General features: G+C 40.9%; 3 protein-coding genes across 7 annotated transcripts in view; 1 reads left to right on the top strand and 2 right to left on the bottom strand.

Moving 5' to 3' along the window:
* The window catches only part of smg6 (SMG6 nonsense mediated mRNA decay factor), a 12193-nt gene extending 9191 nt beyond the window's left edge, over window positions 1–3002 (bottom strand). For 3 of the 5 annotated variants that reach the window (XM_034549675.1, XM_034549677.1, XM_034549679.1), the window contains exons 1-2: window positions 2897–3002; window positions 1–2059 (exon numbers count right to left, since the gene is read on the bottom strand). The exon at window positions 1–2059 is cut by the window's left edge and continues 330 nt beyond it. In XM_034549675.1, coding sequence (XP_034405566.1) covers window positions 1–2059; window positions 2897–2987 — 2150 coding nt within the window. In that variant the 5' untranslated portion in view covers window positions 2988–3002. The remainder of the gene's footprint in view (window positions 2060–2896) is intronic. The other 2 variants (XM_034549676.1, XM_034549678.1) reach the window with 1 other exon arrangement.
* Window positions 3003–18672: 15670 nt separating this feature from the next.
* Window positions 18673–20386, bottom strand: ovca2 (OVCA2 serine hydrolase domain containing). The gene is made up of 2 exons (XM_034550157.1): window positions 20001–20386; window positions 18673–19463 (listed from the first exon to the last, which is right to left on the bottom strand). The coding sequence occupies exons 1-2, from the start codon at window positions 20152–20154 to the stop codon at window positions 18952–18954; spliced, it is 666 nt and encodes a 221-aa protein (XP_034406048.1). The 5' UTR covers window positions 20155–20386; the 3' UTR covers window positions 18673–18951.
* Window positions 20387–42431: 22045 nt separating this feature from the next.
* Window positions 42432–111537, top strand: LOC117742844 (reticulon-4 receptor-like 1). The gene is made up of 3 exons (XM_034550495.1): window positions 42432–42535; window positions 109158–109612; window positions 110638–111537. The coding sequence occupies exons 1-3, from the start codon at window positions 42523–42525 to the stop codon at window positions 111535–111537; spliced, it is 1368 nt and encodes a 455-aa protein (XP_034406386.1). The 5' UTR covers window positions 42432–42522.
* Window positions 111538–139589: the final 28052 nt, after the last annotated feature.

Here is a 139589-nt window from a genome sequence, read left to right as displayed (position 1 = left end):
TAGCAGTAGGGGTTGTCAGAGTTTTGGAATTTGTAATAAGCCATGGCAGCAGCTTGCTGGGCTCGAAAGTGCTCACCCTGCGGGACCGGAGGACTGCCTGCTACCTCATCGTCTGTGTCCAGAAAGTGAAGTTGACCATATCCTGTCCCTGTCTGAAGATATATAGGCTGTTGGAGAGATAAATGCTGTGCGGATTGGGTGCTGGTAAGAGCAGGTTTCTGGTCGGGGTTATTTGGATCCCAGAGTCGTCTCACTCCTCCTCTGCCTCCTCTACTCCTGCAAGCTCCTCCCCCCCTAATTCCACCAAAAAGAAGACGTTGCCCAACCTCAGGTGAATTGGAGATGTCTGTGCGAGCTGGAAGCACCAGGATACCCCCACCTCTGCCACGAGGAACCAAGACGGGCTTGCGTTGTTGTGACATCCCGCTATGTGACGCGGCGCGGGACGTTTTTTCTAGAGAAACCCGAAGGATTCCCCGACCGCCACCTTTCGGTATGTTGCTTTCTACCCTCCGCCTCTCGGTACTTAGTTCTTCTCGCCCACCTCTTCTCCTCCTTCTATCTTCTGCTATGTCACTCATTTCACTCCCTTCCGGTGATTCTGTAGATGATTCCCCATTGGCTGCCCAGCTTTGTAAATGACTCCTTTGTCCTTCTCCGCTATTAGCCATGCCCTCCTTGTTATTGTGCATAGGCTGCAAGCGGGTACTCTTCATACCCTCCACATCCATCCCTCGTCGAGGACCATCCAGGCTGGTCACACTGCTAGCTGAGCTACTGCTGTAAGTCCGATTCCGTGAGCGCCGAATATCTGATTTGGAATAGCGTTTTGAGGTTGGCATTGTGATGTTTGCATTGGATTTGTTTCTATCGCCTCTCTCAACAGCCATGTCTGCATTTCTTTCTGTCTTAGCATCTTTCTCAGCGACTCTGGATTGGTTGTTGTTGTCTCCTCTTCTGCTTTCTCTGCGATTCTCTCTTCCTTTGCTGTGTTGCGTGTCTCCTGTCTTCACAGCTTTGTTATCCCTATATGCTTCTGCTGCTCTCTTGTCTCTTTCCTTCTCAGCTTTCCCCTGGTCAGGCTTTCCTCCACCACCTGGTTCATCTTCTCTTCTTCTGAAATCCTGATTCCTCTCTTTTTCCTTATCCCCTCCTCTTCTTCTGCGGTTTCCCCTTTCCCTCTTCTCTACCTTTCCGTCCATCTCTTTTGTTCCTCCCCCTTGGTCTCTCCTTTCTTTATCAATTGCTTCCCCTCTCCCGCAACTTAAGTATTCAATGGCTTGGCTTTCACATCCCACGTTGCCCCTTTCTTTCACACAGAGTTGTTCTACTTTACTTGTCATTTTCTCAACTGAATCATTAGAAGGTAATGGTGTTTTTTCCACATCTTGGACTCCATGCTTTCGGTTTGTTTCACTGGATTTTGATTTTATGTATTCATGTTGAACTTTTACTTCTTTAGCTTTCCCTTCCTGCTTCTGTATGGATGTTGTTTTGTTCCCCTGCCTTTCCCCTGTACTCAACTGGGATTCTGGCTCAGTTTTCAGCTTATTCTGGCTGGGAGTAGGCATATCCTGCTCTTCTCCAACTCCAGAATCCTTTCCCTGGTTGCTCCTCCGGCTCCCAGGTTGATAAAATTCTCGATCTGGTTTGCGGGTTTTCCGTGTTGGCTTAGCAGCTCCAGCAGCTTCATGGTGTTCGCTGTCATTTTCAGCAAAGACTTTCTCTTTGTTTGCTTCTGATTTAGACTGTGATTGAAGGCCCTTTCGATAGTTCTGCGTGTTACTACCATCACCTGTCATCCGGTCTTCTTCCTTTTTGTTGATGTCATCATCTGTGCACCACTGTCTCTCTAAAACCACCCTTTTCTTACTCTGTGATGGTTGACCATGAGCATGTGAATCAGCAGCAAGGGGCTCACTTTGACCAGTTTCTCCCTCTTCACTGTCACAGGGACACCGTCCATTTCCAGCTACCGGCTGGTAGCGCTGCAGTTCAGGGCGTTTTGCTTCACACTTCCTATGCTGCTTGTTTACTAGATGCTCATCTTGCTTCTCTGCTGAAACAAAAACACAAAAAGGTTGAGTATGGGTGTTAAAAAATATGGTTGACATTTTCCATTTCTTTTTTTTGTCAGTAAATCCTATGAACATTTTTTTAATTTATTCTCTGTCTGTGGCATCCAGCCCATTCATTTTCACTGAAGATGTAAATCTCTAAAAATCACAAATACAACTAATAAACAAAAATAAACAATTTTTACCTGTAATCAATATGCATTTGGTGATCTAACAAGTATTGAAGCCAACAGTGCATGTAGACTTGACTAATACAACAAATAAATGTTAATGTTTTTTGTGCAATTTTTAAACAATAAGAAAAATAAAACTATCAACAACTGATGTACTGCGGTTTGGAAACCAGCCAAATAATAACCTATGCGGAAAACATGTGCATGTTCAAGCAATAACGGCCCCACTAACAGACAGAAATGACCTTACAGTAAATGTCACAGTACAGCCTTCCCTGAGGATTAATGTTAACCAACAAGAGTCGAGTTTATCTGTCCTAACAGCTTTCAACGTTAACGGTACATATTAAGTCCTCCAAATCGACATAAAGTAAATGGAGTAAATATAATGGACAGTGTGGTGATTATAAACAGGGTAAAGTTGTGTATCTGGTGCCGTTATGGTTGAAGTTGGCGTTTAAAAGAGAGCGCGCGGGACCAAAGAATGGGTAACGGCAGATAGCGAGCTAGCTAACAACATTAGCTGCTTACAAACTTAGCAACTCCGCAGGCTACTTTAAGCTAACTTGTAATACTTCTTTACTTGGATGTATCAACTTTTTCACGAATGTATTCCTTCCAGTTATCTAATTCACTTCATCTCACCTTTCTGAGATTCAATAATATCGACTGAACTCGACGTTGAAGCTCTGAGTTCCGCAGCAGATATTCGTACTCGGTCCAGCTCATTCGCCATCTTTGCTCTCACTGAAACAACAAACACAACACGTACGGTGGCCGAGCTGGATCAACCGTGTTCACCGGGAGACGTAAAAGCGAACGTTTAAACCAATCGACAAGTTTCCGTCTCTGGTCTTTTACTTATAAGATATAATGACAACAGACCTTTTACAATATAAATAAAAGTCCTGCATTCAAGATTGAAATATTATACCCTATTTCACTCGCCTATGATCGACATACTGTATGTATTAGGCTACGAACGTTCATTTCGATTTTAAGAACAAATGCCTTTTCGTTCATTTTGTTCATATCTATTTTTTTATTGTGACTATCAACATAATTATGTATGCTAATTGCTGGTTTTGTGTTATGTCAAGCTCTTGTAATCTGTATCCGATGAATACTATACTATAATATTTTTGTTACATTTTATCTTAATGTTTTCTATTAATCAAAATAAAAAATGTACACATAGTGATTACATCTTGTCACCAAATGTGTATGTAGACATATGCTATTTAAAACTAAATTAGACTAAATGTCCCCTGCCTTCGCCCTATGTCCGCTGGGATAGGCTCCAGCGCCCCCGCGACCCTAATGAGGATAAGCGGTATTGAAAATGGATGGATGGATGTTTCAGTCTAACATGTTATGTAATTCTTACGTAGACCGTGGGCTACATATAAGGCCTGGAGGAAGAGGGTTTAAAGGTCTGCACATTATACAGAGATCATATATACAAACACGCCCTCAATTCAACACAATAGCCACTAGATGTCAGGATTGATGACTTATTCTACTTTTTAGTTCAACTTATCCCATAACCCTTTAAATCGGCCCAACAACGAACTTTATCCCATCTACTTTTGTTTTCCGTCTAAGTAATTTATGTGAATGAAGCAACGAATGTGCACAGATGTGAGTGTGTGTGGGTGTGCGCTAATGTGTGTGTAGGGGAGGAGGAGGGGAGGGTGTTGCGTGAAGAGTTCAGGCAGACATCATCGGTGTGGCTTATGCTAGTAAACAGCTTCATTTCCCTAGCAACACCAAATTAAAGGGACAGAGACCTGTGTCCTTCATATAAATCTCCCACACATTATTCTTCATCCAGAGCCAAACCTCTTCTTTTTCCATACATGCTCCTTCATCCTGTCACTAAATTATTCAACCAAGGTGCTGGATGGCTCACTTCTTTGGCATAGTAATCAGATAAGTCTCCACATACGTATGTGTCTTTATAATATTAGTTAATTTGGTCTTAAATTGCCTATTAAAGTATACCCCATAACACAAAACAGGCAGGCAACTGTTAAATCAGGCTATTTATACAATTTTACAGACCGTGTATTTATCTACATGTTTGCATTTTCTGTTTATTTCAAAATGTTTCTAATTGCACACGGTTTGGTTTTACTCTCATTGTCTTTTTTGCATTATTGTTGTTGTCTATTACTATATTTTATTAATGTATTATTATTGTTTTTTAAGCACTTGTAATGCAAACTTAAATTAAGATCATGATCATGATTCTCATGATTAGCCTATTATTCCATTAATCAAACCTTTCTCGGTTTTTAATTTTGTAATTACAATGGTTTGTTTGTGGTAAAAACAATAAGCCACATTGTGTGTGAATGCAGAAAACTGTTTTGATGTCGTGCTAGCAGTGTCTCTTGATGAAGCACCAGGGGTTGTAGAATGTTTTGTGTCTGCAGTGGAGAGGTGTGAGAGAGGGAGGGGGGGGCTGCCGGAAGTGGTGGGCGTGTGTCTCCCTGTATGTGCGTGAGTCTGTAAGTGTGTGCTTGTGTGCATCCGTGTATGTGTGCAGAGTTCTGATTGTCAGTGCTGCACCACAGTGCAGGTGGAGCAATGCAGGATGATAAGAGACACAGAAGGACAGAGAGGGGGAGGCAGGGAGGTGGTGAGGGAGGGAGACAGAGAGAAAGAGGAAGCAAGGTAAAGAGGTGAGGAGGCATGATGCAGGAAGAGAGAGAAGGAGGGAGAGACACTGTGAATACAGATGAGAAAAGCGGGGGAAGCAGGGGGTTTTTGCAGGTGAATTTCTGACACCAGGGGGTTTCTCCAGCCCAATCATATCTCAATGTCTTCTGCCCCCATCTCCTCCTCTTTCTCTCTCCCTCTCTCTGTCTGTCTGTCTGTCTGTCTGTCTGTCTGTCTCCCTCTCTGTCTCCCCCCACTGGGACACTGAGAGGTGGGAGGAGATGACTTTTACAGATGATTGGAGTGGAGGAGGAGGAGGAGGAGGAGGAGAAGGAGGAGGAGAAGGACAGATGGGGGAATACAGTCAGCAGAGAAAGGTGGAAAGACAAGAGTGGGACATTGTGGTTAAGGATGGAGCTGATTGAAAACACTGGGGTTAGGAATCGGGTAACACATAAACAAGAATGAAAATGGCAGGGAGATGAAAGTGGGACAACTGAAATGGGATCCACATAAATGGTGAGAGAGACAGAAATGAAAAAGGGCGTGTGTAGGAGAGACAGACAGAAAGACTGGTGTTTAATGTATAATTCACTAAAATGAAATAGAGGGAGTGACAGGGGAGGAATGATCTAAAAGACAATATAATATAGAGGAGCCAAACAGAAAATAGATAATCTTAAACAAAAAAGGCCGAATGGATCACATATTGAAGCAGTGGAAGCAATTGACTGCATTTCATGACCTGATACAATAAAAGTTTCATTAAAGACATTAATCAAAGACAACAACTACATTTCATTACTCCCGACTAAGTTGTGACAACACCATGCTCAACCCTTAATATACCATTTTTAAGAAGCTTCGAGCTTGTTAAAATCCTCTTATTCCACACTGTCTCATTCAGTGTATTTCAGTATTATCTTGTTCCAACATTTCTTTTGGAGATGAGTAAATGTATCAAACTCAATATGTTTTAAATGGCTTTACTTTTCCATGAATGGTAATATCACATATGTTCTTGTGCTGCAAATTCTGCCAAAATTCGACTTGTTATAGTTGGTGTCTTTTACAACTTCAGTTCGGATCTTAACTCTAAAGTTCTGCTTATTTGAACAATATTTGGCTGCAGACAATAATTTTGCAATGAAGAGTGGCCTCTAGTGTTATGGTGCACTGTCTGGAACTAGTTGGCCTACATGATAACTAAATAGTCTAGAGGCTTTTAAAGGTTATGTTTTGAGTTTTTTAATATATGTATCCAGGACTGGAACACAGTAAAGTGAAATTGATTGCACACAGCATGAGTTTGTAATGAAACAGGTCTGTGAGGTGTTTTTCTACAGCTAATTTTCAGAGATACACTGTGATTGAAACTCCTGCTTCATTTTCACAAGTGTATATGCAGTATACACAACGCCCACGCTTGTACACACACATACACACATACAGCTGGCATTGCACGGTAATTACATTCAGCATATGACTTTGGCATAATGTTGTGAAGTTTTGTGTGAGTCACTGTTGGAGTTACAGCAGATGAGACAAGACAGCATATGACTTTAAAAGGACAGCCCATGTAGGCATCCTTTAGCACAGATGCTCTGTAAATGTAATGAAATCATGGCAATAATCTTGTCATGTGCATCTCAGGTAAGTCAATTTAGCTGGAGCCATTTACTTGGCTCCAGAGGCTGAGGAACACATGTCACCGAGGAAGAACATGCAGCATTACACGCATGTTTCTTCCTCCCCCTCTCTCACACAACTTTAAAAACACACAACTATCCAACATTTCTGACAGGTTCACAATATCTGTCACTGCTTAGGCGTGTGTGTGTGTGTGTGTGTGGGTGGATGTGGATGTGGAGTTGCTGCTGTGTGTGAGTGTAGGTTTGCGATCTTACAAATCTTGCAGGCAAGAAGTGCACAGAGACAGTGGAGGGAACAACGCGGGGGCGAGAGGGGTTTCACAAATAAACACCCACTCTTTCAAAACCTCCATCTCACTCCGACACACACCCCCAACCCCACCATCACACACACAAGCTCCTCCTCTTCCCCGGCTCTCCTTTGACAGAATCCTCATTACGGGCACGTTTGGCAGGACAGAGTCCTCCTCCTCCTCCGCTCCCTCCCTGTCTACATCCCTCTATCTTTTTCATTTGCTCATTCTCTCTTGCCCTGCTTACTGCGTTTGAGCCAGCTCGGCAATCAAAGGGAGAGAAAACACAAATGAGAGCGCGGGGGGGGGGGGGGGGGGGGGGGGGGGGGGGGGGCGGGGGGTTGAGAGGAGGCTCACTGGGATTTCAGTATGAGTCAGAATGGGAGCAAGGGAGGTGGGAAGGCAAGGTAGGCGGTCGTGAGGAGAGAGAAGAGTGTTTGGGAGGGATGAATTTCTGTTTCTTGCTCTCTTATCTGACTGCAATCTCTGTTTGGAATACAGATGAGGAGATAGAAAGTGAGCCAACCACTGGGCATGACAGACAGATAAGAGACTTGAACAGGAAATAATCTGCATCCAGATTCACAATCAAGTTTCCAGAACTAAGCAAGCTGAAAGTTGAATGTGAGATGAAGGCGGACTGCCAGAGGACTGATGGCAAAACAAGAAGCAAGAGGGGAACGTCTACACATGATGCAATTCAAGATATTGAAAGGATAAGTTAAAGGATATGATATATAGGTTTGAGGTATCCAGTGTTTGGGTGTTTATGGCACCATGGGGCCAGTAATGAGAGACAGTGTACACATAAGGAGGCAGTATGTCCGGGACTACTTCATTCATACTTTTTCATCATTCATTGACCTGCTTGCATATTCATATGGAGTGTAGAATGAGGAAATTGGATTGTGTATGTTTGTGTACACACGCTTGCACAATGCTCACCCTCCATCTCACATCAGCACATTTATATTGCTGTTTGGTGGCAACCAGTGGATATTCTACAGTTTTGTGACCCACGGGTGACAGATTCACGCTCCTCGTCTTCTGCAATAATATCTGAGCCAGGTTCACTTTAAAAGAGGAAATAAAAAAGAGCACAAGTCACTGACCAAAAATGTAATATAAGAGTAAATAAAATGTTAATATTGCATTGGCCTCTGTGGGTGTATTGTTGATTTCCAACCGTGTTGCAAGGATAGTTCATTTTTCTGTTAAGCGATAAGCATACATAGTGGGCTGCCCCTAGTGATATGAATGTAGTGTTTAAAGTCATTGGTGGAGTGAGCAACAACCAATACATATATTCATATTGCATCATCCTTCAAACATCAATACAATTCATATTTTTTATAACAAATTAAGTTTATAAATATACGATTCATCTGGACAACATTGTACAAACATCCTCAAAAAGAGTTGTTTAAAAAAAATCTGTATTCTTGAACTTGCTCTTCTCTACTTATGATCGACTTGTCAATTGTTTGACAATTCAACCATTTCTCAAGTGAAATTACTCAATATATCAAACACAACCCCCCCCCCCCCCCTCACAATGTAAGAACTGTCCACAGTGCATGCATTGTGATGTCTGTTTTAAGATACAGACAGGAAACAATGAGAAAGAGAGTTATGGCATGCAACAAAGGATGTTATGGATCACTTGATAGCAGGCAATGCTATATGGGGCATAAGCACATTATGAATGTACGAATTATGACTAACATTTTTCAAATTACACGTTGGATTCAAAATGGATTCAAAATGATGTGGAGCAATTTTACAAATGTAATTCTACATTTGCTGCTGTGACATATATTTCAATCTTAAAGTATCACATTAAAAACACGAATGAAACGTTCCATTAATCTCTAAGTTTTCTCGCTACTTTCACTCTGGCGTGGTGTGACGGCGTGCTTCCTCAACTCAAGAGGACTTCTTATAAAACACAAAGAGGAATTTAAGTCCAAAGGGAATCTAATCTGCAGGCTACTGACACACCTCTTCACGCACGAGGGTCTCCCCCAAATGTGTTGTGAGCTCAACAGCGTCGGGATGGTTTACGCACGACTCCCGTCACATCTCTGACGAAGTTTCTACAGCTTTTTTTAGAAACGGGGTTGTATAGTTGGGTATAGTTTGATTTACGAAATTACATTAATATACAAACACATATATCAATGCACTGCAATCATGTCCAGTTATACTCTAAGCAGACAGCTGCAGTGATTCATCGCCTAATCCAAACATAACGATTTGCTCATCGCTATCATCATTTGGCAAACACGTTTTGAACATATTCGTGTTTTGGCTTTCGAGAATTGTTTTCCTTTTTGATATGCTCCAATAAAACGAGAGCATCGTGATATAACTGGAACTGTACGAGTGTTTTAGGATGATATGTTTGACTGATTTACACATAGCGATTCATATTTGACGATACATCAAAGTCTCCACTTCAACCGGAGAAGATGTCATCACCGAAGCAATAACAGCTAAATCCCAGGACAGAAGCAAAAGATAGACAATCTAAAATGTATCCCTTGTAACGACGATACTCATGTAATAAATAGCCTGGCACAGCAATACCGTGAGCTGGAAATACGATTAGCCTACACTCACTCATGCGTGACTTCAGAGACTTCAAATGTCTTCATATTATAGGAATATTCTCGTATTCTCGAGCTTTTGATATTTGACGTTTCATTGTAAAGAGCGACGTACACAATACAAACATGCTATTCTCATCCTGCTTCTTAAAGACCTGCACAGTGATTCAGGCTATACTTTTCCTCCCCTTTATAAATAGCTGCACTCCTTTCAATGACGTGGGATACGCACGTACATGTGTAGGTGAATCTTTGAATGAGCTCTCCCTCTCCACCTTCCTCCCTCCCTCCCCCTCTTCCCTCCTCCCTCCCCCGTCCCCTCTACGAGTTACTACGGGATCTCTATAAAAAGCCTACGGTTGATGGGAGAGCCTGGTCTGTATTGAGAGCGACTTTGGAGAAGATCGGGACGACAGCGTCTGTGCACGAAGATGGCATGGCACAGATTTGCGCTGACAGTTTAAATGTTGATGAAGACAGCAAGTTTAGAGATACAGACATATTTCTACAGCAAGAAGCCGCTGCCATGGCCACAGAGGGAAGTTTGACTGAGGTAAGTTAAATTCCTTTTCCTACATACCTGATTTGTTGTGACTTTATCTGAACCCTGGAGGGGGAAACAAATCTCCTCTGATTAAGAGAGAGGGTGTATTGGACGGGCCATCCCCCTTAAGAAGCCTCACAGTCTGCTTTGACTGATGCTATTCCCATTTTCACTCCGGTTAGAAGTTGCTGCAGTGTGACTCATTTTCTCTCCCATGTGGGCAGCATTCAGCTTGCAACCTGAAAAAAAGAAAATATCTAAAAAGACAAACTGCGGACAAAAAACGTTGTATATGTAAATGTTTTTTTGTTGTTGTCAGTGTCTGGCCCAATCTGTTTCAATAACGCAAGGGGAAAAACACATTTATACATACATTGGTTGTGTATGTTCATCTGTCACACAGGTTGAAACTTCACAATTACAAAGTAGACGCTGTTTTGGTGGCCACTTTGCCACTCAGGCTATCCGGTACTGTCTACCTGATGTGCAAATGCCACCGTGTAATGTATACTGGCACAGAGGCGCCTGTGCCCCGATGTGTGTGTGTGTGTGTGTGCGTGTGTATGTGTGTGCGTGTGCGTGTGTGTGTGTGTGTGTGTGTGTGTGTGTGTGTGTGTGTGTGTGTGTGTGTGTGTTTATTGTATGAGCGTGTTGGGTGAGTGTGGAGGTGGGGGTGTTCCTCACCAACACTATTACATTCTCGGGAGCGCGTGGCACCGGGAGGTTTCCGGTGATAGTGATGACATTATAGCCATCACTTTCTTCCGGTGTGGCGGTAAACTCCTCGCCTCCGCCTCTCCCCTTCCTCCCCCCTCCCTCCCCTTCATACACTTCCGGTCGGCTTTTCCTTTAACTTTTTTTCAGTCTGAGTTCTGTGACGTCGTCCGCCAGTGAAGTCAGCCCTGCGTCATTCTTGCGCACTTTGCAGATGATACGCAGTCACCCACCACAGCCCTTTTATAGGCATAGCACGCACGCGCACGCGCATGCACAATGCAGTGTGATCCTCTGCCGTGCGGGGGTGTGAATGCGCAATGTGAGAAGCTCGTGAGCGGTCAGTACGAGGGCGGAGTGGGTGGAGCGAGTCAATGAAACCCCTTGTTCATTCACAACTCGTTGTTGTGGCTACTGTTGCACTGACATTGATCAGACAATGTTAATTTAAGCAAAGCATCCGGAAATATTTAAATATCCTAATAGAATATGGAGGGATGAGAATATATTATCTGGCTGTCATGTGTATATGGTACCAGAACACTCATTTAAACAGCCTTGTTCATTATTATTCTGAATAATATCGTACTTAGTGCAATGAAACAGCATGATGCGGAACTTTTGTGAAGTAAGAGAAACGTGTTGGTGTCTTCTTATTGGTGGGGTTTAAACAATAAAATAAAATACATAGACAAGAGTGAAGATCCACCACAATGCACTTTTTATGATGTGCATATTTCACTGGATGCTCGTCAGGTTAAGCAGTTTCTTCCGGGTGCCATGGAAACCGAGCCAGACCAAGCCACTGCCCACGCGCTCTGATAAGCCAGGCGGAAGAATGAGACGAGAGCTGATTGGTAGACGTGACGCCATATGCCCGTACCCTCGGGCACGTGACTTGTCGAGCAGTAAGACGCGTGACGGTGCTCATCACATGACCAACATCTATTCGGTAATGAGAGCAGAGACTGCAGAGCCTGTGGTCCACTTCGGACACGGTTAAGTTGGAGAAGCTATGCTATAGTATGCACTGGTAGTTATACTTTTAGAGTCACATTCTATAGATTTATAATTCGCAATTAGGTAAAATGCACATTACTATTTTAAACTAAGATTCGGAATGTGGACTCTTTGACCTTTAAGTTCCCTCACCGCTGTAAGTGTCGTCCACTTCAGCACCGCGGACAGCACCCAGGCACAGCGCCGTTGTGTCGCTGTCCCAACACCGTGGTGCTGAAACACATGACAAGGAACCTGTTGCAGAAACACCTTCAAAAATGAATCTGCTTAAACAAGATATCTACTTGTTGAAAGGAAATTAAGCTTTTTTAGTGGAATATACTTCCAAAAGTGAAAAGCTTTCTTTTATGATTCTTCTTCCTAGAATTGATTCGTTGTTATAAATAATTTGCCTACAGTTCTTACAGTCGTTTTTAGCATAATGCACCATAATTGCCTGGCTTTAAAAGGCCCCTGTGAGTCACCTCATTTAATTAAGTACATCTCCTGGTTAAAAAGCTGAGAAACACAACAGCTTAGACAGATTCCCAAATCTTTATTTAACAAATACTTGTTTAGGGGTCTTTGATGATATGTTAGCCACTGCAATAATAACCCAAACACTTAAGATAATATCAACCTAATGGAAGCAGGAGACCATTATTGTGGGATATTTCCAAAAAGTTCTTATTCACCTCTTGTTTTGGGGACTTTGTTTCATTTCACAATTTACTCCCTCTCTCTCCTTCTACTGTTGCATACATACACTTGCATACATATACACACTGGTGGATGATGCTTAATGACAATCTTGCCAATATATTTTTAATGCATGTTCATAAAGTTTTCTAGGATTTTACATTCAGATAAAAAATATCTGGATGACTGACAGTTGTTGACATTTAATTACCAATTGCACCTTTGCTTGATGGAATTTACCTAAGTTTAGAGCATAACAATAAAAGAACATTTTGTATTGTCTTCACCTCAAGTTTTAGTAACATGTTGTTTTAAAGTAACTGTACAGGGCCACGCATAATGATGCAGATATGGTGCTACAATTAAAGAAAACATGACCATTATGGTTAAAGCAGTATAGCATTCAGCATCTTATCTACTCGCCCACAATCATTATTTAGGTCACTGGGACGCCCCTGGTCAACAAGGACTGTATTGATCAGCATCCACCTCTTGAGAATTGTGTAAGTGTTGATTCCAGTAATGTTATACCTATCCTCTCCTCTTTTTGGTGATGCAGGTTTCCACAAGGGGAGTGCTTGCCCTTCTTGCCATCTCTTCCTCCTCACTTGGCCAGAGCATCAGCACCTTGGCTTTAGACTGCTTACTGCTTATACAGTGTCACAGTACAGTAACAGTCTACAGTCATGGCTACTGAAGCCTGGCAATGCACCACAACACAACACTGAAGACAACATGGACATGCAGAGGCCATGCCACAGTGCTGTCAACCTCAAGGGAAAAATATCATGGAGCTACTGTTAAGTACACTGTGTATGCTTGATGCTCCTCTCTGTGTCTCTCCTGCTCTCTATTCTCCTGCTCAGTAAGGAAACCTGTGTGGGCTTGCATTGGGGGAGTCCTACACCATGTAAGTGCGTAATATCCACGCTCTATCCAATGAGACCTGCGGTTTCTAGTTACCATGACAACTCCAGATCTCCCTCCACCCTGCTGTCTCCATGGCGACCGTGGCTTTAGATTGTTACTCTAGCAACAGCACCATGGTAACAGTCTACAGCCATGGTCGTTAGGGGCAGGTGACATCAGCAATGTAAAAAGTTAGGCTGTAATAATTGACTTTGCATATCATTAAGATGTTGAAATTATCTTTGTATTTAAAAAGTAGGTCACAGGTTGCTCCCTCATGTCTGTAGGAGCAGAGTTGTCAGATTGACTTGTTCGTGGCTGCACATTTCCCTTAATAATATATATATATATATATATATATATATATATATATATATATATATATATATATATATATGTTATCTAATACACCAAACACAGTATCACAATTAAGTTTGCAATGACAGATATGGACACATATGGCTTTTCACATTTACTTTATTAGGTAATAGGTTTCTTTATGGTTTGATTATTAAGCATAGTAATGCATGCAAAGAGCACATGCTGAACGGATGAGTCAGCCAGCTCCAACACCTGTTCCCATCTTTACTTATCAGAGCAGTATAAATCGTTTGCAGCACAGCCAGGAATTCCCAGTAGGCACTGCTTTAACCTGCTGGCAGACATGAACTACACACTGGTTCCTAGGCTAACCCACATCTATGCATGCACACATGCAGATACACACCTACAAACTCACACAACAAACACACACACAATCACAAAACTAATGTACTAGTTATTGGCCTACTCATCTTCAAGCACTATAACATTCAGAGTTATTCTGCCCTCTACAGGTCAAGAGTTGTCTATCATCTGCTTATAAAAGATACTCAACTTTTTCCAAGTTGAAACCGTTTGGAGCAAAATATGGGCCTGATTTAAATGAATAAAATAAAATAAAATATTATACATTTGCCAGTGTTTTGTGGACACTTGTTTACATAGCATAACATGTGTTCAGTTTTCACAGTTTGATGGAACAGATTGTGATGTTATTTAAGGTCTGAGTAGAAACTGGTTAAAGTTTCTACAAGGCAGATGCTATTTGAGTGACTCCAGATTCCACCACGACAGAAAGGTTGATTTGTCTTTCAAATGATATGTGGCAGCTGTTCAAACTCTGAGATATTCTACAGTTGTTGTTCTTCAAAGTAGTAAACAAATAAGCATTTTGATAGGAGGGTGTGTATGTATGTGTGTGTGTGTGTGTGTGTGTGTGTGTGAGAGTGTGTGTGTGTGTGTGTGTGTTTGTGTGTTTGTGTGTGTGGGATTGTTAGTTTTAAAATCATAATACAATCACATTCCAATTCTCCATCATTTTCTTTTTCTGTGATCTTTTAAAATGGTAACATAGTGTGTGCTGACTGACTGAATACAAAAAAGAAGAGAAGAGGAGAGAGGGAAAGAAAAAGAAAGCTGGATGAACAGTTGTTTAACCTCTTCCTCTCTGTACCGTAACAGCTCATGTGCTGGCAGATAAACAACAGCACATAAACTCTTACTGTTCAGGGCTGAGAAGTAAAGTCATCTGACACACACACAGACAGTCGTACATGATTTTTGGGGATGTTATATTGACTTAAATGAATATCCTGGAGATTTATCCGAACCCTATATATAACTGCTGACCATAACTTAACCTTAACTTGAACTTAAACTAAGCCTAACTTTAACCAAATCTTATTCCTGAACCTCTTCATGAATTAAGTTATGGGGACATGTACATTTGTCCCCATAATGTGACTTTCTTTACCCCACAAGTCATGAAAACACACACACACACACACACACACACACACGCACACACACACACACACACACACACGCACACACAGTTTACTGTTTATCATTTCTTTATTTGGTCTATTCTGAAAATATTAATATATGATAGCACGACTCAAAGGGAATTCACGTATAATTATTATAAAGCCATACATGTTTAATATCATCTATATCCCTGAGCTACACAAGCACAGCAAAGGCTCTTGATTGCATTATTGTGACATCCCGTTCCCCAAAACCTTTTAAACATTTTATAAAACTAAACGAGATTGCACAACAGGGTTCACATTTTTTTGGGATGTGTGAGCCAAGACATGCCTCTCTCTCTTTCTGTCTCTCTCCCTCTCTCTCTCTTTCTGTCTCTCTCTCTCTCTGTCTGTCTGTCTGTCTCTATTTCTTTCTTTATGTCTCTATCTCTCTCTCTCTCTGTTTTATCCAGAATCTACCACAGTTCTTCTCCACAGTTATGATGACTAATATTTACCCCAGCAGAGTCAGTTAGGCACGTATAAGGAGAGCCAAACCACAGCTGTCCTTGCCAAGGCCCAGCCACGGCCTCTAAAACAGTCCAGTAAAGCACACAAGCAGACTGCAGATGACCTCATACATCAAATGGATGGCCTCTGCTGTGTCCTTAGCTCACCTCAGTCAACAATCAACACAACCTCTGAACATAATTACTCTGATATTAAAATTTTAACCAGATACAACCACGATGAACCGGTTGAGTGGTGAGTCACAGGCAGAATGTTGCAGGTGAGAGGACAGTCTAATATATAGTAAGTCTGAGATCGATGTAAGGGACAGACAGAAGAAATGCTATATTGATGACTCGACAACCATCAGGCATGTTTTGATCCATGTACATTTTGTCCACACAAACCACAAAGAGAACCAAAAAGCAGAGGAAAACCAGAAGTGTGGAAGCATGACAGCATTAAATAACAAATGATCAGCCATATGGAGGAAAAGAAAGATGCAGATACCCACCCACGCACTCTGACACATAAACACTCTCTGCCTGTTGTTTGGGCCTAGATTACACACTATCACTGCAGCGTAGATTTATTTTTGTCACTGTGTAGTTTCATTTCATTAGCTGACAACTGACTTTTCTTGCCTTCCTGTTCTTTAAATAGCAATTTGACTGACAACTCGAACTATACACCCACTGTTCCCTCTTTCATATGTCAACACGCATCACACATGTCAAACACGCTGCATATCTAAACAGCTGTCACATCATGAGGTGAGGTTCTTTGTTCCATGCAAACTATGCAGGCACAAACACACCAACCCATTCATACAAACACAGGAAGAATGTTTAGCCATGTCGAGGGCCATGTGATCTAGACACAGCCCATACCTTTGGAAAACCTCCAACATGATGTTACATCACATCCATCTGCATGCCAACGGTGCAAGCACACACATGCAGACACGGCGTAGACTTAAATGACGTTTTCAGAGGTGTGAAATATCCAAATGACATAACAATCCCTCTGTCTTCAGCCTCTTCTCTTTGTTGGGATCAGAACATTGTAGATTACATTGATGAAAAAAGTAAAAATATCCAAAAGTTGTTGGCCAGGTCACACGATCTCAAGTCCTCTGCTGAATATCACAGAATATTCCGGTGGGAGCTGTCAGTAGTGGTAGCAAAAGTAAGAAGGAAGAGATGGTCAACTTTGTCAGTGTCTGGACAAGCCTGGGCCATGGGATGACCAGGCTCTTTGGAGTTTAAGTGCAAGTCTTATATAGACACATTCACCACGTGGCCCCTCCCCTCCGTCCGTCTCCCATAACAACGCTCCATAATCAAAATAGAGCCCATCTGTGCTGTGACACACCCCTCTGATCCATCCCCCATACTCCACCGGGGGAAGAGGGAAAAAGTGATCCTTCAATCGCAGCGAAAACTTGTATGTGTCCTTGCTCTCCCTGTTTAACCGCAACAGCCAGAGACAGGCAGAGTAGGGAAGGGAAAGGCAGAGAGGGAGAGAGGATGACTCCACCCTCATCTGTCTCTGTCTCATTCCATTATTTCCCGGTTGTTGTGCAACAGGGGGAACGGATTCCTGAGAAGGGAGTCACGGCTCTGTTGTAAAACTTACTGGCAAGAGTGACCCTCCGTGTTTTTCTTTTACTGTTTCCCTCGCTCACTCACTCTCACTTTGTCTCTATTTCTTATCAAAACCATGTGTACAAGTGTGTGTGTGTGCTGTGAGGTCTTGGAGGGACACAAGGGCCACAGGGGAGAATAGGAGACTGTGAATATGAGGATTATTATGGTGAAACGAGACCACGATATAGCCATGATATATGTGGGTGTGTATGTGTTGGCTCATAAAATGCTGAAACGGGTAACATGGTAAAAACATGAAGACAGATTAAGAGAGCAAGCCCTTTCGTTTACAAGAGAGCAAGTTGATGCTCAGATGTTTTACTGTGGAATGTCATGTCAACAAGGCAAATGACTAAATATTGTCATAAATACATAAATAAATACAGCAGACATATAGCAGGGTATGTTGCGCATGACACAAAGGATGTGAAAAGGAGCAGGATTTTGCAGAGTTCAAAGTAAGGTAGAAGGAGATGAAAGCAAAAAGGGAAGGAGGGAGAGAGAGTGAGAGGAGAGAACACACATCTGGAAACAATCGCAAGAGTGCAGTTTGATGTGCACATGCTTCAGCTGTAAAAGAACAACATGTCCTAAAACTTGTGCATGAACCCGTCTCTATAACTCCCATGTGAGGAACCATCTTCATGCGTACCTATAAGTAAAACAACTCAACTAGTCATTGAGATGCATCGCCTCTGGATGGCCGACCAACTTGTCATTAGCCTTCACAGCTGATACTCATGTGGGTGAAAATTACTCCGTGACCACATGACGATGAAACTTTTCATTTGTATAAGTTAGGCGGCAAAGACATTTTAAGTTTAAGTAATTTGTTACCGTATGAGGTTCTATTGTTACACAGCTGTCACAACACTTTACAAGTAAAGAAGTTTGCAAAGCTAGGTTATGCAAATTATTTCTCAAACAAATTGCCATTGTGGCTCTGATATAACTTTCTGCAATCATGGTGGAGTGCTCTGAGGACCTCAAAAAGGAGTCACTCCTCTGATGATGTGGCATTGCTTGTATAATTTGAGATTGCAGCAGGCGAATATAATGGAAAATACATTTGCATTGCTTCCTATACAATTATTTCCTGATATTCATGTAGTTTTCAAACAAATTACAAAAACTCCCAGATTTCTCTCATCTACCATCCAGACCTGTCTCTGTATAAAAACAGCTTTAAAACAACTTGTTGGATCGCCTTGCAGCGTCAATTACATTTATACTGTAACAAAGCCATCATGAAAGCTTTTACACATGTTTTTATGCTGTGATCAATTAAAATATATGTTACAAAGAAAAAGTTATGCATTCGCAATGACTCAAGCAATAGAGTCTTAATGAAGGTGACTTGAAAAGAAACAGAGATCAGAACACATTAAATAAACAATTGTCACTTCATTTTATTATCTTCCCTGAGAAGGACAGCAGTCATTTGTTTTAGATGCATACGATCAGATGGCTTCCAGAGAACAGAGGCAATTACTCATGACATGAAATTGGCATTTTTACCCAGAGGGCCCCTAGGATAAATTATGGCATCACAAGATTTGTTTTGAATACTAAATGAGCAACATTCTTTTGCCTTGTTTTAGTGCTCGAGTCCGATTCGTGGCTCTTCACTTATTTGGCACCTGACCGAGTTTCTGAAACTTTCGATTCTCACTGGAACCTCTTGAGAAAGTCCTGGTAGGCTTGTCTGTGAGCAGATGCAGCAGGGACAAAATGGCCACCAGGATGTGTCAAGACCTGAGGGTCTTGGAAGGAAAGGAGGAGCTCCCTGCTCATGTTGTCGGGGATGACTCGGTCCTCCAGTCCAAACACATGCAGGGAGGGGATCTGGAGCGGAAGGTTGTAAAAATGTTTGTGTTCCTCACATGCGCTGCGGAAACCAGCGACAATGATGGAAAAGCGGAAGTTGAACTCTGGCTCCAGTTTTTGCTCCTGCAGACAGCACAACATGGCCACAAAAGCTGCTCCCTGACTAAAGCCCAGTATGCCATCAAATGGACCTTGGTTCTTCACAGCTTCTCTCACAGCCATCACGCTGTCGTCGAGCCCTAGGCTTTCCTCACACTGCTGCTGAGCACTAAAACTCAGAGCCTGGACATCAGAAAACCACCAACCCCTCGAGTCTTCGTCGGCTCCAGGTCCCTTGTTCTCTTCTTTCGGAGCTTTTGAAACGATAGAAGAAGAACATGGTTATCTTTGCTGTATTACATTTTGTACAATTAAAAAAGGGAGGCCCCGAAGATGAGTGGGCCAAAGTTTATTTTACTCTGAAAATTACTCTTCACATTAGGACTTAAACATGTGTTGCATTACATCTTTGTTATGAGTACATTGAAATAAGTCAACTTTTCTTTAATGTTATGTATTCAACATTCTGTAGTCTTAATATTCTTGCAGAAATGAAAACCTGCATGTTTTATTCTGATGTCTAACTGCAGTTGATATTTATTAAAATGGTTTGCATACAAGCAGGGAGTTACTTTTTAGATCATAATGAATGCATTATCTTCTTAAAGCTGTGGACATGAAGTACAATATGTGGCTGTAACTCATTCCTCATTCGTGAATGATATTTGTTCTAAAATGAGCCAAACACATGCAGCAATCTACAAAGCAACCATGTCAACCTCTAAACTTTCAATAACATGCCAGTCAACTAGCTCCTCGTGTTTAGGTCGAAGGTGGAGAGCAGCACCTACCTTCACTGCTGGCTTGCCGCACACAGTGCGGTGCGCTCAGGTAAACGAGCTCCACTTGCTTCTTCAACAGCTTCCGCAGAGCTCCCGTCTTTTCGCGGAAGGAGCTGCTGTTCTGACGGTAGCCGTGGACGCACAGGACCCGGAGAGGCGCCATGGAGGAGCTAGCTTAGCTAACGTAGTTAAAGCGAACCGGGGAAGGACGGTTCAAGTCCAGTTCAGCTGATATTAACTTTAATACCGGTATTTAAGAAGGACAATTGTCACGCAACAAACCGAGTTCACTGGTCAGATAAAGTACAGTTGTAAGACAGAGTTGTGTGCCTTTATAAAATACCGAAAGTCTAACTCATGAATTCAGCCGGAAGAACATCAAAACCTTTTCCGTTTATTCTTTTCAAAATAAAACCCTAGTTGTTAAACATGACTGAAATGTTTTTTTCTCCTTCTCATTACCACTGTATACAATTAAGAATACAGTTAAAGAATAATATATAGCAAATTAAAATTAAAAGTCAAAATTGTCATATTTAATATGTTTTAAAAGAAGACGACCTGATTCGCTTGACCCTGACCTTTGCTAAAACAGTCATCAGTATGTTTTTCATCAACTATCTGTCAGTCGTGGCGGAAAGTGACAACAGTTTTGACAGCCTTTGAAATCAAACTTCTTTCTTGGACATTACTGCTTGCCTGCTCTGCTTTCCTGCCATAGCAGCTCTGATAAACAGCCTGCTGAACATATGGCTCATACTTGATGCAGCAACCATTCAGCTAAATGACTGTAATTCTGTCTTGACTTAATGAGATGAAGAGTTAGGAAAAAAAATTATCGTGTATTCTATTCACATCCCATTTTATAACATAATTACTTAGATTTGCCAAAATATGCTGCAAAGTTAAACTTCTGAGAGTTGAAAGTTAAAAAAAAATCAAAAAGCAAAGACTGTTCTCGTTGGTGTATTCTGATTTGAATTATTTGGAAAGAAAAGTAAACCATTAGCATTTAGATAATACTTTACTTTTGTGGCTTTTGCATTATAAAGCTTTACACATTTCTGTAAAGAAGTGCAAATCAATCAGAACATGCATTTGTAGCCTTGAGCCTCCATTGTGAATGGAATGCATTCATATAGAGCCTTTCTACTGTTGAGTTGTAGTGGATTGTATATATACTTGCACATGTAGATAAGACAGTTTATGTTAATTAATTTGGGATATTATGAGGAATATTCTGGAGGAATGTATTATGAAACATAAGAGAGGATCACTGTTTTATTATTCTGTTTGTTAATGACAAATGTAATGATTGACTGTATGCTGCATGAGAATTAATGTTTTATTGTGTAGACAATAGTTAATATGGATGCCGATTGAAACCTGATATGTTGCTTTTATTCTGAAGGCAGGATAATAGGTTTTATTCTAAAGGGGAATTTCCGGGCCCTGACCGGATGTGTGCGCTTTGACCCCGCCAGCTATTAATTAGCTTAGCGAACAGAACGGCGGCATCCTTTGAACTGGCCAATAGAACTAACCCATAGGTGTGAATTCATTTGCATGACCATACTAACGACCGAGCATTTGTACTGGGGACATGGTTCTACTGGACTGGAGGGCTTGAGACAGCTCCGGGCTGGCGCTCTCTGGGAGCAGCAGTCCGTCTGTGGAGAGTTTTTCCTTTCTGGCCCCACGGCCGTGAACGCTATATGAGTATTATCTTTGCCATTAAATATTGTTAAACTTTAATTCATTGAATCCTGAATTTCCTGCGGCCACGGAACCCGAGTTCTGAACAGATCTTACATTACCTTAACAACCAAAGCACTTAACAATTAGCCTCTCATTACTCATACATCAATACATCAGTGGTGGCAAGGTGCTGGCCTTCCCATCCAAAGCAACTTGGGGTTGTGTCTTGCTCAAAAATAGGAGCCGAGGAACCCCCAACCTTGTGATTAAAGGATAACCCGCTCTACTACCTGAGCCTCGGACACCACATAAACAGGCTCTAAAGTTTAGTCCTAGCCAGAGCAACACATCTGTATTTATAACCCAGAACTTAAAATAAGACACATTCGCACTCATGATCTTAACCATTCTAAACAAAATGGGAAAATAATCAAGCAAAATTCTTCCTCCCACCTCTCGCCCTCATCCCAGTCTGAATGTTGCTCTAGTGTTTGCTGGCATTTCTGAGGCAGGAGGATTGACTCATTGCTAATCGTGAAAGGCTGACTCCTAAAGACTCAGAGGAGGATGTCTCTTACTGCGACATCTCAGACGAGCCCGGTGATATAAAGCATTTTTCAGTACTTACATCTTTGATCTCGCTGCAACAACACATAAAGAAACTGACAAGGAACTTTATTTTCAACATAGATAAGAGTGAAATACTAATTCTAGGCCACAGGAGCTCACTTATCAGACTCTCTTTCAGCTTCAGTGGCAGCGCAGTTCTCCCAAAGGACATTATCTTTGATCCAGATTCCCTTTTGACAAACTTATGAAGGCAATATCCCAAACACCATATTCTCACTTCAGAATGATATGCAGGAGTTGGCATTTAGCCAACCCCCCCTCCTAAGGTTTTGTGGATGGCCCAATGCAGTGACAGCTGCAGGAAAAAAAGAATTGATGGAAGTTTAATCAGGTTTACTCTGCATTGATATATCATGCATTGCTCACGTTTTCCTATAATATCCTGACATCCAAAAACAATGTTTTATGTTTTCCTAATGTAGTATTGGTGTGTTATTTTCTGTTGACTCATCTTTAACACAGCTTATTTTGCTTTTCACTGATAAAAGATATATAATTAATGTGGGCACATTGCATGTTTCCCAAGATGTTTTGTGAGCAGGTGTGTGTTATGAAAGAGCTCAGGGTTTACCCAGCTGGGATGGCGACTGTAGGTGTGGCCTGAAGGCAAGGCAAGCTTCTGATTCAAAGAGACGGTTTCCACTGTTTCTGTGTCAGGGTCTTCGTCAACAAGCGATAGTTTACTTTGATGATGTTTTGGTCTCACATACAGGCTCCCTCAATTAGGTCTTTTGTTGCTGAAAGAGCGCACGTGTTGCCTTGCCATGACGCACATGCTAATTAGGGAAAAGTGAAAAAAACCCAAGGGACAATGCTGCTGTTGATGTTCTCCAACGCTGGTGAGGAGCCATGTGTCCTTCCCCCAAGGAGGCAGAGAGAGAGACACCTTTGCTGGTGGAGACAAACTGCTCCTGTTTCATTTTGTATTTTAATATCTAATATTGGTTGCTGCAACATATTTCTCCCGGGCTGTCCCAGCGCCACACTTGCACACCCTCTGAAATTATAAACTCAGCATTCTGAGCACTCATGTGGATCTTAAACATTAACAATATGTATAACAATAACAAACTTGCAGCATCACATCCTACTATAAGACTAATAAATAACAACATATTCAAACTGGCATTTCATCATGAACCACTGTGCTAATTATCTTAATTGCAACATGATATAATATACAACCCTTAGTTAAGCCTATAATGGCAACATAATATAATCTGCATAATTAGTCTATAATGAGGCTATAATGTAGATGTCATGACATATGAGATGAACAGTGAATAATGAGCATTGCATACGGCTAGAGACCATTCAAATATCCATATCCAATCACATCTTTTACATAATACATAAGTGCTTCAAACTACTAAAATGTAAACATCCCTTGCTGTAAAAGTAAATCTATGCACGTGGCGTTGTGAAAAATATTGTGATTACTGTCATTCCTGTTAATATTTGTAGAATGGCGACAGCGGGGCATATGTTTTAGATGAAGACTAACAAGTTACCAATTATGGATGTGGGGTTGGGTCTCCTCTCATATGGTCCACAGGGGGGCGCTGGTGCACTGTAATTGCAAGTTGTATGGTTGAAGCGGACCTCAACCTCCCTAGATGCAAAACACTGCCAGCAAGCTACCTGTGTGTGCAAAAATACAAGAAAACAAATCCACTACAAGTAATTGCACAGAACAATGATTGAGATGGGAGTCGTGCATAATATTGTAGAGAGGAAATTCAGAAAGCAGAAAACACACAGATGGAGAATTACAGTATCTGGAACAAGAAAAACCTAGATTTATTCTCAGCAGGATCCAGTGCAGATGATCATGGAGGACACACAGGTTAAGCTTCACAGCCAGAACCAAGATGGGGGGATGGGGGTCAGAATGGCCTGCAGGTTCTGTCCTCTACAGTGACATTATTAGAGACCCTGTCATTCTGCCATGTGATCTGTGAAGTCTGTGTGCGCATAAAGGAGGACGGAGAGGAGTATGATGAATGTCCTGTCTGCTCCGGATCCTCACTGGAGATAGTGTTGTAGGCCAAACACAGTGAGAATGCCCCTCGGAGAAAATCAGATGGATGAAAAGAAACCCATCTTTATGCTTGTTGGAAGTGTTCATCTTTAAGTCGTTAATTCTATTCGGAGAGACACCACTCTGATTATTATCAATATAAGCAAATTGCCAAAGTCTGCTGTGTTGTATTTTTGACAGCTGACAAATGTCATCATGGGGTGGGACAAAGGTCACAGGTGAGGCAGCAGAAGTTGGACACATGTCATTTATTGGGACTGAAAATGTCAGTGTGTGACATTGCTACCATTATTTAGTTGCGCTTTCTCATTCCGGCTTAATCAGTGTGAGACTATTGTTTTGACAAAATTGCAAGTACACATTGCTGTCGTGCCCCACTAGGCTAAACAGAATAAGTGGTATGTGAGATAATCTGTGTGAGAGATGGACAGACTGAAGCTGGTCTGTAGACTCATTCACTATTTCTTCATTGCAGCCTTGAAATCTAAGAGCTAGCATTTATTTAAAGCATTCAGTACAATTCTGACTGACTCATATACATACAGGGGGGACTCCTTGTGATCTCCGTGGTTAGTGTTTGGGAACAAACCGTGCTATATCACTCAACTAGTAGGAATGAGGCACATCCTGTCTTACCTCACTCATTCATATGCGAGTAACAGGGGAAGCCGGTCAAGTAGGAGGATAGCTTTGCAATTGTTACATTTGTTATGATTTGGGAACGAAAATTGACTCTCCTGTAACTAACCTTTTGTTGGTTTAAATCAAATTTTCAGGATGGGGGCCTTTGCGTTTTTGCATAAATACTGAAATTGTTGGACAGTTTTTCCTTGCAGAGCTGTGATAGATGGATGAAAAATAATACATTCGGCAAAATCCGGCTGCTGAAGCCTCATATAAATGTTTCTGAACTTACTTGGTAGAATACATTTTACACAAGTACTGTACAGCCCAATTATTTATGTACTTACACTGCATGTCAGTGGGAAATATTGTGTTTTTTGTTTCATTTGACGGCTCCTAGTTACTCCTATCTTGTCTTATCCTATTAAAAATAACATTTATTTCTATACAGGAGTATTTTTACACTGTTGTGTTTGATTGTATTGACTTGTACTTGAATGACGATTAGATTTTACATTACCTTTACATCAGAATCACATTTTGCAATGGATTTTTTCGAGGTCAGTGGGGAGAGGAGAATAAATTACAGTAAGGAAACAATTCCAAACCACTTTTACTGTTTATATCTTGTATTACAGACTTGGAAGTATGTGAACCTATCCTTTCAGTGAATCATCAAAGAGAAAAACATTCTTCTGCCTGAAATAATAATAATTCTCACATGTGGGAAGGAGACCATCTCTCTATCGGCAGTGAAGTCTTTTGCACTGTAGAAAGCTGCTCAACATGATTCTCAGGTGTATGTTTTAAAAAAATGATGCACTGATGTATCTATGTCCAAATGCTCAGCCCATTGCATGATGCAGGGATAGCAGAACTTCAGTGGATGACAAGTGGTCCTGATGCTTTTGGCTGCAGGCTTCCATCAAAAAATAGATCAAAGAGATCAAATTGATAAAAGTCTAGACGAGTGAAGAAACCATGGCCCTACCAGAAATTAGATTTTATGATCAGACGCATGGGAATCAAACATTGAACATGGGAAATCCTCCTCCTTATCCTCACACCATCATCTGCTTCACATGCTGCTAAATCATTTGATTTTGTGTTACATTTATTTCCAGATCAAATAACCACCGGTCCGCTCCGCCGTCAACACAAAGCAATGACTCGAGTGTCACTGGTGTTGCTGATCTTCTGGACAAAAAGGTCTATCTGTCGTCCAACATTCAGAGAGACAAATGACCCTGAACCTTTGCAGAATTGTATATTAGGGAATTTGGGTTGTGCAGAGAGTTTTCACAGCTTCTACCAGAGGAAGCTGCAGCAGGATAAGTGTCCAGAGGGAGGGCGAAGGGCGGACACGGTGGGCACTGAAGATGAAGATTGAAGAGAAGAACAGAGAGGTAGTGTATCAGTGCTCTCAGAGAGACCATGGAGAAAGACACCCCTGTTCAACCTCTGGTGAAAGGACTTCTGTCATTTCAATTATCTCGAGCAGTAGAGGCAGAGAAAAAGTTGCAGATTACACTTTCTCACATTGTATTTGAACCTCCTTAACAACCTTGTTTACTTTCCACTGCTCTGAATGAATTCAGAATTTCTTAAAATGTAACAATGAAGGACCATACCAACATTTTACATGTTACGGTCCAATAACTACACTGTGGTGCTTGTAGATTGCACAACATCTGTGGAGGCCTGTGTCACGGTGCCTCGTGTAAGTCACATGATTTTGTTGATTTCTTGTATTTAAGAAGTTGTTATTGTTGGGCAGCTATGAAGTCTGGGATGTTGGAGCGACTTTGAAATCAGAAAGAGTTGTTGCTTGCAGCTGCATCACATGCCATGGGAGCCAAAGCAGCATCAATCAATATTGTTCTTCTCAAACTTGAATAAAATGAGACCGCAGTATCAATCGCTTGAGAAAATTCCAGAAAACAATATTTGTTTACTTGCTAGCAACAAAGCCCTCTTGAGTGACTGTACTAAGTATGACTCTTGTCCATTGGCACATGGTTTATTATTGTAGAGCCAGAGCCCATAGATGAAAGAGGTGGATGGCTTGGTCAACAACACACAATACTTTGCCATGGGAGACAGCTTGTTTCCTGTTTACAACCCTCAATGTTGTTGTTTTATTTATCAAGACCACAATTGTTCCCTCACCATCACCATGTGGTTATTATTGTCACCATGACGACAAACTTCCCCATCACCTCAATAAAGTATACATTTGAACCCAAACTTAGATTTCTTTTCAATTTTTCAATAATTATTTATTTTAACCCACACTATGATTGTGGCCTAAACCTAACCAAGTCGAGTTTGTGCCTAAACCTAACCACACCTGAACCACAGCGGTGTCAGATCACTCGCACATTGTCTTGGTTTTATGCCACATGTACTGTATGGTTCAGTTCCCCAGCTCTCATTGACCCAGTTTTCACAAGCATCAAATGGAATCAGAAATAGAGCAGAAATAAATAATGACAATTCAAGTCAATTGAACATTTAACAAACTGTCATACTGGCTGAGACATGCAGAACCACTGGTATGGTGGTCCCAGTGGAACATCTGTTACCTCACTCATCTGATCTGCCCCTTGTCTACAGGCTTCAGATATAAATAAGAATAGTTCATGCTTGCATGTTTAAAGAGAGACATCAGTGGCCAGACAACTGCACCCTGCAGGTAAACAGAGCCCTGTGAGCATCTACATGCTAGCAAAGAGCCCAGCTGGGACCTGGTAGCGAGGCAGCTGTTTAATAGGTGTGGTCTTTGGACCTGCTCCAAGGCAAGGCAGCTCCCAGAAGTGTTTTCAGCCCCTCTGTCTCCTCTCGGTGTCTCTGATTGTTTTCTTTTTCTATTTTTCATCCTAAAGATATGACGCTAGTTTTAGAGATGTGTCACATACAAGGCGTGCTAGTTGGGTTTATTAAAGGTCTTTTGTTGCTGTGAAAGCGCACACAGGCCTACTGTTGTGTCGTGCTGCACATGCCAATTAGGCAGATTTAAAAAACACACCCAGGGGGACATGGCTGCTGTTGACGGTTCCCGTACTGATGAGGAGCCATGTGACTCCCTGAGGGAGAGAGAGAGAGAGAGAGAGAGAGAGAGAGAGAGAGAGAAAGAGAGAGAGAGAGAGAGAGAGAGAGAGAGAGAACTAATAAGAGGGGGTGTGATAAAAAGGTAGGGGAGAAGAAATAAAGTGGAGATTTCCTATACTCAGGTGTAATGTGGCCCTTCCCTGTCACAGTGATTTATGAGGAACAGCAATATTATAATATTGCCACTGCAAATCTGAGAAATGGGAGCAAGAGGAGAATAAGGAGGTTTAAAATGTGTATTTGTCTAAGACAAACAAGTGAGGCAACGGGGCAACATTACAATCACCCAAAACCAGAAAAGAAACTATATCAAACGATAAGTGGAATTTTAGTAAAACACATGCTGCTCCTATCTCCAAACTGCTCCTGCATGACACTTTGATATGCGTATATACACCATTTCATTTCAGCGAGTGAGAGCTGCAACTTTATGGGATTTCCTAGAAGTTTGTGCTTGATATGCATTGGTACAGTCATGTGTACATGTATCCATTGCTCATTTAGTGGCTTTAATTTACCTTATCACTGCAGAACATGCACAGAGAGAAAGGGAGGACAGCGTGAAAAGACCGATAACCTTGAGAAAAGGTTTCTCGATGTGACTCCCCATGCTTTTCCTTTTGAAGTATTGCTCTGCATTGCCTCTTTCACAGCCTTATCACATTCATTCATGCACCATATCTCACCTAACACCCCCCCCCCCAACAAACACACGCATACATTCCAACATGTTTATGTGCAGCAAACCCGCTGATTAGCTATAGTGTTGTTTGATACATTACTTTCATATGCATTAGTTATGAGCTTCAAGTACGAGAGCTTGTGGCATTTCCAAGATTTTAATTAACGCGTAATAATAATAATACTGAAATATTGGTATTAGTAAACACAGATGGGACTCTACTTCTGATCTCATTTGATGAGAACCATGAGACGAATCAGTCACCTTGGCAGAACATTTACATTTGTTGTGTACCTAACTTGATAGCAATTTGTTTAAGCTGGCCGCTCTGGGGACCTCCAGTCAGCACCACCTTCTAACCTTCATTTTGTCATCAAAAACTTCTACCAGGAAATGTCGGTAATGTGATTTCAACTCCATAGTCATAACTTCATGTCCTATAGGCCCATTTTGCTTTTTTTCTGTTGGAAAGAAGTGAATGCCGGTCATGAAAAGAAACAAGGACTGCTCCTCAAATCTGACGAAAGGTAAAACTGTTCCCGCAGAGTGAATGTCACTTTGGGTGCTGTTGTGTTGGGACAAATTGTCATTAACGGGTCAGTCGGCCAGACTCCCACTCAGGTATCTTTATGTGCAGCACTTCCATTTTCAGAACAGCATTAACACACTCCCGTTCACAACACACACACACACACACACATGGCAACTAATTCCACTTTAAGTAGAACATTTACAACATTGCCTCCTGTCATTAGTGATGGATAATAGGTAATGAGGGGAGGGGGGATTCAGTGGCCACACATCTAATAATAATGGCATGCAAAGTCAAAAGTCTGAGCGATGCAGGAGGAGTGAAGTGAGATGAAATGAAAGGGGGCAGAGAGGGGATTAGCTCCAGCTATTAGCAGCTTCCACAGTAATAACACTCATTAGTTGCTATCAGATTGGGTTGGATGGTTATAAAATGAGAGAGAGAGAGGGAGAGAGAGAGAGAGAGAGAGAGAGGGATAACATATTCCTAGTCGACCTACTCTTACTTTCACCGTTAATACCAGAGATACATGGACTCTGTACACAATGGGTTTAAAAGACAAGTGTATCTGTTATAACAAGTGTGAGGTATTCAGATGACATAAAAGTAGACACACTGCACCAAAAATACATCGTACAACAGAAAATTGTATTTCTTTCTAGCAATGTTGCTTGATCGTTAGTGATGTTGTTATTGCAGGTATGAATGATGGATAAAACAATGAAAATAAGATCAAAGACACTTGTAGCTTCCTTCACATTTCTGTTTGGAAATGAGTAAGCCTTGATATATTTTATTCATTTGAGGAGATACATTGTCCACGTCATCTCTGATTCCTGTGGTGAGAAGAATGTTTTCTAACGAGATTTGGCTGCAGAAAACAGGAATATACCCTGTATTGTTCACTGGTATTTTGGGTATTGTATTCTGGTTCTGTGAGAGCTCAGAGCTGTAGTTGCAGGAAAGTTAGGAGTGGCCATGCAGTATTTGACTGCATACAATAGAGACGCTGCTGGCTTGGTTTTCATGAATAATTTTCACTTTATCCAACAGTGCAGAAAACATATTGAGACAGGGTGAGACAGGCATAGAGGAAGAAAAGAACGAAGAGAGGAGTAAACTCAAGTTATATAGAGGACATATGAGCTCTCAGCTACACAAATTAAGTTTCCCTTGTAATTTGTTGGTTGGCTCCAAATTTATTTTCCTCATTGTACACCTGACTTGGCTTTCAGTCACATTGGCTGACATTGCTGTCTTGGTTCAGCTGCAAAGTAGGTGTTGGTATCGATGAGCTGCCTGACTTCATGAAAGATGTGGGAGCTGGCCAATGTGGTCAATGATTATCATTAATTAGTACAATAACATTTAATCGGGAGAGGTGAAAGAAGAATGTCATATGTCGTGGATTACAAAGCATCCAAGACTTAATGTATATTCACAGTTTCCCAATTCATATCGTACGCTGATTTTATACCACACGTCCTGTTTTAGGGCATATACAACACTGCCAAACATTACTATTTTGAAGAACATTTTCTGCTATCTTACATTTCTACTCCGCTACATTTATTTGAGAGATTTAGTTTCTAGCTATTTTAAATAAAATGCCATGCATAGTTATAGATAACCCAGATGTACACAAAGCACCAACAATATAATACACATAATAATATTCTGCTTAAAGAGTACTTTTATTTGTGTACCCTTTTTGCAGATACAACTGTCCTTTGAACATGCATACATTTTACTTATGACAATATAGATTGAGCTACTGCAGCCTCTACCTAAATAATAGATCTCAGTATATATTGTTCTTTGCTTATTGTGTCTGGATTTCTTTTGTCAAATTACTTTAGACTTGAAATGACCTCATATCAAGGACTTCAGACCAGCTATTGTACTTAGTTTGAAAAGATAGCCCAGTGCCATTTCTGGGCAGAAAGTCACAAGTCAAGTCTCCATTGGCACCAAACAATCCTCCCCTCCGGCTCTTCCCCTGGTCTGAGTGGACTACTATTGCCTGATCGTATTCTAACCGAGAGACAATGTTGTTCACTTCAAGACAGAAATAAGAAAAAGTAAGGGATGACAACGAGGAGAGGGAACAGTAAGGACCTACTCCTCGGCCAGAGGGGCTTATAGTTTCACTGCTGGAGGTTTTAACCACTCTTCACTATCTCTGCCAGTGCGCTTGGTATCTATCTATACTCACGGTGCACTCTAGACAGAAAACACAGGGTTGATTACATTAAATGGGATACAGATCTGGTGCCGTTGCCACTGGGGTCAATACAACTGACAAAAGAGGAGGCTAAAGATTTGTGTGTGTGTCTGTTTTCAGCTCACTCAGCACTCCTCCCTCTTCCTCAGAAGCCTCAATACACTTGATATTTAAAACCTCTCTCACCACTGTACTTCTCACTGCGACTACTTCAACCCAATTTAAGGGTACTAAATGTCACAATTAACATATAATAATTGCTCTGTATTGCCAATGTGTGAATGGAATGAAACATAACCTAAAATGTAAGACATTTCCCGACTTTCTGGATTGCCTATAAATCAGCCTGCGGACTGATTTCTATGCAAAACACTGTAAAGTCCAAAAGATGTGATGTTCATGCACGCTTCCCAGGTGCCTTGACTCTCTTCAGCTTCCTACAGCAGCAACACTACGCAGCTAACGTAGCAAAAACACCGTGTTGAGCAGAGCTTTCGGTCATACTGCCGATTACTCATTTGAGTCAAGCTGGCGGCTCCATTTTATTGTTTTTATTATTATAATAAATTAGTTTTGCCTTTCTGTCTCATTCCCGCCCCCAGATGCTCGATATGAATGCGTGTGAGAGTTTGTGTCCTGCCAACTAAAGAACGGAGAGTCGTCAGAGAGATATCAGCGGAATAATTGATGGCAAAAGACATTAAGAATTGCATTTGTTGCAGAGACAGGGGACATCGTCATGAGACGGCATACTTCCAGGGTCCATGTTGAGGGAAAAAGTGTTGCAATCACCAAGGAGCAACTCACCAGGGCACCTTTTGAGCAGGGCATCGCCTCGGATGATAGTGGATGAAAATCAATACGAAGATGACTAGAAGTTGAGTTGATTCAGTCAGAAGTGTCATGTCCATTCAAGCTCGACGGGGAAGTGCCCCACCACACGCACACTTAATTGAATTACCACCAAGTCAGTAGCGATCATTCAATCCGGTGTTGTACGGTTTACCTGTCGATATGTGTTTCCCCCTATACCTAAACCAACCCTTATCCTGAGCCATTTTAACGGGAAGGATTCCTTTCACTTATAGATTTATTGCCAAAAATGTTTCTTTTGTCTAAAATACTACCTCAAATTGCTTTTGATTTTTCTCCTCTTTAGAGGATGGACTCAAAAGGTTTGTCAAAAGAGTCTCTATAACACAAACGTATAGTGTTTATTTAATATGTTATATTTATCTCCTTGTAATGGTATTGACCAGGGTGACAGATACAAATAATGTGTTCTCAGTAGTCAAAGATATGATTGATCAAGTTAAATTAAGAGGCTGAGATATTTTAAGAAATATGCTTATTTGGTTACTGGCCGAGAGTTGGATGAGAAGATTGACAGACACCATGGTCATATCTGCCTTTTGAATATGAAGCTACAGGCAGAAGATGTTTAGCTTAGTTTGGCATAAAGACTGAAAGCACAGGGAAACTGCTAACCTAGCTATGTCCAAATATGAGAAAGCCCTAAACTGACCAAGAAATAGTCTTCCACTATTTATGCTTAATATTTAAATTTGTTGAGCTAGTTTTACCAAATGCCACACATTTTATTAGCCAACTGTTTTATCAAAAACATAAACTAATAATATTGTTAATATCTTAACAAAAACAGAGGTTATCAGGGAGGTTATTGTGTGTTTGGTTTGGTATTGTTGGCTTGTAATTTCCTTGTGGTATTCAATTAAACATTATTTATATATCCCTGGCTTTTGAATTATACATTAAGCTTGTTTTTGCTAAAATGTTAGAGTAAAGACTATGATCTTATTATGTAGGAAGTTTCATATTTGAAAACGTTAAATGTTAAGAATGAGTGTCGCTATTTAAAACAATTTGTGAGACAGCACTGCAGAGGAGGAAAGGGTGGGGGGAGGCTAATTATTGGAAGGAGACGGGAGTTATGTGAATTATAGTTGCTTGGGCTGGTCCATGATATTTTGCTGTTCATGATAAATGTGTTGAGCAGCGAGTGGCTGAGTGCTCGCTTGGCTAAGAACGCGCTGCACTCTGTGGTGGGTGGTGTTCTCGGCGTGCAAATGTTTACTTGCAGTTTTCATAGCAGTCGGATAATTGTGTCGTCCAGCAGTCTTTTTCCAGCCTAAACTTTAAAGGTGACACTATTGCCCTGCAAGCAGGGTTTTTATCAAGTGCTACAGAACTCCTGGCAACAAATGAGGACAACACGTACTAATAAAACAGAAAGGGTGCTGAGATTACAAACACAAATGTGAAACTTGGATCCAGATAAGATATAATCACTTCAAAAGAAAAGGTTTTTTTTTATAAAATAGTCAACATATTCAAATGATAGAGTATGAAATGAGTCCCTCACCAATTCAGCATTTACTCCTGTGTGAGTTACATTTGCAAATAAAACCACACACACATTAAGAAATTGACCTATATATGTGTGACCTATTCTTAATGACATGTTTGGGGTTTTGGCCACCTGATTAATGTAAGTCTAATATTCACTTTGTTTTAGCTCTGTTTTTGGTCTCCACCAACTCCTGAGGGAAATCTCTCGCTCTTAAGCTGCTAAATACTCGACTATGTTCACCAGCTTGTCATGAGTTTGACTTTGTGATTGTCAGTGTTTTTTTCTCTGAAAACAGCTGCCTGTTGTAGACAAAATGATGCTACGAGAGCAGTTAGAGAAGACTAATAAAAGGTTAGAATATCGTAACCTCTAGTTTCATAAGCACATGCAAAGCCCTCTACTGGACTTCATGGATGATAAAAAGACAAGCAATTGACAACCTATACACAACAATACCGACCCTTTCCACCAGAGCCTGAAAAGAAGCCTGCCATGTCCAAGAGATAGAACCGTATGAATGTACAAGGCATCAACCACAACAACGGCGTAAGTACATGCCACGCTGCAGTGTGTGCGGACCTCAATGGAAGGGCTTCCTCCTGCCTGCCTATAGCCTCAGGAGATGCACTAACAAAGCTGTCCTGTCAGGCATTTCTTAAATAAGGTTTTACCGGCCACACCGTCACCGAAGCACACAACACAGATTTCTTGCTTACTCTGGCATCTCCATGTATCAGTCTATTCATTCGGCCAATCTTATGGCCCAGAATGTCAGTCCGAGATGGAGGGGTAGGGGCGTGAGGTTGGGGAAATGCTAGCAAAACACCCAAGTAGTTAAGAGCCACAGCTAGCTGCGCTCCCAGTTGAAATATTTGTCAAAGCACTCCAGCGTCTCCCTGTCACACAGCAGCGTGGTATTAGAGGCTTCATGCTACCTGACCAGCCGGCTGACTGTGGAAGCAGGTGAGCCACTAGGCTCTTGTCGTGCGTGGGCATGCTGGGATAAGATATCTCCATGCGAACCTGCACCCTGAGAAAATCCACCTGACCTCGCAACCAGTCTTCCGTCTTCAGGGTCTGCTGCCAGGATGCCTCGACAAACTGGCAGATGTCTGCTAGAGGGGGGCGAGATGAAAGCCAGGCAGTAAAAACTATGGCGGAGACGGCTCACCGAGCCCAGAATGGTACGTCCGGTGGTCATCACGAGCACACAGACCTGGTGAAGAGCTGGAGAAGCCGGTGTCTCAGCAGAAAACTGGGAACGTGCTGACCGCCATCTAAGTTACTGGAGAGTGTAGACTATGCAAAAGGATACATGCATGTATATATATAGAAATGTCATCAGGCAGAAACATCAGCTCACATGGGGTAACATTTTTAAAAGGGTTTGCTGGCAAAATAGCATTTTGAAGCTAAAACATACAGTATGTACTTTGACTAAAATCTGTATCTTCGTATTTAAATAAGGAAACCCACCGGAAAGCTAAGACTGATATAAAAACCTAAAAAGGAAAAAAGAGACCCGCCCTTGAAGGAACAACTCAGTGTTAGTTACAAAAATTATAATTGACGTTTATAACCCTTTTAGATTTAGGTTTGCAACGTGTATGACCCCATTTGACTTAAATCACTTGTGCATGTTCAGTGTCTTAGCAAGAGCATGATTGTCTGTATGCGCACACCTCAAGGTGAATGCCAACGGGCTCTCCCATAGGGACCAACAGACACTGTGAAGCTCCACAGTAAACACACCACTTTGTCTTACTCTCTCCCTCTCACTCTCTCTTCCCGTATCTCATTTCCCCAAACCCTGTAAAACAAGATAGACAGTGATAAAATACAACAGGGAGAGAAAGATAAACGATAGGACAAGTGAAAGATATGGATTGGGGAGATAAAATAACTCATTCATTTGGTTTGAGTCTCTGAGGAATAAATGCAGTGTGTGGGCAGATACTGCTGGCAGTTCACAATCTAGCCTATAGTAACTGCTTTATGTAATCTATTGAACATTTCCATCTGCAGCTGTGGCACTGTTCCCGGCTGAAATTAAGTCCAACCGAGCTGTTGATTGACCACAGAGGACGAAACTACATTGAAAGCTCTGTTGGTGGTCTATTGATATTATCTGACCACCTCTTCTTTTCATCAATTTGATAGACATGCTGTTTCTGTTTCCCCTGGTTTCCTCGCAAAGTGACTCACTGTCTCTTTGTGCTTTGTGGAATTACTGGTTTTATAACTGAGCTGGATTTGCAGTTTTCACGGTAAGCTATATGAAACAGGCAAGGAAAGACATACTGTAACATAAAATATATGAAGTGAGAGCATGCAGCGGCAGGAACTAATTGAAGAACATTCTCAGGCTGGAGGACACAGTGAAACGTAGGAGAACGAAACTACAAATTTGCTGTGGTTAACAACATGGTGGTCGATAAGCCTCATCATGTTACCCTTCAGAAGCAAAAAGGGGAGATGGGAGATGCTTGAGGTGGAGTGTTGGATTGTGTGTGTGTTGTGGAGTTTGGGATTTTGTGTGCGTGTGAGGTTGAGTTCTGCAAATGAAGGTGGTAGAAAAGAAAGACGAGTGTATGAAGAGGGAAAGCAGAGTAGTGAGCGGACCTTTGCGCTGAAAAGGTCGTCCAAATAGCTCAAATTTTCAGGCTAATCAGAGAGGGAAGGGGTGGACACTGATCGGCTGGTCAGAAGGTTGTGAAAGGTCATTAAAAGGTTATAGAGGTCACATCGGCCTGGCACAGATCACCTGTCCATCATCTCTGCGAATGACCTATTCTTACAAGGTGAGTAAGTACGCGAGACAGAGAGGAGTTTATTAACGTCTCGCTGTTGCATACATTTTGCTCAGGTGAGACCAACACAACATTTACTGAAAATGGGCACAGTTCATCTGGTCAAGAAAGAAATTAGCCTCATAAGAGCAGATAACAAGAAGGGAAACACGTAATTCGCAGCGATGATGCAGGGATGCTGGGAGGACAGATGAGAGGGCAAAGGGGAAAAAATATGTTTCCAATTAAACAAATTCATATAATGTGCATCATCAGGAAAGATGAACACCAGCATAACAAACAGCCTATTGGAATTGGATGGAAGATGAAGGAACCTCATGTGATGTCCCTGATGACTTCTCTTTCACCTCTATGATACAGCACTTTAACCATACAATCACTATAGTTCACGATCAAACACCCACAGTTCCCTCACAGAGATAGTTCCTGGTATTTACTAAAGATTTTGATTGTTTTATCCACCAACCAGTTTTAATCTTGAAATACAATCCCCAAACAATGGTTGGTTACCTGCCAGAATTACCCGTAAGAAGATAATACTTAACAACATTTGGCGGATGAGGGACTCGATGGACAGATGGTGGCTGACCGGTGTTGACATCAGAACCAGGAAGAAGGCCATGTTTGGCCGAAAGGTTTCACACACAAAACTTGGTTTGGAGATAATTTATTCTAACGATCTAATAATGTTGCATAACTGTCGATCTTATTTTGATCGAAAACAGCAGTCGAAGGTTAGAGTGAATATTATGAATAAATGGTCTGTCGGGTACCAATAAATGAAAGATCCCCTCTGCACATTTCTTTCAAAGCACATCAACTCCTTCTCCATCATTGCACAATCCAGAATGCAATGAATATGCAAATATTGTTCATTTCAAAAGATAAACTACTGGACTCGAGATGTCTCCTACTTTACAGAAAAGTCTGTTTGTGGTCTATGTGCACTGGAATTTTAGGTTCCCACATCACAGTTCTGTGTGTTTGCCTTTTGGACAGAGATTGGCGACAACACTATAGTTGTGATGTTACAAAATCATACTCATAAGTGTTAAACTGAGATTTAAGGAGAGCACAAAGAAATCTTCCTCCTTCAGCAAAGCACCTAAATAACAGCCTCAAACATCTGCATCATTCCGCACTGTGAAGCTCAACATCCAAGTGAAGATGAGGAGCAGCCACACAGGTCTGGTGGGCTCACTTCTTTCTAACTCCACACCTCCAGATTTCTTTTATGTTCAAACATCTACAGCCCCAACCAACGGGTCCTCAAGTGACATCACTTGAGGCAATTTATCAGACTTCACACAGCTCCAGCTCCCTCTGGAGTTGCATGCTTGACAACTTTTGTTTTAGAGTACTCCCCGAGACCCTTTTCAGTGTAAAAAACTGTGCTTCATACATTATAGAAAACATAATACTCTCTACCATGTTCATAACTAATGTCCCATGTAATCGTCCTAAATTAACCATGTAACTCTAGCCCTGACTACATTTCTGATATTCTAATGCTCAGATGTATCCTACCGTCGATCTCAACCATCTGCACCTTTTTACACAATTAAGAGTATTGCTGGACAATTACAACACTTTTTAGTAACATGCCACAGTAATTTAATACTATAGTATCAACACTGGACCATCCAAATAAAGTCTGACTACTGAAGATTGAATATCAAACATTAGATATTGGATTACTCAACTAAATCTTCAAATCCGTCATCATCCTAATTTCATGAAAATATGCAGATTTATTATAATAGGGCCCGAAAGCACATCACTTTCAAGTATAAAATTGATGTATTAAACCATGCATCCAGTCCCCATGCTGATTACTTTCTCTTCTCCATTACTCGCAATAAGCTGCTGAACTTGTATAACATTAAAACCTGAGAGTTGAATTTTATACACAGTCTTTTTTAAGGCCCTATATTGCTGAAGCATTAGAATTATGGAGGGACACAGAGGATATTTGATTAAGCCACTTACACAATTGTTACACTTATTTGTCTCACTGTAGCATAATCTAAACATGTATCATGTTTGCGTGACATGTAGGTCTGTGTTTTATACAAGAGTGCTTATGATACTTCTAACACATTAATCAGATGCTTAGAACTGCTATTTACAATAGTTTGAAATTTCTAATTTTCAAATAAACAACCAACTATTGGAGCTATAAAATAAACAGAGCCTTAGGCTAAATGAGGTTCGGGAATTGACTGGAGCACAAGAGAACTGACTGCAACACTAAACGCAAATTATGTGTGTGTGTGTGTGTGTGTGTGTGTGTGTGATATAATATGAAAAGCTGAGTGTTTCCTAACCTGGACTCAAGAATACATTTCCCACAAATTGAATGGTTGTTTCATACATCATTGTTGTAGTCAAGACCACCTAAACTGAGACCAAGTCCTGACCAAGACCAGAGTTTATTGAGACCACGACAAGACCATGACTTTAATGGGATTGAGACCAAGTCAAGACCAAGACCAGAGCAGTTTTTAACCAATATTCAGAGTCCGAGACTCTGAGATCGAGACAAAACCCAGTAAAAATGCAATCGATTATGAGACAAGATCTTCAAAAAGACCAATCTCAAGTACTACAACACTGCATTCAGTCAATTAATTCTGCAGCGAGCTCCAATAACAACAACATTTATTTTATTTATTATTTATTTTGTGTCACAATTATTTTTTGTTGATTGCAGAGTTGTTTGTTATTTTATGTGAATGTCAAATTAGCTAATTGATTGCAGGGACTGATACAAGCACTGCTGATTGTATTTAGGAGCAGATAGTCGTCTACTCATAGGGCCAGTTACTAAAGATTAATTTTCAAAATGTGCTGCAGCGTAACGCTCTACTCAATTATTCCTATATCATATTGTTAGATAGGGAAACTGTGGGTTCATTAAGGCCAAGCCACTCGGAAGAAAGTATACGGTGGAAATTGAATATTAGACTTACATTTGTCAGCCAGAAACACAACTCAGAAGGACTGCTTATGTGACTCCAAGTCTGCTGGATGTGTAAAAAGGTAAATGTTTACTATAACAATAACAACTTTAAATGTATAAGTACATTTTTTATTATTTTTAAATGTCAATTTAAATGTACACTTATAACTCTTCATGCTTTTATTGTCTGATTTATTTCGATACAGGCACCTAGAGGCAGTCATCTCTTTCTCCTGTCTTGATGCTCAGCCTCCGTGTTCACTGTTTTGTACCCAAGGAAGGCAATCCTTGTTTTTAACAATGACAACTAACACTAAGCTATGAGGAATCTTGCGTCTGCTTTCAATTTAATATCCTTGAAAAGCTTTTTTTGTATGTGTGTTTGGCGCGTGTTTGTAGGAGTTTTTTGGCATCAAAGATGGATGCTATCTGTCGAGGGGACAATTTCCTTATATTTGGTAAACTCAAGTGAGATTTATTTGTAATTTTTCATCCTTTCTTTTGTCAGCATACGTTCTGAAAAAAGTCAACGCATATATATGAATACGAAGTGTGCAAGAAGACTTGATGGACCGTCAAAAGAAATTGAAACAGACATACACTGATGGACTGCTGCAACGACACATCCCAGTCTACTCCTACAAACACCTCAACACAACGCATCCACTCCCAATCACATGTGCACAACTACCCCAACACACCATTCTGCACGTGCACACCAGTCACATCACACACACTACAGCTCATTCAAATGGTTACAATTCACATTCTAATTGTTTAGGCGTTGTTGCATTAATAACAATATTAATGCTAATATGAGAACCCTTCTGAATTCTGAGGAAACAAAAAAAAGTGGAAAACTGAGTGGGAGATGTAAACAGAGGGAGATAAATAAATAATAACCACTCATCAACAACAGAGACAAACACATAAACAGGATGTGTCACTTCTGCCCTTAAAATACGATGACAGAAAAACATTTTCTGCTCCACTGTCGGAAATGTGAAACAGAAAGAGGCCAAATTCTTCACAAAAACTTAATTAAAATTTAAAGAGAGAAAGTCCTCTTCTGACCAGATTAAAATGCAAAGCCTCCTGGAATAGAAAACCTCCCCAGAGACAGCTAAACATATCTCAAGACTCCTAACATATGGTATTGATTCTGTTGCACAACCCAAACACATAATCAGGAGCATTCAACATTGAATTGCTTTGGCAGCTTGATTGTAAAGTTCATTACACTTAAAACCAGGGATGGAAACTGATGAAAAGTGTGAACGATACTAATGATTAACAGAGCACTATACAGTAGTGCCTCACCCAATCTGGACCAAGCTAATTATAGCCAACAATCAAAGGGAAGTATTTCAGCCATTGGAAATCTATTGCAAAAACTCAAAGTAAATTTACATTTCTTTAGCACTACACAGGAATCCCAGAGTAGCAGCAACAATATCTGGGCACCGTGAACTAAGAAAGACAGAGTGACCAAAACCTGCCCCTTGAGACTGCTGAACACAGACCAACCTGGGAACCCAGAGAAAACACACTATGTCAGTTGTGTCAACAACTAGAAGTAAAGACAAAGTGACACCTCACGCTTCACTGCAGTCTGCATTAATATAATAACCAAGTTCTTTTCACAAAATAGAAAATAAAAAAACAAGAACTTCACACTCTCAAAACAAAATGTAATATCTGTAATGTCTGAGGGATATTACAGATCGGTCCCTTTCAGAGAGTTATATTATTACATGACATGAGTGGCATTTTAATGGTGCAGCTGGTTGGGATGGGGCTAATTTCAACTGTTAAACCTGTATTATAACCATTGCATTACATTGTTAAACTAAACTGCTTAATAATGAATAATTATGGTATACATACCATCTTGTAATATGCAAACCAAACCAGGTTTTGTCTCACTGTCGGTCTAATTCTGAATCAGTATACTCACATTGTAAACCTTGCCCAACATGATCTGCAATAATGCACTTAATTGAATTATTATTAGAAGGTAATATTTTTTATGCAACATTCGCCCCCATAAAGCATGCGTATTTGTTTAAATGAAATTGAATTGAGAGCGATAAAAGGAGCCAAAGACACTTTGACATAATTGAATGAGTGAGACGAGGGTTGCAAGCTGGTTGTGGAGAGAGAGAGAGAGAGAGAGAGAGAGAGAGAGAGAGAGAGAGAGAGAGAGAGAGAGAGAGAGAGCTCCTTCACGTCGCTGTGGGAGGGGGATCGGAGCGGCTGCCTCCGAGCTCTCCGGTAACGGACACAGTAGACGGCTCTGACTCTCACCGACGATCCGCACGCAGCACCTTGAGGACTCCAGCTGAGCCGCAGACTGACAGCAGCAAGACACACAGGAACTTTCTCTCTGGTTTTGGAGCTCTTCACAGCACGTTTCTCCCAAAAAAAAGTCACAGGCCATGTTATCCATGTCGATGAGTTGAAATATTACTAAAACACAGGGGACGGGACCGGGTGTTTTTTTTCTTCTTTCCCCCCCCCCCCCCTCACCTCGTTTAGAGAGAGCCACTGCAAGCGAGAAAACTTCGTTTCTACCAGTGGCGGACCTGCTATTTTCGTCTTAAATTTGGTTAAGCATCACCCGAAGCCCCCCCCCCCCCCCTCCTCCTCTACCACCTCCTTCTCCTTCTCCACCAGTTTTCACTTAAAACAACAGCCACCGCGGAGAGACCAGACTACAGCCTGCCTGCCAGCGGTCAAAGGGAATCAAAATAACATTTTAACAACCAGCAGCACAGGATTGGACCCTCACAGGGATGCTACTCCAGCACAGACACCACTAGACGGTCCAAACAGCGGCTGCCAATATGTTTAGGCGAGGTAAGAGGAAGAGGAATTCACTTGTTTGGGTTGCTGATGGCGTGGAGCGCGTGTGCCTCTGCTGTTTATTGATGTGTGTGCGCGTGTGTGTGTGTGTGTCTGAGTTGATACACATTTTTATTATTATTATTATTTTAAAAGTCGCGGAAAAGCCTCTTGCTGCTGCCTTAACAACTTACCAGCTGCGCTTCATCCGCGCTGGGGGCCCGTTAAAGGGGAATTAAATATTTATCCACTCAAAATTATTCTTAAAATAGCGAACTGCTGCCGCACTGCAGTTTGTAGCACTTGCCTGCACGAGGACGGCTGGTGCTGTTGCTGCGCGAGCCAGTGAGCGGGAAAGAGAGAGAGAGAGAGAGAGGGGAGAGAGAGAGAGAGAGAGAGAGAGAGAGAGAGAGAGAGAGAGAGAGAGAGAGAGAGAGAGAGAGAGAGAGAGAAAGGGAGAGAGAGAGAGAGAGAGAGAGAGGGAGGGGGAGAGGGGGAGAGAGATTGTCGGGAAAAAGTTCCTGATTGGGCTTTTTGTCATAAAAGTTTCACCTGTTTGGGCACTTTGTCCGCGCGCACCTATGGCTCGAAGAGTGCGCGCGCTCGTGTAGGTTACATTGGCGTGAAAGAAAGAGGCGCGCAATCGTACCAACAACAGGGCATTGTGACTTCTGTCCGCACTCGGGCTCTCCAGGTGCGCGTGTGGGCGGGGCGCCGACAGCTTGCGGAGGTTTTGTGGTGCGGAAAGGTATTCGGTTTTGACATGGAGGCCCCCAACCCTGCTGTCAGACTACTTTTCTGTGGATGACAGAACCTGCACATGTGTGCTAAAGAGGAGGTCTAATTAAACATAAATGTAGTCATCTGCCAATACCCCCGCCCTATAAAAATAGGACTACAGGGGGCTACTGGGAAAGGCACATTGTCAGTTTTCAAATTTAGCATGGCACACGACTGACTGAACCCTGAGAACACAATAGAGTAACATTCGTTAATAGAGACACTGGACGTCTATCATTCGTCATATCAACGCAGGCCAAAGCAGAGGAGGGAAACAACGCGCATACATCCATGCACATCATTTTCTATTAGCTCACTTGGTTGGCCAGAGTCGGGGCACAAGCTGGGCGATCGCCTCATTAAGGGTGGGACCTAATGGGCCTGACAGAGGGCTGATTAGTGCTGTCATCGTATGAGCGCGTATGTATGACAGAGCAAAGGAAAGACAGAGCAAAGGAAAGACAGAGAGCGCTTGCTGGCTAGAGGCAGACAAGCTTTAATTTTAATCTTGCTGTAATTTCAGATGGATAGCACCCACACACACACACACACACACACACACACACACACACACACACACACACACACACTCTGCACAGTGGCGATGGCTGATGCATTGTGCTTTGTATCTCCTACAAATATGTGGCTGTCAGTAACAATAATACAATTCAGGGTAATTGTGCACAGTCTGTCTGAGATATAGTTATCTATGTCTGTCACCTTTACCCACATATCTCTCTGAGGTGGGATGAAACAAGAGAGAGAGAGAGAGAGAGAGAGGAGAAGTGTTTCTGTGTAATGAAAACTCCCTCTCTCTTTCTCTCTTTGTCGGTCTCTCGTTCTTTCTCTATCTCTCTGCTTGGCCAGTTCCTCCTGCCAGCTGCAGTCTGAGAGGAGAGAGGCCTGGCGGGCTGATTGGCTACTAGCTGGTTGCTTTGGGTAACTGCCGAAGCTTTGTTTCCCAGCTTGTTTGAAGCTGGATTTGTTTCCCTTACTTGACTTTGCCTCTGTTTCCAACTTTAAGTTGTCTCTCTTTATCTACAGCCTTCCAGTGTGTCAGATACACACTGGCAGTGCTTGAACAAAAGCTATGCCAAGCCTTAAAATTAGTTATGAAAAGAAAAGCTCTTTTATTAAGAAAGACACAAATGAAAGGCTATATTGTGCTCTTTCACGGTCTGGAGAAGTGCACACACTCAGAGTTGCATTTGAATGTTTTCAGCTAGGCCTGCAACTAACAATTATTTTAATTAGCAATTCATTTGCCAATTATTTTCCTCAGTTAATCAGTTTGTCCATAAAATGTCAAACAATCCTCACATTTGAGAAGCTGGAACCAGCAAATATATTTGGCATTTTACTTTAAACATTTAGTTTTATTATCAATAAAGCTTTAGATTAATTTAGTCAATAATTGACTACACTCAATTTTCTGCATATTCTATCAACATCTAGAATAAGAGTATGCAATATATAAAGTGATAAATACAGTGATTTAGAAAACGTTGTTGGTTGAAAGTGATTTGAGTGAAAGCGATGACAATACAATCTGTAGTTTGGTCGACATAGAGCTTTTAATAAAAGGCAATTTAAAACTGAAAAACAGTTGTGAACAATTATCTACAACGTGTATTTGCACTTTTACTAAATCTTTGAATGCAGTATTTTATCTCCACTACAATTTGTTTTTTTACATATTTGTTTACATTTTGGCAAACTGGCCCCATTAAAAGTATTGTATACCAAATTGGCTACAAGCAGTTCCTGTTTGCAGTATAACTATGGTGTGTGTGTGTGTGTATATATATATATACTTTTTATGAGACACAATACACACACACATACACACACACCATTATACTGTGAACAGGAACTCCTTATAGCTAAGTAAGTTTACTATTTAAATGTATAGGGAAGACAGCATTCATTTTTAGATTTCTACATACAACAGCGTGAGTTTGACCAGATAGTTTGACATTTTGGGGGAATGATGTGAATGAAATGTGTCTAAACTCCTACTTTTCGAGATGGAAACTAGAACTTCTAAACTCCTAAAAAGCACGACGCTGTCTCTTCTTCTTATCATCACTTCAGAATATGATTCCATCCTCTCGCTGTCGGCCCTCGTCTAGGAATATACTGAAATCCCGAAAATGTGCAAAATCTGAAGAATGTTCTGTGATATTACCTTCAGCCATGATAATATATATAAACTTCCGCTCAGCACTGAAATCCACTGATCAATGTTGCTACACGATGGTAAAATTGCAACTCACTGTTCATTCAGAATATAGCCTGGACCTCGCTCCAGGGCCAATGGCTTTCCTCCGGGCCCAAATGTGAATAAAGTCTGCCCTGATTATGAAACTTTCCGTTAGTTTCATGGAGTTCCTGCTTAACTTGATCCTAAACGAATGAGAACATTGTCTTGATTCAACCCAAAGATGTTCATATATATTCCTGTAGAAATGTTGACTTCTTTATAAGATATTCATGCTAATTACTGGGAATTTGTCATCCAACGCACTTTCTCATTTTATCTGATGGCATTGCGATACAGACTAATGTCACGTCCTTACTTTGTCTCTCTGAGCTGACAGTTGCGTTGGCACACACATACATTTTGCCTGCAGGCTGTTGTCAAGTCTACAGTCAAAACAATTAGAAGCTGCTGTTGCTGTTTTGTGTTACTGTGTGTTTGTGTTTACTTGCATCTTTGATAGCCTTGGTGGATGATAATAACATATGGATTAGTGACAAAATGTTTATTCGGGTCGTGAAGCACCAAATGGCGGGGTAATTGAGTGCTGAGATTGATCCAAATTTGCTCTTGCAGTACCGACATCCTGCGGCGGTGTACATCTTTTACAGATTAGGCAGGGGCTCACATTATAGGGAATGTGACACTTTGTGTGAATTCTGTGGATGTATCATATTAGATAACTTAATCATCTTGGGATTTGATGACTGGAATAGAATTCATATGATAATCAATTACATCGCTAATGCAAGTCACAGTGGAGAACAGGATGAAGCGCTTCACCACACACAGCAAGGGTCCGTGCGATGGCCGTGCATATCAATGACCTTTGCAACCGCTCCCCCTGCCTGAACTCAAGGTCACTCACAGACTCCTTCTTTCTTCTGCTGTATCCAGAGCTCAGTGTGGTCTGCCTGCTGAATTATATTTTAGCATTAAGTTGCACGACAATTTTCCCGGAATGTGTGTACCGTTCACACCGTGTTTAAATGCGTTAAAATAATTACAGGGACTGATGTTTTTCAGCTTCTGAAGTGATGAACTCTCACAAACACAATGCAAAAAAAAAAAAGAGAAGAAAAAGAAACACTTAATGAGCAGGAGTTGTTTTGATGCGAAACAAACAAGGAGAAATTATGCTGCACAGAGCATGAAATGGCATTTCACAACGGCCCTGTGGTGTTTCATTCCATCCTTCTTGCCAAACAAAGCTCTAACCCATTTATCTTTACATACAAACATAGCCTACTACTTTGCTCTTTACACAGTGGATAGAGCTAGCCATAACGAAGGAAACATTTGCACAAGTTTACATTTTCAAAAACAAAAAAAGTAGTAAGAACCATAAGGCTAAACAAATGAAATGGGTTATGCATATAAGCTACTACCTGCTGCTGGATTGTATGTAAATATGTATGGTGCACTAATTTGCTTATAAAATATTGTGGATCACCTTGAGAGTCAGCTAAACACACACACACACGCACACACACACACACACACACACACGCACACACACACACACACACACACACACACACACAAACAGCAGGAAGGTCCTTTGTGAATAGAAGGTCCAATCAAATGAGACATTCCTTCCTATCAGGAGCCCTGTGGAAGCCTCGGATTGCAGGTTCACTTCGCAACAGCCAGGCTAGTTGTGCATGTATTGCGTGTGATTTTGATACGTCGAGACAGGGATTTAGATGCATGGGTGTGTCAGCATACGTGAGCATGAGAAAGTTTTTGGATGAAAGGGATTCAAATGTGCATGATCACATAGCAAGAACGGTGATCATAAGGAGTCTGTGAGTGAGTGTGTGTGTGTGTGTGTGTGCGTGTGTGTGTTTTTGCAAGAGCCTCAGGAAGTGTTGTATAAATGTCAGAGCTGGAGGACTAGAGACAAGCAGAAAGAGAGGAAAGGCAGAATAAAGTGTGATACAGAGACAGAAAGATGGACACAGGGAGAAATGTGTGATTATTTGGAAACAGACTTCACCTGGAGGATGAAGAAATGAACAGAGAGAAAGAGAGAGATACAGTGGGGAGTGAAAACTGAGCTGACGGGAGCTGATTGTGTGGGTGTGTGTGTGTATGTGTGTTTCAGGCTGATTTTTTGTTTCTCCCTGTTTGGACCAGGAACTGGTATTTTCCTGCCTCCAGAGGGAGAGACAGTTGGACAAACCAATCGCTTGCATCAGTTTCCTTGTTTGCTGACTGAAGTGCATGAGCCACTATTACTCATGTTAACGCTGACGTGTCTTATCTTATAATATAATATATGTTAAGATAAGCCTTCATTCATCCTTGGAGGGGAACATCGGGTTGTTGCAGCAGCACAAAGACAGAAATAAGAACAGATACACAGAGAAAGTGAATAATCAGAGAGTAAAATAAGTACAATTATAAACTATAACTATTAGAGCAATTACATACCAAATTACAAGGCACAGGTGACTGTGGTGTGATGTGATATGTAGCAGCAAAGTCAGCAAGGTATAGTTTATGTGAACACACTAATATATAATTGAGGAGAAGGAGTGTGTGGGGTACAGTGAGCCAACACTACTGTAGTTGACATGTTGTGGAGGGGGGTTAGAATTCCTGATATTTTAAGCTATAAACTTAAAATGTCAGTCAGGTGAGACGATTATCTCTTGTCTGTCCATAAAGTACAGAACTAGAGTATCTTAGCTTAGCTTAGCTCTGTCCAAAGTTAAAAAATATGCTTCAAGACATCTAAAGCTTACAAAATAACAGATAGTTCCCTGTTTGTTAAACTGACACTAAGCTTAAAGTCATTCATTGGTGTTGATATATTAGTCAAAAGGTAACTCCACACGGCACGCTTCTGAACACATTGATGGAATACAGAAAGAAAATCAAATCCTTTGTGTCTCACTCTCATGCAGGATATATTTTCTCTATACCCCCATCTCCCCTCAAATCTCCCTCCCTCCATGTCTTCTCTTCTGTAGCTAGTTCGCTCTGTACCTGTTGAATAATTGATAGCTGTTTTGGTTTCCGATAAGGCGTTTGGGGTCCACAGCTCTCAGCAGTACGGGCCCGCTGCTTTCCTCACGGCAGCTCATGGCAGCTCAGTCCATTCTTTCACTCCATCTCTCTTCTCCTCCTTCACTGCCTCCCTCCTGTTTTTATCTTGTCTCCTTTTATTCCACAATATTCTGATATGCCCCACTCACATTTTCTGTAACATGTCAACAGCCCCTATTCCAGTTTTTTCTTTACATGATCTCTTGCTATCCAACTTCTGCACCTGATTGCAAACAACCCTGCAAACGTTCATATTTTTTTTTCCTTCTGAATATTTTAAAACAGAACTTCTAGAGACAGAAAAATAAGTAAATAGGATGAGGTCATTATTATGATCGATAAGGCTCATACTGCAGCAGCCCCACTTTTACAGGCATTGTGCTGCATGGGATCTGATCCAAGATTTGAGCTTCACTCTTGTGTTTACAGGAGGTAGACAAAATAGCACTCCATCATGACAAATAATTCAACTTTGACCTCTCTAGAAGTGTTTGCAATGGTGACTCATCTACTTCAAATAGGTGGCATGCCAATGATCATATCCCTGAAGGCTAGTTGCAACCTTAGCCTCATTTCATTGAGATAAGGCCATATCTTGAGTCTGTCCTCAAGAGAAAATATTCTTAAACTCAATCAGCTTTCCTGGATCATATTTCATCGTCTCACAGGCACTGAAAGAATACACCCCACGAATGCAGCCCTTTGCTTTTCTTTGTCAGCAGTACTGTTTTCGATCTGAATGTTGCTTATGTGGCCTTAGTCTGACTCACTGGATCTAGACTGGGTATAGGTCTACCACTGGTTGTGTATTTCACGCGGCATTCAACACCCCGACCCCCTACCGTTATTTGCAGTATCTATTTTGTAAGAGCAGCATCACTGCATCATCAGCTTGGCGCCGCCCAAGATGATTGTGTTTGGATTAAAGAATTAGAAACAAGCCAAAGTGTTTTTTCCCCCTGTAACTTTTTCTTTGGCACTGACACAGTGGTGGAAATAGGTCTGGCTATGCAAGACTAATGTGACCTATGCCTATCTGACGTGAGCCTTCGGTGGCGATCCAAACTGTAACTGTAAGAAAGACGTTGGCAGCATGGTGTTGTTAAAGAAGCGCAACACCTTATAGGTCGGGGTGGACGGCTGGGTCAGAAGAGGGTGTGACTTTTTTTGACTGCTGATCATTTCAACAACAGATAATGCTGGTTTATTTTATTTATGGCTGAGATCTTTGCACGGCATAACAACAGTTGTTTCAAACCTTCTACAAGTTGTTTTTATGCCTTCACTATGATGGTTGTGGCTGATTATAATAGTGATCTGCAACATTTGGAATGCATTGACTGATGAATGATGTGGTCCTGGGTTTTTTCTTATCGATGAACCTGCAGTTTGGACTGCGGATGACTTTGCCCCCAAAGAGCTTTTTGTATTCAAAATTCAGATCCTTGGACCTCTTTTGTAGTTAACAAATTAATTCAACCTAATATGATTTATTCACATTGAAGCTGTGTTTATACATCAGTTAATTCATAGTTAAGTCATTTTTCATTTATTATTTATGTTGTTTTGTCTACCCCCTGCAAATAAACTGCAAATGGAGCACTTGAGTATCCCAAAATGCATTGGTCTATTAATATACATGTACAGGAACGGCCCTACAACCTTCTTTCTTCATTTGTTATCTTGGCGTCTGTGACTCTGTGCTTTTCTATCTCCCTCTCTCTCGTTGTTACCGCTGAGCAGTAGAGTGTTTAGAGCTCCTGTTACCGAGCATGTGGTGAATTGAAGGAGACGGGTTAAAGAGGGAGAAGAGTTCATCAAACCCTGGACAACAAGTCAATGAGGATTTACCACATCAATTCCCATCTGTCCCACGGTGTTACACACACACACACACACACACACACACACACACACACACACACAAATGCACACACACAAATCATGTGTGTGTCTGCATAAACAGAATCACTTAAAGGGACCCACAGGTCGAGTTACTCACAAGCTCTCTTTTACATTTCCTCCCTCTCTCTCGGTACTGCAGTACAGACAGACAGGAGCGGCAGTAGCAGGTCTTACATAACTACATCACTGCATTAACGAGCCCATCTGCCTCTGATTGGTGCTTACAGTCACAGTCTGTTAAAAGGATACACACAATACAAGTGAACAAGACCACCTGAACTGCCCAGACTAGACTGAACAGGTGAACCCAGACTTAACGCTTCCCTATTGTTCGTCTCTACTGAACACGTTGTCATTGTTCAAAAGGAGAAATACTGACTTAAATGTACCTGATTTGTAGTTTAACTATCTTTTACTTTGCACTTCCAATCAAGGCAAAACGCAACATACGGTATGCACTCACTTGACAGTTTATTTGGTAAATAGTGCTCACACTATTGCAGTCCAATACAACAGTCCTGTAACAAATCCTATTTTGATGAAGGTTATAATGATACCCTCCTGTTTTAGAGAGGTTTTAATGTTTAGTAAGATATCATTGACATAAAAGTAATATATTAGAAACATCTCCTGGTATAACCCAATACAATTCACCTGCCCCTTCAAAACAATTTCAACAAAAACACTTTAACCGTCATGAAGGTAGGATTTATTGAAAGACAGTTAAACTGCATTAGTTTTAGCTAGGTGCACCTAATAACAGGCTCATATTTCATCTTGTCCTGTTGTACTTTTTATGCATTGCTTCTTTTTTATGCTTCACTCTCAATAAGTGAATTAATCAATAGACAGAAAATAACAGAATAACTGAATAAGTGGAATATATTATTAAAAATGCAAAATGTGTTTTGGTTCAGTTGTCTCTTTTTCACAGTTGGAAGACTGGGAACCTTTTTTTACAGCCTTGTGATGTTTCATCAGCTAAATTATTGATCAAGAAATAGTTGAAAGATTAATTAATAACATAAATCATTACTTGCAGCCTTTCCTCTGTCCCTTGTACACGATTCATATGTACTTTATGGGGGAACTGTGTTGTACAGCAGACTCCCCCCCCCCCCCCCCCCCTCCCCCTCCCAACACACAGACATTTGCCAGGACCTACTAGTTGGTTTAATGAAGCTCATCCTGTTCCATTTTTACTGATGCTAAATCTGAGTCCTGACTGAATTCCTTATTTAGCCAAAGAACAAATGGGGAAAAGCCAAAAATGACTTCACATTGCAAAGCCCACGCATAGGTACACTGGGACACAAAGACACTGACGCATGAAATGGCTGGAATTGGAAGAAGCTTCTATTTGTTGTCAGTCAGTGTTTGATGCGCGCTTCAGAGTGATGGCAGGAAGTAAAGATGGAGTGATGTGAGAGAACAGGAGATGAGGGACGTGTGAGAAAGTGTTGTTTGTCTGCTGCCACAGCTTGTTTGTGTCTTCAGTCTGAGTCTCATTACAACTCGAAGGCACTTGTGTGCGTTTGTCTTCATGTGTGTGTGTGTGTGTGTGTGTGTCACACTTAGTCTTACATAACAATCCGATGCTCAGCTGGGGACACTATACAGAAGAATCCCAGGATGCCTTTTTTTTGTATTTTTTGGAACACAACTAAAAAAGTAATCAGAGACGAACTTTTGCAGAGCTGGAAAAGTAATAAATGGGTATCAGCATCATTATTATACATCGCTGCACAAATCCGCAGCTTTTTTCATGACATCACATTTATATTTTAGGCACCGGTGATGCTCTTTTCCAGTGTGAGTCAGAATACTTTTACATATTTAGTTTCAAGCTTTTCTTTTTTTTCTTGCCATATTGAACTCAAGCCTGGAAGTGCTATTTTTGTCACTGGAAGTTACATAAATGAAGCACTATAAACAATATATTGTTGATTGCATTATTAAAAGGTAATTAATATGTTCAAACTTATGTTTAACATATCAATGGGATACATTCAAATTACTAAACCAACACTGATACCATGTTCTGCAAATTAAAAATTGATTTGTCCTCAAGGTATACTGTTGCAATAATCCATAGTGAGTTTTCCTTTTCTGTAGCAAGCTTGGATTTTAAGTCCGTATTCAAATAGCTGGTAATGAAACATCTCATTTATGGCATGTTAACAATTGTGCAATACATTTTACTTTGAATTATGGAGAGATTATCACAGGCTGATATCATACGAATGGACCAGAATTCTCACCCAGAGCAGTATGTGCTGAGAGAGACAACATCAACATTATAGTGAGCTTTAAATAAAAGTGTCGAGATGGTTTAGCCATTGTTGATAGAGCTGGTTTATGGGCATGCTGCTGTCCCATGTAAGTGGTGTTTATGGGAGACGTGACCTGCAGAATCTTTGTCGGAGGGTGCCAGAACCGTTGATGTCAAGAGTTAGGGCCTGTTAAAGGATGATTACTACAATGTAGACACTAATGCATGTCGCCTCACAGTTGAAGTGAACATTTCCGCGGTGAGAGGGAAAAAGGGTGAAGACATCCATAGTGCATCCTCCTAACTCCCTCTGCCCCTTTCACCAACAGTGCATTAATCTTCTTAAGCTGTCAGCATGACCTAAAACTGATGATTCACAAGTGCGCAGAGAAGAGGGGAAAAAGCCCCGCCAAGTAGACAACGCAGCTCACCAAGCTCATAACTGAGTTGTAGCACCATCGCCTTGGCACAATTCAATTACTGCTTTGAGAATGGTGCTTACCTCAGATGTTTCTGCCCACTCATAAGTCGGCCTGGTGTGTTTGACCTCCCTGTGAACCAAGTTGGGCTGGAGAACACAGATGTTTGAGTTTATTTTTTACAGATGTGCAATTTAACAGATGGCATCGCTAGCTCATAAAGTTAATGTCAGTTCAACCAAACACCACTAAACATTCGTGTGATTATGCAGGTGTGAGTTATTGAAAGGTGTGCATGCAGAAGCAGTGTGAAGCAAATGCTGTAAAACTGCGAGGGTGTGTGAAAGAGCGAGGAAAGGATCATGTGACAGCGGATGAAAGGGGTGGCCAGTAACAGAAACGTGCTTATGAGCTTCACAGGACTGCATTTTTACACCTTTGCTTGCACCTGTTATTTAGTGTTATAATGACCTAAGATTAAGAGATTATCACAACACAACAGATGCAGACCAAATAAAACAGTCAATCACAAAAAGCCTGTATGACCTGCGTTGTTGTTATGATTACTACAGTGCTACTGCCCCAATAAGGATGTGGCTACACTGCAGCACAGCTGTCATGAAGATGGGCTGCCTGCCCAACTACACCAGCTGTGCCAGCCCAACCATCGCTTAATAACCCTAGGAGGGAAAGAGGGAGTGAGGGGGAGGGAGGATGAGTTGCGAGGATAACAAAAGAAAGAACAAGTGGTGAGGGTGAGGAAGTTCAGACGAAGACGAGAGTTGAAGGAAAACTGCAGATAGGAACAATGGAGGAGGCACAACATGGGGGCACAAGTGAGGAAGTGAAGAGGAGGGGAATCTATATTTTTAAGCAGGAAGGAAAAGATGACAAATTTGAGAAGCAGGGGCTGCTAAGCAGGAGGTACAGATAAAGGGATAAAACACAGAGGTGTGACAAGCAAGAAAAAGTGTTGCAAGAAGTAAACCGAGGAAAAGTCTATAAACTGTAAGGGTGGGGTTGAAGGTGAGTGTTGGGAAAAGAGTGATGGTGAGAGGGACAACACGAGGAGAGGAAAGGTGAGAGAGTGATTTGTTAAAGGGGGTAGGGAGCTGAGGTGAAGAAAAACAGCCTTACGCTGTTGAATGATGAAAAGAACAAAGGGCGTGGTGTGAAAGAGAGTGAGACAGAGGAGACGATGATGTCAAACAAGTTTCAGGTCGATTTCTCAGCCGGGCAGATCAATACCCCTGCAATCAGTCTTATAATAGTAAGAGCGATATGCAGCAACACAGTACACTATATTTAGCAGTAAGTAACTTCTGGCAGACTTTAGCACCTGATACAAACACTAGGCCTTAAGCTCTGACTGCATTTAACATCTCGTAATGAACTAGACCAAATGCCACAGTAAACATTAAACTGAGGATGCTTTTAAACAGAACACACATCATTATTGTGCGTCTGTGTCTTTCTCTCTCTGCTACCTCCTGTCATACCTATCTAACTATCAATCATACTCTTCTAATGCCTTGTCTCGCTCCCTTCTCACTCAAAATATGTGTGACTATAACATCATGTCAGGCGACGACTCTCAACGCAAATGAGCTGTCCTCAGGGCAGATTTGTGCAGCACCGCTCAAGATTTAGGGCAACCGAGATGAGTACATTTGTCTATATTGCAACGACAGGTTACGCTCCGTCTTCACGCTGACTGACGCTGACTCTGAGCTGATACGTGAAGATTAAACTTGGCTATAAACAAAAATCTATTTTACTGAGTCATTTCCTAACGTAATCAGTCAGCGGCCATTGATCTAAACGCATGCAATCCTGGAAAGCTTCAGGTTTGTAGTGAACAGAATCAGGTACACTCACATTCATTTACTCAGAACTTGGAAAAAACTAATTTATATGAACAACTCCCAGGAACTGCTGTGGTGCTGCAAAGCACATTTTAATTGATCTACATGGAAAGTTACCTGGGGCCATGAAAGAAATATGGATTTTTTGTGGCTAATAATGGGCATACAAATAACCTATTGTTTTGTTTCAGAAAACTGAAGCCTAATCTGTTTTTATTACATTTTGTGAAAAAAAGCAGTTTTATGCAAAAAGCGTACCAAATGAACGATGAAATGAAACATTAAAAAAGTAATCAAATTGAATAATAGACTTTTGTGTCCTATCATAAAATGTAAAAATTAGATGTTATATATATGACACTAATACCGAGTGCGAGGGTTCCTACCTCCTACCTGTATTTCCCTCTGCCTGCTCCTACCTGCCCCTTCTCTTCCCATCTGTGTTCCCTGCTAGTCTTCGAGACCTTACACGCTCCGTTCGGCAACAGATCAAGACAAGCTACATCCTCTCCAAATGTCATTTCACAAGCATTTCCCCAGATACGTTCACGGAAGAGGTTTTTCATGTAGTCACATGTGCACTGGTTGTACAATGTGTGGGAGTCGAGTCTACTTCTAGACGCCATATCCTCGTCTGGATCAGTCGGTGTAATAACCGTTATTTCTAACGGGTATGTCATGAGTGTGCTAAATAGATTGCATGTTTCCACCGTGCAAGGAAAAGCAGAATGTGGAGTAAACAAAGTGTTGCGTTGTTATACAGGTAAAATAAGATAGAGGGACATAATTCCTCCTAAACCATTCTGAGATGTCACCAGAAGAGAGGGTAATAACTTGTTATCCACTTCTTCAATATTGCTAGAAGTTGTTTGAATGCTAGTTTGGTGTTATAATAAACACAAGGGGGGACAGATTGGATTAAAGGTGCTTTATACAAGATTGGGACCATGTCTATTGCTTTTCCGCAGCTCTCAACATGCCGACGGCTGAGCCAGCGGGCTTGCAGCTAACAGTGCAAACAAGGGCAACAGTGCTGACAGAGCTAACAGTTTTAACTTAGCGGAAACAGGAGGTTGGGAGGTATGCTTCGTGACGACACCTTTGGTCGAGACGGATTTAACAACTGTAATCGTCGTATGAGCACAGTGCAGAGCGGTGGCCTCGAGCTAACCAGTGGGGCCCGCTCACATGCACTAAAAGCATGCATGGCCGCCCCAGCTATGTCAACAAAGAAAGGAGAAGCTCCGATTACAACGACACACAGAGGGAGAGCGACTTCATTCTCGGCTCAGGTAGACATTACTCTACTTTACATAGCTAATAGTTGTTTGCTGTTGTACTAATGTTCTGATTCCAGTATATACATGTGAATAATCTATATGAAAACTGTAAGCACACTCTGCACACACAAACCATGTCACATCATTGTATTTCCCCTCGTTTACAACCCTAACACACCCCATACTTTCCAATTTCCCCATCACACCACGAGCCCTCGGTGTTAACCCACGAGCCCCCAGTGACCTAGAGACAGCTGAGCATAGGCTCACCTTAAGAGTTAGCATAGTTAAACCTTCTGGAATAGGAATAGTCAGCCAGCCGGGCCAGAGCAGAGTTAAGCCCTTGCTCTACTCACATCAAAGGGGATGGGCCATCTATCTCCCCCAGAGAGAGAGAGAGAGAGAGAGAGAGAGAGAGAGAGAGAGAGGAGGGGAGCTGTCATATATTCCCTTTATCACAGGGAGTTTTATGGTCCAGACCTGTGATTCTGAGGGGATTTTTATGGGCTCACCAAAGATGGGCAGCTTCAATTCAAAAGTAGAGCTGTCTCATCACTTCCAAAGGTGTGTGTGTATGTGTAGTGTGTGTTTGTCTGTTTTTTGTTTATGAGTGTTGGCCCATTTGTGCCAACATTAACTTTCTTTACTTTAAATGCACATTTTATCATCCTGACAGCTTATTGTTTATCAATCCTGCTTTGTACTAGTGGATTCATGCTCTGTCACTGCCTTACACTCAGACCTGCAGTTTTAATTGAACGCTTCTCCTCAAGGGCAGAAAAAAATAAAATCAATTAATCAATTTGTTTTAGGGGGGCAAGGTTGTGATGCAGTTTATTTCTCCTTTCTTGGATATGAGCTGTCTCATTTTAATGCCAACATCCTTGGAAAACACATCAGCACTATTAGGTGTAGATGCACTCGTGATGTTTTACAGGTAGATGATCAGATTTCACGGAATTGTTTTTATAGCCTGACAGAGATATTATCACAGGACTGACGTGGGCGTCGTTACGTGTCATATATAAATGTTGGAGTAAATGCTCCAGTTACGTTGCATTAGCGAAACATGTTCTCTAGAGATTATTCATACTCAGTTTTAATTATGAGATAATCTCACTTCACAATAAGCCTCTTATCGGACTGTGAACATCAGTTTCTTTCTAAATGAACCAGTGATATCCAAAGCACACGCATGTGATGTTAATGTTCATTCATGTTGATGAATGTATCATGTGGGAAATAAATTGTTTATTTCAGAGAGATGTGGATGACAAGAACACACCAAACATATACAGTACCTAATACAACCATTTATCTAAAAAATTATTATTATTACTATTATTTGTATTATTATTATTATTATTATTATTATAGCTGAATCCCTGACAACCTTTTTTATCGATCAACTTAGTGTGAGTAAGTATTTGAGTACTTGAGTACTTTGTATGTCTTTTTTGTCACTTGTCCTTTTGTTTAAAATGGGTGTTGTTGTTTGCTTACGTTGCCAGCACCTGTCAATCACATCTAATCAATCCACACCCTCATAGCCCCGATGGAGAGTTTGTAAGCTCTCAATAAATAATATCCAAGAATGTTTGTTTCAGGGGTCTTTGTACACGTTTAAGGGAAACATGACAGATTGCTTTTATTAGTTTAACACATCATTAACGTTTAATTTTTTCTTCATTTGTAAACATATTCACACAATCTTCAAAGAGTCAAGGATACGAGTTCCTTTTCCAGTATTTTTACATGTAAACACAGTACAATACAGTGACTGTAATCATTGTGGTCATGGTGTACTTCTGTGTCTTTCCACTTCAGCTGTGATGAGTCAGTGGCACATGTTTGACTATTTCAACATTTGATCAACACAAGCTGTGACAATGCACATTGCATCACCAATAACAACTTTCACAGATTAATGACCTTTCATAAATGAAGTAATGTCACATTGCAGCGTTTCCAAAAAAGTTTCAACGACCAAAAACTTTAGTCAAAAGATATTCCTAGAGCTGCAATTTTGACCAATATTCAACAACTATACGGGACAAAAATGGAATGTAAGAGGAAATGATGCAGATTTCTTCAATAATAGAAGCATCAACAGGCCGTGCTGTAACATAATGCTGCCACAGCTTGCATATATGTGAAATGTTCCATACTATGTATTAATAACACCACAATCCATAACATTGTACCTCGTATTGACAGGATGCCAGGTAATGTAGTATATTAGGACTCCAATTAAAGGTGCAATATACGGGTTTCTTAGCATTAATATAGCATCAAACAACTATTTTCTATGTAAAGATATAGTGGAGTAGGGTCTGAGCAGAGAATGAAGTCACTCTCACCTCAAGTTAACACGTTTTCCTTTTTTAGCACTGTTTGCTCCGTTAGCTGCCTGTCTCTATTTTGATAGCTGTTAAAAAGCAATAGAGATGCGGTGATGCACTGTTGTCAAGGTAGGAGTAATAAGGTTGTTGCGTCTTGGTGCTGACTACAGAGCTTTCCTGTTATTATTTCATTACTTTCATAAAGTATAGCTGCGACAAAGCCGCCCCTCCTCCCTCTCTCTGCCAGCTGTACCTGGAGGAGGACGGTCTGATACTGACTGATGTCTGTGTTCTTTATTCAGATATTAATGAGTTTACAGAGAGATTTTGTAGTCGTAAACATTACTGCTGTTGCTTTAGAAACAACCTTTAGCCTACTTATATCAAAATATAAAATGTGCTTAATTGAAAGACAACCAGACTGACATAAGAAATATATATATAATATGCACACTTCAATATTTGTTTGTCATATCGTCATCGCATATTGAACAATGTTATCGATCATCACAGATTCTTGTCATATTATGTGTAGATATGTTGTGTATTTACCGTTAGGATTTATGTCTCCCTTTTTTCAACTGTTACACTTTATTCTGTTCATTCACAACATTTCAATAACCTCAGAGTACCTCAGAGTTCTTCAAATAGGCTATGCATTGAGCTTTGGTATCATCTCCAGCCACCCGTTCTATCCATTCTTCAATTCCATTTCCACTTTTCCTTTACTTTGCATTTTTCTTCCCGTATTATGCCCACATGCCGGGCGTCATGTCTCCCCGGGGTTAACCGGTTTGTTTCACTAGTAGAGATCAAGAGTTGGGCGGAGAGCACATGTGTGCGTTTGTGGGTGTGGGTGCGGTCCATTTGTGAGCTTTTTAAGTATAGGTATACATGTAATTTTCATGCACAATAGGTCTACCCAACAAGCAGACAAAAAAACATTAACATTAACACTTGCAAGTAGTTTAATTCTGCAGAAACCCAAAGACCATGGTAACACTAGAGAGGAGAAATAATAAGCTCAGACTGGGTGGAGTAATACAGGTCATATTCCACTGTAGAAACCATGTCATTGATATTTTTAATGACCCACATTGCTTATTACAGTAAACACACTCAAAGAGTTTCACCTTTGGCTTCTTGTACATCTGGTGATGCCGTCGTGCTAATCGCTAAGTACTAAGTAAGAGCATCATAAGAGTACATATTAAGAACTGAAGTATTCTCAAAAATAAGCATTTAATCGTACTGGTTTCGATTATAGAACAGGCTGGACCCAAAACAGTAAGACATTATTTTTAGTCTTTCAAACTCCACTGCAGGTTCTCTGCCTGTCTCAATCTCTCTCACACACACTCAACAAAGTATTGCTCATATTAAATGAAGTTCATTCGACTGAGGACGTTCCTTGACTCTGTCACCCACGGTATCAGGATGAACCGATCAATTCTTCATCTACTAGGACGCTAGAGAGGCACTAAGCCTGTCTAAAGAGTGACATTATGCATTATGGACAGACCAATTAAGAAAAGGAGACAGAACTCTGGATGAAGATGAAACAGTTAGCCAAAATACTGAAATATGGGAAGACAAAGACGCAGAGAGACTTGGCATGAAGTCAGATTGATGGTGGTGAACAAAGGCGAGATGGAAAAGAATGATTTGAATGGATGAAAAAGAAAGCGACTCATCAAGCCAATGGAATGAAATCACTGCAAATGAACAATGTTTAAGCTGAGAGTGTATTGGAGCAGAAAGTATTTTCTATAAGCTTGGTCCAATAACTATCACTCATCCAGCAGATAGGGAGATGGTACAGTGGAGTAGATGCAGCTGTTTTAGGATGTATAAGCACAGCTGTCGCCTACAGCTGAAGCAGAGCGATTACAGCTTAACTCCGTAACATCTGCTGCTCTCGAGCCGGGGACAGCAGACCTCTGGAAAGTACCTTAGAGAGAAGATTTAACGACAAGGTTTGGTGGAGGCCAGAGGGCCTTTACGCTGTGTCATAGTGTGTATCCTATCTGTGTCGCCTCTTCTTGTGATCTCTGTCGTCCCACTTTCCAGAGGTGGAAACAAAAAAGAGTAAGAGATGGGTGAGAGAGTGATGTGTGTAAAACGTTGACAGATGGAGAACAGATTTCGCGCCAAAGCCACAAGTGTCTGCCACACCACCCAGAGTCTCGTGTGTGAAACAGGGGTTTGGCCTCATTAGGAGCTTGCTTGGTTAGGAAAGGGCAAAGCTACCGTGAGAAGGAGGATCAAGAGGGAGCAAAGAGGAAGCTTGAAGTACAACTGGGATTGAAGTCAGATTGAAGACTAGTCTCTGAAAAGACTGCGAGAGAAGGACATCAAAGAAATGCAAGAAATACAAAGTTAATGGGCTCACTCTTATGTGGAGGGCCATTCATGTAGCCTGGGCTGAACAAAACCTTATTAAGTAAGTGGAAAAGCTAGGGCGGAAAAAACATTTCACGTATTAATCATGGTTATGTTTCCCATAAAGAATGAACAGTTGAAATAGCAAGGCATAAAGTCTCACAAACAAAATCATATCACAAAAGGGTTGATTTAGACTAGAGTATTGTCATGATGTGTGGTGCTTGAGAGGCCAAGTGGACAATAAAATGGATCCCATGATACCGCATGATATGTGCTCAGCAATATTTGTCTTAGTTTGTCAGTCAGACAAAGATTTTGCAAGAGCCGAGGTTGGGTGTCAACACTACAGGGAAGGCTGGGGGTCCAAACCTAACAATTCATCCTCTGGGGAAAATGAACCTCTGAAGTAGATTTTATGTAATTGGACGTTCGGTTTTGATAACTTGTCAATTTAGGTGATACAATAATACAGTAAATAAGTTCCAATGTGTAGAAAGTAGACATTTTACCTCAGAGTAGAAGAGAGATCATGAGGATGGCATTGCAAGATTTCATCATGTGTGCATTATTAAATTAGTATATTTCAAGGTCAAGGTCTAACAAAAAAAAAAAACATGTTGAGAATTCTGTTCGCAATGTGACAAATATGCTGTGTGGCTGTTCTTGCTGTTGTAATCAAAATACAATAATGACACTAATACAGTAATTGTATTATGTTTGCCATTACTTAGCTATCATGGTACTTGTACTGTCAGTGCAGTAGAATCTAATTCAAGTTTAATCTTTGTCACAAAGGCTAAGTAGAATTGAAAAAACACAGCCAGAAAAGAGGAATTTGGAGCAGAATTGATGAGGTGTAAAAACAAAATGGGTTTGCAGCTTTGATCTTCTCACACAGCAGCCCTGACAGCCACGCTGCAATGGGGCAAATACTTGTTCCCATTATTTGATCCATGAATGTGGAAAGTCTGACTATACATGGAGGAAACAGAATATAAACCGCGTAGAAGTGAGCCGCTTCAATGTAGAGCTCTGGTTTGTCTCCAGGTTTCAAGTGACAGAGTGTGATTGAGTCTGAGTGGCTGCCGAGGTGACTCACAAACACGGTGTAGTCATATCTAAAGAGTTTTCAGAGGACTGTAGTCCTCTTAGCGTTACAATGTGTGTTCACATCGTTTAAACCGGCTCCCCACATAAAAAACGGCTCGGTAACATTCCTTTCCCTTACTTTATAAACATTTGATTTTTCTCTAAGTCCTCATCACAGTCACTCTGCATACTTCCTTTTAAAATGCTGAATCACTAATGCTCTTTCACACACACACACACACACACACATACACACACACACACACACACACACAAACACCCACACACAGAACAAATGCATGTGTGACCGACCAAGAGGTGGACAGAAGCATGAGAACAAACCATTTCTCTCTCACACAAACACAAACAGACCTATGGAGGTCAAAGAGGACGTGCTGCTGATTACACAAAGGAGGTTTCATAACACCATCCAGTGCCAGAGTACACAGAATTAGACACAGGGTCTGTGGGGCTTATGTTCTGTAATAAGGACTGAAGAGCAGGATAAACACAACATAGAACCCTGTTTGTTTCTGCGTGTATAGAAAATAAGTGTTTTAATACGGACGTAACTGAATTGGACTGTATATGTCTAAAGGTCAAAGGTTGGGATTGCATTTTTGTCTTTGAAACTCAGCAGAGGTCATCCTTGAATTAGGGTAGGATATATCAGATGACAGAAATATATAATATAAATATATCTCTATACTGTTGTATTACAGGCAATGTTGAAAATCAATGAGCATTGCTTTATTCAACTCAATACAAAACACTTTGAGACACTGTGTCTATTTTTGGTTTTCCAGGATAGTTGCATTAATGGTGACCTTAAAGGCACCCTCCAGGTGATATATGCACATTCCTGCCAAAGGGTGTCAAATATTACATTATTTAACTTTTCGACAGGTGGTGGTAATGCGTAAGAAATGAAGGCGACTGCCAGGTTTCAAATCATTCAAAAATAATTGTCTTTCCACATGTTTTACGGGGAAGATAATGCTTTGTTTGTAATTTGTTAGACCTCAAGAATATGCACACTGCAGTAGTGCATCAGCCTGTGTATATGTGTGTGTGACAGAGAGCGTTTTCTTGTACACAGATGCTTAACTCGCCTCAGCTTTCAGCAACTAACTGATTCCTCCTTATGTAACTGTGTTTCATATTTCATACTCCATTTCAGCCCCTTCGCCCGACGTTGGAGGCTGCATAGATATAAGCCGAAGGAATGTTTGAGATGTGACAGACATGTTGAGGGGAAAAAAAGAGGAGAGGGAGAAAGAGGGTGAAAGAAGCAGACAGCAGTCATGGGAGTGATGACTGAATGATATACCCAGGCGTGCACACAGACCTGAGTCAAACAGTATTTACAGAAACTTTTCTCACTTTCTGAGATGCCAAATTTAGAGATTTTGGCACTTGGAGGAAAGGATTTAAAAGCCAAATTTAGCCTACTTTTCCCTGACTGACTCTCTACCTGATTTGACCTGACAGTTAAAGCCCACATATCTGATGGGGTTAAACTGAATGCTGATATTTACATGCAAAAGTGATCTGTGCCAGGTCTGCAGGCGTTTCAAGTGTTTGTCCATGCGACGTGACGTTATGCCTGTAATCCTATAAAGACACTAGCAGGAATAGGCGTAGCATTCAAACCCTCAGCGAATATTGTTCAACTGTCATATTCATCAGAGTCTGATCCCATTTGCGAGGATCAACGCCCCAGGAACATAATCTCACGTTAATCTCTCTGTTTATAAACAGAAGTAACCCAGTGTTTGAATCAAATGTGTTTTGTGTAATACAACAGAATGGACTCGCATTTTATTTCACATGTTACTGTCCCTGTCCAAATCAAAAACAGTAGTTCTTCACTTTTCCATTGGCTATTTAATGCCACACACACACACACACACACACACACAGAACGAGAACACAATATAATCCTCCTTTTATTGTCCCCGAATCCACATCTCCTTTCACAGAGCTGCAGGAGGAAGGCATTTATGTAAAACAGGCCCAGCACACTAATATGGATAGATACACACACACACACACAAGCTCTTTCTCTCCCAGATACGTGTGTCCCAGATGAAAAGGTGCCAATTAATACAGCAGTTTTACAGGGGATTTCATTTCAATCACTGTATGCAAATTTCAAAGTTGTTTGAAATAAATGCCCTCCCATCAAAAAATAGTTTGTCACATACACGCAACCGCGCTACAATCAGACACACCCAAGCACAACGGCAAGTCAACACTGACACACTATGAGTGGTAGGCAATAGAGATCTGTCTAAACTGGAAATGATAAGACAGCTGTGGCAGCACATTGCAGAGTATTGCACATTCATGTGTAAGTAACCTGCATTGACTCAAGGAAATGTGGAGTCTGCAAGGAGTTAGAATATTTACGTACAGCGGTATGTTGTGTGACTTAAAAGAAGGCAAATATTCAAGAATTTAAAAGAGAAAATTAAAAGAGAGAGAGAGAGAGAGATGACATTGTGCATTCAGTTACAATCAAAGGCATTTTTTTGTCATTTTAATTCTCACAACATTGAAAGTACAAAGCATCAGAGACACCTTCCTGATATCCTGCAGTCACATTTTAATTATCATAATCTCTTAACTCTTTCTCATCAGCTCCTGTTTATCAGCCTGTTTGCATGATCTGTTTCAACTTTACGATTGATATTTAATAAGGAACTCCATAAGAGATAATGTTTTTTGCCTGGATTCACTTCATCAGTTTACTTGATAGAAACAGCTACCATCCCTAATGTGTTGCACTTCCAGTGCACAGCTCCATGCCCCCTGTGACTCGAGAAATATACCAGGATCCTGTCAGCTGTGTGGCAGCTCTGTCCATTTTCATACATCATCGATTCCCACTCTGGAAATCCTCTATTACTGATGACAAATGCAACTCATGTCGAGATTTCCTCCACACCAAAACAGACAGTTGCTGCAGCCAGACGCTTTTCTCCTTCATCTTCTCCCCCGCTGTCGGCTTTCACCTCTTCGACAAACCTCTCCTGTTCTCAAATCTGTGAGATCTCAGCTACTGACCATGCCAGACTGGTGGACGTGAGAGGATGCCCAATACAGTCGTGACCTCAACCGCTTGAATCACAGCCCCTCTCCCAGAACTGTTCAGAAGAAACTGCTGAGAAAATTGCGACTGGCCAAGTCCTTCCATCCCAAACTTTTTCTGACACACAGCCTCAAGCAATCTGCATCTTAAGTAAACACAGACGCATTTAGAAAAGCGGTTGAACACGTAGTTCCATCACAGTTATACAACCTACCTTGACTAACAAACTGATCTCCTTTGGTTACTAACAAAAGCTTTCCGTTTCCAATGAAGGAAATCACATGGGCAATGAGTCAAATGTACTGTAAACACTTCATTTTGAATACATGTACTGTATGATCCTTGGTGCCTGAAACTTAGTTTTCTTCCATAGCAGACAATGGGGGCTGCTGCTATGCTCTGCAGTGGTTGGTTGAATTGCGGGACGTGTTAAGACTCTGGCTAAACTTTTGAACAGTGAAGTGAGCTCTGCTGAAAAATACTAAAACATTTAGAGCTCATAAATATCTTAACTCTCTGCACTGGTTATTTAAAGCTTAATCTGAGGGGACACACTTTTACTTCAATTACATTCACTCAACTAGATTGTAGTACATGTAAAAGATGAATAATAAGCTCATTGTGCAATGTTAATAAAAGTTAGCTGTCAATTGAAGTGCTGTTGTTGACGCTAACCACCTGCATTTTGCAGCTTTTACTAACACACTGACATTTCATTTTGGGTTTCTGAGTGTTCTGTAACAGTCTTCGATATTCAAATAATGGATGTGCAGTTGAGTGAGGATGGATGAGGTTTCTAGATACAAAAATAAGCATATTGCAAACATTGTGAAGAAAATTCTTTGATGTTGATAATGATGATGATAGATCGCAAGATGATAGATCTCGAGGGATGATAGATCTCGAGGGTTATGCACAAGGCCAAACTCATCTAAGGGTCTCAGACAATTTCCAAATGACCTTTCCATCACACAAAGAGAGTTTCATCTGCTGGAAAAAATTGAAAGCTAGTGAAGCACAAAGCCTACACTAGACAATACAAAGTAGGCAAATGTAGATCGTGGACGTTCCACATTTGATGCAACCAGCGTAGAACAAAATAGGTTCCACTCGACATCACAGTGCAGCTGCTGTACGGTAGTAATAGTGTTTTATTCTTAGACCAAGCCGGGCATGAGGGTGAGATTGTCCAGGTTAACACCTTATATCAAACTTCTTATTCAACTCATGCTCAGACTTGTCTAACATTCATGAGCAAATGTTTCCAGATGCTGAACTTGCAAAGCTATATTCATGTTGTGCATCAAAAACAGCTTCCCTTTCATGTATTTGCCTGTCATCTTATTTCAGATGATAGGCACTCAGTTATACAAGGTTGTCAAAGAGCGAAGGTTTAAACAAAGTGACACTGTCTTTTAAGGATAGTTTCACAGTGCTGGAGTATTAAAGAAAGAATAGTTGTTGTGTTTTAACAGAATTCAGAGCTTGTATATTTATAATAAACCCATGAAAACTATTCAACACACTGGACGACTATAAATGTACTCTGTGGCTGCCATTTACTTGCATCTTGAGCTGAAACACATGCATTTAAAAACAAGTCTATTTCTGTGACATTAACCCTCTTACTGCAATACCCATTCATTGCATGCATACTTCCCAATATAAGAGTGTTGATTGTTAGTGGCGCAGTTGGGAATTCTCAGGAAATGATACATGAATACTGCTTGTAGTTTCATCTCATTGATATCAGCCTCACTGTTGGCCGTCAAGGCTTATCGCAATCGTTTATCGCAATCGTTTATCTAAAATGTGTAATTGACGATTCTTTTGTCAGATGGACATTCCCAGCAAGCTAGCCGACTTTACTATGTGAAAATACCATTTGCGCTGTGTGCAATAACATCAGTCTTTTTAATGATTCAGATTTTTATTATTGCAGTTGTAATCATTTTTGACCAACTATTTCAATAAAACAATGTGAGTTTATTTAGCTGCACTATCAGCAGATACTCTACTTTCTCTACTCTTTCTCTATCTGCTCAACAAGTGTAACGTTAAACCCCACTTGCTGTGAAGAACTCAGGACTCAAATCTGTATTACAACTTCAATGCAAAACATGTCGCAAATGCTGTGACTTAGTCTGTGTATGCCATTGGCAGTGGGGTTGCATTAGGACTCAAGATGTAGGTCAGTACAGATGGATGAGAGCAACACTTTAACCAGAAGCAGCGAGAGTCCTGAGAGCCACTTGGGAAACCTTTCCCTGATACCCCACTAGTTTTTGCACACCACTATTTCCTTTAAAATTTCTTCCAAAGTTCTGTGTCAACGGATGATTTAAAAATGTAACAGTTGAGGGGCAAGTAGGAATAGATTCCCATCCAGAGAAAAATGCAACTTGTAAAGCAGAATATGTCAAAGTGTCCTCATCCAGGCACCTCATCAGCATCCTACAGTACTCTGGAAAAGGCCACTGCTGCTTATGCACATGAGTGGCATGACAGCAGGCCCCCTAAGTGCACATCCCTTTGAGGCAGAGCCACCGTTTTTTTTCTTTGTTGTAGTGCAGCTAAAACATTTTTGAATTTTCAGATAGATGCCTCAGTGGTGGCCTTTTGGTTAAAGGCCCTGGAACATTTAGAGAGGGCGTCCTATTAACTCGGCTAGACAAAAAAAAAAAATCTGAAGTTGGACAACCTTGAAAAAACAGTAAAATTAAGCCATAAAAGACCGTCTTTGCATAAAAGTAAGCTGTATACAGATATAGCATCATGACATCAGGATATCCAGCAGAGCTTTAAGTAGATGAAGACAGAGTGCTTCTCCCGGACTGCCACTATAAGTGAAATGTTGATTGAGACCCTCTGATGTGTGCTGCTGTCAGACACATGAGCTCCATTGATCCTGCGTTCATGATGCAGAATGCCAAACAGTTGGAGAACGTCCTATAGATTCTACTTAACCCTACTACTTAAGTGTTGATCTGCTTCCCGGTTTGGCAAAATCCTCGCTGAATACAAAACCCCCTTTGAGACAGAGATGATTACAATGTTCCATTTTGTTTACAGCGTCTCCTGCTGAGTCGGGTGATTGAACAGTGAAAAAGAAGAAAGTCTGTACATCCTGATGGGCGTTTGAAATCATGCATGCCGCATAATGTGCAAAGTAGAGGTTCCTAGCCACCTACATGCTCAATATTTGTCACACACTCATTACGTCTTGTGGTATAATTTTTCAGAAAATCGATAAAAAATCATCTGATACATTTGCATGCATTCGCATTCTCATCTTTTCTTGTAAAGGGTGATTCATCAACAATTGGTTTAGTCTGATTCAGTCTTTTCAGTGAATCTGGTGAGATAATGACTTCTGTGTGAGAGTTATACAGAGATCACTGTGCTCCAAATGTGAACACTTACATCTCTGTCCACAGTCCAACAGCACTTTGGTCCAGGTGTATATGCTTACTGACCATTGTCTTTTCACACAACACTAGCTGCATGCACCAACACAGTCCTGAATTCATTATGCATATTCTACTCATACAAGCAGAACTATAATTACTCATCAACATGGCAGCAGAATGTTGGGTATGAATCATGTGTGTTTTGTAACTAGCTCTTTGTGTCCTATAATACATTCATCTTTCAAAACAAAATGTGAGGCAACATGTTCTTTTTTTCTAACGGCTCTGTGTACGTTCAGGTCAGCGATGGGCTGAGCGTGCAGCTCTCTGCTGTTGTTCCTCTTGATGTTAGTTGATGATGCTGTTCTCCCTTTAAAACACCTCCATGCTGGGCCAACATGTAAATGCTACACCCTGGAATTTATTGTTTAATCTATTTTTAAAGTCCTCCATCAAACACCATGCAAAAGTGATACTTCAGCTAGATGTTTGAGACCAATCATGGTCCAATATTCAATTTAAACCAGTGTGATGTGGAACCTTGCAACCTGCAGTGGACTTTTCAGTAGGAGTAGTTCAGGAGGAGTTCAAGTTGGAGACTTTTTGTGTTCAGCAGTTTGAATTGAACAATATTTGCATCTTCATAGATGTTAGATTGGGGATGGGAGTAGGGGTAGGAAAGGTAGGATATTATAATTAACAAGGTAATTGTGGAAAACATATCCGACAAAAGTTATTTTTTGAAACATATCTGCAAGGATCTTTTAGTATGTGTGCAGTGAGAATTAGCATATCAATTCTCAATTCAAAGCAGATGGTGCTCTACATCTCTATTAATGTGACACTGGACTACACAATCACCTTTGTATTAAACAGGTAAGTTTTTTGGCACAATGTATTTTTCAACTACTGTAGCTCCATCACTTAGTATATGATATAAAGAAAAACATTTCCATGACCTACAGACCAAATATCCCAAATATTTCAATAAAATGTGAAGTAACTGTCCTGAATGAGCATTTGCACATTTTTATTAGGTTTATGTGTTATCTTCCTTTTTTTCAAATTTCAAATGTTCCTCTCTGGAAATTGTCACACATGACGTCCTCAGGGCATCCTGGTGACTCATTTGGCTCGGCGGGTTTACCACCAACGATGTCCTGGTGTCATGTCTGTGTCTCACCCAGCCCCCTTTTATTTTGGTCTCACTCTACAATAGCCTGTCAAACAAGAAAAAAGAAGACAGACCACAAGTAATCTGTAAAAATGTCCCTTGAGAGGTCTTCATGTGCAACAAAACATTCTCACAGTTAAACACATGGGATCTTCTAAATTAGCTCCCCCAACCATTGTGCCACCAACAAGGTACTGCAGTCCTTTCTCTGTTTCTCTCTATTACTGTCGTGCTCTACAAGAACACCGTGGCATTTAGTACCGTCAATGCTGTTGTAAGCGCTGACCTTTTCGAGTCTATTTCCCTCCCGTGGATCTGTATCTATAGTGGTTAGTGTGCACGCCTCGTGAAGCAGACTATCTTTTCCCCAATAACTCAGACAAACGACTCATGTCAACTCTTGATTGTATTTACTGTGCACTTTATAATCTCTGCTCACAAATAGTCGGACATTTCAAGTGATTCATGTTCACTTTGGCTTATAGATTCATCAAGATGTATCTGGTCAAATGTATTGCTAGAAATGACAGAAAATGAAAACAATCTTAATAAACCAATTAATAGTTAAATTAATTTGTTTTCTGGTTACTCAAATGTGAGGACTTTCTATATCTTTGAGTTTAGTTATGTTTTTTTGAAGATGTGGGACTCTGGGAACCTATAATGGGTATTTTTAGCACTGCTCTAAGGGTAAGCAGTTGGTCCACCACTTTGGTCTGAACTGAAATGTGTTCAATGGATTACTATAAAATTTGGTGCAGACATTCATGGTCACCAGAAAGTGAATTCTACCGACGATCGTGCGGATCGCCTTGAAATTTGGTTCAGACGTTCATACGTCAAGATGAACATAGCTGTATGCTGATGTCGCATTTACCTCGAAGCACAGTTATGCCTATGAGAGACTCATGCAATGCTATTTACTGTTTTCTGATATTTCACAGGCTAATTAAATTAATCTATGAATCAAAATAATCACGAAAGAAATGTAACATTAACCGCAGCCCTAGTTTAGACAATGCACAACTTGATCACTTTTCCTGCTGTGATTATATTCTCTGCTCCATTTTCCTCTGTGCCTAACACTGTGCATCTTTCTAGCACACACTTACAATTACAGCCTCTCCCACTTGTGTTAATGTGACTGCCTCTGTTTACATGAACACCGGACCTCTTTGACACCGTTTGTGGCATCTTTCCTCCTTTATCTTCCCTTCCTATCATTTTATTCTCTCTGCTCTACTCCTGTCCTGCTATTATATCCGTCTCAGTGTTGCCCCTCAGCTCTTAGCACTCAGGTAGACTCATTATATTTCAAGGCCAGTTGGTAATTAGTGGTATTTTAACAAGCTTGTGAATTGCTCCCAGTCCCACTCCTCGTCACCTCTCTTATTATCTCACCAGCTCCCCCCCACAAACCCCCCGTCAGCTTGTCTTTCTCTTGTCCCAGTCTATCGCTCGAATCTCCCGTTACAGCCGATATCAGATAAACACCCCAGATGGAGCTCAGCACTCTGCATTCTCTTCTGATTGTGTGATTACCATGCTACCTTTGTGCATCTGCAATTAAAAACAGAGTAGGACATTTTCATCACATCCGCAGTACCACATCATGTCAAATTTTCGGTTGTCTCATCTGAACCACCCAACACTGTTTTTTTGGCCATGCGCCTTTCTTTTCCGATCAGATTGAATCTAATCGGCACGCACATGTTCTAGTATTAGGCTCATCATCCCCTAACTAATTTCTTCCTCCCCACCTCACTGTGGCTCTTCTATCATTCTGCTTGATATGCTGCTCACACAGACCTGTCTAATTACAGTGAAAAAAGGAAAAATGGGAGACTGAACAAGAGAGAACAAGACACATCCCTCTCTCCAACCCCCCAAAGATCTTTTCTCTTGATTTCTCTGTTCTTTCTTTCATTTCTTTCCCTCTCAACCTTTCACACACACACACACACACACACACACACACACACACACACACACACACACACACACACACACACACACACACACACAGACAGACACACACACTGCACACTGTGCACATATTGTACAGATGGGCGAGGAAGCTGTAGACATGAGCTGTTGTCATCAGCAGATTTGAGTAACAGCATATTTAAAAAAGAAAAAAAAGAAAGAAAGAAAGAATGATCAATACTTGTCTGTGTGTGTGTGTGTGTGGGGGGGGGGGGGGGGGGGGGTGACAATTAGAATATACTGCAAAATCATCTAAAAGATATATACAAATTCAATCTCTCCTCCTTTCGCTTTCTCTCACACAGACACACACACACACACACACAAACACACACACACACACAGACACACACACACACACACTACTCTACTCTACTGAAGTGTCCTTGAGCAACACACTGCATCTCTATGCAGAGTTTCCCTGTAGGAATGAATAAACTCTCACACTTAACAACACAACAACATGAGTCTAACACTCTAGTGTTAGCTGAGTTTGATGGCAGATCCACATGTCTGTCAAATCTTTTGATGTTAACAGACTGAGTCTGAGCAGCTCGATTAGCTTGGCCTTTGTCTTACATGGGAGACTTCGATTAATTTAGGCTGCTTGGCCAGGGCTGGTTGCCATGCCAATAGGTGATCAAATTACACGGGTGCTTTTATAACCTCTGTTCTTTTCATTGCTGCCGATGCGTTACATTTAGCCCAACAGACGGCGGTTATTGTGTCCCTCGGCCTGTATTTGCCGTGTTTTCCTTGTAAGGCTGCTCATTATTTTCACCTGGGTGGATGAACACTGTAAATGAAACCAGCCAAAAGCTAAGAGGGAAGAGGCTCGATGAAAACAAGGGATTCTTCTCCCTCTAAACCAAACTTGAGATCATTGATGAGCTAATTGTGGGCTCATTATTCTGGCATTTTATTTTTCAAAACAAATTATCAGTGAGGAAATTGGATAGGAGTTTAACTGTTTAGTTGAGTGTATTTCTTTTTAATGAGGCATTCTAGCGCCTAATCAGCAACTTATTTGCCTCTTCTCCTCATTTCCGTCTTTGTGTTGTGAGCTGTTAAGAGAGCCCGGTTTACTGTTAACAGTGAACAGCGTCGTCATGCAGCAGAATACACAACAACAATTTGGATTCTTGGGCAGCCATACGATCCTAGTAAAAAACAGTTTAACGAAATAGTTGAACATTTTAGAAAGGAAGATGTTGATTTGACTAACTTTTGTGATTTTACAACGATCTATTGGATCTATTGCGACAGCTTCCCGATCTGACTGTGGTGCAGGATGCTAGATAGAGGACAGGTTGTGCACACGCCAAAATGTGTTGTTCCATGTTTTGTTAAACTAAAGTCATAAACTTCCAGTTTCCACATACATTTCAAATGAAAGTAGTAATTTCCCAAAACATTGAACTATTTCTTTTAACCATTATGCTTTTTATTCAAATCTGGTTTTGTATTTTTCAGTAAAATCCGAAAAAATCGATGAGCCTTCTGAAGCTGCACCTGGTTTACCTCTGTGTTTGATAAGAGGAGGTGTGTTCTGTTGATGTTATACTTGTGTTTTAGGCTGTCTTTGGCATTCCTATCATTACTGGTGGCAGGTAGCACTGATAAGAGTATGTGTGTGTACATGTGTGCCTGTTTTTGGATTACGGTGGGATGGTCGAACTGCTGAAGATGAAGGTTAGGGTTGAACTAATGACTGTTAAAGGCCCCAGTGTTTATCTTGTCCTTGTCAACATGAAATACAACCTCTCTCTCTGTGTGTGTGTGGCAGTCGCTGTGTGTTATTGCTGTGGGCCTCAGTCGTCTGCTCACCTCGGAAAGCCAGATTCGTGTGTAGCCACCGCAGCGGATCATTGGGAAATTAAATTACCCGTCTAAAAGCTCTTTCAATCAGACAGATTACCCGCTCTGTGTGTATGTGAGTGTGCATCGGGCTGTGTATGTGTACGTATACGGTCAGTGCGTCTGCGTGTGTTAGCACAGGCTGCCCACTGAGCGCCACTCCTGGGAGCCGGAGCTCAGAGAGCCATTGAGCAGGGAGAGACACAGTTTTTCTTTTTTTAGATGCTTGTGAGCGTACGATTATTACAGGGTGTGTTTGATCGATTTCCGTAACGCAGGGAAAGATTTCTCACAAAGAAAATCAAAAGAAAACTGAACCTTTGATATTCTGAACCCCGGTTGGCTTAATAGCAGTGCAATTTAGCTCACAAAAACAGAAGATTCCTTAACTTAGGCAAATAAATATCCTGAACACCTCTGGAATGTACAGCTGGATGAAAAATCGGACACAAATCAATTTAGTATTGAAGCCTTTGTGACAGATTCTTTATATGGTACTGCAGTTTAATACTTCTCTTTATTTACCCCTTCTGCCGAGGGCTAATCCCTTAGTCATGTGGGCTGACCATGTAATGTGTTGTGTTTTTCTTTTCTCTTAACTGGACCAAATAAATCTTTTATGCTAAAATAGGGAGAGGGATTTAGTGTTGGTATGTTGTATGTATGAACAATGAATCTGCACAATGAGTCTGCACAATATATATATTATATATATATATATATATATATATATATATATATATATATATATAAATAAAATATATTTTTAAAAAAAATTAATATATTGCTCTGCACAGAGTTAGACATACAATATGACACATTGGCAAACACATTTGTACAGTACTTTGTAAAGTATATTCCAATATCAGCAGAACAATATAATAAATGATACACTCCCTTCTGATGTATGATTGCGATGTCGCTGATCATGTTTTACAGGTAATGTGATGAACCTCACGGATGCCACACAATCCCTGGCATAGCACTACGCCTTTGCTGTTCTTTTCATTGACCAGTCATGCCAGAAGTATCAATATGCAAAAGACGGCTGATTAAGTGTGTGTTTATTTGTATTTCTTGTTGCCTATGGGATGGGAATCTGGCTCGTTAATAAAACACAACCATTTGTACGCACAGCTTTATGAATCTGACAAGAATAATAGGTCTTTGTGCATTCACACAGTTTTGGTCATGAATCTAGATTGTTTAATGCATCTGACTCCAGGTGACATGTCCTGTCTTCACCTGGAAAAACATTCACTGCAACCCAAACTGGTGGGTGACAAATAAAGGGAAACATAAACATAAAGTGTCTCTAGATTTTGGAGGTCATTCCCAAAAGAACAATAGCATCAGGCATTTCAGCAAGTGCTCCAAAAGCACATACGTTATATTTCAAGAGGCAAAGCCAGCTGTCATAGTAGTTTTGAGGCGATATAGCTTCTATCACCATTTAGGCCATTTAATTTCAACAAATGAAAAGTATTTACTCATTTAATTAAAAACTTTAGTGTAACAATGATCAGGTTTTCTGACGAATTTCAGGTATAGTGTTATTATCAATTTAGGACATATTGTGTATCACAAAATGTCGATATAAGATTTCATCATGATATGAATTATATTGAAATATTGGCCAGCACGAAGTAATTATGACGGGAGCAAATGTGAAAGGCAGATGATGAGCGACAAAGTCCAACAATGGAAGGGCTGGAAGCAGATGGACATGTCAGCGGGAGATCGCTGTTTGTTTCCAGTTTATAAGCCGGACAATCATTCCCCATTTTTCATCAAGTTTTCATTATTGTACCTAACCGAACCTTTTACAATCTGTACACATACGTCATCCCTGTCCCAGGACCTCACATCGGATCAGGAAAAACTCCCCAAAAATAACCTTTGACAGGGAAAAAAGGGAAGAAACCTTCAGGAGAGCAACAGAGGAGGATCCCTCTCCCCAGATGGACAGAAGCAATATATGTCATGTGTACAGAATGAACAGCATTTACAAAGTTACATAAACACATTACATGAATATGACAATGTATGAATGGAACTCCAATCCATGAAACAGAAGGAGGTAGAGAGGAGGGGGGGGTGGCGGATCAGCAGGGCCAACGCTGGAGGCCGGTTCACCAGGCATCAGACACCTCCAGGTCCAATGGACCCTATGAGACGTGAAGTCTCATATGTTTCCTCATCTATTCAGTTTTTCTGCCTGTACTTCATCACCTTTCTGGACACTACACACCTTTATGTACAAACTCTGCGTAAAGAGAAATGTGATTATTATTAACTGGTTACCAGTATGCTTAAAAAAACAGCGCTTCCGGTGGCACTGACACCATTTAGCTGCATGGTTTAACCCCCTGCTGCACATCCAACCTTTTAAACCCTTACGAGCCAGAAGGCAGCCTCGACTCCACAAGGTGCTGGGCTTTCTTAAGTCAAAGACAAAAGGTGACCAGGTTTTTGGTTCAGAGCCCAGGAGCTTTGGAAGACACATCTGATGAAAAAGTTTTATCTTAATCTCTCTCTTTTTTTTATTTATTCAATTTGAAAATGTTATCACTTTATCACTTTTTCAGATACAACTTTTTTTAATCTGTCCAACTGATGAAGTTTGAACTAACATTTAGTGTAAAAAGAATTTAAAAAAAGAAATATCTCTAATTATTATTATAGAAAGGAGGAGTACAATCAGCAGTAATAGCAGCAGTGTGGCTTTTATTTAGCTAACAGTCAATAACAGTAACATTCAATGTCACCTAAAATGTAAGGAAAGATGCTCATTAGTCTGACAACCATTGGAAGATTGATCAGTTACAGTAAATGCACTCTGAGAGCATTTAAGGTGAGTCAATTGATTGATGCATGTTGATTTAGAGTAAATCAATAGTTGATCAATATCTTTGCAATTCAACAAAGGGTTCTTCTTAGCTTTGGTTTCCAGCATAAAAAACACACATCTGAAGTCAAACTGATTGCCAGCTTTGAAGCACTGTGTATGTAGAACCACACTTCCAGCTGTATAGCTTTCAATGAGTGAGCAGGTCGGGGTTCGATTACTCAAGGACACTTTGACAGGACACATTGTGGTCGAGGAACAGTGTGGCAGTTGTAGGATTTGTTGCTGTGAACGCCAAGTCACTCAGTCTGGCCTGAAAGCAGAGAACGTCCATGGGAGAGGAGATGGAACGGACAAGCTGCATGCCGATAAGGAAATAAATCTACACTGTCACTGGCTGGACTACAAGCAGTTGAGATTCAGGAATACCAAATCCCTGCGCTGTGCCTGACTGATCTACTGTTTGCCTGCTGCTTTGCATCCTTCTGTTGCCTCGGGCACACACAGACACAGCGCAGATCAAAGAGCAGGCTAACGTGCGATGTCACAACAAGATTTTAAACAAGTTTGTTCACGACTTCTCATTTGGATTCTTGATAAAATACCATCATCTTATGACAGAGAGAGAGCAGATTGATCTACGGACAGATAGTTGCAAAATGTGATTGACACAGTATGTGCAGGACAAAAATAGAGCAGATATATAAGTCTTAAAGATTTGAGACCATCAAGGAGAGAAAACACAATCGTACGCAACATGTTCAACTTATTTTGTATCAATGGAATTCTAGTAACAAATGCTCACATTTAATGGAGGCAATGATGAGCAGAAGACTCCCAAAGTTAATGAGGTTCATTGTTAATAATTTGATGCTGAATTTAGAATCTCCCCTTCTACCACTCTGGAGAGCTCCAAAACTCCTGGAGGTACACTTACCCCAGTTTGGGAATAGTGGTACTACACTACAGTATGCTCTTCAGTGTAGAAAACCCTCAAAAGATCCACAGGCCTCATTTCAGATTCTCACACATATTTTGTGCTTCAAAAACAGCTTGAGTGAGAACGGTGATTTATGCTGCTTAATTGGAAAATGTGCCAATTTTCGGACTTAACTTTTCTCAAAATGTCAAATGTTCTCCTTTTAAAGGGAGCTGCTGTGCTGCTGCAGTACTGTTGTTCCATTCCCAGAGGGCATAGGTTGAAAAAACTAACAATGGTCTCGTAGCTATAGGTTTATCCTGAAAGCGGATATGGTGCCAGGATGTAGAAACAATAGCTTTCTGTGGGATGAATGCAGAAAAAGAGAAGATAGAGCATTACTCATTTATCAGAATGATCCATTCCCAACCAACATATTCTCAGTTTGGGAGATTTAAACCAAAAGGATTTGTTTCTGAAACATTTTTTTACAAGCGATCAGTGCACTCAACGATAAAATAAAAAATATTTTATTATTAATGTATTAATTTATCACACGATTTTGTCTGTGTGACAGTAGAGTGACACAAGCAAGGAAATACGGAGTTTGTGCATTTTAACGAAGTGCTGTAATCGAGGCCGAGAAGGGAATTGTTAAGTGAGGGATATTATAGAATTATTATTGTTCAGAACATGCACTGCTGCATAATGCAAGAGTCAACGCTTTGATTCTTCCAACTGCTATGCCTTAACTTCCAGCGGTACAGATGCTGTCTTTCAGCTTAAAACAGTATGCAAATGTTCTTTCCCGGAATCAAGTGTTATCCTGCATAAAAAACATACTTATTCTGGTTCAAGCCTACTTGAATTAATTTTCCCTAAAACATCGAGCAGGAGTGCAATGATTCTTTAACTTCACTCTTATACAATGACCTATTTGCATTGTGTTTATTTAAATATTCATACCCTCACTCTTATTCTCCTGTTTCCATAATTATGACTTGTACACTAGCATATTCCCTTGTCAATATGCATGCCATTGGCATCTGCCTGCAGCACTGTAGTTATATACATGAAGTACTGCAAGTATAATAAGTGGACAGTTGTGTTTGTGTGCATCATTATTTAAGTGTGAGCTATGTTTAAGTAGATGCTCCACTGCTATGCTTCTTACGCTTCTTACATAAGTCCATTAGTCTGCATATATATATTGTCCTTGTTCCTTTTCTACATTTTCATGTTGTACAGTCAGAACCAGTCTCAGGTCAGCGATGAAAATTGATACTCCGTATGGACGAGTCACATCACTGCTGGTTCCCTTGTGTCACTGTTAGTTTCTTCAGCTCGGCCGCGGCACACTCGCGATGTGGTTCCCAAACGTTTACGCTTGTGACGCCTTAAGATGAAGAAATGGCTACTTCTGACCCATTTCCCTTTGTTTATTTGGAGCCCTGAATAAATAATTCCCTGCTTTTCATATCACATCAGGTTGGGAAACCTGTCTCAGGTACACTCACAACGTAGGTGCTGCTTCTTCACACTGCCTTGTGCAAAGTCTACCACTTTGCTCAAAACTGAAAAAATGTAAACACATGTTCAATGGATTGGACATTTTGTACCGACAGTCATGTTTCTCAGAGGATACATTCTACTTTGTGCAATATTTTCACATTTTATTAAATATGTTAGTCCACTAAGAATCACACAAAACCACCACTTGAGATGTGCTCATATGTTTCTTGAAATTAATGCTTTCAGCATGAAAAAAGCATTAAAAACGGCATATCTCCAAAAGACCAAAAACACCAATTAGTTGACTATTTTACTAAGAGGGAGCTGCCCCACACTGGACCATCCTTTAAAAAAGGAAATAACATAATTTGATATATATGAAACTATTAACAAAAATAAATCCTTGTAAAAAAGGAGAAAGAAAATCTTATTCTCTTCTACATCTTTCCTTGACCTCACAACGTAATCCATCAAGGTCAATAAAAGGGATTAGTAAAGACATTGGATGTAATTTATTATTTACTTATTATATATTATTTATTTAGCCCAAATACAGAAAAAGCATTAAATGCCCCATTTACTTAGAAACACTGCAACTACTATTCATTCATGTTGCTTGTTTGTATCACTAAAATTTGGCAGTTTATGCACCAACATATGCCACATGGGTACACTTCATCTGACCTGAACATCTTTACTGTGTATGAGTTGAGAAATGAGCAGCGCCATTATGAAACACATGTTTCTTAAATCCCCACAGCGATGCACAAATTATCATATTCTCTTTCCACTTCACTGAGTTTAGGTTGAAACTTTTGATTATACGCTGGTACTGTATGTGCATTTTACAGCTCAGTGCCTCTTTTGTGATGACTTTAAAGCTCATTCATGTTTTCTCAAGGCAATATGCCACCAGCACGTACACACAGGAGTCACTCTGAGGTTATGTTCATGTGACTCCTGCACATTAGGTTTAACACAATGAAGCTGACCTACTTGACACTGTGTTAAAAAGTACGTCCTTCTCTCCGTCTTGTATTTTCTTTACATTTTTCTTTCCCCGCTCTCTCTCCCTCTCACCTCCTTGCTGCATGACCAGCCAATAACCAATGACACGCTTCATTAAGTGACCATTTGAGTGTGTGGAGAAACATCTCCTGTTCTTCCAGGCATCGTTAGTTTTGACCTCCACTATCTCTAACATAGACCACATTGTTTTACTATCGTGAGCTCAGAACGAGAGACACATTTTTACATAATTCAATTCAATTCAGTTTATTTTGTATAGCCCAATATCACAAATTACAAATTTGACTCAGAGGGCTTTACAATCTGTACACATACGACATCCCTGTCCCAGGACCTCACATCGAATCAGGAAAAACTCCCCAAAAATAACCTTTCACAGGGAAAAAAGGGAAGAAACCTTCAGGAGAGCAACAGAGCACGGTTGTATTAGATATTTTACTTCCTACTGCCCTCAGAGTCCAACTGATGACTTCATGCAGTATACTGTATGGAAAATGGTACTAGATGTATTAAGTTTTATGAAGAATTGTCTCGCATGATTACAAGAACATTCTCTCATAATCAGTAACGTTCACACATAAAACAATCAGCACAGTTAATAGGACATGATGTGCCTCAGCTTCCCTGTTCTGCTTTGTCATAATAGGGACTTTCCATGGTGGCAGGCAGGCAGGCAAGCTTATAATAATAATAATACATTTATTTATATAGCACCTTTAAAAACAGGGTTTACAAAGTGCTCTACATAGAAGCAAGGTAAAAACACAACATCAATACAAGTAAACATTTCAGAAAATACATGAGGCAAAGGAGACAATACCATACAGGCAATGAACACAATAGAGGAATAGAAAATTACAAATACAAAATAAAGCAGAACAGACAAACTAAAATAGGGGAACCAAAGAACTGCATAAAAGGACGACATCTTGGAGGTAATAAAAGGTGTACCAGTCCGGTTTTGGGGAGTGGAGTCAGCAGGAAGAGTAGAGGGTGTTGGGGGAGCTGTAACAGTTCATAATTTCGTTGCCACCATCTCGCTCTTGGGGACTGTTGTTGTGATGACGAGCTGCAGCGATGCGCTCGGCCGACCAGAGGGAGGGGATGGAAAGCGTGGCGCGATCAGGCCAGGAGCAAACAAACCCTCCGCGGGAGGCTCTGTGGATGCAACGGGGCCGACGAAGGAGTCCGAGGGCCCCGATGGCCGAGACGAACCAGACGACGACCAGCCTCAGAGCAACAGCATGGAGTTGGCCGGCTCGACCGCAGCCGCCGGCCAGCAAGAGACCGTCGGCCAGCCAGCAAGAGACTGTCGGCTAGCCAGCCAACGCCAGTTGACCAGATCGCAGTGGTGGAGAGCAGGAGCCAACGGCAATCACCAAATAAAAAAATAATCCAAGATTTACAGAATAATTAAGTCAGAAGAATGGCTACACTGTTAAATACAATTTTAAATAATGTAAATGAATGTTAAATTGTAAAAAAGGTACAAATAAAAACAGTCCTAGACGGAGTGGCGTTAAGTTTCGCCAGCGTCCCTGTTGCCAGGACTAAATGAGTCCTGGCATACATAATGCTTCATACATAATGACTTATGTATGAAGCATTATCTAATATTTTATCATAGCAGTTAATCTTACTCCACTAATACCCACATGCATCAATTATTATATCCCAGTGTATTCAATGCTTATGGCTTCATCAAAGCTTTTTTTTCAACCTCTTCTTCTCTCAGCAGAACAAAATCACCTTACAAACCACACAGCACCGAGCATGCCTGTGATAACAAAAAGCAGATATTAACATGTTCCTGTATGCTGGGCCGGCAGCTAGTGCAGGTCAAAGCACAGGGAACACGCTGCACTCACATGCTCCGTCTAGCTTTGGATGCCTTTGTGAGTTAATTATAAATTATATTGAGAAAAGTACAATGTTTAAAGTTGTGTGTAACAGTGATAGTTATACAGTATGTAGCTGTATGCAGGCATTCATGATGGCTTCATTAAGTTTTACTTTTGTATCTGTGCTTGTAAGAATCTGCTGTCGGAGGACTCCTCTCACCACGTTCTACGTTTTAATCTTGCTCTAATTTCTGTCTGCACCTCGCTGAAGGTAGAAAACATCCCATACCAAATCCTATTTTTCTTTATCCTCGATAACCTCTGACCTTGGTTAAGCCAGAGAAAAGCCCTCTGGGAAATGAAACATGAAGCCGGTTATTTGATGCCTTTTTACAGATCCCTGCAGAGAGACACTCACACTCGCACTGTAATATATATACACACATGGATATAAGCACTGACCTCTACACCTGAATCGCTATATAAGATTAACCATTTCACATGAAGATGATCTTGTGACATGTCGACTCTTTAACGTCACTGGTCAATTGTACATATTGATGTCGGTCTTTAGCAGATAACTTTGATAACGGAGGGCCTGTGTGTAGAAGACTGTGATGACCACTTCATCCCTGAGGGAGCAGTTATTCTGAGAGGGAACGGATGGTGTGTCACATTGTGCTGCGTTGGGCAGAAACACAACTGTTTTAGTAATGGCAACCCACTGACCTTTCCACTAATGCCTGGCACTCTCTCCAGCCCTTCACAGCATCACAACATCCAACACCTCTAAAACAGCATAGGCTGGTAACATTCAATGAAATGCAGAAATTAAGCTCTGAAATGCAGATTGTGAACTACGTAATTAAACTGGGTGAATGCTTCTTCACTACAGGGGTACAAATACCCATTATCTGTAGTTTAAAATGTGTTGCACTGCACTGGTCTGTTGTTGTTCTGTGCACCTTCCTGTATTTTATGTCTGGCCTGTGAACTGGTAACGTGCAATGTTGGTTACAGATCTGCACAACTACAGTACTATCAGACAATAATGAACATCCCCTATCAACTCCCCGACCTCCTGCCAATGGAAACCTGCTCTTCATGACCACACTAAGGCTGGATGATAATGCAATGTGATAATTTATCGTCTTTCAATGGAATCCTGACGTGATGAAATCATTGAGATATCATGTGGTCCAAATATATAGTAATAAGCGTATTGCACTATTTATCTTGACATTAGCCGGAGTGCCACATATACTTGTCCTGCAACTGCTGCATCACTGAAAATATCAAACATGTTTATTGTTGGATAATGATCAAAACTGGCTTGACTGTTGCCAACATCAAGCCAGTTTTGAAAATGTGTCTCATAGGTTGTCAAGCACTAAACAGCCTGAAACTGGATGGATTCCTTTAAACAACAGACATTAAACATTATTAATTGTTCATGAATTGAGATATGTCCAACCGCCACACTCTAATATTATATTTAAAGACACATAACTGCCTGTTTCTACTCTACCTTTGTATATTCAGCATTATGCTGTTACATATATTTATCTCACCTGCAGTTAAAACTGTCATGTATGACAAATGTGTGACATGTGCCTTATTTTATTGGCACATTTTAAGATGGAATTAGTCTGTATTGCAGGTTTATATATCAGAGCTGATGAGCTGGGTTCAAAAGCAATTATTATAATGCATTTTTAATTATTTGATTAAGATATTGAAATAATCACAAATCCTCAAATTTGGTATCTGATTAACTGTGAACTCAGCAACACCAGGATACAAATAAGAAGAACATCACAGACTAAAGTCTTGGTTCTCTTGCTTCCAGCTGTGGGAGGCGCACCACACACACACACACACACACACAGACACACACACAGAGAGAAAGAGAGCTAATGGCGATGTCCTACTTAAGAGAAAAAAAGAAAAAAAACTACAGTACTGTTAGCCTTGAAATTACTCATCTGTGTGATGATTATGATCGTTATGTAGGCTTTGGAGTGATGCTCCTTTTACTTATTTTCACATCCACACTGAGGTTGGCTTTGATCGTTACCATTTTATAAACTGACTTGATTTCTGCCAATAGCCAGCAAACTGCAGTATTAATGACTCTCCTCTCTGGCCGAGGACTGTGTCCGTCAGTCTCCACTCGAGGTAACAACAGCAGCAAGTGCGTCCTAAAACATTTATCTAGCATCCCTTTTGTGGCATCGTCAGTCAGCAGCACATGCCTCCTCTTTTGGCCTCCTCTCCTGCCTCTCACCACCTCTAGCCTCTGCACCAAGCCAACACATCTGTTGTATTTCTGTTTTCCATTTAGCTTCTTCAGTTTCAGGGTCCTGGTATTGTGAATGCTGGCTCACTGTCACAGCTTACTGGGACACTTGAATAGAATGGATTAGTAACACCTGTGCTTTTTCTACCTGACAAGTCAAAATATCTGATGTGGCTCAGACCCTATCAAATTGTAATCCCTTACACTATTCGTTACCAAATAAAATAATGACAATAATTTCACGCAAAAAGCATATGAAATCCACAAAATTGTGGAGTGACAACATCACCTGACTTTAACCCAGAAGACATGATGGGGAGGATACGTTGCATATGAACAGGACAGCAACTTTAATCTATTTAAACTGCTCGTCATCATCCTCTACAATCTCATTTAACATTACCATGAGGCTATAACCATTGAGGAGCTGTACACATATTGTGAGAATAAAAGTAAAATATGCTTTGAACTAACCCTTGTGTCTGATTTTTCAGAACAGACACAGAATACACGTTTTATTAAAGCTTATGCCACATGTGTTCAATTCCTGTCTGTCTGTCTTCATCCATTTGTGAGACCAACTCTGTTTTTTTTCTTTTTTTCCTCATCCTGTCTCATCTTGCCCTCTCGGCTCCAGCAGCATGTCAAATAAATAATCAATAGCCTCCTGTGGCTTTGTGCCCCTGCATGCTAGATAATGGTTAGAGTTGCAAATGTGCTGAACACACCTCATTAACCACTGGTTGCAGTTGCCTTGTTTTCTCAGTGCATCCCCAGCCTCTAGTCAACAATATGACTAATGCAATGACACACATATTTCAGCTCTGCTGCCACTTTATGGGTCTCATTGCACTTGAACTCACTCCAAGTCAAGTCATGGAAAATATTTGACATCTTTATGTATTTGTCTTTATGCTCAAACAAACATTCATAAATAAAAGTGCACATACGGTGTCCTGCATGTGTTGTTGTATTTTTAAAAGTAATAGCCGAAATCCAGAAAGTGCATCTTAAATCACACATGATGTATCTACACGCACGCTCACACACACACACACACACACACACACAATGTAAAAAATCAAGCCAAAACATGACTGTGGGAGGCCAAATGCAAAATAGGCAGCGAAACAAAGAGAATAGATAAATGGACAGAGAGAGACAGGGCTGGTTGTGTGAATCGTAAAGAAGGATGGAGAAGCTCAGAGATAATCCAGAGACTGTTGTCAGCAGTTCTGCCTCAGTGCATGTGTGCGTGTGTGTGTGTGTGTGTGTGACAGACCTACGTGGTGTTATTTAAAGTCACACATGAACAGTGCCTGCTCTGCTGCAACGTTGACTTTCTATAAAAAAAATCGATATATTTATTTTGAGAAAGAGGAAACAAGAAATATCTTTGCCGAGAATGTGAATTTAAAAACTTTTGCAATTCTCTTATTTACACATTCTTATGCACCTTCACATACATAAAAACAATCACAGAAAGTGCAATACAAACAATGCAATCAACATGAACACAGCCAATTACAAGACAGCGTCAGCAGCTTGGAAGGGCAACCATAATTATTATCTCCAATTATTGGGGATAAATTGTGGGAACAGTGTTTATATAATAATGCTTCAATGAGAAACAATAACTTTTAAACAGGACATGTTTGCTTTAAGCCTCATATCTCTAGAGCACAACATCTATTTATCTCTCTCTGTCTTGCCTCCTCTCGTTTCACCTCTCAAAATATATGTTTTTTTTTAACCTGCGCCTCATATTCTACCTCTTTCTTGATTGGACAAGCTCTCTTACCGGAGATTTTGATTGGCTCAGAGGCTCAGAGAGCATTGTCACGCTGTCTCTGTGTCGTACGGAGACAAGGCTGTGGTGTCTCTATTTTAGACACTCATGATGCACAAAGGTGTGCACCCAAATGTGCATGCATGCAGGCTCACTCATATGGCACATTTGTCACCTATTTCCACCCAAACACTCCAATGTTATTATATTGGTTCTAAATAATTTAAATTATATTTCCCAAAGTAATTTTGTGACGCAGAGATGGAGAATGTGTGCATCAGGTCCATCATGGCATCATGTTAGTCATCTTGTTCGTTCCATTTCATTTCCTATAAGTCGCAACATTTTGTATTCAATACTATCCCCTTGGCACAGCAACAACACGAGTCAATACATTATTTAGTCACTTAGATCATTTCACAATAATGTTATGAGTCGTTTGGTGGAATTGTGATAGCTGGGGAATAAAAGTAGACCAAAAGCACATGGAGGCAGGACATTTCTTTTTCAATCAATGATCTGATGATTTTACTTCCTCCCCCCAAAAGAACCCTGGATGCGCACAGCCAATTTATTGTTCATTATTACACATTAATGCAGTCGTATTGAATGCAGTATGGAAGTTTATTTCAGAAAGGGTTATTTCAGTCACAGATTTGCCGCTTTCCTCTAAAAAAAAGCTAATTGATTATCTTGATTAACTGGAGATGGAGAGAAACCTGCAATATTATAAGCTGGGCCAAAAAATACTCCTGGACATACATAAACCCCTTATAAAACCACAACTTGCTGTTTACGTGGTCACTAGGAGCTCTAGAGGCGCTTCGAGGCTCAGGTGTTTGACTCCTGCTTACAGCCTTTGTACTAGTCGACACTAAATGGCTGCAGCTTCCAGATTCATTTAACACACGGACATGAGATTTAATCCATATCGATCCCCTTATCTAAATCTCAGCAAGACATCCAATAAGCGTATATGCCAAAATGTCAAGCTGTGTATTTTGTCGATAGTTTTATCATGGGTCAAAGAATAAAATCTGTATCACAACATTTATAGTGATATGTACATGGTAGACCTATGTCAAATAATTAAATGTATATTCAGTGCAATTAACTATCTTCCACATAAGGCATTACATCAATCACCGTCACCAATCAAATAGGTAAAACAAAAGCTTCAATAACATTTTGTATTTAATTGCAATTTGCTCGGAATCAATTGTTTGCTCATATCATCACAACAATGTACCAACAATGCATTGTTATCAAGAAACTAGGACTTAACATTCTGCAATAGCACACTTTTGAACATGTGTACTGTTTTCTCATAAAATACTACACGTACTTTAATGCAACATATCTATTACATGTTTCCTGCAGCTATCTATAACTATCTGTCTCCATATTTAAAATGTGACGCATTTACTATTTTAAAAAGGACACTTTTAAAGGATTGAATTGCCTTGGCAGAGGGTTGCATTATGGCCCTGCTTCATAAATGTAGGCTGAACTAAAGTTAACACATTAAATAACTTAAATAATCAAAGTTCAGATATTGATCAACTGTGGAAGAACCATAAGCTAACAACATGGAACATAATCAAACTTTGACCTTGAGGCATGTTCCTCTTTGCAGCTTTGTGAATGACTAATTTTAGCCATAAAGAGTATATACAGTAGATCATTTGAGAATTTTGAAAGACAAATATATGAAATTTGAAATGAGAAATATTTGTTTACCTCCAGATAAATTGCTCTATTGAATTTCTTCTTTTAATCATCTCTCACCCCCGTGAGACAAAGCTGGATATCAGGTTCTCTGAGCTCTCCTGTTACCGTACATCACATATAAATATAATCCCCCGCACCGCCATCCTTCACATTAACATTTCCAGTACAATCAAAGCACAGACTGAACCCACACATTACTATTCATGTTCGCTAAGTTAGATTAAGAAAAGTAAAAACAAGAGAGGTGGGAAGGTATGAAGCGAGCGATTGAAAGAGAAGGAGGAGATGTACAGATGGGTTCAGGACGAGGAAAGAGAAGTTAACTGTGATTTTTAATGGCAGACGTGCAGGAAGAAAGAGGCGGAGAGAAGGGGGAGAGGGAGGGTAAGAGAGCAAGGCTACGTCAGGAGATGATGAATATTTCATCAAACTCATGAAGTCCTGAAACACAGACACATAGAGAGAGAGAGAGAGGGAGAGGGGGAGGGTCTAGCTATTGTGTCTTTTATGGGGGGTCTTGAGCATCACTACATTAGACACACAAACTAAGTCCTCAAAGCTTCACAACAAAGTAAGTCGTCAAGCAAACCTGATTTTTGTCAGAGACACCGATGTTTGTTTCACGTGCGAAACTAAAAGTCAACGTTGACATTTTATCAGGTCAGTTCTTTGGGTAGTTAGTCACATGACTCACGTGAGGTAGTCACATAATGTGTGTAACTTCCTGGAAACACAAACGTTTATTTTGAAAAGACGCAGTGCATGTAACGAGGTATATTGCACAACTAAATACAAAGCGGACGCCAGAGGGGTACGAAGAGCGTCAGCGCTCGAAGCTTATTGCCTCGGATCAAGCTGCGTCATTTGACGCATTGGTGTGAGAATGTGTTGGGTGATAATTCTCGGTGGATTCATCACTATGCATGACCTTTTTCAGCCTTTGTTAATTTACAAATATGGATATTTGCAGCTCTGAGGATTCATTTTGTAACCTCATGAAGTTTGAAACTAGCTAGAAGCCACTAAGAAGTTAGAAAGGAATTTTCTCTCCTTCCTCTCTTTTATATCTCCTTCATGCCTTGTTTTCCACCACACTGCCTTTTCCCCGTGCTCCTACAATCACTTGTTCTCCTTCCCCTCAGCCACCCTCTCTCTCTTTTTACCTCCGCGCTTCTTTTTCTCTTCTTTACTCTCTAACAAAAATAGTTTCCTCTTATCACCTCTGCTCGGTTTTGCAGGTTTATTTTGGTCCTGTGCCTGTTAACAGCGTCTTCCCTTCTCTCCTCTTCACACTGGCCTAAATCATTTTCTTCCTGGTAATCTTCATCTACGACTTTCTCTTTTGATCATTTGTGTACCCTGGTCGGTCTGTTCAGTCTCTAGGCCAACTTGTGTGCCTTCTTCCTCTTGTTTATCTTCTCTTTCTCCCTCCTCTTCACTCGGTCCATCTCTCCTCTGCCGGTCATTTAGTAGCTATATTTTCAGCAGAGGCAGCGTACGTTTTGGCATTAGCCTCCGTGCTGAGGTTCATCAGTGCCAGGGTGTGAGGACTCAGCCTGAGAGGTTGCGTGGGGGTTACTGCCATTGTGGAACTATAATTACCTCAGCTGTCAGTCAAACAGCAGTGTGTCCACGCGCACACACACACACACACACACACACAAACACACACACACACACACTCACACACTCACACACTCACACTCACACGGCTACTTTTGCCCAACATCCTGCTGCCCAGTTATTGTGCCAACAAATGCTGGCTTATAGTAATTAAACTAAAAGGAGAATTATCTGGTGTGTAGAGGTGTGTTGGTATTTGTTCTCCTGTTTGTGTATGTGCATGTACCTGCTTGATTTTTTGTTTTTATAATGAATCTTAAGTCTCTGTTGGGCAGTTTTGACTCTGGTGACTCGTGCAAGATTCTTGTGGGTCACCAAATGTCATCTTTTTAGGTTCCCCTTTCTGCCACCGATCGCATTGCTTGAGGAAACCTTCCAACATCCGACATCCTGAGCTAATTAGGGGGTCTAGCTGAAGTAATTCTCCTATAAGGCTAAAAAGGGATAGCGTACTACAGTATAAAACAAAATATCTCTAGGCCAGGGATTTTGTATAGACCTAATGGTGTGCAGGATTTTACACAGAGAGACATCTTTGTGGTATGGCAACAGTAAATGGAAAAAAATATACAATACAAATAAAAACCCTATACTCCCATATCAAAACAGATTATGAAATAACTCTGTCAGTCACCTGAAAGATCATGCAAAGTATAAATTGTTCAAATATCTTCTCCATGTTGTCTGGCATGAAATAACACCATTCAGTTGTCACTAAATACAAGTGCAAAATAAACCATCAACACTATTATTATTTCATCCGGCAACAGTCTCCAGATGTGACAAGAGCCTAAAATTCTCGTTTACATTTCACTAAAGGCTGCATGTGCATTCACTGGAATGTATAATGTATTAAATGGGTGTTATCATATTTGTATGCATCCTGGTCTTAGTCACAGCACTGAAATTGGAAAACAAAGTCAAATTAATTTAAAATCAAGTTTTGACACCTTGAATCATGCTAATTAGTGATGGGTAGTGAGTGCGGTGCAGCAGAGGCATTGTTTGGAGTGTGTTTTATGCTGCTAACATAGTGCCGCTTGTATGCCGAGTGTGGATCCAGGGACAGCATTATTGAATATTTCAGCTGATGTCCTCACAGGCGTTTGCTGTGTTCAAAGAGACACACATAGAAGGTTGAGGACAGATCAAAATAAAGTAGCAATAACAATAAGGCAATTACAGTTTATTATCTTTGTTTTCCACATTGATGTCGTTGAGAGAAAACTAATACGTTTTGGACTGAGATGGAGTAATGGAAAAACTGAGCTAGTCCCAGAGAGCTGTTCGATTCAGATCCCAGCTGACTCCCACACAACTTAGACGAAATGGAAAAAATAAATCACCTGGGGTGGTTGCTCCTTTCACACGTGTTTTTCTTGTGCCTCCTTCACTGAACTGACCAGAATATGTATGAATGTACAACATTAAAATCCCCAAATTAGCAACAAATCTGATCCACAAAGAAAGAGCTTTTTCCAACTCTGCTCAAATACCAGCACACAAAGCGGACGAAAGGTTGTAGATGTTTCCACAACTATTATTTTCATTGCTCTCCATGCTCTCCACGAGCAACGCTCTGTTTTGATGTGTACAATAAACTTATCAGAGGAACACCACAGGAGGTCTGTGCAACACCGGGAGTGGCGCGGTAGGGAAGGCAGCTTAGGAGCTTATGGACAACCAACACAGCTGTTCTACAAAACAACACCGAGTTGAACCGTTCTACATGCTGCTCACTGCAAAGCATGGAAAACCATGCAGCGTTGTTTTCTCCTAACAGGTGCAAATGTTTATGACAATGAATGAATAAAGAAATAAACAAGCTATAGAAAAATATGATGGGGCTGAAACTTGACTTAACAAACTCTGTCTTAGTACCTGTTCCTGCAGGCATTGGAGTTGTTTCAGCATTACAAAGAACGGAGGTAAAAACAACTCATTTAAATATCTCACACATTTAATGAGCCGCTGCATTATTCAAATGCATCATTTATCAATTTTGCTGAATAATGGCATCGCTCCACTTAAAGTGCAAAAACGAAGCATAAACAGGTGCCAAATATTGCACCCCAGAATGTCTCTCACCCATTTGCCGTTTCCTCTTTTACAATTTTTTTTGAGTGTTTACTTTGATTTTCCAGTCATTTTCCTTCTCCCTCAACACCCTTCGTCTTTTCTCTCTCCCTGTTTTACATCCCTTGTCCTCTAATCGGACTTTTTTGAGAAGTAGCGAGAAGAGAGAGACTGCTCCAGGAGATTTGAGAAGCCCATAAAGTAAAGCGGCTCTCTTCCAAAGGCAGCTAAGAGGCTCAGGGGAGGATGGCAGTCGCTGTCTTCTTCCAGAACATGTGCCTCAAAGCAGTGACATGGTGTCATAGTGAGAGGAGCACAGAGAAGGAGAGGAGAACGTGAAAAAGTGTAAGGGGGGAGGGGAGAGAGCGAAAGACAGAGAGGTAGAGAGACAGACAGACAGACAGACAGAGAGAGAAAGAACTTTGTCAACTCGTCATCCATTATAGATTGCCTATTATTCATTCAGGCCAAACTCGCCTTATGCTGTGCTCGTCTCCCGCTTTCATCTTTGCTTTCTTACTCAATCTTTCTGTGCATCTGTATCTGTCTCTAGGCAGAAAACTCGCTGTGCAGTATTTCAGTAAAGTGTAGCGTAACACACACATCCCAAATATGTACGATCTCACAGAGAACACATCGCATACCAACAACACGGGATAAGGTAAAGAAAAAGCTCTTCATGTATGTCATCTGAACCATAAAATAAATATTTTACTGTACACATTGGATGATTGAAACATAACAGTCACTTGTATCACTTTTAAAAAAACATTATAAAGTGCTGTGCAATATCTGTCACCTTTATTATAGGATTATTGATATTTAATTGTATCTCCTCGAACTCCGATTGTCCTCTTAAATTGTTCCAAAATGTCACATTTGTATGTGTTTTTATGGCAGCAGATATCTCCCGTAGTGGAGATATCCGAGATGTTTTAAGCATTATTTTGTAGCAATTTCCCCAAACCTCTGACTTAATATGCAGTATTTATGGAGACCTTTGGAGTTTCTTTCATGGAAACCACTACTGTAAATGCAACAGCTCTAACATGTGGCTCACCGCTTGGTCAATCACAGCGGTGCACTGTACTGCTTCACAGGATGCCAAAGATGCTATTCATGTCAACATATTGGAGAGCTGCTCAGTAAACACGTTGCTGCTGTGTAGTTTCTATAAAACAGCTTCTGAAGGTCAGAAAAGAGAGTTTGATCATTTGCTTATGAAACCTGAATAGCTCACATTATAGCTTTTACAGATTTAGAACCTTTGACAGGATAACAGGCGATAGCCATATGCAGTGTTGGTTTAATGGAAGACATCATTTATGGGTGTAATAAACGAATGAAAGATGTCTACATCTCACCTACGCTACTCTCCATTTGCATTTTATACCTTGCATTCGAAGACGATGCAACATTGAAAGCTTTTTTGCACAATACAGGATATTAAATGTCCAGCCAAACAAAAAACCTGCAAGAAATATTTTAGGACACAAAAGAAGCAAAAACCTCTCAAACATCTAAGTGTGAGAATAAGCTTCTATCCTGTCTCATATTTTTAATACATGTAAGTATCAAATGTGGCACCTCACCGTCTCAGGAGATCAGCAGATTTCAGCATAACAACAAAAGAGGCCAAATATAAAATTGAGGCCTAATCCTGATTTTTTTTCATAAACAGGTATATTTAGCAAGTTGTCCTAAATACAAGAAACCAGATTAAACTGGATTAACACGGAAACCTCATTTTATGGCCATTTAAAGTTGTTCTGAAAGTTTGTCTATTTGCATGTCAAAGACCAAGGACAGGTAAAGCACTGCTTTGATGGCAGTGCATTAGGGTGGTATTGGAGACATTTGGCAACCTGCCAGATTACTACTTTGTTTTTTGCAGAAATGAGACCACTTGAGTACATGTAAACGCGTAAATCGTCTTACTTGGACTGATTTCTCACAATAATCTGGTTTCTGGTGTGCATGTAAATGTAGTCTGTGAGAGGGAGTAAGTCCTGTCAACAGGCAGGTGGGATTCAGTGCTCTGCCGTGTCAATGTGAATATATGCACCGAATCTTCTCGTTCTGGATTTCTTTCTATCCTGTCAGATAGTTTTCATTCCATCGGTCTAATTAGGGTCCAATTTACACCTGAGCCGACAGGTGACTGCAGTTAATTGCATGGAAGCGCAGCAAACAGAACTGGATTTGAGGATCACTGACGCACACAGGCACGTGGCTACATCTACTCAGACACATGTCGCACATGCATGCAGACACACCTTGCCCACGCATGCATTTGCCACTGCTCCTCCCTCATCTTCTTGTCACTGTCAAAGCTGTTGCATCATGACTGTAAGACGAGGTGCCACTAAAACCAGACAAACAAATAGTTTAACCTCAGGAGACCAAATGAGAAACTCTCCTCTCTGCTCCTGATGTGCTGTCAGATGTTGTCTTATCACAGGAGACAGAAAAGTTGCTCTCGCATTCAGAGTTATGGAGATGTCGTCCAAAATGTCCAAAAAGCAAAATGTTTGCTTTGTGGCAGTTTTAAACATTCTCAGTTTTTGTTGACCAGCAGGAGTTTTATAGGACAATTTCAGTTTATCACAATGTGTTGGCCATCATTTTTATTGGTTAAGATGATGGAGTTCTAACCAAAGTAATTGCTGAGATCGACGCTACGAAGAACTCTGACGGCAAAAAACACGAGGCAATCAGAAAAGTGTGATCAGTGAAGTTTGTTCTGGAGGTGAAACACACAATCTAAAGAAAAGTTGTGAGCACATCTACAAAGCGGCAGGTCAGAGTTGATCCAGAAATAAACTGGGATGGAGGGTTACAGGTTGCCTCAGTGGATGTTTCTGAACAGCTACTTTTCTGAGTGGAAGCTAAGGTTTGAGTGCTCTGTGTTTATGTTGGAGAGGTTTACACTGACTATGTTTACAAATGTTCCGGTTTTCAGAAAAAGCCGTTTATATGAAAATTAATATTCCACTAATATTCCCGTTTACATGCAGTCGTGCATATTTCAATTAACGTAAAACGACGCCAAGGCGCATCCTCATCACCGGGTCAATGTCCAAACATGTCGTTTATCACGTCAAACTTTGGAAAAGTGGAACGGCAGGGAGCTTCTTTGAGTCAAAATGTTTTTTCAAAGTTTTCCAGTCGTTGCGGTCTTCGACTGTGCGAACACAGCCTCCCTAATATTTGCACATATCCAAAAATGTATGTGTAAAATCTATGACGGTTAGAATGACTTATATGTTTTTTATTATGGATAGGGATTATGGAGGTTTGTCTCATCCTCCCAGCTGAGACGCATTGCTGTTAATTACTTGCTTTGCGAGGGCGATCCCAAGGCCTTCTGGGACGGGGTGTAAATACCAGCTGAACACAGCAGGTTGCTCGTGTGCATGCATATGCTATATTACTGTGTGTGTCTGTGTGTGTGCATGCCTTAGTGTGTCTGTAACGATATGCGCATTTTGCAAAGTCAGAGTGTAATCGCTGTGTACGTTTTGTAAAGGCCAACCGGTGAGAGACAGATAATGCACTGCACTACAAATAACAAATCCCTGTGCAGAGAATACATTGAGCAGAAAGCTATGGAGTTAAAGAAGTGGACAAAATGGCTTCAAAATCCAATTTTCCAAACCTGCTTTACATTCAGCAGGGAATACTTGTTCCTGAATGCAGCACAAGTTGTTATTTATTTTCTATTTCAAACCATCCCTCAGTACATGCGTCATACTGTACATTTCTGAAGGCAGGGGTCCCAAGAAATATTTAATTAAATATGAATATGATGACTGCGTGTTTGTCTGTGTATTTTTTTGTTTGGGAGGAATTTATTCACATTTCATCCGAGATTAGCGTGTTTGTATACGCATACAGTGTATGTCTGTGATACTGTGAGTCTATACATGTTTTTCTCAGAATCGGTGTGTGTGTGTGTGTGAGAGAGAGAGAGAGAGAGAGAGAGAGAGAGAGAGAGAGAGAGAGAGAGAGAGAGTGTTCCCCTATTCTCAGACCTGCAAATGCTCATTTATGGTTTTCCAAACGTTTGTTTTTTTAATCTACTTCACTTCAAAGGGGCACATGGAGAGCTGGGGGCCTTCTATCATATGGGCTCTAATTGAAGGAGAGACATATAAACAGAGAAATAAAGAGAGAGAGAGAGAGAGAGAGAGAAGTGTTTGAGGTTGAGTGTGTGTGTGTGTGTGTGTGTGTGTGTGTGTGTGTGTGTGTGTGTTTTGTCTCCAGGGCTGTCATAAGCTGGCAGTAGAAAGTAGCATTTGTAAAATGCATAAAAACACATAAACACACAGACTTATGTTACTCGCATCCAACACCTGCCACCTTCTAGCAGATCTGAGGCTGAGCCGAGACGGTTCTCCATCACCAGCTACATTATAAAGCTTTGTTCCCCTCTGTCATTTCTCACTTATTATGAGTAGAACGGAATATAGTATAACATTTCAGAATACAGGTGCCAATACAATACCAATGTATCTTTTCTTTTAATTTTTGTCTCATTACAGCAACTTAATAATCAAATACCATCTAAAATATGTCTCCACCAAGCTGTCTACATTTGTTAATACCTCTTTTTTTCTGTTTTAGGTCTCATCCACACTGCAACTAACTATAATTAAAAATGTTGAATAATCTGCTCAATACTTTCCATTGCATTGTAATTAAATATAAAAAATAGTGAAATTGCCGATTATATTTCCCACTTATCATGACATGTATCATGTATCAAATGTCGATGGTGAAACGATCTATCGTGCAGCCTTAATTTGACAAAGAAAAGGAACACATCCTCACATTTAAGGAGATGAGACAAAAGATTGTTGGCATGTTTAGAAAATGATTGAAATGATTAATTGATCGCCAAAACAGTTGCTGATGAATGAGTGTTCAAATATAGTTTTATATTTGTGCCCTATATATTAGTGAATGATTATTCATCTTAAACATCAATGTAGCCAATCACATAGCGCAGCTGTTGCTGTTCTTTTGCAATTATAAAATGGAGATTTGATTGACTATTTGTGCAGTAGCACTGGACTGGTTAACAGGTAACATTTATGAGACCAACTACATTGTGAGTTCAGCTGTGTTGAAACAGTGTGATCGTAGAGCCAGAACCGAGCTTTAGCCAACTGGGGCTGTGATTGAAAAAAGGGTGCAGAAGAAAAAGAGATTCAGCAGTTTTCCTAATGTTCAGGGAAAAAAACAACCCTAAAAACACAGACAGTATGATCAAATTAATTGGCTTTGTATGAATGTCGACTCAGCACACGGACCAGAAACCTCTCTTTCACATACACATTCTTTCTATCAGTGTTCACAAATTTTCTCTCTCACACACACACACACACACACACACACACACACACACACACACACTACCAAGTGTCGGGAAGAATCCTTGAAACAAAGCATCAGAATTCAGGGGTGCTTTCAGGGGTCCTTATTCGGTTACAAAGACAAATTTGGAGGGAGTAGAGGAGGAAGAAGAAGATGAAGATGAGGAGAAGAAAGAGAGGAGTGGAAACAGAATGGGGAGAGGGGTCAGAGGAAGGTGGTACAAAGCGGGGGAGAAATTGAGAGGATTATGTCGCCAAGGTGAAGGTGGATTGAGTGGACGGCCATAGTGAGTCGGGAGGGAGGAAGATGGAGTGGGAGATGTGCATTCATAATTCATTTCCAAGCTAGTGTGTATATTTGTGTGTGAGTTTTCGGTGTGATGTACAATGTGTGCCCGCATCGTATGGCGTGTTTTTGTGAAACCATCCAAGTAGGACATGTTTGTGGAGGCAAAGATGTGTGTACTCGTGCATGCATCTTAGAATAAAAATGTGGGCATGGCATGTGCGTGTGCAGGTGTTGCAGGTCTGTGTGTTGGTGTGTGCCTACGAATGCCTGTTGTTGTGTTCTTTCAACAAAGTTCACACGTGTGTGCGTTTGCAGCCGTGTTTGTGTGCGACTTTTGTGGCCTTGAGGAAGAAAATCAAAATAGTTACGGAGTTGTGATGAGTTGCCGTTGCCCCTGTGCTGAAAAAGATCAGGGACACGCTGCACTGTGGGTACATTTCTCTCTTTGTTACTAGCCTCAGGGGAGGGAGAGAGAGGAGTCACTCTGCCTGGAATAAAATGTTTCAGTTTAATTCAAAATCATCTTTTGTTGAAGAAACCTTGGGTGTAAGAGAGAGTGAGAGACAGTGAGTAAAAAGTGTGTAAAAAGAGATGGAATTACTTTTGGAATAAAAAAATAAAAAAAGAGGTTCAAGGGAAACGTCTTGTCCTGGGTTTAGCCTCTGTAGACCCAAACCAAGTCATGAACAAAACCCTTCACCTTAAAGAGTTGTGCCACCCAAATCAGACCAACATATTTTCTCATTTGCCCCTTGTGAGTATCTCTCAATGCAGATAGTTTAGTTTTATTTGCCAAGGCTTTGATAGATCCTTCTCTAAATCCTTTGAAGCCACCCCAATACAATGGAGGTGAATCACATTGTGTTTTATGATGTTCAAAGCGCTGAAAAACGACATCAAAAGCCTCAACGGTGACATGTCTTCTGAATGTCCCAGTTACCTCTTTGTGAACTGCTCTCTACCAAAACAAGTAGTGGGAATGAACTGGGGAATGATGCAATCAACCAAAGAAAACACATGATGCGTAGAAAGAGACAGGAATTGAGGGAGCATCCAAATGCGGACACACAAGGCCGCAAAACTTAACACTGAAAAGAAACTGCGGAAAAACAAAAGGGCAATGGAAACAGGAAGTGAATGATTAGAGGAGAACAAGAAGTGGGATAAAGAGGAATGGAGTGATTGAATTATGATGGCTGAGTGTGGGAATATTCACAGTCAAGAAATCTCAAGCACTGCCTGCCATGCCACATCATTTCTGGTGTACAGCCATTCTCGAGGCTCCGACAAAGCCACCAAAAGCTTTCCACTCCACTTTTGAGCTGCTGTTCATGTCAGATGAGAAAAACTAAATGAAATACAAAAAATGCCACAAACAAACTTCACAACTTCTGGATACTCTTCTGACCCTTTTGTCTTCCAAGTCCCTCTAATACAGATGAGATTGACGCTGCACAAAAAAAGTAGGTCAAGTCACTAACACTCAATATTTTTCATTTGCCATTTTAGGCTGGAACACATTTCATCAACTCTTTTGCTCTCACCTGGATGTTAATCGTATCACCTGGATGATAATCTTAGACATTACACTTCACATTTAAGAAACATATCAATTAAATTGTGGTGAACCTATATTTGTACTGCAGAAACAGTGTCTAATGTATATAAACTCTTCTGGGGTGTTCTTATTTTAATCCCTTTCATACTGCACTACAGAAAACAGCCTCGAGATTATTTTTAGAAATATCAATGCCAGTCTGCCTTTGGCTATTTTTATCCATCTTCTACGGTATGACGAGGCAACATTGAAGGAAGCCACAGTTCACGTCAGCAATAAGACACAGAGTGTGACTTTATTATGAAGTGTGGATAGTGAGCATATCGCTCAACAGGAGTGGATTGAATGCCTTCTGTGAATATTTAGAGACATTATGGGATTGTGAGTCATTGCCATTGTAACCACTTTGAATTCAAGCTGCACAGCTGCTCTCCTGCATGGACGAGCAAACTTTTCGGAGCCACTTTTCAGTCCTACAGGCGGTGAGAGGATCAGTGGAGTATCTCTTTAAATAGAAACAGGAGCTCCGGAATGGGAGGGCAGACAAGTTCATGATCAAAATCTAAACGTAATTGAGAAAAAGAGGAACCGTGGCATAACAAACTAGAAAGCAGAAGAGGAGCGAGACAAGACTTTTCCAGAAGATTCTAACCTTCACAGAAGCCAAACACTATGACTGATAGCGGAGTTTAACCAGCAACCTTCAGATTAGCCAGATCCGATGACTGATGGGAGGGAGTTTACCCGACATGCTCTTCTCGCTTCATCCATCTCTCTTTAGCTGATGGAGCAAAGCTGTGACACCTCCTCCTGTTCACCTGCCATACATCCTTCCTCTCCCTTTCACTGCCCTTCTCATATTTCCTGACTGATGTCTTCTCTCTGCTATTCCTCTGTCATGCCACCTGAATGTATTTTCCTTCAGCACCGCAGTGTGCAAAGTGTCAACAGGACAAAAAGCGGGCCGAAAGGGGAAAGTACAACACTTTGACACACTAATGTCACGCTAATGGTGTTGTGAGAACACTTAAAATTGCTGTTAGTTGTAAACTATTAGAACCATTTCAGTCCGACACTCCGGATTTAGATGGACGGGGTTGATCATGCAATTTTATTCCAGCACAGAATACTGTATGTGTAGTTGTGCTCTCAAGTCATTAATCATTCTGTTGCAGTAGGTTTCACATTTGTCGGCTGCTGGATAACTCATTTTGGAACGAAGCTGATCGCATCAAGCGCTGACAGTTCTATAGTGCTTAAAATCATTCTCCATGGGGAGCCTGTTTAATGAGAGACCTGATGCCAACCGCCCCTCCTGCTTGTTTTGACCAATCAGTCTGAAAAATGGCCCATGCCTGCCTGTGATTGGCTCAGTCAAAGGCAAGTGTGCACTAACAGCGTGTTATCCGATAAAACAGCCCAGTGACAGACGATCCCTCGGACATGACACTGCGCTGAAATCTCTTCACTTCACTTGTCCTTCTGGACATTTGGATTTGTAACCCTTCATCTCGTTTGCCTTCTGCCTCCATCCTCTTTTCTTCTTCTCTCTTTTCTTGAATCTGTGTGTGTATGATTTACAAGCGTAATCCCCAAGCATGACGGAAATGTCTCGCTCGCTGCGTCAAAAACAAATACTGTGGAAACGAGGTGCAAGAGCGCAGACAGTCATTGCCATGAAAGATTTATGCAATAATAAGTCCTGATGTACTTTTAGCAGTCATTGTAATAGAGACAGATGGGAAACTAAATGAACAACAGGGAGGAGAGCGGAGGAGGTTGACAAAGGGTGATTCATACCTGCAGTATAAAGGAGAGAGCAGGGAAGGATGTAGTCGCAAGAAGAGGAAGAGAGATTTTCCTTGTGCTGAGGGGAATTGAACAAACAACTATTAAGAAAAGGAAACCGCTGGGCTGCCATGGCGCACTTTCCCTTCCTCTTCTCGTTGGACAGCCTCATTTCTCCCTGCTCTCCACTGAGGATATATCTGCCAAAGAACGTTCCAGATTCAGTCATGGCAAGACACAGGAGGCCAACCACATCTGCAGTAGAGTGTGTGTGTGGATACACACACACACACACACGCACACTACTGCAGATGTGGTTGGCCTCCTGTTTTAGCTCCATTGCGGCTGTACATCTGTGTGTGTTTGGGTGTCACTTTGCAATCTGCGTTTAGGGATGCAAGCTTGCGTGTTATTGTTCAGAATGGTGTACGTCTCATAGTTTTCAGTATGCTCATTGTTGTCACTTACTTACTTATTTTCAAAAATCTTCTTCATGTTCCCACGCACCCAAACATTTAGTTTTCTGCTTTCACATCAGTTTACAATAAAAACAATGGTTGCCCTTAAATTCTAGCAGCTCAGATACTCAGATAAATAAATAAATGGTGCAAATAAGCATCTGAATGTATTTCTAAGTGAATAAGCAGTTGAACCTTTTGTTCTCCAGTTTTCTTCACTTTTTTAATGACCAGGTGCACATCAGTACACATTGTGTTTCCGTGTAGAGTAAGAAGTGCGTGGGTCTCGGCTTCCTGTGTCCTTGCTTCCTTGAATGCGTTAGTGTTTGATGCCTGAGGAAGGGGTGGTTCACCGCCTCATCGAAGTCGGACCACAGCCTCTTTTTACCATTGACACATGTCAGCGTGTCGGTCTGTGTTATCGTGGTTTCAGTAAGGCAGGATGAGACGGAGAGCAGCAGCAGCAGAGCCGCTCCTGTACTCCCGCTGACGTCTTTCCTCCACTAATAGGCAGGAGTTAAATAGGGAAAGCTGTGACCTGCATCATCTGATTATGCATGTGGAGACTGTGCATATGGGAGGGGTGGGCAAAATGTTCTGAGTATAATAAGAGCTTGATTAGTGTTGAGATAAGCTTACCCTTTAAATGACCCAATTACTGCATGCAAAGGGCGTAGAGGTTATTTTTTATCTCTCTCTCTTTCTCTTTCTCTTTATTTCTCTCTCTCTCTCTCTCTCTCTCTCTCTCTCTCTATATATATATATATATATATATATATATATATATATATATATATATATATATATATATATATATGTGTGTCTCTACCTCTCTGTCTCTGTCCCACACACACACACACACACACACACACACACACACACACACACACACACACACACACACACACACACACACACACACAGTATATTGTGTGAGTGTTTTTAATGGGTATGTTGTGTGCTGAACAGCTGTCACTACGCCGGGCCAGGGGCCACAGCAGATAATCAGACCAGGCAGTGTCAGGTGGGGGAGAATAGACCACACAGTAAAATACCTTTGAAAACAATGTGTAAGCAGGCCTTCTCGGATTTGTTAAACAGCCAAGATACCACTTAAGGTGCTTCATGATAATGAACATCAATTTTGTTCATTATCATGAAGCAATGCGACTTTCAAGGCTGCAAAATAGTTATTCCGGGCTGCACGGTGGTGTAGTGGCTAGCACTGTTGCCTCACAGCAAGAGGGCCGCGGGTTCGATTCCCAGTCGGAGCGGTCCTTCTGTGTGGAGTTTGCATGTTCTCCCCGTGGCAGCGTGGGTTCTCTCCGGGCTCTCTGGCTTCCTCCCACAGTCCAAAGACATGCTGCAGGTTAATTGATCTCTAAATGTCCCATAGGTGTGAATGTGAGAGTGACTGGTTGTATGTCCCTACATGTGCCCTCGATGGACTGGCGGCCTGTCCAGGGTGTCCCCTGCCTTCGCCCTATGTCAGCTGGGATAGGCTCCAGCGACCCCGCGACCCTAATGAGGATAAGCGGTATTGAAAATGGATGGATGGATGGATGGATGATAATGAACATCAATTTTGTATTTCAAATGTAAGCACTTTGCTTCCCTGCTGGACAGAGGCAGACAACACTGCTGTGCTGGGGATCCGGAGGTTAAAGAGTCTGCAGTTTCCTATTATTATAAAAGATTAAAAAGGACCATAGCTGGTGGATGTGCATGCTTTAGTGCATTGACAATGGCTACTTGTGAAACAAATTATAGACTTTTAGATCTCGTCATGTCCAGGCAGCCACCAATGTACATGCTGAAGACATTAACCTTCTTGAGATGGGCAGTGAGCACTTCATTGTCATTTATTTGAATACTCTATTCACAGACAAGGAATGGTTTGAAAAGTATCTCGTAGTGTCAGATGTTTGTAAAAAAAAAGAAGAAGTTATTAAAAAAGCATCATATCAATGTGGTTGTTTGTTTCGCAAGCAACTCATTCTGCTCGAGACAGTTGAGGACACACTAATGGAACAATGCATTTAATAGGATCGCTCTGACGTAGCTCAGGTTAGTTTCAAGAAATCCGTCACTCCAACTCTGCCTGGTCAGCAAGCTTTGCTTTCATTGCTTTGTTTGGGGTCACAGAAATGCGACTTTCAAGGCTGCAAAATAGTTATTCCAAGGCCACAGGGGATCAGTGGTGCAGAGCCGGCAATATTGACCTGGTTTATCTCCAATATGAAGATGGATGTAATGGTTATGTACTATATTACATGAGGGGAGGATTATATAGCGCAGTTATTTCAGCTGTGTCTTTGAGGCAATGACGCCATTTAAATCTCTCATTAACTCTGCCAGAGATTTATCACCATTTGAATGAGCAACACTAAATGATCTTTGGGATTATGCTAAGCTAAATCAACCACCAACAAGAGAGGAGCAGCATCTATATTGAGTGTTTGAGCTAGCCGTCGTCCCTCCTGCACCCTTCTCATTTTCTGCCTCCTCATTTTTGTAAATTCCACTTATATTTCTCTCCTTTTTCACTCTGTTTTGGTATTGCTTTTTGAATTTATTTTAATTTTCTTCAGGTGATACCCTGCCACTGCTGTTTAATTATGCTTGATTATCTCGATCTGTATGTGGGTGTATGCGCCTGTGGCCTGCGTGCACGTGTGTGTGTGTGTGCGCACCTGGATACACAAGAAAATACATGTGATTCAGTGTGACTAAATGTTTTCGCTCTGCAAGTTGAGTGTTGATGTTGTGTTAATCAATTTGCAAGTGTTTATCTGACTCACCTCACAGAAGGTCATAGAGTTAGGTGGCAATTCATCGGAAGTCACAGCTGTGTTCTGTGCAGAGCAGACAGACATTTAGACACCTACATATATAATGGTCTACACCTCGCAGTAGATCCCTGTCACCCCCATCATCCTTCATAAGCTACAGTCTCACTCGCTCTGCTCTCTTTCCCTCCCACACCGCCACGCTGTGCCTCTCTCCCCTTGCCTCTGCTTTCATGTTTAAGAGCTCCTCATTCTCTTTGAGTTTGATATTGCCCATTCCCCGCCTCTCTGGCGCCCATCCTCTCCTTTTCCCTCCCTCTCTCACATTCCCCGCTGTGTTACTTTTTCTCTTATGTTTACCAGAATGAGTGGCAGGTGTCTCTCCTCCAGATGCCAAGTTGTAGTTGGGAGGCAGTTGTGATGATGGACTGACAAGCAGCATGTGGATGTGCTTCTTTTCTTTTCTTTTCTCTCTGTGTGTGTGTGTGTGTGCGTGTACGTGTGCGTGTGCATGTGCGCGCATTATGCCTGGTGTGGAGTGATGGGACAGAGATGAGGAGAGCGATGGCTCTCGTAATTGAACCCTGGCTGTGCTTGATGAAGCTTTCAGCTAATATCTATCCGGGGAGGCTAAGGTGAGAATTTAGACAAACAACCAGCAGGAAACAGAGGCAGAGAGCGCAAAGAGAAAGAATGAGGGAGTTGTGATTAAAATTTGTAAAAAATTACTGGTGTAAAGTGAAAGCTATGCGTGTGTGCCAACCCAGAGGACAAAAGGACATCGTCACCAGTGTGATTATGATCCAATCAAGCTGGAATTTGAACAGCAAAATATAGGCAGCAACACGGATTGTTATGGTTAACAAAAGCTTTATTTCATATGACACTTCGCAGCTGTATGGGGACCGACCGAACTCTCGCCTCCTGCTCCTCAGTCCCTACTGCTCCTTATTGGGGACAGACACACACACACACACACACACACACACACACACAGATGAACCCCAGCTGAGGCTGATTAGACCTCGTCCCCAGCTGAGGCTGATTAGACCTGGTCCCAGCACCGTTCCCTGAACCACACCCCCGCTCCACCCACTCTGCGGCTGAGCCTGACCACACCCCACTGCCACAGTAGAATAACCCAATATGGCCAACATTATGTGAAGACCACACCATATACTATACTGTGGAGTCGGTTTTACTGTAACAGCAGATTGTTGGGGCATTTTAAGCCTTTATTACAAACAGCTAAGAGACGACAGGAAGGGGCGCCCCGTAGCACCAAATAAATGCCCGTGGATCAGGGAAAGGACAATTAACAATTACATTCTGTGTAGATGTAATGCTCAGTGTCCACATACTTTATTTATATATATACATATATATATATATATATATATATATACATATATATATATATACTCTATCTGTAGTGACTGACGTTTACTGTAATTGTCTTGTATTATTGTTGAGGTATTTTATGCATATTAGCAGAAAAGAAAATAGTTTCTTAGCTTGCTGCCTTTTTCCCATACATCTCCCTTAGCATCATGTTTTTATACAATACAGCACCTGGTTGACTGAATAAAAAATAAAAACTTTGATCTTAAAAGGTATCAAATGAGCTATAAAACAATACACCCCTTCACCAGAGATTCACAGCGGGCCAAACCACTTTTATGGAAACTCACCCTGATTAATGTTCCTATTTAACAGCAGTACACGGGGATATGCAGCATGAAGAATTACTGGTGAAACATATTTGTATGTACCTAGAGTCTCATTGCTGGGAGGTCTGACGCTTGGCTTATTGCCAGCTTGGTACATCTGCTAATTGCTGATTTGCAATTAGCTGTCTATTAATGTATGCAGACTGCACGACTGCTGTGGAGATGAACAGTTGAAAATCTACAGTAGTAATTCCGAGGATTTGAAAACATGTTATCAAGAATTTGTTGTTGAAACAGGATTGGAGATTTTTCCGCACTGGTGCTGAGAGCAATACATTATATTGAAGCAGTTATCAGTATATTGAAACCTTGAACTGCACACCTTTTTTTTCTCATTTGCTAGATAGTATCAAAAGCAGACTAGCACTATAGGTACAAAACGACAATACCCTCTCCAATCATAAAATGTTTGAACAACTGGATGCTGGTGGGAGAGCTGCTGCCCCCAGTGTCACAGCCATATGGTATCACAGTCTGCAGCTGTAATATCTGATATAATCTCTCAATCTATACATTTTAAACACCCACAAGCAGCAAGCAGAGACGTAAACACATCTACACACATTTCACTCAGATTGGCTCAAAAGTACAGAATGCACACACACACTACATTGCACAATGAAAAGCAGAATAATTTAGAGGATATAATTGGAAAGAATAAAAGAGGCAATGCGGAGGAAGAAGGGAGTCAGATATAACGCGATGATGAAAATAAAATAAAAAATGTAAAAAAAGACTGCAGGGGTAAACAGAAGGCAACGGCGAAGCAAAAGCAATTGTAAATGCAAACATCAGAAGCACTATCACAAGTATGTGTCAAGCAGACTTATACTTTTGACAATTTTAATGGAAAAATGTATTTTTATGAGACCAGTGGGAACTTCATATTGGGGAGTTCAACAATGTAAACTCACACTACCAGCTGAGAAATGACAAACTCGTATTTATGGAAACCCTTTGTAGTCCCATGTAGTGTACTTTACCAAGACATGAAGACCTTAAGATATACGTACATGAAGAGCTAAATGTCATGGTCATGTCAATTTATACAATAAAACGTAAAAGCCCAACAGAACTAATAAAACCGCAAACCAAGAAAAAAAGGTTTTGTCAAGCGATTCTCAAAAAGAAACCCAAAGACACAAGGATACAAAGTCACAGATACACACAGACATGCACATATAGTCCTAGATACTCTATAGCACAGTAAATATTTCATTGCATACATTAAGTAACAAATAGGAGCTTTAAACCTAATTAACAGGTGCAGCATGCGGGGTGGAGCAGCACATGAAGATACAACTGTGGCGGAAGGAGGCAGAGAAGCGTGAAGCGTGAAGCAGAGGGCAACACAGATGGACAAATAAGTGGACGAGTAAAGGACTAAATAGAGAGATACAAATCCTTTTGATTACCCATAGGGACTGAATACAGCTTACATTTGACCAATAAAATATATAGGCCGACTTTGAGAATAAAACAAATCAGTATGAAACAGATCATGTTAAAAGAAGAGGAGAAATGGCAGAACTTACAAAAAAACAAATCCATCTCTTTTTCCAAAAGCAGATATTATTCAATTTAACTTTCTTCATTTTATTTTCTCTACTACATACAGATAGTGATATAACTTCTACTTTAAAATATGTGGCACTAAATCATAGCATTACCATAAACATTATTGTGATGTTCCGAACCTTTATGAGGAAATTCTCCTCGTTGACTTGTGTATTGTGCACCGTGGAAACTATTGTTGTCTGTATGAGTTGATTTGGTGGCAAATTAGTTTGCCTTCTGGGGATTAATAAAGCTTTCTAATCTAATCTAATTGAATACCCCAGACCTAAAAGATTAGAGGTGTGTGTTTCATAAATTGACGATGAATTGAATTAATGATTAAATAGTAAAACATTCAATTCAATTCAGTTTATTTTGTATAGCCCAAAATCACAAATTAAAAATTTGCCTCAGAGGGCTTTACAATCTGTACACATACGACATCCCTGTCCCAGGACCTCACATCGAATCAGGAAAAACTCCCCAAAAAACAGAAAAAAAGCTTTCACAGGGAAAAAAGGGAAGAAACCTTCAGGAGAGCAACAGAGGAGGATCCCTCTCCCCGGATGGACAGAAGCAATAGATGACTAAAATTCACAAATAATTAAGTTGTTGTTGCAAACACTCCAGGCAAAAAACATTGTTTTTCACGCACTGATCAATGTTGAGATTTTTGGCTACTTTAGTTCAATAGTCATTTTTTTAGGGTGGAAAGAAAACATCCGAAATACGCATTCCGGTGTTTATATTAAATGTTGTCTATTTGCATCTGTAGATCTCTCCTAAATTCGCCAAAAGTTAGCCTTAGATAATGCCTAATTTGCATATTTAAAAATACCATTTTAGACTGGGAAAGTGATATGGTGAAATCTATTTGTTTCTGTTCCTGAAGTGTCTTCCTTTAATCATCTTTATTTATAAATATTTAATCATACAGTATTAAAGAGGACTGCACAGTATTGATTTATTGTTGGTACCACAGGACTGTCTGCCATGAAGACAACGTTGTTTTTATGAAAAGGTTAGCCTCGTCAAATACAACAGACACTGCTCTCACAATATGTCCCAGATAAAATGTCACGTATGCAGAGAGACAAAAACACATATATGTGTTCGTGGTTACACAGACTGCACAGAGCTATACACACACACATAATGCTGCTCTGTCCTCTGCTGGCATTTCAGAACATGTTGTTCTTTACAGCGCAGTAGTGTCCTGGACAAACTGACATCTGCCTATCACATCTGTCCATGTCACTGACGCACACAGACTCTCAGGGCTGGACACATGTCAGCACATTCGCTTCATATCGTATATCGTAACTCTCTCCGTCCAGTAATCATGTGATCAGTGATTAGCATATTTCCATCATCTTCCTTTCTTTTTTTTACCTCGCTGGCCACACAATACGTTAAACACTGAAAAGAGAATCAAATAAATAAATAATGAGTGAGATGAGGGGAGTCTGAAAACAAAAAGTAATATCCACTTCACAGGCATGCTGCAGATGAATCCAGCAGCATCCTCCATCTTCTCTCTCTCTCTCTCTCTCTCTCTCTCTCCCTCGCTCCTTCTTTCTGGCTTTCCCTTATTGTGGGAATGTATTACAGGTGAGCTGCGTGTTCACTTGTAAGCAGGAGAAACATCGATTTTCCTGTCGCCTTTAGAGGATAACCAAAAGATATAACATTGTGCGGTGCGTGATATGATGCTTGCTGCATCGTCAAGATTGCTCCCAGGAAGACATACAAAAAATGTGACAATCATACTACCTTTAAAATATATATATATATATATATATATATATATATATATATATATATATATATACAGTATATATCCACGTGCACACACTGCTCCAAAAATAGTGTGTGGTGGTGAAGGTGCCTCTTAGTATGAAGGGTTGTACCAAATGTGAACAAATGGTCCCCTGAGTTTGGATTTGAGATTAAGATGAAGATAACGCAAGGTAAGGCAAGGTTAAGGTTTAGGGTCAACAGTTAAGGAATACAAAATATGGACAAAAATATGGACAAAACAATACATGAATGTTTGACTGTTTGTTGGAGATTTGTGTCAGTATTGTAATTTGTCTGCACTGAACCATGCCCATTGTTGTCCTTGTAAACTGAGAGCAATGAGTGTTTCATTTAGGATGTGTCAGATAACAGGAGCACTGCTGTATGACTCCAACTAATTCGGCTTGTCTTTTTCTCATGCTCTCTTTCCTTTCTTTAATTCTCCTCTCAGGTTATGGTGGGGTGGAGTTACTGTTGGTGCTGTGTGGCCTGGATCTCTCTCTGCCCTGCCCTCGCCACTGCATCTGCTACACCTCACCGAGCACCGTCTCCTGCCAGGCCCACAACTTCCATGCCGTGCCTGAGGGCATCCCTGCCCAGAGCGAGCGCGTCTTCCTGCAGAACAACAAGATCCAGCGGCTGCTTCGCGGCCACTTCTCGCCCACCACCACCATGTTGTGGCTTTACTCCAACAACATCTCCTATATACAACCCTCCACCTTCCATGGCTTTGACCGCCTGGAGGAGCTCGATCTTGGGGACAACCGGCACCTGCAGGCTGTTGCTTCAGACACCTTCCTGGGCCTGGGGAGGCTCCACGCCCTGCACCTATACCACTGTGGCCTCATCACCCTGCCTGCAGGCATCTTCGCGGGCCTCAATAATCTCCAGTATCTCTACCTACAGGTACTTGGATAACTGCTTTTATCTCTACTGTGTATTACATCTGTCACCACAATCACATTATGGTGTAATCTATCCATCAGCCTGGCTCAGCACTGCATATTCTGATTTATTTGAATTGGACAATGATCAAATGCTAACTGTTTTCTTGAGTACAGGGAAAATAGCACAAAGCAGCCTTTACGTTAAAGTAACTATAGCTTATGGGATGAACCACTGATAGCAGTGCAGGAATTACTATGCAGGATTGGGTATATGATCTCATTATTTACATTGTGTGTATGAAGAGAAAAGCTTCTACTATAAGGATTTCCTCTCCATTATTGATGTGAAAATTGATAAATATTGACACAGTGAGTGGCATGAAGGTTACAGCTTAGATGTTTGATAGCATTCCCTCGTCATCTACAGCAGCTTGTCAAACGTACAGTTAGTGTGTGTGTGTGTGTGTGTGTGTGTGTGTGTGTGTGTGCTGTGGTGTAAATCAACCACAATCATTGCCGACAGGCCGACTTCCTTGAACAGAGTTTTCGACCTCAAACGCACCACTCAAAGGGCAAAGAAAATCCTTTCTGACCCCTCTTATACTGCTCACCACTTCTTTAGCTACTGCCCTCTGGAAGCTGTACAGATCATTCTGCGTCAAAGAATGTACAACTTTTCAATCCTTGCATAGCTCAGCTATTACCTGCATTTAATGTCAATGTATTATGTGCAATAAGGTCAACTTATTATTTGTGTTTTATAATGTGTATGTATGTATGTATGTATGTATGTATGTATGTATGTATGTATATATGTAATACTGTACATGCCAGAATTGAGCTCAAATCTGTACCAGACCAGAATACTGCTAAAATGAATATACAGTAGGATAGGTATGTTTTTCCAATAATAATAAATCATAATACAGCAAATGTATCTTAAATTACTCATGCAAAATCAAAGTGGTGTTCAATGCACTGCATCCAATTCTAAACTTCTGTTTGTTTGTTTTCACCTTCCATCCTTCCCCTCCATCCTGGCAGGACAACCAGTTGGAGTTCCTGGAGGACGATCTGTTCATCGACCTTCTGAACCTGAGTCATCTCTTCCTGCATGGCAATAAACTATGGAGCCTTCGCCAGAACACTTTCCGTGGTCTGGGAGTCTTAGACCGCCTGCTTCTGCACCAGAACCGGATCCAGTGGGTTGACCGCCAAGCTTTCCATGACCTGCGGCGCCTCACCACCCTGTACCTGTTCAATAACTCCCTTACTGAGCTATCCGGATCCAGCTTGACTCTTCTGCCGGCCCTGGAGTACCTACGACTGAACGACAACCCCTGGGAGTGCGACTGCAAGGCGCTGTCACTTTGGGATTGGCTGCGTAGGTTCAGAGGCTCCACCTCATCTCTGATGTGCGTTTCACCACCAGAACTGGTGGAGAAGGACCTGAAAACGCTGAAAAAAGAGGAGCTGCCCAGTTGCCTGCCAGCAGAAGGTCATGCACACGGTGCCCCAGGTGGGGAGATGGAGCATGGAGAGTCTTTGAACCACCTGAATCGTCACAGAAACCATCACACCCACCATCAGCGGCCGTACTTGCCACACGGGGATCAGTACAGCTTGCCTTCACCATCGCCCCTGCCGCGGCCACCAAAGGGAGGCCGCAGAAACTGTACCCGTCGGGGCCGCAAGGCAAAAGGGGGGCTGAATGAGGTGCAGGTACTGCGGGAGGGGGGTGAGAAAGACTATACTCCAGATGGAGGTAAATATGATCTGTCTGGAACTGCAAGGAGGAAGAACAAGTGCATCCCTAGAACTTCTGTCGGCCCACCAAGTGGAGTCCAGAGAGCCAATAATAACGCAGGGTCACACTTTGCAGATTATACCTTCTGTTTACTAACAGCTCTGCTGGTGTCACTCATCTCCGTCATCCTACGCTGAGACAAGAAACGGACACTTTTGTGCCGGTGATCCAGCCTTATGATTCATTCTCCTGAACCACCCGGTCCTGGCTCTTTAAATGAGGCATGTGTGCATAACTGTGTGTGTACATGTAAAAAAAGAACATAATCAAATATCTACTGTCAAAGTATCCCTGCTGTATTATGGCGGGACTCTTCATGAGTCATAATCAAAACATGGGAAAACAATTTAGCCTATTGCCTTTGATGATGTCACCAAAGGGAAACATCAGGAAAACTTAACATTCGTCTCTGTGGCATCGATTGCTTTACTAAATCCATGCTTGTATAAAAACGTACAGCCACATAAAATAACAAGCCAATGACTCATTCAAGTAACAGCGTGAAAAACTCACAATAAGAATCAAAACAGTTCAAGTCTCTGGCTCTGTGTTTAGCTCTCCACACAATAATGCTCTCTCAGTGCACCCTCCATCTGTCACTAACGCTGAGATGAAGACAGTCATTCATAACTGTCACACTGCTCACTCAACAGCACCTTAAGGTCCAGAAGCAAGATACTGCGGTCACAAGTGGCAGTGGAGGGAATCACTGTACTGTCAGAGCAGTAATAACTACAATCACTGTATATCTAGTAATAATAATAAAGTCATTGTACTTGCATGTCTCACAGGAAGGTTATCCCACTTTGATGCACATCTTTACTTTTTTATTACTGACAATTCTTCAAACTAGTCCTGTTAAAAGGTGTCTGTTGTCCTTGCAACGCATCTACTTAAAAGCCATTCAGAAGCAACCTTTCATTGTAAAGAGCCAACCGGTCACAGTCAGTGTAAATGAGTGAGTGAAAGACTGTCTGTGTAACCGTTTGTATTCTATGAGTGTGTGTCTACTTAAAAATTCAATAACAAAAAAACAACACTAAAGCCATGCGGGTAGAACAACACTAGATACGAATGCCTAATGAGAGCCAGTGGCCAAGAAGGACACACTATGGAAGTGAGGGATGGCTTTATTCACTCTTCAAACTCACTGGCTACAAGACAGAGGCATCAACGAGCCTGAACGGTCAACACATGCAGGCCAAGGAAAAGCCAGAGTCTGGCTCACAAAACGTCCAGAAACTGTTATGAACTGTCCTTTGTAATGCTGTGGAGGCTAATGGAAAAACATATCCTTCATGTACAGAGGATTCAATCAAAGGAGGAGTGCAGATGACCAACACGACAATATATATCCTGCAGTGGTTTAAACGACTGCATAACAAGAACAGCTCAGAATATGTGATGATCGCCACGGGGCAAAGGGACTGACACACTGCTTCATTCCTGTCCTTGTCCTCTCTGGTGTGCTTTTTGTGCTCCAAAACCTGATGGACTCGACAATCTCTAAGCACTGAGTGGAGAGTTGGATAATAATGCTGCTACATCTGAGAAGACCGCCACTTTCTGAGGCTTCTTCAGGAAATAACAAGGACAGAGAGGACTATGGGACACGGTGTTCTGTATGAACTGGAGCGGTCCAAGCACACACAACCCTAACAAAGCCCGATCACCTTCACAGCCTTCCTGTCACACTGCAAACTACTAAACCCTGTTAGTACAGGGATTTCTAATCCCTGAGCAGAGCACCACAGGTTATGACTTCAGACCTGAACTATTTCAAAGTCCTTCACTTAAAGTGCTCAACTACAATAGGTGAACCCTGTACAGATACACACGGGCCATCCGGGTACCTTAACAAGCCAATAATGCTAAAAGTCTTTATTTCTTTTAGCATTACAAAGTTATACATTATATTTTAAGAAGGAGCTGCCCTTGTATGCAAAATATGACTTAGCTAAAAAGCTAAAATCATGGCATGCTGACAAAAAGCACAAGACGTTATCAGTATGGTTTGCAGGCAACCTAAACACGTGTGGTTTGGATGGGAATCAGAGAGCAGGGCCCACATGTGTACCTGCTTGTGTGTGTTCCCGCTGAGCCCCGCCTTTTTATGTCTATCTATCTAAATGTTGGGGACGAACAGAAGTCTGTCACTGGTGTCATTCTTCTGACATGTAGGATTAGAGACCCCTTCTGGTGAACTTGTTTGTGCTGCTGTGATCCCAGAGGTGATGTAAATTGTGTCTGTTTATTCCTGTGAGGATGAGGATTTTTCTTTTTGTAAAAAAAATTAATTTAAAAAAAGCATAAGGGAAACTCCAATGTGTCTCGATTGTTCCCTAAAAAAAAAATAAACAGGGAGCTAAGAGCTGGAACTTTATTTTTTATTAAATAAGATTATTATCATTATTTCATTTTTGTTTTGTTTTGCTGAGTCATTCCAGATACGGTACTCTAACACAACACTGGCCCCCCCCTGATCCTCCTCTGCTTTTCTATCTCCCTATTCATGTCACTGTCTTTCCCTCCCACCTTCTCCTCACCTCCCTTCCCTCCCTCCCTTCTTGCTTGCATTGCTCTCCCTCCTGCTTCACCCTCTCCTCTCCTTTCTCGTCCTTCCTCGTTATTCCCTCCTTCTTCCCCTCTATCTCCTTATTCTTTTTCTCTGCTCTCTTCCTTTGTGCAACCCAAATGTTTTGTATGTGGTTATCAAACAATGCCAGACTCAAAAGCTGTTTATAAATAACATTAAACAGAAAGTGTCCTCAAATGGCTGAAGTGGTCTGTGTTTGTTTGCGTCGCTTTAGTAACATGCACATTGGTGTGGGTGTGTGGGCGTGTGTGTGTGGGCGTGGGCGTGGGCGTGTGTGTGTGGCTAAAAGACAGACCTCCAAAATGAGCCCGCAAGCTGAATGATAAGACAGTGAAAAGAAAGAAAAATGTTTTATAGTAAAAAGAAAGAAAAAAAAGATAATGGAATAAGTGTGCAAATTCATCTATAACTGCTGGGAGAGAAACACACCCTCCTTCATGCTCTAGTTTCACTTATACGCTGAGCAGCCTCCTATAAAATATGCATCAGAATGACTGTAAGCACCAGCACGCACACACAAACTCAAAAACTCTCGCACCTGTCGAGCTGTATTAGCTGTAAGGGGCCGAAGGAGGTGTCTTGTGTCAGGTGAAGGTGAGGTCAGATGGAGCGCGAGCATGTGATGCGTCCCCTTGGATGGTTTGCACAGTGTTCACATTTATGCATGAGTGTTTGCACGTGGCACTGGATTGTTCGGTGTCTGTGTGTGTTTGTGTATTGTATGTGCGTGTCCACCGGTGTACTAAGTATGCCCACTGTCACAGCCGATCCGGCCTGACAACCGGCTTGGGCACAGGAAGAGGTGTGCCTCTGAGAGACAGTATCACAGCTCTGTTTGTAAAACAAAGCTGACAAATGGGCTGGAGAAAGAGAGAGAAAGAGACTAAAGCACAAGGATTTAAAGGCAGAGAGGTGGAGATGTCTGCAGAAGAAACCCATGAAGCAGTTATCAGTACCAAACAGACCAGCAGCCAGGGGGAGGAAGTGGGCATGGTACTTGTGGCTGGAACATCAGCCCTACGTTGTGTCTGTAAATCACTGCATGTGTCTCCCAAACAAAGCCTGGGCTGCAGTTCACATGTGTTTACCCATGTGGAGACACTACATGGGATGAGGAGCAGTCTTTGAATCAGAGCTTCAGTCTCAATGAGTTCAGAGAGAATATAAAATATGAATCAGTTATGAAACAGAAGTCACACTGGTAAAGCCACATTAATTATGTAGCGGCTTAAAATTAAATTTGATTCTTCCCTCCTTCAACCTCACCTAAATGACCGGACAAACAACAAATGCCGCAAAGAAAAAAAAGAAAAGTTCTGTAGGAGGTAACATTAAAAAAGAGTAAACAATGAAGCAAGGAAGGCTCTTAATAAGGAAAGGGAATGATGAAGGAATGCAGTGATAAAAAGAAAGAAAGATAGCTGAAAGTTAGTAAAACAGTAGAACAGTGAAGGCAATGAAGAAAAAGTTATGGACAAATAAGATAATAAGTGAGGAGGGAAGGAATGATGAAGAGGAATAAAGTGGGAAGGTGATAGGAGGCAAAAGAAAAGCAAATCAAAAGATATAAAGATGCAGTTAAGGACCATCAGAGGCATGTGAAAAGTTAAGGAAGGAAGGGTTTTAAGGAGGATACACGGTAGTGAGGAAAGAGTTATGGAAAGAGAGGGACGCACAGGGAAAGACAGAAATCATCCATAGAGACACATGTATACAGGCTTCATGATCAAACAGAAGAACAGCTCATCCACTAGTTCATTCCCCAAGCTGAGGATCTGAAATAGCCGCATGTGAATATTTATATAGGCCTATGTTCCCTTCCGAAGGCAAAGAGGCCAAGCAAAATTGATTTCTCTGTGTGAATCCCTGAAGAGTTAAGACTCAGCAAGAGAAACACAGAAAAGAGCAAGGGAGAGTGGAAAGAAAGAAATGAAGCATTGCTAGAAAGAACAGTGGGAGATTTGGTGAAACATGTGGGGGAACTAAGACATGAGAGACACCTTCAGTGAAATGCAAATGTGTGATGTTTCCACCAAACTGATGCAACACCCATTTGTCCTGTATTCACTCTCCCTCCAAAGCCGAATGTCTCAACTACATCATTTGATTTTTGTTACCATCGCCTTCCAAGCGCATGCATCCATCACACACCAGCTCCCATGCCTTACAGTACCTCCCTGTGAGCACCATTTAACACCAGCCGTCTTCTCAGTACCATAACTCCATCAGGCTTCATTACACTCATGACAGGCAGATATCTGATTCTAATTAAAAGGAAAGTTTAAAGTGTGGAGCCGTAATGAAGGCAACGAGGACGGACGTGCAGCCATGAAACCATGAAGCTTTCATGTTGGATCCAACCCGATCTGTCCTTTTCAAGTCAATACATTCAATCGCACTTTTACTGTACATTTACTGACGGCTCTTACTCCATCTTAGTCTAATCTCACCACACCAAGTAGTTCCATTGTTCTCATATATGTCTTTATCTTTTTTAAAGTTAATGTGCACAATAAACAAACGGGGATCAGTCAGAAACAGTTGGATTACATGTTCAACCTTTTTGCAGAAGAGACTTGCACCAGGAAATCTGAGAAATGGCATAAGAATATGTCTTCATCATCTGCTGTGCATGCTGAATAAAACATTTCAGTGTGTTTTCCTCCGTTTTAGAATCTTGCTGCAAATGTTTCATCATCCTGGATTATGGTTCTAAACAACTGAATGTCTCTGTGTCTGCTGCACTCTAACATGGCACTCTGTGTTATGTCAGAAACAATATTTGTGTTTATAACTACAGTTTTTATCCACTGTTCCCTCATTCCAACACTCTCGAAAACAGATCAAACACATCAATTGAGGCACATCTGTAGATATGAGACAGCTGAATAACACTGACGAGCCATGCTTGAATGAAACATATTCGCGGGCCTAAATAATAAATACTGCGGAGAGCAAAACAAAGACAGAGGTGACCAAATGTATTTTGGATCAAACATAGAGTCTACTACGGGAACATTGTCAGCTCTGTGAGACTGTACTTAAGAACTATAGAGCTAAATGCCAATATCAGCATCCTAATTTGCTCTGAAATGACAATACTAAAGTAACTTAGAGTGGACTTTGAAGAAGTGATGAGACGGTGAAAGGGTTAAAGTTGTAAGACAAAAAGACAGACAACTCCTAGAACAGACAACTCCTGTAGCGAGCTGTCAATCACAAGATAGCCACGCCCTAAGGCATACCCTGCTTTATCGTCAATTTTATTCTAAATGGGACCATATTTTACTAAATGAACATCATGCCGTATTGAAGACTTGATTGAGACCATAAACTCATGTTTACAATGTTTACCGAGGTAATAATTCAAGTGAGAAGTCATTTTCTCTTAGACTTCCATTTAATCACATAATCATGCCAACATGGGTTGATAAGCACTAAAGGAAGGTATTTAATTCTAGACAATAAGCGCGAGAGAAAAAGTCGGGGGATCCCCAAAGTCAGTAGGACTCATCCTCTGGGTACAATGAATGTCTGTACAAAATGTTTCAGTCTGCATCAAAGTAGTGGACCAACCGGAGGAGCAGACATTGCCGTTCTTAGAGCCTTTAGCATTAGCATAGCTTAAATGTGTCAGTGGTGGTAAACTTTGACCAGAACACATGGAAGAGAAGACCCTTTGGCTCACATAATTAAAGAATGCTACACATGAACATGCAGTTATATCTCAAAGCTTTGCCCACTCTGACCCACAGTGGCTGACTGTATGTGGCTGCCTGAATGAACAATGACCTGACCAGCTGTCTGCTGCCTCCCCACAAAAGGTGCTTTCAGTTCTACTGAAAATGCTTAACTGTCCTATATTATACACACCAAGATCTCAAAATCAGGTCAGACACCAGTCAAGACTAGTGCCCAAGATCTATATGTGAAAAGAAAAAGCATCATCATGCAAATAATCGCTACAGTTCTAGAGTATTATTCAATGTGATGTCACATATGCTCAGCTCCTGCCACTAAAATCCTTCCCTGAGTAATATGAACAAATAATTTCCTGCATTTCTTCCTCCCTTTTTTTCTAAAATAAGAAAAATAAAAAATTTTCACCCAGAGCTCCCCTTCTAATGGGGTCCTATCTATTATTTCTCAGTGCTCTGCTGTGCTGGGTGGTTTTCTAAAAGAGACAGCGTCTCACTTTCAGTCCTCTACCTGTCATCGAGATGCTGTCCCAAATTATTTCCCACACCACAAATCCATCTGTATTATTAATTATTTGCAGCTTTTAAGGAGTGGCTCATTCTTTTTTTAGATTTTAAGATGCAAAAGTTTCCCCCCGTATTGAGTTTTTTTTATCATTCATCACAAACTGTGTCCCAACATCTGAACTCACATTCCAAAAACCATTGCACTTGAGTCGGTTCATTGTTGTAGGATTGTGCCATCTTCTCTGCTCGGTCAGAGTGTGAAAAGCTGAATTTGTTTCGGTTAGATTTTGACATTGCGTCATTCAGTTGGACAGTATGAGAAAGCTCAATTGGATCAACTGCTTGAAGTCAACTGCAGAGCCAAGCAGTCAACATCCACCTTCATGGTGCAACTGGATCTGCTGTAAAATATGTTGTTGTTGTTTACTTTGAGGCCAGCTAAACATGTAGTTATCTTTGTCATAAAAGTTATAATAAGAGCAGTTTCCCTTACTTTTGAGAAGAGCAGCTGTTGTATACCTTCACATTGTGTGGAATTACATAAAACGGCAGTGCACTCTGTAATTAGACCGGAACTATCCATTTTAAACTGGTGCTTGTGAGTGTATTGCAAAACAGACCTGAACACACACACAGTTACACTGGATTCATGTGAACACAGAATATGTACGGAGCTGATATCTGAGTCTACACTCTGATCTCAGGATTTTCCACAAGATCAGCACAGCAGAGATTGATCGCACAGTGATGATAAACTTCCTCCAAAACCACATTATAGATACAGAGTTTAGATATCATATGGGCGTGTGGTTATTCCCTGGAAGAGCAACTCCAACCAGAGCGGGGCATATACTAATTAGTGCACCGATATGGATCAATCTAAGCCCAGCGATCCACTTGATTTGCAGCAGCAGCCAGGCTAAACTCATGCACTGCACTTTCACTCACTGACAAGAGCACCTTGAATATTAAACACAAATGCATGGCTTGGATCAGACAACTATAAGCAGCATGGAGCAGCAAACACCATTAGAATCGCAATTATCACTTTAATATTTCCTTTTCCAAATACCCATATGAACTGAGTTTTGACCTACAAAATGGACAGCGTGACGTAGCTCTGGTTTGCAGATTGGTTTCCAAAGATCTCCACGATGGTCCAAGCCGGTTTAGTCTCTATGTTTCTTTTCGCTGTGTGTTCTGGGTGTTTGCAGAGTTTAACAGGACATCCACCACAAACCTGCAGAATGCCTTGTTTGATGCTGTGGATCGCTACACATCACGCTTTGTCACAATCTTCAAGTCCAAGAAAGAAAGTGTTGTAGAGACGTTGGCTGAGTTAATGCAGCAAATAGATTTACAGGTAAATCCGTACTGTCAAACAAACATTCTGGTGACAGTTTCATTGTCACTTTGACAAACATATGTGTACTGTCAGATTTGAATGTTGCATAACATTTAACTTTTTTGTTCTAGAAATCAGATGTGACAGCAATGCGCACCGTCGTACTCGGGTTCTGAGTGATGACCCCAGTAACTTCTACCATACATGCTTTCTAAGTTCTTATGGTTGCATCCTATCCTAGACATGTGTGTGACATTGTCATATTTAGCATTAGAATTATTGAGTTTGTCAGTTGACAGTTTTGTGTTTTGTGTTGAGTTTTGAGTTTTTTGAGGTCACACTATGACCACCGAATTTCAACCTTAAGTCCAAGTGGACCTTTGTTCCAAATTTGAAAAAAATCCCCCAAGGTGTTCCTGAGGTATTGTGTTCACGGACTGACTTAATAACGGACAACCCGAAAACATAATGCCTCAAGAGCCGTGAGACAGGACTCACCAAAAACGGCAAACTCTTTCAAATCTCCTTTTGAGTAAGAAACGTAAATCTCCGTATGAGTGGGTTTGGCTTTAGATCTCACTTGTTGATCACAGTAGATTGAATCCACCAATAATATTATTATATAATATTGTACTGTATTGTATTGTATAGTCGTCAGCTGAGGTGGTTCGGACGTAGCCAAGGAGTTCAAGTATCTCGCGGTCTTGTTCACGAGTGAGGGTAAGATGGAGCGGGAGATCAACGGGCGATGCACCCGACCGCCTTGGTGAAGAGGAAGCTGAGCCGGAAGGCGAAGCTCTCAATTTACCAGGCGGTTTACGTTGTGACCCTCACCTATGGTCACGAACTCTGGGTCGTGATCGCGAATGAAAATGGATGGATGGATACATTGTATTGTATTGTATTATTGGGGTTGGCTGTAGCTCATGGGGATGAGTGGTCGTCCCGTAACCACAAGGTCTCCAGTTCGATCCCCCTCTCCCATAGTTGCATGTCCAAGTGTCCTCGAGCAGGATACTGAACCCCCAGTTGCTCCCCGGGCGCTTCACTGCAGCCCACTGCTCCTTAATAACTAAAGATGGGTTAAATGCAGAGAAGAATTTAGATTTAAATTTTTATTGTAAATAAAAATCATAAACTGTTCCCTAAACTAAAGTGTCTACCTATCTCACGATTCATTTGTGTTTAAAAACACTTCTATTAAATTTAAAGATGCCTCTCTGTAGTTTAAAGATATGCAGAACATGAATTACACTAAAATCAAACCCTCATTGGCCTGAGCATAAAGAGCAATGTTCATCTGTAAATCCTGGTTGGATATAAAATGTCTTCCTAGGAGACAATTGTTTCAAGGACGTGTTGAGCAAATGCTCCTTAATCAGATTATCAGAATTACAATATCAATCAATAACTTGAGTGTTCCGGTTCATGTTAACCGCCAGCTGTGCGCTTTGACACTTGAGACCCTATTTAGCTGTAATTCATCATGAAGTCTGGTTGACAGAGTTCACCCGCGTTGCATATGGAATGACTTCATATTTGACTGAATAATTTAAATAAGTATTGGTCTTGAAATTTCTAGTCAATGGGTTTCCTATAGAGCTTTAACAGTAGACACTGAACATACTGCCTGGTATTGAAGATGGTATTTATGAATGTTTATTCCTTACATTTTTACTGGAGATATATTATAGTGTATATATAACTGAAGTTGCAAGGAATTAGGAATACACATATTTGCTTAGCTGAGTAGTATAATGTGACAGTTTATACAATGCATGTAATAGTTGGTGTACTGTATTTCCTGGACCGCTGTACGGGGGCCAAAAGGCTATAGAAGCTGCTCCAGGTAAAATGGAAGCGCTCCGTTAAATCTTTTTTTATAATTCTCAATTATCTATCGGTGATAGGTGCTTTGGCGCAAGAACAGATTAAAACGAGCTTACTCTCCCTTCACTCTCAATTTCGCTAGTTGCGTCATCCCTTAGGGGCGCTCATTCTTCGCCTGCTTGTTAGACATGGCATCTTACTGGTCCAAATATGTCTCAATATTAGCCATCATGATGACGGGACCATGCTGCTCTCTCTGTATGATATGTCATGGTGTAACATTTTCTTCAACAAGCTGGTGAATTTCTCTGATTCACTAAACATCTACACGGTTGCAGGCGATCTGTGGGTTTTGGGGAATTACTGGCCTCCTTCTTTTTCACAGTTGGATTCCATCTGTTGTGATAATTATGCTGCGTCGTTAGCACTGAGGGCGCTCCTCTACCTCTACATATTAATAATAATAATTTTCGAATCGGGGCTGCTACTTCGGCTGCAACCAAGGCATCGCAGCTACATCCTCTACCTTCACCTCCTACATCCGCCCTGACCTCAACATCATACTGGTAAATCAAAGACCCTTGAAGCCTTAAAAGATATGGTAAGTCATGATATAACTGGTGGTGGCGTCCATTTCACGTCTTATTGACATGTCAAAGTAATTTGTCTCATTCATGCTAATATTCCTTATCCGGTCTCGATTGTAATTTTTTGATCAATTCTTGGGCCAACGTGAACTCCCTTAATGTGATCTTTTCCTCATTTCTTGCTTTAACGTTGCCTTGCAAAGTGTTAATTTATACGTTGCCTGGCTTAACGTGAGCTTCCTCCTTCCCTGGTTGACGTTGCCTGTTTTAACTTAATAGTTTCTGGGTTAACGTTGCTTGGTTTATCGTGATCTTCAAATTTTCAAGAAATAAAGAAGATGGCCGTGATGCCCGTCTCTCGTTTCCCGGCCTTGAAGGTGACCCGTCAAAAGATGACACCTTTCCTCGTTTCCCGGTCTGAACTAACCTGATCTAGAGCTGTGGTCGGTGCCATCCCGACTATGCGTGTCCTGCAGTCTAAAACTGACCCCGACTATTCTGTTCTGCGGCCTACACAGGACCCCGACCTATACTTATCTGCAGTCTAACTTGACCCAACCTATCCGTTCCTTCGGTTTGACGAGACCCCCATTATTAATTCCAGGATCATAAAATCCCCCTATACTTTACAGTGGTAGTTCTGATCCACACACTTTTTTCTGCGGCCTACACAGGACCCCAATCTGTCCTGGTCTGTGGTCTATCTTGACCCTACACCTGTCTTTCCTGCGGTCTATCCAGACCCCTCTATCAATTTTGGGATGTGTTTCGGATCCTGCTATACTTTAGTGCTGTATATACAGTATAGATCAGCACTATTAGGTTCTGCGTTTGATAGAGACCCCCGTATCCTGGTCTGCGGTCCATCGAGACCTTCCTCACCCTAACAAATACCAACCGTAACAATTTCTCTCATGACTAGTTTTCTATTTTGATTAGGAAATCTCTGCAGCTGTAGGTAGGTACGATTTATTTTATTCATATAAAAGTATCTCTTATGGGGGATTCTGCCTTAGCGATCCTTGGTGATCCTAATTCAGGAGTCCAATCACCAATCACCAAAGAATTGTTATGCAATTGTAATACATTATTGTTAAACTCTAAACAAGTCTCTCCTAATTGAAATAAGGACAGCTGTTATAGGCTAATATTAGCAAATAATTGATCTTGTCAGTCAGTCATATCAACTCTGTATCAACATGACATGCATGTTAGCATGAGCAGAGGACCCTTACCTTTGTAATGTAACCCAGGGATGCCCTCTAGCCCAGCTTTGTTCTCATCTGGAGGCTGCAGTCGTACATGGAAACTGTCATGGCGAGCCTGGAGTGGACCCACACAGGAGGTGTTTTCCTCCACAAACCATCCTCAAGCTACATGATTGGACAGTTGGCAGGTGTGTCTTCATAAAAAAACAGAGTTCGCACATGGCAGCAACAGCAGAGCAGAGGAAAAGAGGAGGCCCAGCGCTACAGCTGGTTTAAATGGACCAGCTGTGGATCGTAACTTCACTGGCAGAATTTACTAAAACGGTATTGGCTTAATTGCATATGTGGGTCAAACTGCATGGAGTTCGGTTTGCATTAGTATGCTTGGTCAAAGATAGTTTATTCAAGCGGACACTCTATCATTTTGATATTCCAGGAGTGAGTGGTGTCCTGCCGTCATTCAAGAACACGAGCAAAGCGGTGACAATATACAAATGATCTACGTGGTGCCGTCACGTCATTTAATATTTTACCTCAGTGAAAAAAGCAATACCATAATGTCAAAATACTCCAGATAAATCTTAAAATTTTTACCTAAAGTATTATCAAAACTGCTCATTAATGAAAGAAATGCTTCCTCAGTACATTAATCATATTATAGGATATGATTCTGTGTCAACATTTAAGCAGCATTTTAAGGGTCATGCTGGTCAAAGGGGAGCTAATTTGAAGTCTTGTATATGCTGTTGTTTCATTTGTTCTCTAACAGTGCATCATATTTCATAAACTCATAGTTTTCCTATGTGAAATCTTAAATTGCAACTACAGCTGTTATATAGTGGAGCACAACAATGTTTCCCTTTGTCGATTATAAGCAAGGAATACATAATACTCAAGTTCCACAAAGTTATACTTACTAGTTAGTATTAGTACTTACTCGGGACAGTACTAATAATAAATAACAATAATTGCAATTTATCGTTTCTGTCCAGTCCTCCTGAAAAGTAGAGAGACTTCCTTGTATTTAGTTGCAGTATCATTGCAGCAGCTTTAGCACATTGAGAATAGTAGATAGATGGGCAGTCAAATGCACCATGTGGCAGACGAGAGTACATTGCACCGACTCTACGTCTATGTAACAAAGCCTAAGTTATGAATAATTATGGGTCTGTAGTCGGCACACACGGGCGACGTTCACTTTTAATCCTCTTAGTCCTCAGTGCAAGGATCAATACTGCATCAAATCACAGTGAACTCTGATGAACTTGACAGATCTTACTAATATTGCACGACTGATAAATGGCTGCATAGTAACAGAAATTGTCAAATAACACATGCGAGAGATTGGAATAATCAGAATGAACATTTCCAGCCAGTGTAGCAGCTGTGGAAGAGCTCTTCACAGTGGAGAGGAGTGCGTATCTCAACGTGCAGTAGGCCACGATACAAAAGGACCAATCAGGCCTTAGAGCACACAATACTGAGACTGTCCTTCTTAAAGTCAAGAATGACTTTCGTCTGTTCCGCTGTAATCCTCTTAGCCCGGAGTGCAGGTTTCAACTCAGCACCGCTCCATTTTGATCGTCTGAGTCAGAAACGGTCCGCAAGGTTACTTACATGGCTTCTCTTGTGCCGTAAGTAAATCACGAGGTCAAGAGTCCAAAAGGCCAAAATGTGTTTTCATGTATACGTCACATCACTCAGACATATTATTTGAGTGATATTGTGAGATTCAAAGAATTTGTCCCACAGTATTTTAAGATTGAAGTGTGTGGTGTAGCATGAGGAGTGTAAAGCGTCGCATTGATGAGAGGGAGAACATGCAGCAGTCCTCAGGAGGAGGAGTTCATATTCTCAGGAATGCTTTCAATTATGGGCTTCTCTCTTTCCCAAATTAATTAAAGTATAAGCATTTGGAAAATGTTAACTCCATAGAGGGGGCGAGAGAGAGAGAGAGAACAATGAGTTAAGTGTAGGTGGCTTGTGCCTTGAGGGTTTTGCGCGTGTGCCTGCACATCTTTAGTGTTCACATAATGGCAGACAAAACAGTCAGGAGGAGGGAGAGAGCAGGGCGGGAGCGGCACTCGGAGTCTAACGGAGAAACAAAAGAGCTTCTTGTCATTCTCATCCTTATCTTCTCCTCCACTTCATAACCTCGCCCTGGTTATCTGACTTGGGTTTGCAGATGCTCAGATCCATCATGGCTTAATCTGTTTTTTATGAGTCTGCCTGAGCCATGTGTGTGTGTGTGTCTGTAGCAGGGGGCTGGTTGCAGCAAAGTATGCTGTGTTTATTTGGTTATCATTAATTCAAAGTCACAAGACTGCTCAGTAAGTCCTTAGAGGCCGAGGCTGATGTAGCATTCATGTAAGTCCTCAAGGCAGGAATACTATTGACAACATATTGCAATGGTATTTATTGACAAATCCTTTGCAGGGATGGATGCCACCGTATTTATCATCATTACGAATACACATTTTGTTCCGTGGGCAGCTGACTTGTAGACCAGCAGAAAGTAGTTTCGAGATGGACAATGGAACATATTAGCAAGCATAACAGACATAATGAGAGGGATGTGTGTATAAATATATACATATATAATTAGAGTTGCTTCTCTTCTTGTTTTTTAAAACGATGTATAAACGATGAATATGTTGCGTACAATACAAAGAAGATGTCTAAACTGCCCCACACTACACAATAGAGCATAGAAAATAAAGTTTAGTTAGACTTTTAAAATGTTTTTGAATTCTCAGGTGGCCATCCAAATAAAATAGAATACAAAACCTTTGGCTGAGAGAGTTAAGTGAAGTCAGTTCTTAAATACTGACTTGAATTCATCAACAGTAATCACCTCAGGCAATTCCACATTGAGGGAGCAGCATATTTAACCCCTCAAACCTCTCCGACGTGCCATTGGGTCAGTCCTTACGAACCCACAGAACTTAAATCTAAAAGTTTCCAAAGATACCAAATACATCAGCGTAACTTGGGGGAAATTAGCATTCAAGGTGGTGCAGCCATAAAAACATGTAATTTTAACATTTCACTCAAGTGTGGATATTATACAATGAAGGGTTGGAACAAGCTGATACAGAATATATAAATATGACATTGTGGATTAAGTAGATTTTCCAACCTTAAAAGCTATATGTTAATGCGTGAAAAAAACAGCATTCGTTATTCGTTCAAATGCCTGAAATGATCCATGTTTACCTTTGCCGAAGAAGATCTGCATTTTGGAAATGCATATTGCCTCTTCTCCAGAAACTAGACGAAGACTGTTTCTTCCAGCAAAGGAGAATAAGTGAGTTATCACCTTGCAAATATATTTAAACACAAAGAGGACAGTTTGTTCAACAGTCACATGAAGTTCATTCCTCACCTTGTTATAAGTGTGCGTCCCACTGGCTAGCTCATGGCCGCCGCTCTGCACTGGGCTCATACAGCAGTAACTGCTGATAACGACATCCCAACCCACGGCGTCTTCGTGGAATTGAAGCGCTCACTCTCCGGTTCCCCTCAGATAAACACTGTTTGCGTTGGTATCACCGTTACCCGCTAGCCGCCTCGACGTTGAGAGACGGGAAAAAGGCAAAAGATGTGCTCTGGATTGTAAATCATGGCAATTTGAAGTTTTAGACACAACTTTTACCGCAATTGTTATTAGATGTACAAAATAGCATTTGAAATTAAAAACTGCCAAAAGAGAAACTGTATTATTAATGATCAGAAACAGATATTGACATTTAACTTTAAAAAGTGAGTTTAAATGTGACTTAAAAGTGGGTTTAAATGTTGTAACTGCTTCAACTTTCTTTTCTATATGCAACAGAGTGACTAAATTCTAAAGAATGAATTCCCTAGAAACGAAGGTAATCTATCCATCACTTGCTGGTTCATGATAAACTCAATGGAGCTGCGAATTGCTCGTGCTCTTCTAAAAAGTCCCCTGAAAAAAAAAGCGATCCAATACTCATTGTCACTCACTGTTTCTCGCTAAAGCTTTTCTCAGCTCACCATCCGGGAGCCCATTAATATCTGAAGAAAAAGTGATGGAATTGAAATCTTCCTTTTTTTTCTTGACTGGGCAGAACAGCTGTCACCAGATTATGTGGGAGGACAGCGAGTTGACAAGATTTGTCAGTTTCCCCTCTCCTCCTCCCCCATGCTCTTTCTATCACGTGCACGCTCACAAGCAGGGAAAGCCCATCGCCCTTACAAGCTCTGACCAAATAAATAAGAGGAGGATGGAAGAATAAACAAGTTGATTTACATGTATTTACATGTACACTTTGTGTGCCTCTCTTTCTCTGCTCATCCTCCCTGTTCTTACATGCTGCTTTTTGTTTCCTCCATCAAATCCTCCCTCTACAATTTTGTTTTCTCCATCATTCTGTCTACTTTTGTCTCCCTCACCCACTCTCTAACTCTGTCACCTCTCCTTATGTCTCACATCTCAGTCCCCATACCCTCCTCCCTCTTCTTTCCTGCCAGATGCCTATGATTCACATTCACACGTTTAATACATCCTGCTGTTCCTCACTTTCCTTCCACCCTCTCACACTTACCTCATCTTCATGGTTTCTCCCTCTCTCGCTCTCTCAAATGTGCTCCTCTCTCCCTCGCTCTTTCCCTCTTCTCATTTCTTATTCTCCCAACACTTCCCCCAACATTTCTCAGAAAAATGTTCCTGCCTCCTCCTGTGCCTCTTAGATAAGTGTCATCACCGCCGACACCTTCATCACTGTCCAAAAAACATAAGACCAATAGAAATGGCGGGTGCGACCCCCATCCATGTCACTTCCTCGTCATCCCTCTGTGAGGATTCCTCCCATCTGTTCTTTCTGAGATCCAGACCCTCCTCTCCTCCTTGTTACTCTGTGAGACGTTTTCTATGTCAACGTCCTCTCATGAAGGCCTCAATAGAATGCTCCTATATATAAACTATTCATGGTTCAGTAGTTTCACTTAAACAAACGAGACGGCTATATAAGTTCCTTTTTTTCTTAAAGCAATTACAAAATGCATTAACTTGAAGGTTTTGGAAATGATTCAGTTATATGATTCAGCTATGATCTTGCAGCCTTGTCTCATTTAGACTTTCTAACCCAGACCTGGCCATCATACGGCCCCCGGGCCATACCCGGCCCATTGGCTAACTGTACATCATGCACGGAATACAGCTGCATTGCTTTTATTCTGATGACGACTGTTGCTGTTTTTCTTAATTTATCTACATTAGTACGTTCGTGAATGTGCGCGAGCAGCGACGTCACTGCAATGTGTTGGCGAACTGAGCTTAAGTGAGACGTGAGTTAGTTGTTAGCCGACAAAAAAGATTGATACAGAGTGGAGAGTTTTTAACAAAACATTATTTAGTGAACTTTGTGGAGAACAGTATCTAAGGATTATGATTTGAATCGCCATTACAAAATGAAATACAAAAAAGCAATTTGTTGGTTCAGAGAATGTTGGTTCTCCTGGTATCATAAGTGAACAAACATCCTGGTGATATAGTTGAATAACTACAGATCTTCCCTCACAGATGTCGGCTGTCCTTTGCATTCCCACCTCAGACATTCAACCTGACTTCAGTGCGCTTGTTTAAGCTCAACACAGATGACATTTCTCGGACTGAACTGGAAAAACAGAAAATGAGTTAATTGGATTGGTTAATTTTGCAGAAATACATATTTGCCCACCCCTGTTCTAACTTGTAGTTGTGTCTTTAATTGTTAGTGGAAGTGAGGGATAACAAATGTGGTTAAAGTTATGGTTACCTTGAGGAGGCTACATGACTTCAAATCTCTACTTTACCTGAGGCTGCCTTTCAGTCAATTAATGAGCCACTAGGAAACCTGACATTTGCATAGTGGGTGAAGTGTGCATCTCACACCTCCCCCCACATGTAATCTTACTCTCCAGTATTTGTAACTGATTGTTAATAACATGTGTATCATTAGCCATTTTGAATAAACAGTGCTCGTATTCAGACTTTAGATTCCACTACTGTCAGCTATGCATACACATGAGAAGGAGCATAGATATCCAAGCCAAACACATGAGCCATTACTAGATATGATGCTGCAGTTGCTATTGTCCGTCTTGAAAGTTGCTAGTCAATGGAATTTTCTACATCAACAATGGATCAGAACAGAAGGGGTCGCTGGTAGTGACAAACCCACGAGAATTACCAACCGTCTCTGCAGTCCCCCTCAGCTCTACGGAGCATTTAACTCCTTGTTTTGGTTTGGCTGCCTTGCGGTCTTAGTTCACTCTTGGAGCTCTTGTCAGATATGCTTTCGGTCGCAGCAGGCAGCTTTTTTTCAGCAAAAAAAGTAAATGCTCTAAAAACTCACAATACACCTGAAAGAAGAAATTGACCACCTATTAGCTGGTAAACATAGTGGAGCATTTTGGCAGCTAAAAAGCTCCATATTTCTCTTCGGAGTTAGTGGAGACCAAAAACAGAGCTTGAAAGGAGAATAGTTGCCGGATGGCCAGAAACATTAACCACAAATAAAAGAGTTGCTCCATGTCAATATACATACTGGATTTACGCAAGCAATGGATCTGCTGATGTGTAAATAAGCAATTGTTTGCAATAAGTTGCTCAAGTCAACTTAAAAGAGGATAATATATTAGCATTCTGTTAATGGTTGTGTTTCCGCAAGTGTCAAAAAAGTAAAGAAATCAGTTCAAGCAGGTTTAATATATTTGTAACTAGGTATGAGACTACAGACGTAGTTTCTTATATTTTGTGTCATTTAAAAAATGCCTGTTTTTAAAATGTCACAAAATCCTTAACGCAACGTGAGCACAAGCTGCAGTCGCAAGCACAACAGGATGATATCGTCTTTGATGACTCATGAACTATACTGCTGAAGATATATAGTCGATATACTTACTTATACTTGTAATCAATCTGTTTTTATTATTTCCACCCAGATGAAGACACCGTGAGGAAGTCCGCTCTGTATTGGAAACCATTGTGTGCCCCAGTAATTTAAAATAACCCCTCTCCAGGATTGTATAAAGAATGTTTCTTCTCTGAGTAAAAACAGTTGACTCACTCACAGCTCTTGTGGTTGAAGCTCTTCAGCGTGATGTAATATTTGGCCTCAGTGCTAGGAACATATTACAGTATCTAATAACTTCATCCAACTTCCCCCAAAACCACTTCTTATATGTGACTGATACATGGCTGTTCACAATGTAGAAAGAGACTTCAGAGAAACGGCATATTTTCTGATCATACATTATCTTACAAATCACAGGGATTTAGCTTGTCACACGCACACACACACACACACACACACACACACACACACACACACACACACATACACGCACACACTTGGGTGACTCAGACATTGTGCTCTGGTGATACCAGATTGGAAGGGGGTTTACAGCAGACAAATACAGATGGCCATGCTTGTACACTCCACTAAACACACATGTCAATGCTCCAGACGCAACAAAAAAAACACGCACATTCACAATTGCCCACATGCGTGTGAAGATGTTCACTTAGCACCAAGTTCTGTCAAAACAAATCCAGCATAGTCATGATCATTTATGCAACACTCCTCGAGTGAACTGCCATAACCTCCACAAAAATATATATTTGTACTTTTACTATATTTTATTTAATCACCAAGTACAGTATAATTGTTCATGGTGAGATTAAAATAATGCTGATTTGACTGTTCCCATCTGGAGACTGCCGAACCATGTGCATGTTCTGTAACGTCCTCTTGCTCAGGCCTTCAGTTCTTCTAGATCAGCATTTTCAACACTCATAAAGATTCCTCTATTTTTGGCATGACTGATAGGAATCTGACCCAATTTGTTCTTTCACATAACAAGATGCAGTCTATTAAAAAGCCATGCAGAGAGGCATGCTTAAAGTGAAGCTCCATCTGGCTTTGTCGGCCAGTCCTTATTATTTCTGCCTGCCCAGCACCAGACAAGCAGCTATTTACAGATGACAACTAACTTACTCCACAGGCAAGGAACTGTTGCTCTCCTAGGAGTTCTGGGTAGCAGGCACACAAAAACACACATATAACCTCTCAGGTATTACTCCTGAGGTTGTACGCACACACATGCGCACCTTTTGTCTCAGGTGTATTGTCCCAGACAGATAATCCTGCGCCGTCCTAAATGTTGGCATACATCGTATGTGCGTCCTAGTTCTGCCCGGTGGTCTGCATAACCCCTCTATCCTATGAACGTGAACAGACACATGCACTTAAATAATCTCTTTTGGCTTTAGAGCAGTAACCTCAGGAGTCCCTTAATGCAGTTTTACCCAAAATTATTATTGTTAGTCCCATATAAATCAAGCATCAAAGGTATGCATGCTTTGTGAGTCACACAATACTATATACAATATCACGGCTAAAATATTACATTGTACCTTGGTACCTGTGGTTGTGTTGGACTCCACATCAAGATAATTATATGAGCCCTTTAGCGCCTGAAGAATGTATCAAGAATGCTGCTGTCTTCACAGGTCTCTCGAAGAAGTCCATCAGACAACTGCAGATGATTCAGAAAGCTGCTGCTAACATATCCGCGAGAACAAAGAAAGAGGAGAGCATCATTCCAGTTCTCAGATCTCTAAACTGGCTTCCTGTGTGAATTTTAGAATAAAATATATCAAGTATATTTCTGACCTTTTTGTTACGCCACATTAGGAAAAGTCCAGACCCCTAAGGCTGCCTGGGACGGATCTGCTTATACTGTATATATATATATATATATATATATATATATATATATATATATATATATATATATATATATATATGTCTCTAAAGACTAAACTAAATATGGAGAAGCAGCATTGGTTTCTATGCACCACATATCTGGAATAAAGTTTCAGAAAACACTTGTCATTGTATTACTTGGTGTACTGTATTTGTGCAATCTTTGCATCCCTGAAGTGAATTTCCGTTTTGGATTAAAAAGCATCAAACTGAAGTTAGCACAAAATAAACGAGTCTGTGAGATGTCTGAGTTATGAGCTTTGGAGGTGTTGAAGGTGCACAAGGAAGAGCAGAGGATGCAGGGTGGATAGGACTAAGCACATTGACCTGCTTTTGTAGCCTGGGAGTAGATGAACTGTCCACTGTCCGCCTTCTGTATGCTGGACCTGATGACATTCACGGAGTGAGGAACCAATGTCAGTGCAGTACTGTACTTCTTCCTGTGAGTGCGACCTGCTGTGTGTTTGTCACTTCGTACACACCTACTGGCAACATGTTGCCTTCTCTGTCAGTGCTTTTGGAAATAAATGAGTAGCTAGACTGATCTGTATGAGCCTGAATGCAGCATATTACATACAGTATATTTCCACTTCTTCAGCTATCTGGCTCCTTCCTGCCTGAAAGGAGCAACGTGACCAATATCCTCCTGCAGTCTTGAAACAACACAATAAGTCACTGTTCCCCTGAACACCCTCACTACAAGACTATAAGTAATGAAATATGTCATTATTCCTCTGCGAAACACATCTTTCAGCTTCCACAGAATGATAACCTTCCCTCCAATTATATCCGTGCTCTAGAAACGCGCTGCGAGAAGAGTTCTTTGTGTTAAAGTAATCTACTGTGACTCTTGAACGAGCACAAAGAAAACGGCTGTATTAAAAAAAAATATATATATATTAAAAAAAGACTGGCAGAGCAAGAAATCATTTTCTTATGAAATGAAAAAACCTTGAGTGATTTCATTAGTTTCTAAGTGAAATGGGATGTCTGATTAAACCCAACTCTTTAGCAGAAGGTGCCGGATAAATGGGAAGGCAAAGAACGGAGAAGAAAGTGTTTCTAATTAGACAGAATGTTATTAGAAAGACATCTATATTTAAAAAGGGAGAAGATGCCACTTACAGAAGATTAAAGGGCATATGCCTTTATAGAGCACATCCAAATGTACACTCCTTTTTTAGTATAAATTTAATTTAATTTAGTTCTAATTTGATCGAACAACAAATACAAATTTTCCTGTAAGTTTTATTTTTACTAATTTCTGTCATGTTGGAGCCTGAATGAAAATGGATGCTTGCTGTCAAAATGTGTAAGGATTTAGGCTGGAGAGTTTGATAGAGGAGAACTGAGCTCAGCCAGCTCTATATATGGACACAGGCTGCTCCTATTTAGAGCTGGCTGAGCTCAGTGGTTGAGAGCAATAGGTCGTTGACATCTATGATCTGTGGATGTATGGAACATGTGACGATATAACTAATGACGCTGAGTGCAACGCTCACAATCACAAAGTGTAATTCAAAACGAAGTGTGTAGCTATGAAGCCAGATACATCCTTCTTCATACGTTTTTCACATACAGCTTGTTTCTATTGACATATATTCCATCATACATATCTTAAAATAGTTGCTATACATTTAAAGTAAATGCTGCCTTTCATTGTGCTCTATACACTGCCATGTGCTCAAGCATTGTTGCATTTGACCCCAAATATTAAAAGCTAAAAAAGAGCGAGGAATAGTTTACTGGAGATTATTGCATTAATTCGTATTACATGCATTAACAGTGCAAGCACATTATAATAAAACTGATAACACCTAAGGCACGTGTCACATAGTTGCAGTTTTAACCTCAAGAGAATTAACATTAATGATTTAAAACCATATCCATACAAATGATCATCAGTGATATTCTGTTTAATCTGTCATCAGTAATAACAAGGGATATTTGTGTAAGCACATAAACACGGTGTCTCTTGGTGTTGCTGATTTTAATTTGAAATGGAGGTTATAGATTTTTTCATCCAGGAAATCCAAAAGCTTGCAGATAAAAAAAAATGATAAAGAAACAGCAGCTGAGTGTTCGTAAATCACACGAAACAACTTTAAGCTTCGAGGTCGTTCTTTGTGAACGGTGGTTCAAAAATGTGTCATTACAATAAATACAATATGTAAGTAAAACTGTCCCCTAAATATCAATTGTTTGCATCATATGCATATATCTTTATACAACGTGCTCATAAAAATATTATGTCAACAGCGACGTAAGCAGTGAAAATATTCATGGACGTTCACCTTTTTAAATTGCATTTCCAGTCTATGTTGCATATGTGGTTGTCACTTCGCAAAATGACTTCCGAAAAGGGAACTCAAGCGTTTCCTCCAACAAAGATGTTTTTTTTTATTTTCCAATGATACCAGAGCAATCAGGAAAATGGAGGAGCAAATATATTTTTTTTTAGGGGACAAAGGAAAGAAGCAGGTGGTGCACAAAGAAAGACATTTGTGCTCTCGCAGGACACACCCATGTTTTCTCAGCGTCCTCCAACATGAAGGACAGATGCTACACCTCATGTGCAATCGTTATAGGTTTTTGATTGCTTATTCCACTTTCTATTTCTGTGTTTTTCATCTCTTCCTGTGTTCTTGTGTGAAATTCATTAACACTCGGCAGAGAGACTCGAGGCTATGATAACTTAACGTTAAAATAATTTTAGCTTTTTAGGAGTGTGATTAATCAAGTGAGCTCACATGATACATGATATAGGTTAAGTTCACGACAAAGAATGTGAGCGGCTTGATATAATAGCACAAGGAAGAAACGATCATTTGTACACATTAACTCCACTCTGACAGCCTCTATTCTCCAATCCCCCATTTAATATAAGCCCTTTCCTTTTTTTTCTTTAAAATCTAATTTAATACAAGGTTGCAAAATCCCGCAATCATCACCACCTGAGGTTATGTGTTTCAAAATGTGGTCTGCAGCATTGTTGCTCACTACCTCCTGCTCTGATAATCTGGCTAAATAACAGCTTCATGTGGGAGCCACGTCGCTCTGGGAGAAAGATTCATGAGCTTCAAGCGGCATTTTTTATTCTGTCAGATACAAGATATTCAAAGCTCAATAGTTATAGACAGACATGTGCTTTTATGCTCCACCTATTGAATGCTTCTTTTATTAATTTTTATATGAATCCTGCTTGAACAGTAATATGTTAAAGTGTGTTTAAATGCTTCCATGAATATGAATCTGCACTCTAAGCTTCAAGAAGATGCTCCCTAAAATCTTTCGTCGATGAAGCTGTGATGAATCCGCACACTCAGAGGAAAGAGCCTCCACGCCCTCCACTTCCTTACATTCATTACGTACTGCAGGCTCAACGTGCAAGCCTCCGTAGGGATGTAATTACGTTTGTGGTGTACGCTGGGTAATTAGCCGTGTTTCTACTTAGCTCTCAGCTGGAAACGTGGTGAGGAGCGAGCAGAGCAGCAGACAGCAACATCACATCATCTGAAGACTCTGATTCCATAGCAGGATAATGCAATTCCTCAACAAACCATTACAAAACATATGCATAATGAGAAATTATCCATATGCTGCATAGACGAACACCGTGGTTCCCTTTTATGTTTACCCCTCCCCTCCTGAAGCACCCTTTTATGAGAAAACAAACGCACCAAGCAAGGATTTCTCCACACCCAAGCACAGTATGTGGATATGAGTATTTTAATTCTGCCATATAAGTTTATTTTAAGACAATCTTCCATCTAATATATCTGATTTGGTTACTTTTTCAAGGGTAATTAATGAACTTTCACACTCAACCCCTGTACTTTGTTTAATATAGTTTTAAACAATAATATATTCAGAACACGTTGAATGAATGAGGGGCTTTAGCTGCTCTGAGTGTCGTTATGATGCAAGGCATGAAAGAGTTTAAACCTCGACGTGCACGGTAATGTGATGGTGGAAAATCATCAGTTCATTCATGAATGTCTGAAAAGCTAAGTGTCATTGTATCAGCTCTTTCCCTCCTTCTGACCTGATAATGGAAAACTAGAATAAGTAGAAGCATCCCAGCAGGTGTTTCTAATTCTGCAGATAAGCAAAGCAAACAAGGGGGAGTTATGGATGTCATCTCTCTGAGATCAGATTAGAGGTTATGCAGATAGAAGCTTAAGACGGTTATCTATTGGCTCATCCTGAAGACACTGCAGGTGCACACAGAGATAACATCCCATGGACTGACTGAAACATGAGCCACTGGCAGGGGGAATACTTAAACATACTAAAGCTAAATTACATTTGGATATGTTCAACATCTTGCACGGTTGTCCTGCTCCGACCACTTTGAGGGCAGTGGGGGAAACGAGGTGGAGCTGGTGAGGCTGGCAGCAGCGTCAGATGGGAGAACACAGAGGGAGCCTGGTGGACAGGTGAGGAATGACACTCGTTCCTCCAGTCAATGACGGTTGACCCGAATGACAAAATAAATTGTTTTGGTTTTGTTTCCCTTCACCTTAAAAATGTGTAATAATACACTGACGGTGAGGGATTTGTATTGATTCACAGATAATGGGAGTCAATGTATCATCGGTGACAGGTTTGGTATTATTCACACTATATCTGCTGATGTTAGCATTTATCTCAAAGCAGCAGGTGCCCAGTCACAGTCTTGCTGTATGCCGTTAAACTTTATTCTGATATCCAATCAGGTCTCCCATGATAGTTAATTAATCTCAAAAGGATTTAAAGGATTAAATAAAAGTTATCATTTTTATTATTTATGGTGCTCACAGCTTTGAAAAAAATACTTGAACAACTTAGTTAAGAAATAGTATGTTTGTAACTGTATGTATTATATAATGTCATGCCACATATGTCAATTTACACTCGTTACATGCATAAAGTATATATATTTTTTTACTTCCATCTTCACAGGAAACAACTCAGTTATGTTTAGGAGTAGATTGTTAAATACTTAGTCAGAACTAAGTTATTTTGTTGCATAAACCTTTATGCACAAACCAACTTAGATATGATTAAAAACAGATTGTCGTTTGGCTCAAATACAATGGAAGTGTTGTTACTGAGAGTTGGATGGATCCTTTTAACTGGCCCACCCTGTGTGGACATTTGCAGTCTTTATACTTCCACATTAATCAATTTTGTAGGATACTTACGAAATACAGCGCATTATTGTTCGTAGGTTTAGGAATGCCAGATGAGACCAGCCAGAGCAATCGTAACAGGCGGTTCTATTTGGATATATTAGAGATATGTCACCCACCTGAGACACACCGGAGGTATTTGTGACACAGCATGCAGTTTTGTGCATGCACATTCAGACGTGCCAAATAGGACAAACATACAGCCACTAAAACAACTTTAATGCTCCTTAGAATATTCTTCATTCGAAAAAGAAAAAACAGTCCAAATATCATCAAACCGTTTTTTTGTCTTGGATCATTGATGTCCTACAATAATGCATTAACGTATTATATAAGCTAATTTAATTTAAGGTGCCACATATTCAATTCTGCACCTCACGAACAAGGACATGAGAGAAGATGTTGTAGTGAATCCACTTCCAACTGTTCTCCATGAAGCAGAGACCAATCCTATAGAATAAAATGAGACAAATAACTAATTTGATTGATGATGACTGATGTGAGCACATTGTGACAATATATTTATCATAATCGCACCCTGTTTCTAACTTAAATTATGCCACATGCCTCCAGCAATGAAATATCTAAAAGCCAGCAATCACAGCATGAGCGCAGCCCTCTGTACCATTGATTCTTTACAACAGAGCCCAGAGACAACAATTTGTCCCTCCATAAAAGCATCATATGTTGCTTTGAATAATGCCTGCTGCTATTCACATTCTGTTTTAAATGTAGGATTCTCCTCCTCTCCTAATAATGCCATTGCTCCCTTCACTGACATCATAAGAGCAAGAGGTTGTCCTCTCCTATCACTGAAGAGTACTGGAACAAAAACAAAAACGGGGATTGCGTCCCGATTCAATAGTATAAACATAGTATGACACATTGTATTCACCAATACATTACATGAATGTGGCAATTAGTTGAGAATAAAATAAATGATTGCATTTCACCATGTACTAAATGGGCCACAGTGTGGGATTGTCCGGGTAAAGAGCACATGTCCTTCGACTCTAGCTACAAAATGAGTGGTTGGTCCATGCAAATGTGGCAAAAAAGAAAAGTAAACTTGATCAAAATTGTGATTTTTCCAGCTGGCCCTTCCCGGCCGTGAGCTTGACAGAACCCCTCGATGCTTCCTGTGGCCGTGGACTTAATGCACTCTCTCCTCCGGCAAGGAGGGACCCTGTGTTCACCCGACCAACCCTGAAACACAAACCCCTCTGTGTCTTGTTTATTCTGCTTTGTGGGTGGGCTTTCTTTGCCACGTTATCACCCTTCAGATCTATACAACCAATGTGTTACGGATTACATTGTTTACAAGACCACAAAGGTCCTTATATATTTAGCCTCTTAATTTTGCTCTCAAACTGCATTAGATTGATGCATTTAACTTCAAAATGTACATCTTCACCTAGAAGGTCCTAAGTCCACCCACTAAAGTTGGGGTGAAATCAGAGTGGACCGGTGGGCTGGGAAAGTTAACATTTTATTTGGAATTTTTTTAATCCCCCCCTCTATTATGAAGAATTTTAATGGAAAAACCACGTCAGAAAGACAATAACATTCACAGCAGAGCAAAGTTATGTTTAAAACATCTCTGGACAGGATCTTTAAGTGGGGACAAACTAAATTGTTGTGTTGAGCAGGATGATTATGGGTATACCACAAACAATATAAGTCCAACCCTTCAAGACAAAATTACTAATAATTATTCCCAGACTGAGATGAAGTGGGCAACACAAACTGCACCAGTCTGTAACCAGGACTATATGATTTTTCTAAATCACGTCAGGCATATGCCATAATCACATAAAAATGGCACAGACGATGGCTTTATTCAATATTAGGCAAAAACCAGATGGATTTATATCGGTGGTAAATATTCAGTCTATGATAATGTTTCTTGTATCTAATGGTGTCAATGTAAATTTTAATTTTCAGTAAAAAAAAGATGTGCCTCCATGCCATTTAATGCAACACTCCAGCTCCCTCTGACGCCATCCTGGGAGTGCTCTTTGATCTAATTATCCATGTATTAGATATGCATGCCATATAAACATACCATCTGCCAGTTATCCCATTCATACTGGGATATACCACTAATATGCAGCTTAAACATTATATGTCATTACTGCATCCTATAATTTCACCATTCAAGTAATGATCCATCATGTGCCTCGATTCGCTCCCAGCTTTATAAACCGGCAATTCAGAATCTCTCCGTCCCTGGGGTGTTATCGTGCATAGGTACAGGCACATTACGTGCACAGTGCATGCTGGCCTTGGTGTTGGCACGCCCTCTGGCTATCATAGTGGAGCAGGAAAAAACCTGTACATAGATGCCCTCAGGCCAAATCGGCTTGTGGTGGAGGGTGATGGAGAGCAGTAGGGAAGGTTTATTTAACTGGTGGTGGGAAGGAGAGAAACAAAGACACGAGAAGATGAGAGGCAGAGAAGTGGAGAA

This window comes from Cyclopterus lumpus, chromosome 14, assembly GCF_009769545.1.
Source record: "Cyclopterus lumpus isolate fCycLum1 chromosome 14, fCycLum1.pri, whole genome shotgun sequence".
In the NCBI taxonomy this organism is placed as follows: Eukaryota; Metazoa; Chordata; class Actinopteri; order Perciformes; family Cyclopteridae; genus Cyclopterus; species Cyclopterus lumpus.
Note: the sequence above shows the minus strand (reverse complement) of the source record. Positions and strands in the feature narration are given on the sequence as shown.

What these genes read in the sequence shown, in the direction of transcription:
- ovca2 (XM_034550157.1), bottom strand. Translation starts at nt 20,154, where the DNA reads ATGGCGCCTCTCCGGGTCCTGTGCGTCCACGGCTACCGTCAGAACAGC. An exon ending in GCGGCAAGCCAGCAGTGAAG is followed by an intron (nt 19,464 to 20,000) that starts GTAGGTGCTGCT and finishes TCGTTTCAAAAG; the next exon opens with CTCCGAAAGAAGAGAACAAG.
- LOC117742844 (XM_034550495.1), top strand. An exon ending in TCCAGTATCTCTACCTACAG is followed by an intron (nt 109,613 to 110,637) that starts GTACTTGGATAA and finishes CCATCCTGGCAG; the next exon opens with GACAACCAGTTGGAGTTCCT.